The 144,179-nt window shown below is 45.8% G+C and overlaps 1 protein-coding gene across 3 annotated transcripts; it reads right to left on the reverse strand.

Moving 5' to 3' along the window:
* Positions 1–17,608: 17,608 nt before the first annotated feature.
* Positions 17,609–95,076, reverse strand: LPCAT4 (lysophosphatidylcholine acyltransferase 4). 3 transcript variants are annotated; one of them, XM_073671382.1, is made up of 14 exons: positions 94,202–95,076; positions 40,614–40,756; positions 40,258–40,475; positions 38,860–38,972; positions 38,668–38,728; positions 38,519–38,577; positions 36,986–37,020; positions 36,591–36,645; positions 28,451–28,533; positions 28,217–28,342; positions 25,285–25,426; positions 20,592–20,690; positions 19,845–19,995; positions 17,609–18,660 (listed from the first exon to the last, which is right to left on the reverse strand). In XM_073671382.1, exons 2-14 carry the CDS (start codon positions 40,688–40,690, stop codon positions 18,500–18,502), a joined length of 1,380 nt encoding a protein of 459 aa, XP_073527483.1. In that variant the 5' UTR covers positions 40,691–40,756; positions 94,202–95,076; the 3' UTR covers positions 17,609–18,499. The 3 variants fall into 3 exon arrangements, with proteins under 3 accessions (XP_073527483.1, XP_073527473.1, XP_073527464.1); XM_073671372.1 differs by lacking the exon at positions 94,202–95,076 and adding an exon at positions 81,342–81,464; XM_073671363.1 differs by lacking the exon at positions 94,202–95,076 and adding an exon at positions 67,043–67,232 and having other exon boundaries at positions 17,610–18,660.
* Between the last annotated feature and the right edge of the window lie 49,103 nt (positions 95,077–144,179).

The following is a 144,179-nucleotide window of genomic DNA, read 5'->3' on the forward strand; positions in this document are numbered from 1 at the left end:
GGACCTGGCGCTTCCTGGTTTGACGTCGAGGCGTGGGGCGTGTCCGGAGCTTCGTGCGCTTCAGCAGGTACGCCTCTCAGTTTCCCGCGGTTACGCCCTTCTTCCCGCTCGGCAGCACAACAATGGCAGCGATCTTCGCCACAGTTAAATAAACAGTTTTGATTAAAGGCGCACAGTACCCGGTGGCAACGGGCACAACACTCCGTCGTTGCAGCGAGCATGGAATCCTGTTCGTGACGCCAGCAAGAGATGAAGCGCCCAGTGGCTGGGGACGACTCGGCGCCCGGGCCTTGCTGTTAGTTTTGGGGGATGTCGTGGTGGCCGGCTCCCGGGCCCGTACCCTGGGGTCACTCTTAAAAAGCAAGGAATGGGAAGTTATATGGGATAAGGGAATGTTCGTGATGCCACGCGTGGTGTCTGATGAGGATCACCAGCGCTGCTACAGTCTTCTGAGGCCGGTGATCAGGCAGCTTAGTTGGTGCGGCTCCCCACAGGTGGAGCGGGGCCTCAGGGCAGCGTAGGAGAAGGGCTGCAGGACAGAGGGGACCCAGCCGGGTCAGAAGAAGAATAGGCACACTCACAACAGTTCACTTCAGTACCTTTACTGGTGGTGTTTCAGGCACGATCCAGGGCACTGTAGGGTGAAGGGTGCATTTCAGGACTCTCCCCAGTGAGCGGGTGTGGGGCCTCCTGTTTCTTGCCTTTTCCTGATAAGTTTATGACCTGCCTGGAGCTAGGCCTAACTAGATCTCTGTCTTGCACCGGCTGACCTGGTGGTAGGGCCTTCTGTTGGAAATCACACTCCCCGGTCTCTTGGGCCTCAGTGACTCCTGACCCTGGTATGACAGTCAGCTTTTGGTGTTCCTGGGACATGTAGTTCGCCAGGGGTTCCGGTTGTTTCTGCTGGGCCTTAGGGATCCCTGCAGACACGGACCCGGTGTCCGGTAAATGGTTGTGGGGTGAGCTGGTTAAGCTCCTCTGCCCCCTATGTAGCTCGCTTACTCCACTTACCTTCGGCCACGCTCGGGGCCCTCACTAGGCTTCACACTGGCAGTAGGCCTTGCTACTCTTCACCGCTCTTACGGCGTCGGCACGCCTTAGGGTCACTAACTGAGCTCCCTAAGTCTGGGCTGTACTGACTTTCTCACAGACTTCACTCTCTGTGGTCTCCAGACTTGGACTGACTGCCTAGCCCCACCTTCCCTATTTATATCCCTAACGGGCTGCCACCTAACGAAGGTGTGTGAATGCTATGAGGGCCTCTTGTGGAGGAATATGTCCATGCACCCCTCTAGGATCTGTGGCACCAATGCGCAGCAGGGCGCCACAATGGCCCTATAAAAATAGGCTTTGTGACTTAAAGAGTCTCTCCTTCATAAATGAAAGAGGATGTGTCTGATCATGTCTCACACACCAGATGGCCAGATAAGGTTGTAAAATGTTAAAATGACATTTCCTGGTGAATGCATTTGTCACGGTTGAAAGCAATGCAAAAGTGCAAAAACGCATCAAATACGCTACGTGTGAACATAGACCAAGGTGTGGAGGAGAATTTTTGGTTTTGGTTATTTATTTTGCCTTATATACAAGTCATTACCCTGGAAAGGATGTTCCTTAAACTATTTCCCAGGAAAATCCATTTTGATTTTGTTTTTCTATGTTTTATTGTGAGTCCGTAAAAGTGGTGTAATACCTCTGACAACGTTGTTCACAGCAGTGACCTGGGAGTCAGAAATGCTTCCAGGGGTCTTCCCCATGCTGTTCCCATGTAATTTGAACACTGTTCCCATCAATTTGGGCAATTTTTAGGCCTCTGCAGACTGCCGGGGGGAGCCACCTGAAAAATGCTCGAGTTTCCCATAGACTTACATTGGGCTCGCTGCTTGGGTCAAGCATTTCAATTTGCTTGACCCGAACATCGAGCAACCGAGCATTTTAGTGCTTGCCCATCAATACCCCTGACCCCTCAAAGACTGCCCCTATGGTCTACCTTCTCTATCACAAACTGCTCACCATGGTCTCCTCTTCTCTCTCATAGACTATTTATTGCTGCCATCCTCTTTTACAGATTGCTCCCCATGGTCTCTGCCCCCCCATCTCACAGATGGCTCCCCCTGGTCTCTGTACCCCCTCTCTCACAGATGGCTCTCCCTGGTCTCTGTACCCCCCTCTCTCACAGATGGCTCCCCCTGGTCTCTGTACCCCCTCTCTCACAGTTGGCTCCTCGTGGTCTTTGTACCCCCTCTCTCACAGATGGTTCCCCATGGTCTCTGTACCCCCTCTCTCTCTGATGGTTCCCCATGGTCTCTGTACCCCCTCTCTCTCTGATGGTTCCCCATGGTCTCTGTACCCCCTTTCTCACTGATGGGTCCCATGGTCTCTGTACCCCCTTTCTCACTGATGGGTCCCCATCGTCCTATTACTTGAACTGTTAACATCTGACAAGAAGGAAGGGTCAGGCGCAGAAATACATACACACTTATAAACCTTGGCTGCTATCAATGAGATTATTAATGGTCGTCTCAGGAATGCCGCACTGAATGCAATTGGACATGCAAGATCATCAAGATCTGTTGATAGCAGCTCCCTTTGCAATTGCCGATCAATTATGTCCCAGATGTGCTTGATGGGAGACAAGTACAAAGACGCTGATGTGTGAGGAGTGTGGATTACATGTCTGATGTGAGATATGTGTATATGCTGCATGTGTCTGATATGTGAGCAATTTGTGTACGGTGTCTGATATGTGAGCAATGTGTGCAGTGGCGTACCCCCAATGGCAGCAGGCCACTCGACTGCTATGGGGCCCGTGAGCCGGGGGGGCACATAGCAGTCCAGGGGCGGACATACCGGTGCAGCTGCAGCTATCCCTCCAGCTACACTGCTGACAGAAGAGAATGGCAACGGAGCTGCAGAGATCCATCTTCTGCTTCCTGCCCGCCGCTTCCTCCCTCACAAAAGCACATGCTGCTTGATGACGTCATCATGCAGCGCGGGCCTGTGAGAGGGAGGAAGTTGCAGACAACAAGGATGCTGCGGCCTGTAGGGGAACGGGCAGAGAGGTAAGTGTTTTTTTTTTACTGAAATGCTGGGGAGGAGAGGTGGGTGAGAGCAATGATGGGGCTGGGGTGAGCAATAATGGGGCTGGGAAGAGCAATGGTGAGGCTGGGGAGAGCAATGTTGGGGCTGGGGAGAGCAATGATGGGGTTAGGGAGAGCAATGATGGGGCTGGGGAGAGCAATGATGGGGCTGGGGAGAACAGTGATGAGGCTGGGGAGAACAGTTATGGGGCTGGGGAAAACTATTGTGGGGCTGGGAAGAGCAATGGTTGGGATGGTGGGGCTGGGGATAGCAATGATGGGGCTGGGGAGAGCAATGATGGGACTGGGGAGAGCAATGATGGGACTGGGGAGAGCAATGATGGGGCTGGAGAGAGCAATGATGGGGCTGGAGAGAGCAATCATGGGGCTGGGGAGAGCAATCATGGGGCTGGGGAGAGCAATCATGGGGCTGGGGAGAGCAGTGATGGGGCTGGGGAGAGCAGTGATGGGGCTGGGGAGAGCAGTGATGGGGCTGGGGAGAGCAGTGATGGGACTGGGGAGAGCAGTGATGGGGCTGGGGAGAGCAATCATGGGGCTGGGGAGAGCAATCATGGGGCTGGGGAGAGAGATGATGGGGCTGATGGAGCTGTGGAGAGCCATGATGGGGCTGGGGAGAGCAATCATGGGGCTGGAGCGAGCAATCATGGGGCTGGAGAGAGCAATGATGGGGCTGGGGAGAGCAATGATGGGGCTGGGGAGAGCAATTATCGGGCTGGGGACAGCAATGGTGGAGCTGGGGAGAGCAATGGTTGGGATGGTGGGGCTGGGAGAACAATGATGGGGCTTGGGAAAGCAATGATGGGGTTGGGGAGAGCAATGATGGGGCTGGGGAGAGCAATGATGGGGCTAAGGAGAGCAATGATGGGGCTAAGGAGAGCAATTATGGGGCTGGGGAGAGCAGTGATGGGGCTGGGGAGAGCCGTGATGGGGCTGGGGAGAGCAATCATGGGGCTGGGGAAAGCAATCATGGGGCTGGGGAGAGCAATCATGGGGCTGGGAAGAGCAGTGATGGGGCTGGGGAGAGCAATGATGGGACTGGGGATAGCAATGATGGGGCTGGGGAGAGCAATGATGGGACTGGGGAGAGCAATGATGGGGCTGGAGAGAGCAATGATGGGGCTGGAGAGAGCAATGATGGGGCTGGAGAGAGCAATGATGGGGCTGGAGAGAGCAATCATGGGGCTGGGGAGAGCAATCATGGGGCTGGGGAGAGCAGTGATGGGACTGGGGAGAGCAGTGATGGGGCTGGGGAGAGCAGTGATGGGGCTGGGGAGAGCAGTGATGGGACTGGGGAGAGCAGTGATGGGGCTGGGGAGAGCAATCATGGGGCTGGGGAGAGAGATGATGGGGCTGATGGAGCTGTGGAGAGCCATGATGGGGCTGGGGAGAGCAATCATGGGGCTGGAGCGAGCAATGATGGGGCTGGAGAGAGCAATGATGGGGCTGGGGAGAGCAATGATGGGGCTGGGGAGAGCAATTATCGGGCTGGGGACAGCAATGGTGGAGCTGGGGAGAGCAATGGTTGGGATGGTGGGGCTGGGAGAACAATGATGGGGCTTGGGAAAGCAATGATGGGGTTGGGGAGAGCAATGATGGGGCTGGGGAGAGCAATGATGGGGCTAAGGAGAGCAATGATGGGGCTAAGGAGAGCAATTATGGGGCTGGGGAGAGCAGTGATGGGGCTGGGGAGAGCCGTGATGGGGCTGGGGAGAGCAATCATGGGGCTGGGGAGAGCAATCATGGGGCTGGGAAGAGCAGTGATGGGGCTGGGGAGAGCAGTGATGGGGCTGGGGAGAGCAGTGATGGGGCTGGGGAGAGCAGTGATGGGGCTGGGGAGAGCAGTGATAGGGCTGGGGAGAGCCGTGATGGGGCTGGGGAGAGCCATCATGGGGCTGGGGAGAGCCATCATGGGGCTGGGGAGAGCCATCATGGGGCTGATGGAGCTAGGGAGAGCCATGATGGGGCTGAGGAGAGCAATCATGGGGCTGGGGAGAGCGATGATGGGGCTGGGGAGAGCAATGATGGGGATGGTGGGGCTGGGGAGATCAGTGATGGGGCTGGGGAGAGCATTGATGGGGGTGATGGGGCTGGGGAGAGCAATGATGGGGATGGTGGGGCTGGGGAGAGCAGTGATGGGTCTGGGGAGAGCAGTGATGGGTCTGGGAAGAGCAGTGACGGGGATGGGGAGAGCAATGACAGGTTGCTGGGAGAGAGCAATGACAGGAGATGCTGGGAGCCAGCAATGATGGAGGTGCTGGGACAGAGCAATGATAGGGGTGCTTGTATATTTTCCATGTGCACATAGCCTTACAGTTAATTGGGGAGAGTCACAGAGACTGAATAATTTATATTATTGGCCGGTGGAGATTATAGTTAATGGGGGGCACAGTGCTGCTTATCACTTTATATTTTGATTACTAAGTGGCTAATAGTACACTGCTCAAAAAAAATAAAGGGAACACTTAAACAACAGAATATAACTCCAAGAAAATCAACTTCTGTGAAATCAAACTGTCCACTTAGGAAGATTGACAATCAATTTCACATGCTGTTGTGCAAATGGTATAGACAATAGATGGAAATTATTGTCAATTATCAAGACATCCTCAATAAAGGAGTGGTTCTGCAGGTGGGGACCACAGACCACATCTCAGTACCAATGCTTTCTGGCTGATGTTTTGGTCACTTTTAATTGCTGGTTGTGCTTTCACACTCGTGGTAGCATGAGACGGACTCTACAACCCACAGAAGTTACTCCGGTAGTGCAGCTCACCCAGGATGGCACATCAATGCGAGCTGTGGCAAGAAGGTTTGCTGTGTCTGTCAGCGTAGTGTCCAGAGGCTGGAGGCGCTACCAGTAGACAGGCCAGTACACTAGGAGACGTGGAGGGGGCGGTAGGAGGGCAACAACCCAGCAGCAGGACCGCTATCTCCGCCTTTGTGCAAGGAGGAACAGGAGGAGCACTGCCAGAGCCCTGCAAAATGACCTCCAGCAGGCCACAAATGTGCATATGTCTGCACAAACGGTTAGAAACCGACTCCATGAGGGTGGCATGAGGGCCTGACGTCCATAGATGGGGGTTGTGCTCACAGCCCAACACCGTGCAGGACGCTTGGCATTTGCCACTGGCGCCCTGTGCTCTTCACAGATGAAACCAGGCTCACACTGAGCACATGTGACAGACGTGACAAAGTCTGGAGATGCCGTGGAGATCGATCTGCTGCCTGCAACATCCTTCAGCATGACCGGTTTGGCAGTGGGTCAGTAATGGTGTGGGGTGGCATTTCTTTGGAGGACCGCACAGCCCTCCATGTGCTCGCCAGAGGTAGCCGGACTGCCATTAGGTATCGAGATGAGATCCTGAGACCCCTTGTGAGACCATATGCTGGTGCAGTTGGCCCTGGGTTTCTCCTAATGCAGGACAATGCTAGACCTCATGTGGCTGGAGTGTGTCAGCAGTTCTGGCAAGATGAAGGCATTGAAGCTATGGACTGGCCCGCCCGTTCCCCAGACCTGAATCCGATTGAGCACATCTGGGACATCATGTCTCGCTCCATCCACCAACGTCACGTTGTACCACAGACTGTCCAGGAGTTGGCGGATACTTTAGTCCAGGTCTGGGAGGAGATCCCACAGGAGACCATCCGCAACCTCATCAGGAGCATGCCCAGGTGTTGTAGGGAGGTCATACAGGCAAGTGGAGGCCACACACAATACTGAGCCTCATTTTGACTTGTTTTAAGGACATTACATCAAAGTTGGATCAGCCTGTAGTGTGTTTTTCCACTTTAATTTTGGGGGTGACTCCAAATCCAGGCCTCCATTGGTTAATAAATTTGATTTCCATTGATGATTTTTATGTGATTTTGTCAGAACATTCAACTTTGTACAGAACAAAGTATTCAATGGGAATATTTTATTCATCCAGATCTAGGATGTGTTATTTGAGTGTTCCCTATATTTTTTTTGAGCAGTGTATATTAATGGAGGGGGGGTAACATCTGTATTCAGGGGCGCAGTGCGGGGGAGACACGTGCATGTATACAATATATGTGACCTTGTTATTTTCTGGGCTGGAGATCATCATGACAAGATGAGTCGTGGCTGCGAGATGTCGACATGAAGGTCTGACCAGATGGAGAAGAAGCAGCAGAAACCGGCTCTGATCAGATGAGACTTCAGCCGTAAGTGCCTGGATGTAAATATTATTCTATATCTGCACTGTGTGACTTGGAGTGATAATGTTATCTGTAAAATCCCTTAGGCTGCATTCTCACATTTGTGTGAAATGTCCGTGTGCTGCCAGATTTTTTTTTATCGGATGGTCCATGGCCTCGTGGAGTGGTGGGGGGCCCAATTAGAACTTCTGCTAGGAGGCCCTATGATTCCTATGTACGGCGCTGGATGTGTGTACTGTGTCTGATATGTTAGCGGGGTGTGCGGCGTCTGATATGTGAGCGATGTGTATACTGTGTCTGACATGTGAGAGATGTGTGTACTGTGTCTGATATGTGAACGATGTGTGTAATGATGTAGAGTCATATACGTTATTTGACATATGGTAAGGTTTTAATACTAGAGGTTAGGACGGTCCTGAAAGGGTCACCTTGATGTGGTGTGATGGCTTTTACATTTTTTTGATCAAAATTATGTTACTCAAGTACACTATGTTATTTTCATGCTCTATTGCTATTTATTTACTGCATGGTATTTGCTCATTTTGTTTTTATCTTAGGTTTTGTCTAACTAGCTATATTAAGCGTATATAAAAGTTTGTGTTAACTCCTTTATTCCCCAAGATGTAATGGTACATCGTAGGGAGGGTGAAAGTGTATGGAGCGGATTCAGAAACTGAAGGCTTTAAGGCAACGGCTTATCAGTATTTGATCAGTATTTTTTCTCAAGAGTGGGTGATAAATGCAGAATTGGTGACTTGTTTCTATTATACCTTTTCTCTGATTGTTCCTCTCCTGGTTTTGGCTCCCACTCCTGAGAAAAATTACTGACCAAATACTGATAGTGGGGCCGTGGCCTAAGGCCTCACTCAGGCACGTATCCATAATACTACATGGGGCAGTTCATATGCTTATGATTTTTGCAGCCCGCAATTGTCTGCAGAAACATCACAGACATGCATTTTTTTTATCCAAGGCACAAATGAAAATCACCCTTATGCCGGGGTCCGACTAGCGTATGGCATCCGATGCGATATGCTAATGACATTCGGCTCCTGGTCTGCTGCGAGCGTGAGCCGAGTGTCAGTGCTCCGATCCTCTCGCACAGAGAGGATCGCAGCACAGCTGCGGAGGAGTAATTTCTCCATCTCCTCTGTTGCTGGCAGCAGCGGGAATCGCACTGCACTCGGGTGTTATCCGAGTGCAGGGCGATGATTCACACGCACCCATATGCTTATATGGGTGCGTGAGCTCCGAATCCAGTATGCAATCGCAGCATGCTGCGCTTTTTTCTTTCAGCCCGATCGCAATCCCTTCAGAGCTGGAAAATAAAACGCCACTGAGCACACCATCATAGGATTAAATGGGTATGAATGCAATCCGATTTTTTATCGGATTGCATTTGTCCGATTTAATCGCAAGTGAGAGTGGGCCCTTACAAGGCATTGAACCCGATTCATCAATGTTTTCACCAAAATTCTGGCATAAAACATCTTGAAATGTTACAAAATTGTTGCTATGCAACGTAACCAAGGACGCCCAACTAATTCATGACAATTTACGCAACTAAAGTGGTGTAAATTACACCAGAAATGGACTAGAGTAATCTTTCTGGCAATGGCGCACGGCTGTTAAAATATGCCCCAAATTCATTACGAGGTGCACACTTCTAAATACATTTGGCACGTCTACCTGCAGCACACAGTTAATCAAGACTGGTGTGCTAAATGCCAGTCTTAATGAATCTGGCCCTATAGATATGTGACAAACACAGACAACACATGGATGGTGCTCATTGCCCTGTCCTGTCCACTGGGGTTGCAGGCCCTCACCCTTCCTCACTGGTGATTGTTGCTGGCATGAGCCTTCTCAGCACACAGTTCTCTCTCCAGGCAAGCCAGTGCTGTCAATTATGAGTGAGTGAGAAGGTGGCATGCAAAACAAGTGAGGGGAACAATGCACCGAGCCTCTTGGCCACATCAAGAGTCTAGTTAGCATATTTGACTAATTTTGTTTCTGCGTAACAGAGACAGCGATTGGAACACTAAAAGTGCGATTTTTATAGGGGCTATATCACCTACAAGGATACGTGCTTAGTTAATAAATCCAAATAAATGAGCTGGAATACATGTTAATATAAATGCAATTAGGTGCACATTGACCCCGTGGCCATTAACAAACAACCTAGAATAAAAACAAAATGAGAAAATACCCCGCGGTAAGTAGTTTCCTGCTCTGCCCCATCTGTTAAGGCCTGCTGGCACATAGGAGGTTTTACATTAGAGATAAGACCATCCTGATTGGGTGCACCTTGTCGTGGTTGGCTGGCTTTTACACTTTTTAGATCAAAACAGTGTCAACTAAGTATTCTATGCTATTTACACGTACTATTACTGTTTACTTACTGCATGGTATTTGCTCGTTTTGTTTTTATCCTAAGTTTTGTTTGTTAATGTGAAACTGCACATTGCACTTATATCAACATGTGTTCTAGCTCTTTTCTTGTTGTGCTTAGTTAATACCCTCAGTTTGGGCTTCCAAACGATCATTAACCCCTTCACCACCTTGCGATTTTCCATTTTTTGCACTTTAGTTTTTTCTTCACCTTCTTCCCAGAGCCATAACTTTTTTATTTTTCTGTCAATATAGCCATATGAAGGCTTGTTTTTTTGCGGGACAAGTTGTACTGTTTAAGGCCACCATTGATTTTACCATATAGCTTACTGGAAAACTGAAAAAAATCCAAATGCAATGAAATTGAAAAAAAAAGTGCCATTCCAAAATAGTTTTTGTTTTTTTATTTACCATATTCACTAAATGCTAAAACTGACCTGCCATTAGGATTCTCCAGGTCATTACGAGTAAGCAGATACCAAACATGTATAGGTTATTTTTTATTTAAGTGGTAAACAAAAAAAATCCAAAATTTGTCAAAGAAGAAAATTTACTTACATCACCATTTTCTGAGACCTGTAACATCTCCATTTTTCGTGACGTGAAGCACCAGGTTTAAATCCCAGCATAGTACATTTGGACCGGGTATTGGTCTTGATCTGAAGATCGCTTTTATAAACGGAGATATCCACCAGTTACAGGCTAGATCATAATTATATAAAGCACCTAGAACAGATACTTGGACTTTAAAGGGAATCTGTCAGCAGGTTTTTTGCCATCTCACCTGAGCATGATTTAGGCAAAGAGACACTGAATCCAACAATGTATCACTTAGTTTACTGGGTGCAGTAGTTGTGACACAAAGTTCTTAGATTTAGCATGAAGCAGAGAACCTCTTCCTCCAAATGCTCCTTTAATGTACACTCCTCATTTGACAGACTGTCCCATTGTAATGTCTTGTTGGCCTCTAAGACCAGAATATTGCTGGAATACAGGAATGCTGCCCTCCGTTACTCTCCCCTCTTTTTAGGTGCACTGTGTGCGCATCTACTCTCCCTCCAACCTCCAACTGGCTGTCATTTACAGCCCCCCAGGGTCACCTACGACCTTCTTTGACCACTTCACCACCTGGCTACTTCACTTCCTTTCCTCTCTAACTCTCCCCTCCCTCTTTCTGACCACAACTTACTTACATTCTCTTACAAGTCTTAAACACCTTGACCTACACTCACTCTCCGAATCCCTTCTCCCTCTTAAAGACATTAGTTCCTTACATGATGCAGACGTTGCTGCCACTTTATACAACACCACAACAGCTACAGCTCGGTCACACCCCTCCCACAGACCAAAGCTCGCACAATCAACAGGCAACCCTGGCACACCAGCCTAACTAAAGAACTGCGACGGGCCTCCAGGGTCGCTGAGCGTAGATGGAAAAGGTTCCACACCAATGAGCACTTCACCACATTCACATTCAAACAGTCCCTCACTACCTTCAAGTCCACACTCACTGCAGCAAAACAAACAAACATACTTCTCATCTCTGATATCCTCCCTGTCTCACAACCCCAAATAGCTATTCAACGATTTCAATTCTCTCCTGCGTCCCCCAGTGCCTCCACCCTCTCCTCTTATTTCAGCTGAAGACTTTGCCTCCTTCTTCAAGCAGAAGATTGACACCATCAGACAAAGCGTTTGTCTAAAGTCCCCACAGCCCCTCCTCATATCCACTCAACCCTCCTCCTCCAAAACCACCTTCTCCACCATTACGGAATATCAACTTTTCTCTTTACTCTCAAAATCACACTTCACCACCTGGAAACTTGACCTAATCCCATCCCACCTCATCCCAAACCTTGCCACTATCTTCATCCCAACCCTAACCCACCTTTTCAACCTGTCACAACTGGAGTCTTCCCCTCATACTTCAAATATGCCTCAATCACACCCATCCTCAAAAAGCCCTCCCTTGACCCTTCCTCTTACTAGCTATTGCCCCATATCACTTCTCCCCTATGCCTCAAAACTACTAGAACAACACATCCATTCTGAACTGTCCTCCCACCTCTCCTCCTGCTCCCTCTTCGACCACCTACAATATGGTTTCCGACCGCACCGTTCTACTGAAACTGCACTGACTAAGGTCACCAACGAGCTACTAACTGCCAAATCCAAGCGATACTACTCTGTCCTCCTCCTCCTGGACCTGTTATCCACCTTCGACACAGTGGACCATTCCCTCTTACTACAGACTCTCTCATCTTTCGGCGTCACAGACTTGGCCCTATCCTGGATCTCTTCATACCCAACAGACCAGACATTCAGTGTCTCCCACTCACACACCACCTCCTCATCTCGCCTCCTGTTGGTGTTCCCCAAGGTTTAGTTCTAGGACCCCTGCTCTTCTCCATCTACACCTTAGGCCTGGAACAGCTCAGAGTCTCATGGCCTTCAGTATCACATCTATGCCGATGACACACAGATCTACCTCTCTGGACCCGATATCTCCTCCCTACTAACCAAAATCCCACTATGTCTGTCCGCCATCTCATCCTTCTTCTCTGCTAGATTTCTAAAACTTAACATGGATAAAACAAAATTCATCATCATTCCGCCATCTCACTCAACCCCCCAACTGACCTTTCTATCAAAGTCAATGGCTGTCCACTCTCCCCAGTCCCACAGGCTCGCTGTCTTGGGGTAACCCTGGACTCTGACCTCTCCTTCAAACCACATATCTAAGCCCTTTCTACTTCTTGCAGACTTCAACTTAAAAATATCTCCCGGATTCACACATTCCTCAACCATGAATCTGCAAAAACACTCATGACCTCATCATCTCCCGCCTCGACTACTGCAACCTCCTGCTCTGTGGCCTCCCTTCCAACACTCTCGCACCCCTCTAATCTATCCTAAACTCCGCTGCCCAACTAATCCACCCGTCTCCGGCCTCTCCTCTCTGTCAATCTCTTCACTGGCTCCCCATTACCCAGAGACTCCAGTTCAAAACCCTAACCATGGCATACAAAGCCATCCACAACCTGTCTCCTCCATATATCTCTGACCTAGTCTCCTGGTACATACCCGCACGCAACCGCCGATCCTCACAAGATCTCCCGCTCTACTCCCCTCTTCACACAATCGCATAAAAGATTTCTCCCGTGCATCCCCCCTACTCTGGAACGCTCTACCCCAACATTTCAGACTGTCTCCTACTGCGGAAACCTTCAAAAGGAACCTGAAGACCCACCTCTTCCGACAAGCATACAACCTGCAGTAACCACGGCTCCGCCATACCACTGCATGACCAGCCCTACCCTCACCTACTGTATCCTCCTCACCCATCCCTTGCAGACTGTGAGCCCTCGTGGGCAGGAGCCTCGTTCCTCCTGTACCAGTCGCCATCACGTTTTGTTCAAAATTATTGTAATTGTTTTCGCTATGTATACCCCTTTCTCACATGTAAAGCGCCATGGAATAAATGGCGCTATAATAATAAATAATACAGGAGGTTAGAGTTCCCAACAATGAAACAGTTTTTCTGAGAGTTCTGTTTGAATTGTCTGATGCTCTTGACACTTGGTAGAACACAGTCTCCTTTTTCTCCTCTGGGAGATAGCAACCCTGGTTCAGAGTCCAGAAGAAAACACCAAGATTTCCACTCTTTTGGGTTCTAATCTCCATTTTTTGCAGATTGAGTAGTCAACCCAAGTCCATCATTATAGCCCTGATTTCTGCCAGATGGGAGTCGCAATGCTCAACCAATTTGCCTACAATCAAAAAATGGTCTAGGCATAATATCACCAAGGCGTCCTTCACTTGTAGGTGAGCTGTCATTTCCACTCAAGCTACTGAAATGCCCTGTTCATGGGGTAAGTGACATAGTGAATGAGAAGAACTATACTATGCCAAAATTATTACATCTACTACATATTGAGATAGGATCGTGGAGATGGGAATAGCCCTTTAAGCTTTTTAGGTGGCACGGGCTGTCCTCCAAGCTGTACTCTCTTATGCCAAGTGTGTCACTATTGGTGATGTGAAGGAGACAGAGGCATGCTTTTATGTATTTTTTGGGAATGTCCTAAAACTATTCTCATTCTTATCAGGGATTTGGCAAATTACCTCCAAATCTACTGACTACTCTATTCACAATCTACTCTATTTTCAGTCTACAGACTACTCTTACGCGACATCCCCTTAGATAAGCGATCAGTAGTGTGTCATCTGGTGAATACTGGAGCAGCACTGAAAAACGGGGAAGACGCCAGAACACGAGTACAAGACAGAGGGGCAGGGACTTAGGTTTAAAGCACCACTCCAGTGGTAGAAAAAAAATGCTGGGGTGGTCCGTTAACCCCTTCCCAACATTTGCAGTATATGTACACATTATGGTTGGGAAGTACTTCCTGACCGATGCAGCACACACACAAATCATTGCCATGACGACATCCAGGTCACCATAGCTAGCAAACTTGTTACACTGTGCTCAGAGCATGATGCATCAAGCTTGTATGTCAGAGAAGAACTGACAGTTTATAAAGCATAACAACGCTCCTGCATTGCTATGCCTTATAATCGATCAGAGTCAAAGTGAAAAGTCTCATAGCGGGACGAAGTATATAAAAAAAAAAAAGTACACATTTGGTATCGCCGGTCCGGAACGACTCGACCTATAAAACTGCCCCATTAGTTAACCCCCTTCAGTGAATATCATAAAAAAGCACAAAAACAAAAAAAAAACAATAACACACACGAGGCAAAAACGCTGCTTTATCATACTGCCGAACAAAAAGTGGAATAAAATGCTATAAAAAATAAATAAAAAGAATGTAAATAAAAATGGTATCACTGAAAACGTGATCTTGTCCCGTAAAATACAAGTCACAATACAGCTCCATCAGTGGAAAAATAAAAAGTTATTGCTCTCAGAATAAACAGATGATAAAGCGATGCAGAAACAATTATTTTTTCTATAAAATTGTTTTTATTGTGTAAAAGCACCAAAAAAAAACAAAACACTATAAATGAGGTATCGCTGTAATCATACTGACCCGGACAATAAAGCTGCCTTATCAATTTTACCACATGCAGAACAGCATAAAGCAATCAAAAAATGTCACCTGCCCGAAAATAGTACCAATAAAAACATCAACTCGTCCCGCAAAAAACAAGCACGACTGTCGGACGAAATATGGAAAAGTTCTAGCTATCAAAATATGGCAACGCGCAATAAAAAGCATTTTTTAGTGTGTGACAGCAACCAAATATAAAAAACCGATATAAATCTGGTATCGCTGTAATCGCATGACCCAAGGAATAAAGGCATCTAATCACTTATACCGCATGAGGAACGGCGTAAAAAATAAATAAAACCAATTCTTCACCTGCTGCTGATTTGTTCATTCTGCCTTCCAAAGATGGCAGTATTGCTCGGCTCACATTTATCCTGTGCTCTGCACTGAGTGCTTACACCGGGGTTTCTGTGTAAATCTCTGCAATGCGTGATTCAGACAGAACCCCAAGCGAAAGACTCCCTGTAATGAGGAAGATGGGAGGCACCATGGACGCCATCTGGCCTATGATCCGGCAGTGTCTGTCTTTGTATTAGGCGTGCATAAAAGCACGGTCAGCCACAGTTTTGTGCACTCCTGAAAAGAAAGACACAGCTGAACAGAGGCCAGATGGAGTCCAGAGTAACTCTGCTGCCTCATTATACAGAATGGGTACCTCAGGGGTTTCATCTGAATCACGTCACTTGGAGATTTAGATAGAAACCCCAAAGTAAATGCTCATCGTAGATAAATATGATCCAAAATATTATGCAAAATGTTCCCAATAAAACCTTCAACTCAATCCACAAAAAAGGCAAATCCCCCACTCAGGTCCGTCATGTGTTAACGAAAGTATAGGTAGCCTCGATGTTATTGTTGGCACAAAGGCTGTGAAAAAGTGAAATGACTCCTCAGCCCTCAAAAGAAGTTCAGCAAATTCTGCACTTCCATATCCAAATGAAGTGGAGCCCCTTCTGAGCCCCAGTGTGCCTAAAGCACATTTAGCGTCCACATGTTTGGCATTTCTGTAGCGATGAGAAGCTGGGCATAACGTACTGGTCACTACAATGTACTGATCACTACAATGGCAGTTTGCAATTTTCACTCCGCAACATCCACTGCTGCTTGTTTCTGGAAAACACCCATGGAGTCAAAATCCTCGCCACACCTGTAGATAAATTCCCAAAGGGGTATAGTTTCCAAAATGGAGTCACTGGAGGGGGGATTCTGCTCTAGCACTTAGGGGCTTTATGTATATGGAGTCCGAATACTATTCTATGAAAATCTGTGCTCCAGGAGGCAAATAGCACTCCGTCCCTCCCAAGTCTCGCCGTATGGCTAAGCAGTACTGTACAGCCACATATGGGGTATTTCTACAATCAGCAGAAATTGTGGGACAAATTTTGGTGCCATTTTTACCCATTTCCCAGTGTGAAAATGTAAAATCTGGGGCTAAAGCAAAATTTTGGTGGTAAAAATGTAAATATTTTTTCTTCACTGCCCAATGATAAAATTCTGTGACACACCCGTAGTGTCAATATAATCATAGCACTTTCCAAAATGGGGTCACTTGTGGGGGGTTTCCATTGTTTAGGCACATTTGGGGCTCTCCAAACGCTACATGGGGTGCAGTTTTTTAGAATGGAGTCACTTTTGGGTATCTTCTGTCATATAGACCCCTCAAAGTCACTTCAAATGTGATGCGGCCCCTAAAAAAATGTTTTTGTAAATTTTATAGGAAAAATGATAAATCGCTGGTCATCTTTTAATTTTTTTTGTTAGGAAGTTAGAAGGGTTATGTTTCAAAAACTGTGTTGATGTACAGTAGACATGTGGGAAATGTTACTTGTTACTTATTTGCTCTGTTTAAGGGCATAAAAATTAGAAGTATGAAAATTGCAAACATTTTTGCCAAATTTCCAATTTTTCCACAAATAAAACGCAACTCATATCGAAGACAAGACATTTTACCACTATGATGGTGGAATCCGTTGAAACGTTCCAGAGTTACCAGTGACACTGGCCAGAATTGTAAAATTGGGCCTGGTCATGAAGGTGAAAACAGGGTCGTGGGTGAAGGTGTTAAATGAAAAAAAAAATTATAGGTCTTGAAAGATGGCGACAAAAAAAAAAAAAAATTTGGTTTCTAGGAGTAATAAAACTATACGTTTGGTATCTCCATAATCGTACCAATCTGGAGAATCAGGTTTCCAGGTAATTTGAAGTGCACAATAAAACAATGGTGGAAGTGCATTTTTTTTTTCATTTGTGCAGGCTCCCACTTGCAATGCTATCAGACAAATGTAATCAAATAATAAAAAAAATAAAATAAAAATATTCGGATTGCACTCAGCCGAAGGTCATCCATGATGCAAACTCACATCTGCGATTATTTTCTCATGGTGATTTGGCATGCAAAAACAATCACAGCATGCATCCGTGCATCGGATCATACACACCCATATAAGTCTATAGGTGCATGTGAAATATCGCACTGCACTCAGACATCACCCAAGTGCAGTGCGATTCCCGCCGGCAACAAGAGGAGATGGAGAAATTACTTTCTTTGTCTCGTTCGCACCCGTGCTGCAATTCTTTCATGCGAGAGGATCAGAGCACAGACACTTGTCTTTCGCACGCAGCAGAGCAGAAGAGTGTCATTAGCATCTCGCATCCGATATCATACGATAATGTGTCTCCAGCCTTTCTCTGCATGGGGAATTTTTTTGACATTTTCCCTTACTTTATATGGTAAAATGAATGGGGTTTTCCCCACACACAAAAAAACCCATCATACCTGTGCAAAATGAAAAAAAAAACACAAAAATGAAAATTGACTGTGTCCTTAAGGGGTTAATATGCTGATCCCTTGATCTGCCATGATTCAGCCTTTTATTTTCCATCTATGACGTTAAGCATCTACTTATAGGACTAGCTCTATTCTGCTTCAGTACATGTGTTACCAATCACTGAACTAGAGATAGATCTTATTAATTGTGAGGTTTGTTTTATTGGAGATCTTTTTTGATCTGTAGGTTCTTGTTCTTGTTAAAACACACAAGTGTCCATACACGCCACGCATTAATGAAGCCTCCATTTGTAAGTGATGAATTATTGTCTAACCACAACATATTTCCATAAATCTCATGGCTCCTAGCTATGCTGTATACAGAACACTACCCGAACACTGTGCTCATAGACAATAACCACAATACACAGACTTTTTTTTTTTTTTTTTTAGGAAAAATAATTATATCATTCAGAAACATGACAATAGCAGTAATACATGGGGACCATTAGAGATAAAATGTTGAAATAAAGGTAAAAATTTAAAATTCTTTGGGGGAAGGGAGGCTATTTCCCTGAGAGCTGAGATATTTGGGGTGCAAAGGTTACACCCAATCTGCACCCGCACCTTTCCAGGGTACAAACATGCAGAATATTGCTCCTTCAGCATAGCTTCTTTCAAGTTCTGCGCAATTTCAGTGCATGCCCCTCTCCATGTTCTTGGTTACTATGCTCACTACACTTCCCATTAAATTGTTGCACCCAGCTGTCAGCTAAATGATTTAATGGAAATTCATGGGATTATTTTTCCCATTATGCAATTAAGCACATTTTATTGCATGTTCTCTATCTTCTGATGATAGAGTAGCTGGGCATGCTTACAGCAACCATAAAATTACCATAAAATCCCTCCCTTACCAAGAAACCTTTGGAGTAAAACCCTCCCCACCTCCCAAACCCCCAATAAAACCCCCAACCCTTAATATGTCAGTCGGACTTGGGTCTGTCCTCAGGACTACTCTTCCTGGCACAGTCCCCATTCTGCTGGACACGTGATGGCTTCCTACGTGCTGATGCTGGAGGGCGCAGATAGAACAAGAAGAGATGGCGATAACATGGATGGCTTATAGCAAATTTCAGAAATCCATCTGTAAAGAAAAGAACAGCTTTTATCAATGTTCTTATATGCTTTGCTGAATTGTTGTAATGTTTGAATCGGCATGTTCTACTTTTACCTTATTAATGTTAGTTACCTGAGCATTGAATACACTTCAGGTTTGTAATATACGGTACAATATGCTGAAAATTGGGCTAAAAGCTTTCCTGTTACTGCAGCTGCGCACACAACAGTGGTATTAGCCCCCATATGCACTGATTACAATGTAAAAGGAAAATGTGCCCGGATCTGTGTATTCACCAGTTTCTTATAAAGTGAATAACCACATTGTCAGATACCCATCTAATAGCAGGCTGGACCTCTTTTGGTCTTCGGATCATAGATCCCACTAGGAGTTGAAATCATTTTGTAGAAGTATTAGCTTACTGGGGCATGATAGCTTCTCGCATATGGCACAAATTAGATGAAGGTACTTACATGTTCTGAACAGCCTATTCTACGTTTTCTCAGTGATGCTTTTAAGGATCAGGATGTGATTGTGAAGCCCAGGGAAGCAATGAAAACTTGCTGTCACGTTCCTGGAACCAATCCATCATTACATGTCCCTTGTGCAAAGAAGTCTTTCAAAAGATTTTTAAGAATTTTCTGGCTTTTTTTGGCAGCAGATCCTGAAAACTGCTAAAAAACCTCCTTGTGCACATACCCTCATGGTCTAAATGTCTAGCCACAGGCATCAGAGGACCCAGGCTGTACAAAAAAAAAAAAATATTCCAAACACAAGAAATCCACCTTCAGCAGATTGATCTGTTGACAATCGCTTGCCCTCCCATCAGCATGGCGCAACAGAAACCTGGAGTCATTTGACCACGTTCTTCCACTATTGAGGGATATTATTTTTCTTTCTTTAGGGCATTAGACTTTAGCCTGTTTCCCTTACGCTTTCCAAACTGTAGTTGCTCTCCACATCTGGCAGAGATTTCACTACTGAATAGATATACCATTGACAGTAGTGTGGAGCAACCAAAAAGTCATACAAAAACTCTCCAATCATGAAATGGGGGCATCTCTAGTAAGGTGACCATTTAGTGTAGATTGCCAATGTGCAAGCCCATACCTCAATATATTAGAAATATAAAGCTTGGTTTACTAAATGTAATGAATTATTCAATAACTGTGGGAAATGTTTAACAGCCAGTAATTCAATATCTTTCTCACCTCGGGTAAGGACTCTAGTCTCATGTGGGCACAGCTCTGAATAGACTTTGCCACTTTCTGCAGGAGGAGATCCCACAAGTGAACGAAGAATGGATGAAAACCCATCGGCGGAGAGTAAAAAGCAGCCATCAGCATCACAAGTAGAAAAGAGCTGGAAGAGAGTGAAGGATAACATTAGAGAAAGCAAATAGTAATACAGATAGATCGTGGTTGTCTGGTTTTATTTTCACCACCGGTTAGGTATCAGTAATGCGTGTTCTGTGTGTGTAGTAATCCACTCACTGGTTGCCGTATTCTACAGTTTCCAATGCCACTCCGGTCCCTCTCCACCATCTTGTGACCGCAGCTCTCAGTGGCCCGAAAATCACTGCTAACCATTACTTTCTCTCCTAATGTAAATCTATGAAAGCCTGGTTCTGTATCTCATAGATTTACACTGAAAAGTGACGTCTAGCAAATATTGGAGGGAGCCAGCAGGTCACAACTTTTCTGCATTACGTGACCAGAGCGGCTCTGGGAATAGCAGAAGACAGCAGTACTATTTTACAACACACATGAAACATACATTACTGATACCCATCTGGTAGTGAAATAAAAAATAAAAAAAAGCTGATGAGGTGCTTTAAAGAGTATCTACCATCTGTGTCACAAACTAGATTTAAAAAAATAAAAATAATAATAATGTTGGGAGTTCTATGGTTACAGTTCACTACACTACAATACTAAAAGCACATCTGAATAACTTACATCAAAAGCAAGCTTTGCCAACTCCTCTGCGGAACGCGTGGCATCCTGAGCTGCTAGGACCAATGATACTTCTCGGAAATCAATCATTCCACTAGCATCCTGAGGAGACAGAAAAATTCACATACTTTTTTTTCCCATCAGCCTACTCCTATAAACTGTCAAGTGCTTATCTGCATTGCAATATCATAGGAAAATGATGATCCAGCTTCACAAACTCAAAATGTCCTATATAATGCAAATAGCAATTCAAGTGAGAAGAGATAATACACAAACATCTAGGTGTAGATAAAATCCAAAAATCATGATGTCTGTGTATTGATGGTTTCCGCTTTGGATTTTATCTACACCTGGAAGTTTGTGTATTATCTTTTTCACTTGATCCAGCTTCACAAACTCAAATGTCCTATATAATGCAAATAGCCATTCATCATTTTCTTTTGTTCACCACGCCTTGGTGGACTTATTCTTTACAAAATCATGCTCATGTGCATCTATTGTTCATATATACCACATACATCTATTATAAGCCTACAAGGAACATCCTTGTTGGAAGTACAAATCCTGTCCGGATCTTATGCTGGGTTAAGATAAAAAGTTCATAAAAGATGCGTTTTACAGCAAACTGGCTTAGTATGACACAGTTACGTGTCCTTTGGTCTGAATTTTTTAATTAGACATTGGGAAGGTTGATAGTAGGCGCTTCATCGCTTGGCTTTTTGTCCTGATCTGTTCATATCTAAAGAGAAGTCATTATGCTTGTTACTGTGCCATGAAAGGCTTGCAGAGAAGGTCAGGGTGCCAAAAGAGATAAAATTACATTTGTGGGGTTATTAAATGTATAGAAAACCTACATTTATCGCCTCCGATGGCCCGTCTTGCGTCTGTGCATGTGACGTCATGATGCAGGACAGGAGTGCCGGAAGTGACGAGGAACTGGGGGATGTGCAATTCCCTAATGTGCCGATGATTATGGCGAGCACACCTGTACCTCTGCACTTTAGAATATATAAAGATCCCCTTTATCTATTTCACATTATCCCTCGTTAAAGCAGTGGCAAAGCAAGCGTCGGGGCAGACGGCAGGTGAGCACCCTCTTCTCACCAACATGGGTAAGCAGCAATTACCTTTTTTCCTCCATGTGGGGTACTCTAATCATGATGATATATAAATTGATGGCCTCACATTTAGTTTGGGAATTAATGTGAATACTGTGTGAACGTCATACTAGAGACAATATCACATAAGAGCACTTGAATACATTCATGTCTGTTACATGACAATTATAAATAGTTTGATTATTGTTTCTCTTTCATGACACACATGTAGCTATGTTATATATTGATAAATGAAAGTTTTTTTTTCATTGGTTTGTACTAATTCCTGTCTGACGGTATTCGAATACATATCAAAAACGGATCGTTTTGACATATGTTATACTATCAATGATCCCTTACTACTCTGTTCTGGCCACATATTGTTCATTTCATCAATACTTTTTGGCTCTCTGGGTTCTCACCTGACCTAGATTACTTGTACTTCAGTGTGTGGATCTCTATATCTATTTTTACATGTTTTTAATATCAATAAACATATGGTTATATTAATAATTTTAATAATTTGTGAGCTCAGCTTTCGTGTCTCATATGTCGGAGTATATCATCTGATTTACTATAAGAATATGTGGGGAACTCTTTATTGTAAGGTTATGTTTCCAGCACTACCGTATTTTTCGGACTATAAGACGCACTTTTTTTCCTCCAAAATTTTGGAGGAAAGTGGGGGGGGTATCTTATAGTCCAAACATGTATACATATGTACTGTGGCTGTGGGTGAGCAGCAGCAGGGGATGAGCGGGGCACAGGAGGCAGCAGCCGCTGCTAAAGAAAATATTCCTGCTCCCTACACCCATGGGCGTGGGGAGCAGTGAGTATTCATTTTCCTTACTAGCGCGCACACTGTAGCCACAGCGCGGCTCCTGCTGTGCTCGGCAGTCAGTGTGCCCGCTATTGAAGAGAGTGAATGGCCACTTCTCCCCACACACCCAGTCCTGGCGTGGGGAGCAGTGACTATTCTGGCACAGCACTTCACTGTGTGAGAGCGCATGGCAGGTATGCCATGCGCCCTCACACAGTGAGAGTGTCGGCAGCAGAGCAGGACGCAGCACTGGAGGAGAGAGGAGACTAGTATGATTGTTTAACCAGGATGGAGGGGTGCCATGCATACCAGAATGGGGGAATCAAGGGGTGCCCCGCATACCAGGATCAAGGGGTGCCCCGCATACCAGGATCAAGGGGTGCCCCGCATACCAGGGTGGGGAAATCAAGGGGTGCCCCGCATACCAGGATCAAGGGGTGCCCCTCATACCAGGGTGGGGGAATCAAGGGGTGCCCCTCATACCAGGGTGGGGGAATCAAGGGGTGCCCCACATACCAGGGTGGGGGAATCAAGGGGTGCCCCGCATACCAGGGTGGGGGAATCAAGGGGTGCCCCGCATACCAGGGTGGGGGAATCAAGGGGTGCCCCGCATACCAGGGTGGGGGAATCAAGGGGTGCCCCGCATACCAGGGTGGGGGAATCAAGGGGTGCCCCGCATACCAGGGTGGGGGAATCAAGGGGTGCCACGCATACCAGGGTGGGGGGATGAGGGCCACGCATACCAGGGTGGGGGGATGAGGGCCACGCATACCAGGGTGGGGATGAGGGCCACGCATACCAGGATGGGGATGAGGGCCACGCATACCAGGATGGGGGGGGGGGCATACATACCAGGATGGGGGATATTAACAGAATTGTGGGACATTACCCCAATACCAGTGTCAGCAGCAGACCCCTCCCCCATAACAGTGCATCATGACCACATTTTTTGCCTACATTTTTTTTTCTATTTTCCTCCTCTAAAACCTAGGTGCATCTTATGGTCGAAAAATACGGTATATACTTTTTTGTGCACTGTTCTATTATTGTCAGTTCCACATTTATGTTTCGTTTGAGCCAAAAAGGGCAGATATAAGAAATATGTGGATTAATATAGAAAGGGTTTAACACCTCAGAATTACTTGAAAAGAAAATGCAAATACTTCCAACAACGCAACATTTCATTCATCCCATTTTTGCGTTTTGATTTCTTTCTTCTTAAATGGTATCTATCCTATGGGTTGAATCATTTTATATTTTGATAAATCCGACTTATGGATGCAGTGATATAGGATATGCTTATCTTGTTCAGAAATAAAGTGGTCTACTTAAAACTGTTTTATGCTTACATCTTTTTAAACTTTTTTTCGTTTTAATTTCGCTCAGTCCCCTTTAGAGCACTTGAACTTTCAGCCGTTTTATCGAGTGGGCCCCTGGCTGCCATGGCAAATCATTGGCACCCCACAATCTCGAGGCAGGAAGAGGCATTGTGAAGGTTGGGGAATTGTGCCATCGAATGTGATGGTGCTACCACTGGAACTGTGCATCTTAATGTAGTTAAACAGCAGCAAGCCAAACTTAAAGAGTGAGCTTAATAGGATGTTCTTACTGCATTTTTTAATGACTGCAATAAAATCTGATTAGAACCATAACATAATATCTCCCGTTGTGCTTTTTACTGGCTTCAGGACACAACAATCAATATTTTTAAGCACTGACATGCCATGTTGAGACTCCTAGAAAGCCTTGATCCCTTAATGCTTCATCACGTTCTCCAACAATAGTAATTAACATGACAGCGCACATCATCATTATAATCAGCATCCTGTAGATCAGAGCTCCTGGACCTGTGAGGCTGGTCTTACCACTGAGGTCACCCATGGTTGTTGGCGAAACACAGCTGGGGGTAGCACAGCATTGACGAAAGGGAATAGAAGCTGCAATCTTTTCTCTGTGCTGCAGCAATCTTTTGGTGTAGTAACAGTATTGACTCAATTTGAGCTAGTCATAGTTCAGGAGACAAATGAAAGTTAAATTGAACTGTAGTTTTAATTTTGGCATAGTCTTCCACCTCACATGGTGAGGCGCAGACATCACCTTGATACATCAGGCAAGGCCCAAGCATGACCTTAGTATGGGACTTGGGGAGAGGGTTGTCTGTTCACGCAGGTAACAAGGATGAATCCGTTGCGGTGATTAGAAACCAATGCGTGCAGTACCTGCTGGGGATTGCAGCTGACAGAGAAAAAATGAAGCTAGTTACCGGCACAACCAACTGGATAAAAAATATATAAGTTTATTGAATCAAGTTAAAAGTCCATTAAAAGTTGAAAACCTCAACACATTAGGTTTTCAACTTTTTAATGGACTTTTAACTTGATTCAATAAACTTATATATTTTTTATCCAGTTGGTTGTGCCGGAAACTAGCTTAATTTTTTCTCCATGACCTTAGTATGTCTGGTTAGGCCCTAGAAGTAGCCCTGATATAGATTACACTGAAGATATAGGGATGGGCTGGGATCACATGATCAATGGCAGAATAAATATATTTGTCCTGGATTTAACTTTACTCCCATCACCAAAGAGAAATCCATTCCTTACAAAGACGTGGACTGGTTTGTTTTGTTTTTAACATATAACTTAAAGCTTTACTCCAGATTTAAAGTGAACGGAGCTTTATATAGCAAAGATGTCTAATTATACTCAAAATCATGACACAAAGTCAGAAAAACGGCCCACATCTCTTAATAGTGCCAACAGGAGCACCGAATCCTCACCTTGTGGAAGTAACTGAAGACTCGGGAAATGACATCAGTCTGTGTGAGGCCAAGTTTCTCTGCCAGTTCATCCAATCCCACACGTGAACAAACCCCCTCCAAGCAGAGGTCAATTAGCCCCTGCACGCTGTCAAATGAGAACCTGTGGAACAAGTGAACATATTCCTCAGAAATGCAGGGCTTCTTTATTAATGGGATGTGGTATAAAAAAGTGTATATAATGTACAGTACAAATGCTTCCCAACCCTACGTTTGCTTTAACCTGTTCCTGACCACCCGCTGTCTTCTGAAGTCAAGTGGCATGGGTTGTCACATTAGTTCACCACTTCCATGACGCATGATTTTCATCAGAATCTTAAATTCTACCCATAAGCAGGATTAATATTAGAGCAAAGAAGAGGTGACAGCAATGCAGGCAGCGAGGTGTGAAGGTGTTTGGGGAGCACATAATCACATTAAACATACATAGCGACAGTATTGATAAGCCATGTGCAGTTGTCGGAAACAGGTTTTTGGGGGTTTTTCTGGTCCAAAGTAAGCCCAAATGCAAACGTCTGTGAAACACTTTTGGTTGTCAAGTCCAGATCAAGATGTCTGTCCGTGCACCGTGGTCCATACACGGACTGTGGATGAAGCCTAAATGTCCTACTTTGCTGATAAGCGCTCTGGTTTGTAATGTGCTCCAACCGGACTCTCCTAACTTATTACAACATGCTAAAAATGTGGTGTTATGGATTAGATAAATAAATCCAATATCACTGGACGAATGGCAGCATCTCCTGTGTATAGATAGGACTATTACAGAGTAGCTGACTGCCCTAATGCAGACGGTCCGCACTAGCCCTTACCAGAGACATCATATGGCAGTGGAGATGCAATATTTACATCCCACAGCTATATTAATCTGATATCAACACCATCCAAGGATATATCTATGATGGGGGGCATCATCACTTCTGTGTGTTCAAGCACCAAGATTTCAGCCTTGGAAAAGCACAGAAATGTGACATCTTCTCCATAAAGAAGTGATTACCAATTTAATCATAAGAGGTTTCTTTACTTATCCCTTTTTATTTAATACTGTTTGCTTTTATGTATGTTTTTTGTTGTTATTTCATCTTTTTAATGATAACTTTTTTCCCTTGCTGTTCTTAAGGTACCCACAACCCTGAAGAGGGAATGTATAGCTGGGTGGCCTGTGAGGTACTGCACTACTCAATGCAGGCATCCCACTGGCCTCGTAAAATGGTAGGTGGTGGCAGCGAAAAGTGTGGTATGGATGTGTGGACAGGCTGTTGTGTGCGCTCAGCTCATTATCAACCTATTGCGATAGGTGAGTGGACAAGTCGCCGCAGAGTCATGTGTGCAGCGAGTGGGTGGTATTCATGACACGTGGCAACATTAAAAGTGACATTTTCTGATTCCAGATTGATGCTTTTACTCCTGTAACCACCAGCAGTATGTCTCTATCGGTAGGATGAGGCAGAGAGGACTTCATCTCTACTGGTGAGAAGTGTTCAGTACGTCCGAGTCTGGAAGGTGCTAGAAGGTAGCGTGAAACTGGTGAAGAGATCAGTACCACTGTACACTCACACACAGTGTATAGGTTGTAGATCTGCATGGAGTGTGGAGAAGGCTGGTGATGTGAGACACTGCTGATGATAAACCATCCTAAATGAGGTCCTCTTTACACAGCTAGACACTATGGGGCCGATTAGTCAAGACCACCTTACTTATGCCCTAACTTCATTACGAGACACACGCCACTTAATTAAATTGGTGCATCTTCTGATTCCTTAAGCTTGATGGAGTAGATTTCTGCTACAATTTTCGCCACTTTTTGCCATTGATTATAATTGATCTGTTAGGCCGTTCAATGCCACACCCTCCCACTAAGCCCATGAAGAAAGAATAAAATCAAAAATAGTCTTTAAAAGGTTATTCCCATCTTGATAAATATGTATGGTCAGAAACGAGAAATAATAGAAATGAGCACATTTGCAATTTACTGCTTATTAAAATTTGCAGCCGTTGTTGAGTTGGTAACACGCTTTTTTACAGCTCATTGCCGAGGAGGCAGAGCACTTCTGCAGTGTAACTTGTAAGCACTGCTCTGAAGCTGGCTGAGATTGGGAGGTAACTGCGTGCTCCTGGCCAGCTTCAAAACAGTGCTAACAAGGTCAATTTAAAATAACTTGTAAGAACTGAGCAAGTTCTGTCTATTGGAATTATTTTTTTGCTAGTACTTGCTACAAAATGCTTCTGTAACATAACAAGAGCAAGTCAGAAGCTCAGCTGTCAAACAGCTGGGAAAAAAGTGGTTCATCACTGTTCTGCTTCAGGCTATTGAGTGCCCAATGAACACTACTAGGAAACAAAAGGCAATGCCTATGCTTTTATTGGACTCAGCAATTACTTGGTCGCTGGGGTCATCAGTGCCAGATAAACATTGGTGGGGACTTGTGGTGCAGCAACTAAAATGCAGTGACCACCAGATGAGGTTTTTTTTTATTTTTTTTTTTCATGTTATTTTGTTACATGGCCTGGGTCCTACTCTGCCCCATCTGTTAAGGCCTGCTGGCACATAGGAGGTTTTACATTAGAGATAAGACCATCCTGATTGGGTGCACCTTGTCACAGTAGGATGGATTTTACACTTTTTTTTATTCAAAACAGTGTCAACTAAGTACCCTATATTGTTTACATGTGGTATTGCCATTTACGTATTTACTCATTTTGTTTTTATCCTAGGTTATGTTTGATAATTGCCACAGTGTGGATGTGCACCTACACATTGCACTTCAGCATGTGTTTTGAACATGAGACTACGCCAGGCAGGAAGGACACTAATTTTCCCTTTATAGGTATAGTAGTCTCTTACTGAGCTAAACATTCACTACTGTACATAATAAATCAAGATAACGTCACTTACCCTGCCTTCTGAAGAATTTTTCCAATTTCCCAGATCTTGGGGTCTAGAGGAACCTTTAAGTGCCCCACCGGGGAAACTGGTGTGTCTCCAATCAGCTCAAACTCAGTAGCTGGTTTCTCTAGGGCCCTGAAACCAATAGATGAAAAAGTTCCATTGAAGGCTTTGAATAATATATAAAAGTACTCAAAGTCACATTCCTACTAGTGGTCATAAGTGGTCCTGCCACTCACATACTTTGCCATAACTTTCTGTATGTTGTTGGCATATAACACAGGATCTGCTCGCTCTTCTGGACTAGGATTATACACCGGCAAAAACTAGAAAACAAAAGAGATCACATGTGAAAGAATCAGAACATCCAATACAAGAAAAAAACCAAAACAAGTAGCATTGAGCACATTAGCGCATACTGTAGAATTCAGATCCTTCAAGGGGTTGTCTACTACTTTTATACTGATGATCTATCCTTACATATCATTTAGACTAGCGAATAATCGGCAAACAAGCATTCAACCCATCTCATCTTGTTAGCATTGGCAGTTGTTTTACATAAGCCTCTCTTGGTCATTAAAGGGCCATTACAATAGATTAAAGAAGCACTCCCATTACATTTTTCATTGGCTATACCTGTGTAAATTTATATGTAATATAGTGTAGGCGCGGTAAAAGTAGGCATAGTAATATACTCACCGACTGCTGTCTTCCCCAGTTTCCAGCGTTGCTCCGGTTCTCTTCGGAGTCACGTGACGGCTATTCCGATTTACAGGATCACACAGGGCTTTAAGTGTGAGCCAACGTTACTTTTACAACTCTATAGTCTTGTTCTGACACTTACATTGCAAATGCGACTTCTAGTTCACATAGTGGGGCCAATTCATTCTTAATGAAGGGCTCGCTGGACTACGAAGTGCTGAATTTATTAAGAGTCGGCACATCTCGGTGGCATGCGCCCCACCAGAAATCCAGTGGATGAATTTTACGGGGGTGAGTGTAATTACACCTAGTCTTGTCTCCTCCCCCAGCACTGTCCATTTTGTCAAAGTTGCTTCAAACTGACTTGAAAATGCCAAAAGGTCATCGCAACATGGAGTTGCGGAAAAAAGAAAAGAAAATGCAGCGCAAAGTATTTTACACCAGTTTTCTATTGAGGATTCACCCCCATAGAGCCCATTGTGGGACGGTAAGTCGGAACAGCAGTCACATGACTCAGAAATGTAGCGGAGCAGCGCTGGACAGCGGAGATGACACTACATAAACACTTAAGAGTGCTTTCACACAGCATTTTTGCCCATACTCGTGGTCCCGTCGGGGCTTACATCCGGACCCCCTGCAAAACGAGATTCGGGCGTATCCGCCGATGAGGCCATAGACTATAACGGTGCCGACAGAGTCAACATGTGCTCTGAAGTGCATTATTTTCGGGCGTGTACACCTACTGGAGGCAGACAACCAGACGCAGCCTACTGCGAGTGTCCGCCTCCAGTAGGCGTATACGTCCAAAAATGATGCATGTCAGAGCACATGTTGACTCTGTTGGCACCATTATAGTCTATGGACGCGTCGGCCCATATTCCCGAAATCAAGTTTTGCGGAGGGTCTGGATGCAAGCCCCGACGGGAAGAACCAACATGGGCAAAAGACGTAGTTACTTACCGGTAACGGGATTTCTCAGAGCCCATGACGGCACCACGGAGAGAGGGGATCCGCCCTTCAAGGAAAGGAAACCTACAGATAAAAGGGTAGTGCCTCTCTCCCGCATCAGTTGTTTACAGCGTATGAGACGACCACCAGGTTAGTAACACAAAATTTTACAATTTAAGACCTCATTAGAGACACCACGTGCCTACAACAAGTAACTAATAAGTGTGCGCACCCACACGTGAAGGGAGGGAATGTATGGGTGCAGTCATGGGCTCTGAGAAATCCCGTTACCGGTAAGTAACTACGTCTTTCTCCTTCCCCCATGACGGCACCACGGAGAGAATTACAGAGAAGTGACTCATTAGGGGGGGGGGGGGGGGGGACCACAGCTTCCAGAACCCTTCTCCCGAAAGTAAGGTCTGAAGAAGAGGTTAAGTCTAGCCGGTAGTGATTGAAGAAGGTAGAGGGAGAAGACCAGGTTGCCGCTCTACATATCTGCTCTATCGTAGCACCGGCCTTCTCTGCCCAGGAGGCTGCCACCGCTCTAGTTGAGTGGGCCTTCAGTTTCTCCGGGGCACCTTCCCCACGTGAGGAGTACGATAGCGTGATGGCCTCCCTTATCCATCTGGCCAGCGTGCCTTTAGACGCTTTCTTCCCCTTACGAGGGCCCTGAAAAGCAAACAAAGAGAACTATCCTGCCTACACTAGTGATGCCTCTAGGTATCGGATTAGGCACCTTCTGACGTCTAGTGTATGCAAGACCTTCTCTTTCGTGTTCCTAGGGTTAGGACAGAAAGAAGGGAGGGTGATTTCCTGGGACCTGTGAAATCTTGATGCCACTTTTGGTAGATCGTCAGGGTCGGTTTTCTGAGTACCCCTATCCTCCAAGATTTGAGTGAAGGGGGGGGCCTGCCGATAGGGCCTGAATATCACTAACCCTACGTGCGGATGTGAGAGCTACCAAGAGTGCCATTTTTAGGGACAGAATTTTTAGGGATGCTTCCGACAGAAGTTCAAAGGGGACCTCCGTTAAAACTGAAAGGACCAAGTTTAAATCCCAGGGTGTAGTATTTCGGGATGGGATGGGTCGGGATCTAGCTGATGCTTTAATAAACCTAGATACCCATCTATCCGTAGCTAGGTCAAAATTGTAGAGCGCTCCCAGGGCCGCAACTTGAACTTTTAAGGTACTTGTGGCCAGGCCCTGCTCCAAACCCCTCTGTAAAAATTCTAGGATAGCTGTCAATGGAACCTCCCCACCCAACCTGGAACCAGAGACTGAAAGGAATTTCTTCCAGGTTTTCCCTTACAGTTTGGTGGTCACTGGTTTTCTACTTTGAAGTAGTGTTGTGATAAGATTTGGGGAGAAACCTTTGTCCTTCAGAAGAGCCCTCTCAAATTCCAGGCTGTCAAGTGTAAGCTTGAAGCCCGAGGATGGAGAACCGGACCCTGAGAAAGAAGGTCTGGAAGAACCCATGGATCGGAGATTGATAACCTCCTCAGCCATGAAAACCATGCCCTCTTTGGCCAAAAGGGGGCTATCAAAATTACCCTCGCTTTCTCTTCCCTGATTTTCCTCAGAACAGCTGGAATCAGAGCGGTCGGAGGAAAAGCGTAAGCTAGAGGGTAACTCCACGGGATCGTGAAGGCATTCACGGCTACAGGGTTCCCTTTGGGGTCTAGGGAGCAAAAAGAGTGTGTTTTCTTGTTCCGATTGTTGGCGAACAGATCTATGGAGGGACGACCCCACATTTGTACAATCTCCCGAAAGACTGACTGACTTAACTCCCATTCGCCCTGCTTTAGCTGTGTCCGACTCAGAAAGTCTGCGGTGCGATTTTCTATCCCTTTTATGTGTAGGGCTGATAGGGATTGTAAGTTTCTCTCGGCTAAGCGAAAGATGACCTCTGCCACCTGCATTAGAGAATGGGACCGTGTACCCCCCTGGTGGTTTAGGTACGCCACTACTACTCGGTTGTCTGAAAAGACCCTCACGTGGTGTACTTTTAGTGTGTGCATGAACTCCCGGAGTGCCCGCTCTACTGCTAGGAGCTCCTTCATGTTTGATGAAACTAGCTTTAGGCGTTCTGTCCAGACCCCCTGAGCTACCAGGTTGTTGAGGTGAGCCCCCCAGCCCCCGGGACTTGCATCTGTGGTCAGGATTTGTGGTGTCGGGATTGTCCAAGGAATCCCCCGGGCTAGATTGTTTATGTTCCCCCACCACTCTAGGGAAAAGTGTGGTTACTGCAGATAGCGTTAACTGCCCTTCTAAATGCCCTTTTAGGGATTTTTCTGCCTCTAGGATTTCCCACTGTAGGGTCCTCGTATGTATTTGAGCCCATTGGACGGCCGGAAAACATGCTGTCAGGGAGCCTAGAAGGGACATGGCTTTCCGAAGGGACATAAACGGGTGGACTTTGCCCGTGATATCTGGCCTATGATTTTGTGGATTTTCCCTGAGGGGAGACAACACTCCTGTCTTTTTGAATCCAGCACGATGCCTAGGTATTCCTGTATTTGGCATGGTTCGGTTTTGGACTTTTCCAGATTCAAAAGCCATCCTAAGCGAGTCAAGGAATCCATGACCTTTTCCAGATGGGATTTGCAGTCTAGGAAGGAGCTGCCTATTATCAGGAAGTCGTCTAGGTATGGGACGACCAGAGTGTTCTGTTCCCTTAGAGGAGCCATCACCTCTGCAACAACTTTGGTGAAAACCCTTGGGCCTATGGCGATGCCGAATGGGAGGGCCGTATATTGATAGTGTTTGACCACTCCACCCATAGGAACTGCTACTCTGAGGAACTTCCGGTAGTCTTTGTGTATCGGGACGTGATAAGAGTCTTAAATCCAGGACGGCCATGAAACAAATCGGGAAACACCATGAGCTGTTGGATATTAGCTCCCAGGCCGGGAGAAAGCCTGATAGCAGAAAGCCCCCAAAATGAAGATTTGCGCCGGGTGGGGGGGGAGGCTATCATTGGAGGGTTTGTTAAATAGGAACCCTTTGGTCTTCCTTCTCCTGTCTTCCCACCTATCCTGCTCTTTAGGGGGTTTTCTACGGATAAACCTTTTACTCCGAAAAGGTTTCCTGTAAGCAGTGTTAGACAGGATAGGGAACCGCTTCTTATTGTCCCCTGCTTTATCCAAGATGTAATCCAGGGCGGGCCAAAATAGAAACTCACCCTCACAGGGGATGGAGCACAATCTAGATTTAGTCTGTAGATCCCTGGGCCAACATTTGAGCCAGAGGGCTCGTCTAGCCGCGTTAGCGAGCCCTGAAGCTCTAGCACCTAATCTGATGGAATCCGCCGAAGCGTCAGCTAGGAAGGCCGCTGCCCCTTTCATTAATCGGGATAGTTTCAAGAATTGTGCCTCTAGATGTTTTCAGCCTCAGTTGTGTTTCAAGCTGATCCAGCCAGACCATTAGTGACCTGGCCATACATGTGGCAGCTACCGCAGGTTTTAACCCCCCAGCGGTCTCCCAGGAACCCTTTAGGAAGGTGTCTGCCTTTTTATCCATGGAGTCTTTTAAGACGCCTATGTCCTCAAATGGGAGGGAGTATTTCTTTGAGGCTTTAGCTATGGCGACATCCAGGTTTGGCGCTTTCTCCCAAAAGGAACATGCACGGGTACTTTCGTTTAGGGGAAAGCAAGCCATTCCTCTCCAGTCTTTTCCACTCTCTTAATCAGAGAGTGAACATGTTCATTTAGTGGAAAAGATCTCCTCTTTTTTTGCTCTAGACCACTGAACATTACGTCTTGGATAGATTTTTTGGGCCGGGGATCTGCTAACCCCATTGTAGACCTAACTGCCTTAATAAGGCTATCTGTTTCCTCAATAGGGAAGCAGCCCCGTCCTCCTCTATCTGTAGACGAGGAAGAGATGGAAATGTCCGAATCTCCGCTATCCTCAGGACTGCTAGATCCGGACTCAGGGGATATGTTTTTAGTTTTCCTTAACCTTTTACCCCCCCCCCCCCCCAAAGATTTAATGGTGTTTTCGACCTGTGATTTAATTAGGTCTCCAAGTTCAGAGGCAAATCTCGGGGTTCCCTCGCATATAGCTTGCTCAATGCAGGAGCTGCAGAGTCTCTTATCCCAAGTAGTGGGTAAGGCTTCTGTGCATAGTGCAGAGGTCCTATTCTTTGTTTTCCCTGTCCTTTTTTTTTTCCTATAAGAGACAAAAAGAGAGAGAGCGAGGGCCCCTAGTTACAAGGTGGACTTTCACGAAGCTCACTTACCAACCAGACGGAAGAGCGTGTACCGGTTCAGGAGGTGGAGCCATCTTTGTAGACGGAGTCCTCCTGGAGGATGCTGAGGTGGAGTCCTTGCTGCGCTGCGACGATCTGCCGGAGCGCCCGCTTCCACTATTACGGTCCTGGTGCCCCGTTTCTTCCGGCTTCTTCTTTCGTTGGGTTGGTGGTGGTGGCGACTGAGGATGCAGCTCATGCTCCTCAGGCAGCTCTTGGTCACTCATACTTTTCTTTTTTTTTTTTTTTTTCCCCCTATAGCGTATAATTAATTTGTAAATATATACAATTAATTTTTCCGCCTTTTTTTTTTTTTTCCTGACAGCGAGCCAGAGCTTTGATAAGCAGCTCCTGGCGTCCTCTGCTGTCTTTTTTTGTCACAGGCACTGGGAGATAAGCAGCTCCTCCTTCCCATAGTGCCTGTGGTGACCCGGGGCCCCCTCCTCCCCCGCACCTGAGGGAGGACGCCCACGCTTGCGCAGACTGGTTACCCAGTCATGCCTTGCGGTGCCGAGGTATCCGGGGGCGCCCGGAGCGCTCGCGCATGTGCAGGAGACCCGGAAGTTGAAAAGAACACCGCTGCGCCGCGCTCCCACCTGCCGCAACCAGGGGGGGGCCAGCACAGCAGCTCGACAGGCCCTGTCCTCTTCCTCTGGACCCCCCTCCGCACACCCTAAAGACCCACTGACCCCAGCGGTGAAGCATCAGGACACCTCACCAGCCGAGGCAGGGGACCCCCGCTGCCTGGATCGGACTGGCCGGGCCAGGCATCCCACGACGTCCATCTTCAGGCACCCCGCAGGTATGCCTCCTCTGGAACTGTAGGATCCCGTCAAGGACAGGAAACCAACTGATGCGGGAGAGAGGAACCGCCCTTTTATCTGTAGGTTTCCTGTCCTTGAAGGGCAGATCCCCTCTCTCCGTGGTGCCGTCATGGGGGAAGGAGAAAAATGGTGTGAAAAGAGCCTTACACAGGTATAGCCATTAAACATTTTAATAAAAGTGCTTCTTTAATATAAGATCATGGGAGTCCGGCAACGATCAGCTGTTGTTATACCTGGTCTGATCAGCTATCAAGAGTGTATGGAGCAGAACACCACACCTCCATCACAATGTTTAATGGTATTTGCCAGGTACTGCAGTTAGGCGCATATTAAAGTGAATAGGAGCTTAGCAAACGGCCACTACACCGTGTACAGAACTGTGGTGTCTTAGCTCTGTACACAGTTTACATCACCTGTCAATGGAGATGGAAACAGCTGATTTGTGGAGGTGTTGGTTATAGGACCCTCACCAATCTGATATTTATGACCTATATTGTTCTCCATGATGGCAAGAACATGACCTGAAGGAGCAGAATGCAGCAGCAGGTTATGAATACTCAATGCAGTTCCATTCATGGGCTATGGCACCCAAGATATGAAGAAAGGTGAGCATAGTGATGCACTCAATCTCCGTCAAAGCCATAACCTCTGAATGAAGAGTCAGGGTGCATTAGTGACACGCTGATCCAGTCAACTGCTCCTAGCTGGCAGTCATGTCACTAAGGTATCAAGGGGAGCACAAGTCCCCTGTTCTGGCGATCTGTGGGGTTCCCAGTAGATATATAATGATTGTTGATTGGAATCCTTTTAATAATGTTGGTAAATTAAGGGGAATGGTAGCAGTGTGCTACGGAAAGTAATATATACAAGCATCAAACCAGAAAAGTCACAGGGAGAATGGATGGGTTAAGTTACAAATACAAGAGGACTCACAACCACGAGCAAAACATAAAAGGTTTATGTAGTACACCATTTCTATCTTACAGATTTTCATTTGTTTTGGGGTGTGTACATACTTGTGGGTGTGATATTTCATAATAACAACAACAAAAAAATCCTTGTGCTCCATAAGCCATCCACACAACAAGCAGAGGTGAACAAAATAAAGCATGTGACTGTATTGCTTTGCATTCTAGCGCATATGAATTTATTCCATCATCATCATCATAATAATTCTAAAAAAAATAAAATAAATACTAAATATTATTGGGCACTTTAATGATTGGGAGAAACATTTAGATTACTCTGTAAGCTTTAATTTACCACTAAAAAAGTGAAAACCATATTTTGATTCATTTTAATTGCTAAAATGTAAAGGATCTTCTTCATTTTTCCTATTTAGTCACATACATTGACTAACACTGTTAGGATTCCCTGGTGTCAGCCCCGGTGGTCATGTAAATGCAAGTATTTAATATACATACTCACGGCCACAATCCAACTAGATGGGTGCGGCCTCGCTCAATGCAAGTGTATTGTGCGAAGCCTGAAACAGTCTAGTCGGAATGTGGCCAAGAATGGCACAGGAGAATCCTCCCAGCGTGTGGTGCACGGATTCACAGGTCTGCAGTCACACAGAGGGACTGCAGAGTTATAGTTTTAGACCAGACAACCTCTTTAAACTTTAAGTAGTTTTTTGCAGATTTAAGATTTTCTCACCTCAATCTCCAAGTTGATGTAAAACTGAGACATTGTGAGCCAGAGGACCTTTAGCCTGTAAAAAGATACAGTAAAGACTCACAAGGGAATGGTCTCCATGTGGAAAAATAACTATTGAGTGAAAGACGGGAAAAATTCACAAATTAGAAAACAATAAGAAAAAAAAAAAAAGACCCCCTGAACTGGTAGACTGTATGAAGGGGAACATGCACAAGTAAATAACAATCAGACAGGCACCACACTTCAAAGTTTCTAAATCCTGTATTGATTTTTGTTCACAGGATGATTTATGACAGAGTAATTTCAGGACTACTATAGAAATGAGAACAGCGTATAGGGTGCAGACAAAAATATACGGATGTAAACAAAATTAATAAAACGGAAATATTACTTACACTCCATTGCCTTTCCATGTCCATATTGTTGCTGGCTGTGAATGGAGAAGGACTGATTACTAAGACTACTAAAGGGAACCAATAAACCCTTCAATTAAAAAGGTGTTTCACAGGACTTTTTAAAAATACATCATAGGAAAGGGTTTCAAAAGACAAGAATTATCCAGCGTGGAAAAAAAATCTCCATAAAAATAGAAAATTTATGAATGAAAAGTATTAATTTTTTTTAGAGCCATAAGAGGACATCAAATCAGTACAGAGTACTTAGACAGACGCGTTTCGGAATGAAACGTCCTTATTCATTGCTATCCATAACCATGTGCTTGTGGGCATTTTTATGCCATTTCCTGTCCATATGGTTGGATACGGCCAATCCCATCTTGTGGGGATCTTGTTCTGAGTTGATAGATCCACCAAGATTCCCTGTTTAACAACTTTCTCTGAGAATTGGCCATATCCAACCACGTGCATCGTCAGGAAATGTCATAAAAACGCCGAAAAGCACATGGTTATGGATAGCAATGAATAAGGAAGTTTCATTCTGAAACACGTCTGCCTAAGTACTCTGTACTGATTTGATGTCCTCTTATAGCTCTAAAAAAAATCAATACTTTTCATTATTAAATTTTCTATTTTTATGGAGATTTTTCCCACGCTGGATAATTCTTGTCTTTAGAATACTTTTCCTGTGGCACTGCCAGTTTCCGTGCGAGGAGGCCTATCTTCTACATGAATGGGTGGGATGATCATGGTTTTTTCTTTTTTCTTCGTTCTAGGAAACGGTTTGTTACAAAATAAATTAAGAAGTGTTACTTACCACTCTAAACCACCACTACTTCAGAGGTCTCAGCTGTGACATCAAGTGATAAAGACCCGTCCATTCTTTCATCTGACTGCTAGGACCACTGAATGAGTGGAGGATGAGGTGACCAATGGATGGGCCATTGTTCCACCAAAAGCCAACCAGTGGCCTCAGCAGTCGATGACGGAATTGACGGGACATCATCACCTATGATGAAGGCAAAGATCACCGCAGCAGCAACTTTTTGGACTTTAAAGGGGGATTCTCCTATTTTAAAATTTATTCTGCAATGGACCCAGGGTGGGGTAAAAATAAATAAATAAAAAAAATGCTATACTTTCCTACCAGACTGGCATCTTTCCTCTACATTCACTTCTGTGTCCCTTGCTATTCTCAGTGCATCAGCGTCCAGAGCGGGCGTCATGTAAGTGCTGCAGCCAATCAGTGATTGCAGATCAGCTGCAGTCTTCACAGTCCAATCAGGCAGTAGAAACATGCTTTTAGATATTTTTTGCTATTTGACTACTCTCTCCTGAGCTCATTGAGAATAACTTTTAAAGTAAGGGAAAAAGGCCTTTAGGTAACGTGTCTCTATGTTATATGATCCCTTCCCTCTGTCAGATTTTGAAAATGTCCTGGAAATCCCATTGAATATAAGAATATGGACAGACCTTTCCTTTGATGAATTTGTTACCCACTTAAGTTAAGTCAAGAGAATATGGAGGCTTTACCAGCTTGTTCGGATATCTCATCAGCACTGGTTGTACAGGCACTCCAGCCACAAAGGCACCTGCGAAAAGAAAAAAAGAAGATTGATTATGAGTGCAAGAATAAGTTTTCCTAATTTACTATCACATGTGAACTTATGGTATTTAGTTACCAGGTTTAAATTTCAGTAAAACTTCTCCATTCCCATTTGTCCCTTCTGGGAAGAACAAAACCTACAGAAAAAGATGCATCAACTGAAGTATACTAAGCCACAGAAATAGGAAGGCACAGAAGGAAATGAGAAGAAAGCAGTTTTTTATTCAGTTAATAGAGTGCTCTAGTGAACAGGGATTAAAACTCCAACCTGAGGCCACTCTCCGTGTGAGGTTGCTCGTCTCTTCACTTCCTCCACCACTTTTTTCCGCGATGCTGGGTCATGACGGGACACCATAATAGATTGATTGAATCGAAGGAGAGCTAGGGGAGAGATGACAAAACTGTAGCAAAATTCGGTTCAAATGGTAAATTCTGAGATACTTTACACTATGCCAACAAAACACATTACTTGTAAGTAAGGAGGAGTGGGCACGGCTTCTACAGGATACAAATGTGCGTTTATAATTACCTTAAATCTTATTTTATAAGCCATTCCGTCCACGTGGATATTGTCTCAGGCATACTCGCCACATGATGGATACTGCAAGCATGACTTTTTCATGTTCCTACAAATTATCCTGAAATCCTCTACTAGTTTCTCAGAGGTGCCTATGCATGTAGAACATAGACAGATCAACAGGACACAGGAAAATGGAAATCTAAAATGCTTCCTGACCAATACTCCTGGTCAGCTTGCTAACATAGGAAGGATGCATGGATTAAATGGTTGACTATAGGTTCTTGTTGGGCAAAGTCTCTCCCAAGGATTGCAGTGGCAATGGGAGCCACTCTTTTGGTTGGTGTGCAAAAGGACCACTTCTGAATAAATATTCCCTTTAAAGAAGGACTCCCATAAAATGTATTGCCTAGACGTATATGTAATGTATTAGGAGTGTGTTAATATAATCACCAGTCACTGTCTTCCTCTGTTTCCAGCGCAGTTCTGGTCCTCTTCTAACTCATGTGACTACTACTCCGACTCACCAGATAACGGGAACTTGCTTTTACCATGCAAGTCTATGGAGTGTCAGAAAGAAGACTATAGGCTTAAATTGTAATAGCGACTTCTGGTTCACACTCTGGCTTAGGGTGATCCGGCAAGTCTGGATAGAATTCACGTGATCCAGAAGAGGATCGTAGCAGCCCTGGATACCAGGGAAGATAGTGATAGGTGAGTAAATTAATGCACTTACATTACATATACATTTAGACAGGTTTTAGGAATAAAAAAACATTTTGGGGGAAGCGCTTCTTTAAAGGGACTGTCAGCACAGAATGACTGTTCAAACTATGTACAGACACTAGGTACATCATGGCGTGGCCAAGCATTAAGTGTACCTTCTCATCTGCTTTTTTTCCCCATCTATCTATGACAGCTGACTTTAGAGAGCCAGAAAAGAGCAATCAAAGAAGAGGGAGAAGGTACTGAGAAATAGGGAAAACAAGTGGGAAGGTTCAAAGGTTTAAATGTTTGGCCCCACCAAGGGTGCACTGAGCACCTGTGCTTGGTTTGAACAGTCATTCTGTGCTGACAGATTCCCTTTAAGCTTACGTAAAATTTCTCAGATGCACTGGGCCTTTCATAAATGACAATTATACTGCTCACCTCCAATCACAGGAATGTTGAGATTCTCCACCCTGGACACAACGGATGGGAGGTCACACACCACAGTAACAATGGGATCAAAGAAGGTGGAGTGAGGGGCCACAACCAGAAGTGGGGCCTCAGAGCTGGAGGCGCGGCGTCCACGGATGGTGATCCAGTGGAAACCACACATGAAGAACATTGTGCGGCTTAGAAGGTAAATCAGATGATGTAGAATGCTGTGTGCATAAGGAGACACATGGAGTGGGAAATGGAGGGGGAAGAGATGGGAATAAATGAACATGTTGCATTCCATAATGAGGACATATACCACTATATTCTGCCACTATACCTACTATGAATAGCTTTGAACTTACGTGCGTCTGTATCTTATTGGGTGGCTGAGATCTTCCTTGGTCATCCCAGCTACGCGCAGAGCAGCAATTGGCCACATTAGAAAGAGGAAGATGGCAGCCAGTAGGAAACGCAAGGGGAATAGTATTGGACCCAGGACATAGAACTGAATGAAAAAGATACAGAGAAACAATGAATAAAATACAGCATGACTGACATGGGTGTACAATAGGCAACTCCTGTCCTACATAGAGCTCAGACCAACACATACAGTACAGACCAAAAGTTTGGACACGCCTTCTCATTTACAGATTTTTCTGTATTTTCATGACTATGAAAATTGTACATTCACACTGAAGGCATCAAAACTATGAATTAACACATGTGGAATTATATACTTAACAAAAAAGTGTGAAACAACTGAAAATATGTCTTATATTCTAGGTTCTTCAAAGTAGCCACCTTTTGCTTTGATGACTGCTTTGCACACTCTTGGCATTCTCTTGATGAGCTTCAAGAGGTAGTCACCGGAAATGGTTTTCACTTCACAGGTGTGCCCTGTCAGGTTTAATAAGTGGGATTTCTTGCCTTATAAATGGGGTTGGGACCATCAGTTGTGTTGTGCAGAAGTCAGGTGGATACACAGCTGATAGTCCTACTGAATAGACTGTTAGAATTTGTATTATGGCAAGAAAAAAAGCAGCTAACAGTCTATTCAGTAGGACTATCAGCTGTGTATCCACCAGACTTCTGCACAACACAACTGATGGTCCCAACCCCATTTATAAGGCAAGAAATCCTACTTATTAAACCTGACAGGGCTCACCTGTGAAGTGAAAATCATTTCCGGTGACTACCTCTTGAAGCTCATCAAGAGAATGCCAAGAGTGTGCAAAGCAGTCATTAAAGCAAAAGGTGGCTACTTTGAAGAACCTAGAATATAAGACATATTTTCAGTTGTTTCACACTTTTTTGTTAAGTATATAATTCCACATGTGTTAATTCATAGTTTTGATGCCTTCAGTGTGAATGTACAATTTTCATAGTCATGAAAATACAGAAAAATCTTTAAATGAGGTGTCCCCAAACTTTTGGTCTGTACATCCAAGATCCATTTCTTTCTTTTTTGTCTTAATAGGGAAGAAGATGGTAGTTACCGCTACCAAAGGATGATAATAGTATATTGCATTATTGCCATTTTTAACAATATTCTCATCTGAAGCCATATGAATTCTTTGCCTTATAGACGAGCCATTAGAGCAGGTGATGGGCGCTTGGAAGGTTCCCCTCTGAAAGTTAATGAATAATTAAATGTTTCCGAAGCACATATCATCTAAACCAGCTCTCAGTATGCAGGTGCCCTTTAAAACGACTGTCCAGTGACATTGAATTGGTCAAACATAGCCCCCCTCCCTATTTCCTAGGAAGTAAAATTCAGAGATCAATGTAAACATCCTACTAATTGGCTTTCTAGGCCTGAAGCCAAAACTACACAAGCCAAAGATTGCAAGAACAGACAGTGACAGATCCCAGTTTCATACAATGTATAGCAGTTTTCTTTTAATAATTTCTATTATCTCTTGGCCTCTTGAAATGTAATAAATAATGTGGACAGAAAGCATAGGGTAACATAACATACACGCTTCAAAAAATAAAGGGAACACTCAAATAACACATCTAAGATCTAAATGAATGAAATGTTCTCATTGAATACTTTGTTCTGTACAAAGATGAATGTGCTGACAACAAAATCACACAAAAATCATCAATGGAAATCAAATTTATTAACCAATGGAGGCCTGGATTTGGAGTCACCCCCAAAATTGAAGTGGAAAAACACACTACAGGCTGATCCAACTTTGATGTAATGTCCTTAAAACAAGTCAAAATGAGGCTCAGTATTGTGTGTGGCCTCCACGTGCCTGTATGACCTCCCTACAACGCCTGGGCATGCTCCTGATGAGGTTGCGGATGGTCTCCTGTGGGATCTCCTCCCAGACCTGGACTAAAGCATCCGCCAACTCCTGGACAGTCTGTGGTGCAACGTGACATTGGTGGATGGAGCGAGACATGATGTCCCAGATGTGCTCAATCGGATTCAGGTCTGGGGAACAGGCGGGCCAGTCCATAGCTTCAATGCCTTCATCTGGCAGGAATTGCTGACACACTCCAGCCACATGAGATCTGGCATTGTCCTCCATTAGGAGGAACCCAGGACCAACTGCACCAGCATATGGCCTCACAGGGGGTCTGAGGATCTCATCTCAGTACCTAATGGTAGTCAGGCTACCTCTGGCGAGCACATGGAGGGCTGTGCAGCCCTCCAAAGAAATGCCACCCCACACCATTACTGACCCACTGCCAAACCGGTCATGCTGAAGGATCTTGCAGGCAGCAGATCGCTCTACACGGCGTCTCCAGACTGTCATGTCTGTCACATGTGCTCAGTGTGAACCTGCTGTCATCTATGAAGAGCACAGGGTGCTAGTGGCGACTTTACCAATCCTGGTGTTCTGTGGCATTTCTTCGGAGGGCTGAGTATTCAATGAGAATATTTCATTCATTCAGATCTAGGATGTGTTATTTGAGTGTTCCCTTTATTTTTTTGAGCAGTGTATATTGTGCGCAGCCAAATGCAAATCTAACAAGGCCGCACCTTGTGTTGGAGTCTTGGAGGATTTTCCAGTGTGTTTGAGGTCCCCTTGTACTCTCCGATCATATAGGAGCCCACTAGTCATGAATATTCTAGGCCAATGCTCCCATGCTTGTCTCCCCTTTCAGCACTTGCTGTCTGCTAATTTATACAGCAAACTGCAGGTATGGGCCCCCTATATGCTAAAGATAATCCATGACTGTTTGGCTGGATTAGCCCTTTAAATCACACTTGTTTTATAAATCTAATTTTTGAGCGGCTATAGAGAAGTAGCCAATACACAACATCAATGAAAGTTACTGTGACTTGCAGGGCTTGGGCACCTGTAATAAAACATCTCAAGTGCTGTGTAACGTCATCGAGAGCTGCTAAGGCACCACAGCCCCATTGTTCTACAGACAAGCAAGATTTTCATGTCCTAATGAAATTAATCAGCCCGATCATTACAGACTATAGAAAGTGTGCAGAGCAGTGCATGGTAAGACTGCTTAGTGGAGATACACGCCCCAGAACACATCTATTTTGTACCAGACCGGAGGATCATTGCTCCACGCTGAAGATACAGCATATCTTACCGGGACTGCTGTAGTGCTGTGAGGGCACCAGATTTTCAGGTTTATTCTTGTTGGATTATTTTATCCTTTCCCCTAATTGTTTGTACACTGCTCAAAAAATAAAGGAAACACTTATATTCTGTTGTTTAACTCCAAGCAAATCAAACTTCTGTGAAATCAAACTGTCCGCTTAAGAAGCAACACTGATTGACAATCAATTTCACATGCTGTTGTACAAATGCAATAGACAATAGATGGAAATTATTGGCAATTATCAAGACACCCTCAATAAAAAAGTGGTTCTGCAGGTGGGGACCACAGACCACATCTCAGTACCAATGCTTTCTGGCTGATGTTTTGGGCACTTTTGAAAGTTGGTTGTGCTTTCACACTCGTGGTAGCATGAGACGGACTCTACAACCCACAGAAGTTGCTCAGGTAGTACAGCTCATCCAGGATGGCACATCAATGCGAGCTGTGGCAAGAAGGTTTGCTGTGTCTGTCAGCGTAGTGTCCAGAGGCTGGAGGCGCTACCAGGAGACAGGACAGTACACTAGGAGAAGTGGAGGGGGCCGTAGGAGGGCAACAACCCAGCAGCAGGACCGCTACCTCCGCCTTTGTGCAAGGAGGAACAGGAGGAGCACTGCCAGAGCCCTGCAAAATGACCTCCAGCAGGCCACAAATGTGCATGTGTCTGCACAAACTGTTAGAAACTGACTCCATGAGGGTGGTATGAGGGCCCGACATCCACAGATGGGGGTTGTGCTCACAGCCCAACACCGTGCAGGACGCTTGGCATTTGCCACAGAACACCAGGATTGGTAAAGTCGCCACTGGCGCCCTGTGCTCTTCACAGATGACAGCAGGTTGACACTGAGCACATGTGACAAACGTGACAGAGTCTGGAGATGCCATGGAGAGCGATCTGCTGTCTGCAACATCCTTCAGAATGACCGGTTTGGCAGTGGGTCAGTAATGGTGTGGGGTGGCATTTCTCTGGAGGGTCGCACAGCCCTCCATGTGCTCGCCAGAGGTAGCCTAACTGCCATTAGGTACCGAGATGAGATCCTCAGACCCCCTTGTGAGACCATATGCTGGTGCGGTTGGCTCTGGGTTCCTCCTAATGCAGGACAATGCCAGACCTCATGTGGCTGGAGTGTGTCAGCAGTTCCTGCAAGATGAAGGCATTGAAGCTACGGACTGGCCTGCCCGTTCCCCAGACCTGAATCCGATGGAGAACATCTGGGACATCATGTCTCGCTCCATCCACCAACGTCACGTTGCACCACAGACTGTCCAGGAGTTGGCGGATGCTTTAGTCCAGGTCTGGGAGGAGATCCCACAGGAGACCATCCGCAACCTCATCAAGAGCATGCCCAGGCGTTGTAGGGAGGTCATACAGGCACGTGGAGGCCACACACAATACGGAGCCTCATTTTGACTTGTTTTAAGGACATTACATCAAAGTTGGATCAGCCTGTAGTGTGTTTTTCCACTTGGGGGTGACTCTAAATCCAGGCCTCCATTGGTTAATAAATTTGATTTCCATTGATGATTTTTGTGTGATTTTGTTGTCAGCACATTCAACTTTGTACAGAGCAAAGTATTCAATGAGAATATTTCATTCATTCATATCTAGGATGTGTTATTTGAGTGTTCCCTTTATTTTTTGAGCAGTGTATATTCTTATACCTTTTTAATGTTTGTCAGTATCTTTTCTGTTTCAATAAAAATGTCATATTTTTAGACTTAATTTTCTTCATTTGAGGTGCGCTATACGGATTTCTGAGCCATCATTTTCTCTTTGATCATGTGTTTGAAATCTGAAACATGTCAAGTTCTTTCGTGGGTATGTTGAGTTTAGAATTGTATTAGATGCAGAAAATCCAGTTCAAAAACAAACAAAAAAAAAAAAAAAATCGCATATTATCCTCACATGACTATCAATTAAGTTTGGTCATATCCGAATACCAGAAATTATCAAAAACAAAGCAGCTTGATTTAAAACATGACATACCAAGGAGAGTCAAAAAACAAAGTGTCGAAAATGCATGTGCAAGTATACTAATTACCAAATAGGTGCAGAAATGCTGCAACATCAAAAACTCACTTTTCTCTCCTAGATCAAGGTTCTCAAACACGTGGACCACATGCGGCCCCTGAGGCTCAGTTGTGCGGCCCTCGGGCCACTGAGAAAGTCGCGCCCAGCGAGCCAGGGGCCCACCGACATCCGCGATTGTTTTCAACTGAACATTGAAATGTATTGCGGCGCAGGGACCAGCTCTCTGCACCGCAATAAAAATATCAGCCACTAGCCAATCAGAGGCCAGCAGCTTACGTCGGAGTCCTGGCTGCACATGACGTCGTTGCTGAGCATCCCGGCTGTGGAGGAGGAAGAGTAAGGAGCGAAGTCAGGTGTATGTATGTATGTGTATGTAAAGAGCAGCAGAATGAGTGCAATTGTTACAAGAAGGGGACCAGGATGGGAACATAATGTATTACAGGACGGGGGACAGAATTACTATATGGGATTAATTGCAAAACTACACTACCATTCAAAAGTTTGGGGTCATTTAGAAATTTCATTATTTCTGAAAGAAAAGCACACATTTCAATGAAGCGAACATTAAATGAATCTGAAATACACTCTATACATTGTTAATGTGGTAAATGACTATTGTAGCTGCAAACGTCTTGTTTTTATTGCAATATCTATATAGGTGTATAGAGGCAAATTTCCAACAACCACCACTCCAGTGTTTTAATGGTACATTGCGTTTGCTAACTGTGTAAGAAGGCTAATGGATGTTTAGAAAACCCTAGAAAACCCTTGCACAAGTATGTTAGCACTGCTGAAAACGGTTTGGCTGATTTGAGAAGCTATAAAATTGACCTTCGTTTGAGCTAGTTGAGAATCTGGAGCATTACATTTGTTTGGGCTATGAAACTCTCAAAATGGCCAGAAAAAGAGAACTGTCATGTGAAACTCGCCAGTCTATTCTTGTTCTTAGAAATGAATGCTATTCCATGCGAGAAGTTGCCAAGAAACTGAAGATTTCCTACAACAGTGTGTACTACTCCCTTCAGAGGAGAGCACAAACAGGCTCTAACCAGAGTAGAAAGAGAAGTGGGAGGCCCCGCTGCACAACTGAGCAACAAGACAAGTACATTAGAGTCTCTAGTTTGAGAAATCGACGCCTCACAGCTCCTCAACTGGCAGATTCATTAAATAGTACATGCAAAACGCCAGTGTCAACGTCTACAGTGAAGAGGCGACTCCGGGATGATGGCCTTCAGGGCAAAGTGGCAAAGAAAAAGCCATATCTGAGACTGGCTAATAAAAGGAAAAGATTAATATGGGCAAAAGAACACAGACATTGGACAGAGGAAGATTGGAAAAAAGTTTTCTGGATAGACGAATCAAAGTTTGAGGTGTTTGGATCACACAGAAGAACATTTGCGAGACGCAGAACAACTGAAAAGATGCTGGAAGGAGTGCCTGACGCCATCTGTCAAGCATGGTGGAGGTAATGTGATGGTCTGGAGTTGCTTTGGTGCTGGTAAAGTGGGAGATTTGTACAAGGTAAATGGGATTTTGAATAAGAAAGGCTATCACTCCATTTTGCAACGCCATGCCATACCCTGTGGACAGCACTTGATTGGAGCAGATTTCATCCTACAATAGGACAATGACCCAAAGCACACCTCCAAATTATGCATGAACAATTTAGGGAAGAAGCAGGCAGCTGGTATTCTAACTGTAATGGAGTGGCCAGCGCAGTCACCAGATCTCAACCCCATTGAGCTGTTGTGGGAGCAGCTTGACCGTATGGTACGCAAAAAGTGCCCATCAAGCCAATCCAACTTGTGGGAGGGGCTTCAGGAAGCATGGGGGGGAATTTCTCAAGATTACCTCAGCAAATTAACAGCTAGAATGCCAAAGGTCTGCAATGCTGTAATTGCTGCAAAGGGAACATTCTTTGACGAAAGCAAAGTTTGAAGGAGAAAATTATTCTTTCTAATAAAAATCATTATTTCTAACCTTGTCAATGTCTGGACTATATTTTCTATTCATTTTGCAACTCATTTGATAAATAAAAGTATGAGTTTTCATGGAAAACACAAGATTGTCTGGGTGACCCCAAACTTTTGAACGGTAGTGTATATTACTGTATACGGCCGATTGGTGGTCCATAAAAAAGTTTAAAAAAAATTTATTTATTTTTTAAAAAAAAGTAAAATAAAGAATGAAAAAATAGTGGAATAATATTTGGCCACTAAAAATGCTGTTTTATGTAAAACTTGATGTACAAGAGAAGACCTGTACCATAACCCATATAATCACAAAGTCATAAAGAAAAATAATGGTATCACTGAAAACAATCTTCTCCGGCAAAGAATGTGGCCCTTCATATTCAAATTTTTCGATGCAATGGCTCAAACAAAAAAAAACACATGTGCAACTCCAGCCTCATGCTGCAGAATAGTAAGTATTTCAATTTGCATAGCATCCGCCTGTAGGTAATGAACCCGTTAGGCCTCTGCAGGGAGCAAAGGAAGCAAGAGGGGTTCTCTCTCATTCCAGCCATTGCAACAGCATACTGGCTGTATACTAACGGGTTTGTCCAGCCTGAGAAGAAAAGTCTGCAGTCACTCTGTGTGCGGGTGATTGGGCATGTGATCGCTTGTATGCTCTTTGCATATTTATGCTCACTAGAGTATCCTCCGCTTCTCAATGTTCCAGCAGAGGAAAGTCTAGTAGGCATGTGACTAAGTATGCAAATCACATATATGTGGTAACGTGACTGTCCACCCACACAGGGAATAAATGGAGAATCGAGACAGTGTGCACATCACACATTGTGACAATTCAGCAGACTGCAGACACAGAGTGATTGCAGACTTTTCTTCTTAAAGGAAATCTGTCATCAAGTTTTTGCTATGTAATCTGAAAGCACCATAATGTAGAAGCATAGAGCTTGCTGTCATTTTGATAAAATGCCTATTTTTTCTGCTGCAGATATACTAGTTCTCTGAATGCTGAGCTGTATATAACCCGACCACACCACTGATTGCATAGGCAGAAAGCTGGCACAGTGTACACAGAAAGTTGCCAATCAGTGGTGGGGGCAGGGTTATACAGAGCTCATGAATAAGTAGGACCACATGGCAGACGGTTCACTAGGCCTCTAGTGAATCTCCTGCTGATAAACTGGACTTTATTAAGACTACACTAAGCAGCCCACTAAGTGATACATAGGTGGAATCAGGGTTTCTGCCCCTACATTATGCTGCTTACCAGAATGCTACCCGAACACCATTCAAATGAATGGGGGGCCCTAACATCCGGCGTTTCCCATGCTGTCATCTGCGTAACAGTGTGGGAAACACCAGCTCTGATCGGCAGTAAGTTTGTTACCGCGGGTCAGAGCGCTGCAGTTCTCACGCTGTAACACAGATGACAGTGTGTGAGCCAGCAGCTGTGACCGGCAGTAAAAAGGCTACCACTGGTCACAGAAGTCGGCTAATGAGAGTACCACTCATCAGTGCACTCCTGGTCTCGCTGATAGCAGCAAGAGAAGGTGAGGCTGATGAGAGTATTCACCAGTCGGCGATTATTTATTGCACAATTAAAAAAAAATAAATAAGTGGCATAGTTCCCCTCTATTTTTGATAACCAGCACAGGTAAAGCTGACAGCGGTGGGCTACAGCCCCAGCTTTATATTGGCTGGATATCAAAAATTAAAAGTCAGCGCCCATTACTGTCGTTACTGGCACTGCCCCTGTGTCTGTGCCATCCTACCGGGGTCAGAGAACACAGCTAACTTTTAATAGTATGTGCAAATACAGGAAAATATTTAAAAGGGCTGGATAACCACTTTTGAATCCAAACAAAACACCACATACTTGCCTCCCGGGCCAGCAGTGCATTTAATTAAAGTCAGTAACAGGAGTAGATTTTCCCCAATGAGGAAAGACTTTCCTAAGGCGTACTTTGGTCCTAGCCTGCAAAGAGCCGATCATTTAAGTTGCCATTATACTGTAGTCAGCACATGCCCCTATACAGTAATATTTACGGATCGAACTAAAGCATTAATGTGTAGACTCTATATAGTGGTTTCTATTCTTCTACAACCATGCTCTATCACAAAGTTCAGCATTATCAGTCACTTATCATAGTTTATAACTTCACCATAGCTGGATAGGAGGTAAGGTGTGAAGATAGCTCCTATTAGATTACTCCTATGTAGATAAGAATTTATAAGCAATACAATCATCTGCTGCTTCCCGGGAAGTAGTCATTGATGCGTGGACACATTAACCATATGGAGGCATACAAAGGTTTTATATTTTATCAAGTTATACCTTTGTTTTCGGCAATGTATTACTAAATAAAGAGGATGTCTACATACAGTGCCTACAAGTAGTATTCAACCCCCTGCAGATTTAGCTGGTTTGATAAGATGCAAATAAGTTAGAGCCTTCAAACTGCAAACGAGAGTAGGTTTTATGAACAGAAGCATAAATCTTACAAACCAAAAAGTTATGTTGCTCAGTTGAATTTTATTAAATTTTAAACATAAAAGTGTGGGTCAATTATTATACAACCCCTATGTTTAATATTTTGTGGAATAACCCTTGTTTGCAATTACAGCTAATAATCGTCTTTTATAAGACCTGATCAGGCCGGCACAGGTCTGTGGAGTTATCTTGGCCTACTCCTCCATGCAGATCTTCTCCAAGTTATCTAAGTTCTTTGGGTGTCTCATGTGGACTTTATTCTTGAGCTCCTTCCACAAGTTTTCAATTGGGTTAAGGTCAGGAGACTGACTAGGCCACTCCAACACCTTGACTTTTTCCCTATTGAACCAGGCCTTGGTTTTCTTGGCTGTGTGCTTTGGGTCATTGTCTTGTTGGAAGATGAAATTACGACCCATCTTAAGATCCTTGATGGAGGAGCGGAGGTTCTTGGCCAAAATCTCCAGGTAGGCCGTGCTATCCATCTTCCCATGGATGCGGACCAGATGGCCAGGCCCCTTGGCAGAGAAACAGCCCCACAGCATGATGCTGCCACCACCATGCTTGACTGTAGGGATGGTATTCTTGGGGTCGTATGCAGTGCCATCCAGTCTCCAAACGTCACGTGTGTGGTTGGCACCAAAGATCTCGATCTTGGTCTCATCAGACCATAGAACCTTGAACCAGTCTGTCTCAGAGTCATCCAAGTGATCATGAGCAAACTGTAGACGAGCCTTGACATGACGCTTTGAAAGTAAAGGTACCTTACGGGCTCGTCTGGAACGGAGACCATTGCGGTGGAGTACGTTACTTATGGTATTGACTGAAACCAATGTCCCCACTGCCATGAGATCTTCCCGGAGCTCCTTCCTTGTTGTCCTTGGGTTAGCCTTGACTCTTCGGACAAGCCTGGCCTCGGCACGGGAGGACACTTTCAAAGGCTGTCCTGGCCGTGGAAGGCTAACAGTAGTTCCATAAGCCTTCCACTTACGGATGATGCTCCCAACAGTGGAGACAGGTAGGCCCAACTCCTTGGAAAGGGTTTTGTACCCCTTGCCAGCCTTGTGACCCTCCACGATCTTGTCTCTGATGGCCTTGGAATGCTCCTTTGTCTTTCCCATGTCTGAGTGCTGTTCACAAGTTTGGGGAGGGTCTTAAATAGTCAGAAAAGGCTGGTAAAAGAGATCTTTAATCCACACATGTGAAGCTCATTATTCTTGGTGCCTGAACTACTTCTTAATACTTTAGGGGGACCAAACAGAATTCTTGTGGTTTGAGGGGTTGAATAATAAATGACACTCTGAATTAACTTTTTACGTTTAAAAAAAAAAAATTTGCTGCAGTGCATTTCCCACTTCCAGGCTGATCTACAGTACAAATGTCACAATGCCAAGTTAATTCCGCATGTGTCAACCAGCTAAATCTGCAGGGGGTTGAATACTACTTGTAGGCACTGTACATACATGTTATTGTTTTTTATTAATTATTATTTCAGGATACACAGCCTTTTTTCCTTTTACGTTTGTACAAATACATTGCTGTGTTTAGTTATCACTTTTGTGTTAGCCTCCCATCCAACTACTAGTAACAAAATGACTCACTGAAAGGGACATAAAATTCAAAGAACATCACAGAAAAAAGGCAATATTTACCAATATTAGTAATGCACTGCAGCAGGGGCGAGGAACCTCCTTTCTGCCAAGGGCCATTTGGATATTTATACTATCCTTCGGGGGCCATACAGATTGCTCACTAACTCTGCCACAAAGTACGTCCGGACGCTGGCACTGGTAATAGGACATAATCTTTCATTGCACGCACCTCAGCGTTCAGTAGTGAACACTGTGCACACAGAGAAGAGGAAATTAATGGATCCGATGGCTATCAAAACACAGCTGCCAGCCCAAGTACTGCGATTCCAATGAATCTGCCCGGGGGCTAGATAAAAGGTCAATCAAGGACCGTAAATGGCCTGAGGTTCCCCATCCCTGCACTACAGGATGCAGCAGACCCCGTGATAAAGGCCGAGGCAGCATGGGTGCAAAGCACTGATGAAACAACCAGTCACACTCCTACCAGTCATGGAGGGGGTAGTTGCCTAGTATAAATGCACATAGTTAAGGCTAAGGTTGTTTCATCAGTACTTTGCCCCTGGGCTGCCTCGGCCTTTATCATGGGGGCTGCTGCATCCTGTAGTGCATTTGTGTGTGTCCTGGTGTTGGTAAGTGTGGCTGCCTTTTTAATTTTATGTCCTTTCCAGTGAGTTGGGAAAAAAAAAAAAGAGACAGGCAAAAAACGATGTTTTATCATCATACCACTGAACAAAAAGTGGAAAAAACGCGATCAAAAAGATGAATGTAAATAAATATGGTACCACTGAAAACGTCATCTTGTCCCGCAAAAAAGAAGCCGCCATACAGCTCCGTCAGCGGAAAAATAAAAAAAGTTATAGCTCTCAGAATAAAGCGAAGCAAAAATAATTATTTTTTCTATAAAATAGTTGTGTAAAAGCGCCAAAACGTAAAAAAAAATATATATAAAAATGTGGTAACACTATTCGTACTGACCCGAGGAATAAAGCTGCCTTATTAATTTTATCACACGCTGAACAGCATAAAAAAAAAAATCCTTAATTTCTGTTTTTTGTTCATTCTGCCTCCCGAAAGCGATCAAAAAATGTCATGTGCCTGAAAATGGTACCAATAAAAACGTAAACTCGCCCCTTACATGACTGTCTGCCGAAATATGCAAAAAATCATAGCTTTCAAAATATGGGAGATGCAAAAAACTAGTTTTTGCAATAAAAAAAGCGTGTTTTAGTGTGCAACAGCAGCCAAACATAGAAACCCAATATAAATCTGGTATTGTTGGAATCGCACCGACCCTAATAATAAAGTCATCTAATCGCTTATACCGCACAAGGAACGGCATAAAAAATAAATAAAACCAATTCTTCACCTGCTGTTGATTTACTCATTCTGCCTCCCAAAGATCGCAGTAAGGCTCGGCTCACATTTATCCTGCGCTGGGTTTCCGTGTAAATCTCTAAAATACGTGATTCAGACAGAACCGCCAACGGAAGATTCCCTGCAATGAATCAGATGGAGGCACTATGGTCGCCATCTGGCCTGTGATCCCACGGTGTCGGTCTTTTTAGGCGTGCATAAAAGCACGGTCCGCCACAGTTTTCTGCTCTTCTGAAAAAAAAGACACCACTGAACAGAGGCCAGACGGAGTCCAGAGTAACTCTGCTACCTCATTATAGTGAATGAATCCCTCTGAGGTATCATCTAAATCACGTCACTTAAGAGATTTAGATGGAAAACCCGTTATCAGTGCTCAGCGTAGAGCGCAAGATAAATGTGATCCAAAATGTTCTTAACAAAAGCTTCAAGTGAATCCACAAAAGTAAAGCCCCTACTCAGCTCCGTTATCTGTCAGTGGAAATATAGGGGCCTTCCACATTACGGGTAGCACAAAGGCTCTGGAAAAGCAAAATGGCTCCTCGCCCCCCAAAAGAAATCCAGCGATTTCTGCGCTCCCAAATCCAAATGCCCCCCTCCCTTCTGAGCCCCAGTGTGCCTAAACTGCAGTTAGCGTACACATTTGGCATTTTTGTAGCAATGAGAGCTTGCCTAATTTACAGGTGCATGTCTCCAGAAGCATGAGCTGGGCAGAACATACTGGTCACTACAATGTACTGGTCACTACAACAGCAGTTTGCAATTTTCACTCAGCAACATCCACTGCTGATTGTTTCTGGAAAACACCCATGGAGTCAAAAATCGTCACTACACCTGTAGATATATTCCCAAAGGGGTATAATTTCCAAAATGTGGTCACTTGAGGGGGAAAATCTGTGCTCCAGGAGGCAAATAGCGCTCCTTCCCTCTTGGGTCCCGCCGTGTGGCTAAGCATTACTGTATTCCAACACTCAGCAGAAATTGTGGGGTAAATTTAGGTGCCATTTTTACCCATTTTCCAGTGTCAAAATAGTAAAATCTGGGGCTGAAACAAAATATTGGTGGTAAAAATGTTATTTTTTGTAATTTGTATTAATTGTAAGTATCGGCGTACACAAGATAAATTGCACAACAAATTTTGGGGTCTATTATATAAATTTTTCATTTTTCACAAAGGTAACAGGAGAACTGTTACCTTTGTGAAAAATGAAAAATTTAGGTCTAAAGTAAAATGTTTGTGAAAAAGTTAAAATGTTCATTTTTTCTTTCCACGTTCCATTAATTCCTGTAAAGCACCTGAAGGGTTAATACGCTTCTTAAATGTGGTTTTGTGCACCTGGACATCTGTCAAGTCAGAAGTCTTCCCCATCATTGTGGAGCCTACTAAAACAGACTAAGGGACCTTTTTTAAACGCTTAGGAAGCCTTTGCAGGTGTTTTTTTATTAAATTATTTTAATTTACTGAGATAATGACTTTTGTGTTTTCATTGGCTGTAAGTCATAATCATCAACATTAACCCCCGAGGGTGGTTTGCATGTTAATGACCAGGCCAATTTTTAGAATTCTGACCACTGTCACTTTATGAAGTAATAACTCTGTAACACTTCAACAAATCCCACTGATTTTGAGACTGTTTTTTCGTGACATATTGTACTTCATGATAGTGGTAAAATTTCTTCGATTTAGCTTGCGTTTATTTGTGAAAAATTAATTTGGTGAAAATTTCATAATTTTCAAACTTTGAATTTCCATGGCCTTAAATCAGAGAAATATGTCACACAAAATAGTTAATAAATAACATTTCCCACATGTCTACTTTACATCAGCACAATCTTAAAACCAACATTTTTTTTTTGTTAGGAAGTTATAAGGGTTAAGAGTTGACCAGCGACTTCTAATTTTTCCAGCAAAATTTACAAAACCATTTTTTAGGGAGCACATCACATTTGAAGTGACTTTGGGGGGCCTTTATGACAGAAAATACCCAAAAGTGACACCATTCTAAAAACTGCACCCCTCAAGGTGCTCAAAATCACATTCAAGAAGTTTATTAACCCTTCAGGTGCTTCACAGGAAGTTTTGGAATGTGAAAGAAAAAAAAAAATGAACATTTAACTTTTTTCACAAAAATTTTATTTTAGACCCCAATTTTTTTTTTATTTTCGCAAGGGTAAGAGAAAAAATATTGACCCCAAAATTTGTTGGGCAATTTCTCCTGAGCACACCCATACCCCATAAGTGGGGGCAAACCACTGTTTGGGCGCACTGCAGGGTTCGGAAGGGAAGGAGCGCCATTTGACTTTTTGAATGTAAAATTTGTTTGAATAATTAGCGGACGCCATGTTGCGTTTGGAGAGCCCCTGATGTGCCTAAACAATGGAAACCCCCCACAAGTGACACCATTTTGGAAACCAGACCCCTCAAGGAACTTATCTAGATGTGTGGTGAGCACCATGAACCCCCAGGTGCTTCACTGAAGTTTATAACATTGAGCCGTAAAAATAAAATTTTCAGCCCCCAATTTTGCATTTTTATAAGGGTAACAGGAGAAATTGTGCCATACCATTTGTTCTGCAATTTCTCCTGAGTAAGCAGATACCCCATATGTGGGGAAAATAGCCAAACAGTGTAAGTGCCCACGATGCAGAAATGCTGCAGATTTTTTCCGCTTCTCCCTGGCAGGAAAAACGCATGCGGATTTTACATGTGTTTTTCCTGCCAGGTAGAAGCGTTTGTCAAGCATTTTTGCATGCGGGTTATCAAGCGCTTTTCCAAGCGATTTTAGCATCATTTGGAAAAGTGCTTGACAACTTGGTCACACTATATAAATCCATGCAACCGGCATGGATTTATATAGTGTGACCAAGTAAATGGCCCCTGGTCTTTTCTCCGCTGCGTCCGGTCTCTTGTACACCCCGCGGTGGTGTGAAAGGACCTTTCATGACGTCATTTAGTTACGTGACAGGTCACGCGACCGCTGACGTCAGCGGTCGCTTTGACCTGTCACATGACTAAATGACGTCATGGAAGGTCCTTTTAGACCATCGTGAGCCGCCCAACACACTGGACGCATCGCTATGGAGACCGGGGCCATCGGAAGGCAAGTATAATCTTTATTTTTTATTTTAAATTCTTTTTTTAACAGGTACCATGGTACCCGAGTCTGGAGGAGAGTCTCCTCTTCTCCAGACCCGGGTACCATCTGCACATTGAATGCAAGTCAATGGCGGCAATTACGCTGCGTGTCCACAAAATTAATGGACATGCTGCGTATTTTTCCGCAATGATAATCCGCAGCGGAAATTTCCGCAGCATGTGTACAGCACATGCGGATTATCATTGGGGACCATGGGGCACGTATTACCAAGCGTTTTTTAAGCGTTTTTGCTGCGGAAATTCCGGGGCAAAAATGCTTGAAAAACGCATAGTGGGCACGCAGCCTTTGGGTGCACGGCAGGGTTCAGAAAGGAAGGAGCACTGTGCGACTTTTTGAACGCAAAATTGGCAGTAATTGAGAGCGGACGCCATCTCGCGCTTGGAGAGCCCCTGATGCGCCTAAACAGTGGAAACCCCCCACAAGAGACCCCATTTTGGAAACTAGACCCCTCAAGGATTTTAGCAAGGTGTATAGTGAACATTTTGAACTCAGAGGTACGACACACAAATTGATAACTTATTCAATATGATGACCTAATGTTGTCATTAGTCTTGAGAGCAAGTGCTCGCTACTTGAGTTTGCATCGGTTACTCAGGTATGCACTATGTATCGCGCGCGCTCGAGTGACATGTTCGAGACCCCGCCCCGCATGTTTCATGGTTATTAGATACCCAAAAAAAACATGCGGAGATCGCTCGTGCATGGCAGGCAATCCCCTCAAGGTTTTTTTGGCCGCGAAGCATATGGGGCGGAGACTCGAGCACCCATGATACTCAGTACATAGTACTTGCAAACTCAAGTAGCGAGCACTTGTGCTCACTAGTCGCCATTTTTATTTTTTTTTTTTTCTTCTTTACTTTTGAAAAAAATCCCAACCCCAACACAACCCTAACCCTACGGTTTATTTTTTACGCCGTTCCGTTTTCTATTCCGATTTTTGGGAGGCAGAACAAAAACCAACAAGTCAGGAGGCGTTTTGCTTTTTTATGCCGTTCCGTGTGTTGCAAGATTGATAAGACAGCTTTAGTCAGGTCAGTACGTTTACAGCGGTACCACATTTATATCTTTATGTTTTGGCGCTTTTACACAATGAAAACTATTTTATAGAAAAAAAAAATTTTGGATCGCTTTATTCTGAGAGCTATAACTTTTTTATTTTTCGGATGATGGAGCTGTATGGCAGCTTGTTTTTTGCGGGACAAGATGACGTTTTCAGCTGTACCGTTTTTATTTACATTAGTCTTTTTGATCGCGTTTTATACCATTATTTGTTTGGCGGTATGATAAAGCATTGTGTTTTGCTTCGTGTTTTTTTTTTTAAACAGTGTTCACTAAAGGGGTTAATTAGCGGGACAGTTTTATAGGTCAGGTCGTTCTGGATGCGGCGATACCAAATGTGTGTACTTTTATTGTTTTATTTATTTATTTATTTTTTCAGAATAATAATTTATTCATGGGTACAATATATTTTTATTTTTTGGGGATTATTTTTTTAATTTCTTCATTTTCTGACACTTTAACTTTTACACTTTGTCCCACTAAGGGACTTTCACTTTTTGCAGTCTGAGCGGCAGTATAGCATAGAGAGCAGCAGCAGCATCTCTATGCTATATACAGCCTGTCAGAGCTGCACAGGGAGAAGTTACTTTGATCCTGCATTGTGCATGATCAAAGTAACTTCCTGCTGTTTGGTGACCTGGATGTTGTCATGACGACATCGGGTCACCATGACAACCACCAGGACCCGGCAGAGACAGCGCGGGACACCGGAGAGGAGGTAAGTAACGGCGCTTACCTCCCCTTGCTCCCAGAATGCTGCGATCGATTTCGATCACAGCATTTTGGGGTTAATATGTGCTGGGAGCGGTGCGGGTGAATCAGCTGACACCCGGTGATCGCTAGGGCGTATTATTACCTATCTGGCCTAAAAGGCCCAGATACATATTAATACATCCCATGTCAGAAAGGGGTTAACAGAAATAAACACTTGAAATAGATCACTCTGTTTGTAATGACTCTATATAATATAGGAGTTTCACTTTTTGTATTGAAGAACTGAAATAAATTAACTTTTTGATGATATTCTAATTTAGTTAGATGCACCTGTATTTTGTGTGACAAATCTCTGATTAAAGAGCATAAAAATTAAAAGTTTGAAAATTGCAAAATTTTCACTGAATTTTAGTTTTTTTGACAAATAAACACAAGTCTTATCAAACAAATTTTACTACCATCATGAGGGACAATATGTCACGAGAAAACATTCTCAGAATCAGGCTATGTGCCCACGATGCAGAAATGAAGCAGAAAATGTCTGCATCTCCCTTGCCAGAAAAAAACGCATGCGGATTGTACATGCGTTTTTCCTGCGGAATACATGCGGATTCACATGCGTTTCCGCATGCAGATTGACAAGCGCTTTCCAGGCGATAGCATCACTTGGAAAGTGCTTGACAACTAGGTCACACTGTATAAATCCATGCTGTTTTTATATAGTGTGACCGTAAAAATAAAAAAAGCTATACTTACCTCCGATGCCCCGCCGCGTGTGCTGCCGCTTGTGCTGTCGCGCTCATCCTGGCTTCTTCCTGGTTGCCGGGCTCTCGCGAGACAGCCTGCGGTCACATTACCGCGACGTCATCTCAGGTCCTGGAAGATAAGCGCTGCCGGCAAGCAGAGAGAAGCCGCCGGACAGGTAAATATAACTTTATTTATTATTTCATTCTTTTTTAACAGATACAATGGTACCCAGGTCTGGGTGAGAGTCTTCTCTCCTCCAGAACTGGGTACCATCCGCACATAGAGACGCATATTATCCGCTTGTACAAATGTACAGACACGGATTATATGCGTCTCAATGCAAGTCAATGGCGGCGCTTCCGCAAAATTAATGAACATGCTGCGGATTTATGAGCGCTGCAGAAACGCTGTGGAAAAATCAGCAGCATGTGCATTGACATTGCGGAATGCCATTGGGGACCATGGGGTGCGGATTACCATGCGTTTTTGATGCGTTTCCGCTGCGGAAATTCCGCAGAGAAAACGCATGAAAAACGCATCGTGTGCATGCAGCCTCACTGGGATCTGTTGAAGCGTTCCAGAGTTATTACCTCATAAAATAGACTGAAAAAAGATAATTAGCTCATATCACCTGATACTCACAGGAATCCCAGGCTCACGGATTAGTGTCCAGCATACACTTGCAAAGATATATAAAGAAGGTAAAATCCGGTGCCACATGCGATAAATCCTTTTATTCCAAAATTAAAAATCACAACATGTCCCTAGGAGGGGAACAACTGGACACGTTTTCAGTTGTTCCCCTCCTAGGGACACGTTGTGATTTTTAATTTTGGAATAAAAGGATTTATCGCATGTGGCACCGGATTTTACCTTCTTTATATACCTCATAAAGTGACACTGGTCAGAAATGTAAAACATTTTGCCTGGTCATAAAGGTGAAAACAGGTTCATGGATGAAGGGGTTAATATCAGATCGCATGGCTATGACACCCAGGCACCCCTAATGATCAGCTGTTCCCGCGGCCAACCATTGCGGAGCGGAGCTACACCGTTCTGTCAAGTTTATAGTGGCCGCAACCGGGTACTGCACATCCTTCCCTATTCAAACTTTTATTTTTTACATTTAAAAGCTTATTGCTTAATTACTTTTTTTGGTCCTCACTTGAATTATATACTGCTATACTTAAGACACCTTACTTAAATGCCGCTGTCAGGGAGTGACAGCTGGAACCAGCAGCGTATGGTGCAGAGAATTTCTGGAAGGGGTTAATAAAAGTGGCACATTTTGATTAGTAAATATAAAGCAATATGCTATATCTATACAACCCTGCTTTCCAGTACTAAATGGTTAACACAAGTGCTATGAAATGGTTCCTAGCACTGTATATAGAAAAATAAAGACTGTAAATGCCAATGGAGCAGGACGTTCTGGCTCTGCAATCCATTAGTGTGATCAAAACAAAGCACAAGAACTATTGTAAAGCGTCTCGGAGGAAGACTGGTTCACACAAAGCATTTTTCTAAAAACAACAATTTTTTCAGTGTTTCTAACATTGTTTTCCATCAATTCGCTAAGAAACACCCAACATGAAATGTGTTTTGCAGGTATTCCTCACGTCAGTAATGGTTTCCACTTGCAGCAATTATTTTGCTTATTTATAGCACTATTGATTCCACATACAGTTGTGCTCAAAAGTTTACATACCCCGGCAGAATTTTTCCTTTCTTGGCTTTGTTTCAGAGAATATGAATGATGACAAAAAAAAACCTTTTTCTCCACTCATTGGTTATTGGTTGGGTGAAGCCATTTATTGTCAAACTATTGTGTTTTCTCTTTTTAAATCTTAATGACAACCAAAAACATCCAAATGACCCTGATAAAAAGTTCACATACCCTGGTGATTTTGGCCTGATAACATGCACAGAATTTGACACAAATGGGTTTGAATGGCTACTAAAGGTAACATCCTCACCTGTGACCTGTTTGCTTGTAATCCGTGGGTGTGCATAAAAGCTGAGTGAGTTTCTGGGATCCGGACAGACTCTTGCACCTTTCATCTAACCACTGACGTTTCTGGATTGTGAGAGTCATGGGGAAAGCAAAAGAATTGTCAACGGATCTAGGGGAAAATGTAGTTGAACTGTATAACACAGGAAAGGGATACAAAACAATATCCAAGGAATTGATAATGTCAGTCAGCAGCATTCAAACTGTGTTTAACAAATGGAAAGTCAGGGGCTCTGTAAAAACCAAACCACAGTCAGGTAGCCAAAAATTTCAGCCACAACTGCCAGGAAAATTGTTCGGGATACAAAGAAAAACCCACAAATAACATCAGCTGAAATTCAGGACTCTATGAAAACTAGCGATGTGGTTGTTTCAAGATGCACAATAATGAGGCACTTGAAGGAAAATGGGCTGCATGGTTGAGTCGCCAGAAGAAAGCCATTACTGCGCAAATGCCACAAAGTATCTCGCCTACAATACGCCAAACAGCACAGAGACAAGCCTCAAAACTTCTGGAACAAGGTAATTTGGAGTGATGAGACCAAAATTTAACTTTTTGGCCACAACCATAAACGTTACATTTGGAGAGAGGTCAACAAGACCTATGATGAAAGGAACACCATTCCTACAATAAAGCATGGAGGTGGATCACTGATGTTTTGTGGATGTGTGAGCTATAAAGGCACAAATTTGCACTCATCAGCCCGGAAGCATGGGAAATACTTGGACAGTCCAACATGACAACGATCCAAAACACAAGGCCAAGTCAACCTGTCATTGGCTACAGCAGAACAAAGTGAAGGTTCTGGAGTAGCCATCTCAGTCTCCTGACCTCAATATCATTGAGCCACTCTGGGGAGATCTCAAGCATGCAGTTCATGCTAGACAGCCCAGGAATTTACAGGAACTGGAGGCTTTTTACCAAGAAGAATGGGCAGCTTTACCATCTGAGAAATTAAAGAACCTCATCCACAACTACCACAAAAAAGACTTCAAGCTGTCATTGATGTTAGAGGGGGAATACTCGGTATTAAGAACTGGGGTATGTGAACTTTTGATCAGGGTCATTTGGATGTTTTTAGTTGTCATTAAGATTTAAAAAGAGAAAACACAGTAGTTTGACAATAAATGGCTTCACCCAACCAATAACCATAAAAGTGGAGAAAAAGTTTTTGTCATCATTCATATGGTCTGAAACAAGTCCAAGAAAGCAAAAATTCTGCCGGGGTATGTAAACTTTTGAGCACAACTGTAAGTTTACAGACATTATCATCGCTGTCCACATTGGGACTCACAATCTAGATTCCCTATCAGGATGTCTTTGGAGAGTAGGAGGAAGCCGGAGAACCCAGAGGAAACTCACACAAAGGCTATGTGCTCACGATGCAGAAATGAAGCAGAAAATTTCTGCAGCATTTCTGCATCTCCCTGGCAGAAAAAAACGCATGCAGATTGTGCATGCGTTTTTCCTGCAGAATACATGCGGATCCACATGCGTTTCCGCATGCAGATTGACAAGCACTTTCCAGGCGATAGTATCACTTGGAAAGTGCTTGACAACTAGGTCACACTGTATAAATCCATGCAAACAGCATGGATTTATACAGTGTGAACCGTAAAAATTAAAACAAATAAAGCTATACTCACCTCCGAGGCCCCGGCGTGGCTGCAGCGCTGCTTCCTGGCTGGTTCCCGGCTGCCGGCATATCGCGAGACAGAGCGGTGAAGGGCCTGCGGTCACATGACTGTGACGTCACCGCAGGTCCTTCAGCGCTGCTGGCATTCAGAGAGAAGCCTCCGGACAGGTGAATATAAACTTTATTTGTTATTTTATACTTTTTTTTACAGGTACAATGGTACCCAGGTCTGGATGAGAGTCTTCTCTCCTCCAGAACTGGGTACCATACGCACATAGAGACGCATAGAAGCCGCTTGTAAAAATGTACAGTCGCGGTTTCTATGCGTTTCAATGCAAGTCAATGGCGGGAGTTCCGCTGCACTTCCGCAAAATTAAATGACATGCTGCGGATTTTTGTACGCAGCATAAACGCTGCGGAAAAATCCGCAGCATGTGCATAGAACATGCGGAATCCCCTTGGGGACCATGGGGTGCGGATTACCTAGCGTTTTACAAGCGTTTCCACTGCGGAAATTCCGCAGCATAAACGCTTGAAAAACGCTACGTGGGCACACAGCCAAACACAGGGAGAACATACAAACTCCTTGCAGATGTTGTCCTTGGTGGGATTTTAACCCAGGACCCCAGTACTACAAACAGACCTAACCACTGAGCCAAAGGGCTGCCATAAGCATGGTGCAGGGATGGGGTTTAACATAGAAGACTTGAAAATGCACTAAAAACCAAATGTTACATTTCAATTAACTCTGGGGTTTTAAAAGGTGTCTTTTTCAAGCATTTTATCCCCAGGTAATAGGACCATTAGAAAGTCCTGAAATACACACAGAGCTGACCTTCTAATGTAAAAGGACCCGCCATGGGAGACTATTAATAGCACAATTGTGATCCGCAGAGTGATCCGATGAAAAGGCGGTATTAATAATGTATACGGGGATACATAATGCCAATACTATACATTTCACTCCGGCTTGCACATATCTCTTTTATAAATGGGGCACAGATCCAAAGAATATCACTGGCAGATAGCTCTGCCGGGAGCGATGTGTACACGAAGTGATGGATGGATAGATAGATAGACACATACGCACATGTGGTCAATGTCTGCCTGTCAGCAGCGCTATATACTGTGGTATATACAGAGATGTTACACGCCAGAGAGGGCCATGTTTCCGTGGTTACTAATTAGCAGTTAGTGTGGTTAGGCCTGTTACCCAGACTCACAAACACTGCTGTCTTGTCACAGGCTTGTGGGCCAGAGGCCATGTATAAGGTGAGCGCACACGCACTAGGAGGCGGCTATAATACAAAGTGACATTATAGTCAGTGCTGACCTAAATATGTCACAGACAAGACACTATAAACAGCCCGGACCGTCATGGCTACATGCACCCGCTGTATGTATACTGTATGGCACAGACAAGGCACTATACACAGCCCGGACCGTCAAGGCTACATGCACCCGCTGTATGTATACTGTATGGCACAGACAAGGCACTATACACAGCCCGGACCGTCATGGCTACTTGCACCCGCTGTATGTATACAGTATGGCACAGACAAGGCACTATACACAGCCCGGACCGTCAAGGCTACATGCACCCGCTGTATGTATACTGTATGGCACAGACAAGGCACTATACACAGCCCGGACCGTCAAGGCTACATGCACCCGCTGTATGTATACTGTATGGCACAGACAAGGCACTATACACAGCCCGGACCGTCAAGGCTACATGCACCCGCTGTATGTATACTGTATGGCACAGACAAGGCACTATACACAGCCCGGACCGTCATGGCTACATGCACCCGCTGTATGTATACTGTATGGCACAGACAAGGCACTATACACAGCCCGGACCGTCAAGGCTACATGCACCCGCTGTATGTATACTGTATGGCACAGACAAGGCACTATACACAGCCCGGACCGTCAAGGCTACATGCACCCGCTGTATGTATACTGTATGGCACAGACAAGGCACTATACACAGCCCGGACCGTCAAGGCTACATGCACCCGCTGTATGTATACTGTATGGCACAGACAAGGCACTATACACAGCCCGGACCGTCAAGGCTACATGCACCCGCTGTATGTATACTGTATGGCACAGACAAGGCACTATACACAGCCCGGACCGTCATGGCTACATGCACCCGCTGTATGTATACTGTATGGCACAGACAAGGCACTATACACAGCCCGGACCGTCATGGCTACATGCACCCGCTGTATGTATACTGTATGGCACAGACAGGGCACTATACACAGCTCGGACCGTCATGGCTACTTGCACCCGCTGTATGTATACTGTATGGCACAGACAAGGCACTATACAGTCATGGCCAAAAGTTTTGAGAATGACACCAAAATTATATTTTCACATGATCTGCTGGCCTCTGGTTTTTATTAGTGTTTGTCTGATGTTTATATCACATACAGAAATATAATTGCAATCATATTATGAGTACCAATAGGTTATATTGACAGTTAGAATGAGTTAATGCAGCAAGTCAATATTTGCAGTGTTGCCCCTTCTTCTTCAAGACCTCTGTAATTCTCCCTGGCATGCTCTCAATCAACTTTTGGACCAAATCCTGACTGATAGCAGTCCATTCTTGCATAATCAATGCTTGCATTTTGCCAGAATTTGTTGGTTTTTGTTTGTCCACCAGTCTCTTGATGATTGACCACAAGTTTTCAATGGGATTAAGATCTGGGGAGTTTCCAGGCCATGGACCCAAAATCTCTATGTTTTGTTCCATGAGCCATTTTGTTATCACATTTGCTTTATGCCAAGGTGCTCCATCATGCTGGAAAAGGCATTTTTGGGCGCCAAACTGCTCTTGGACGGTTGGGAGAAGTTGCTCTTGGAGGACATTCTGGTACCATTCTTTATTCATGGCTGTGTTTTTAGGCAGGACTGTGAGTGAGCCAATTCCCTTGGCTGAGAAGCAACCCCACACATGAATGGTTTCAGGATGCTTTACAGTTGGCATGAGACAAGACTGGTGGTAGCGCTCACCTCTTCTTCTCCGAATAAGCTGTTTTCCAGATGTCCCAAACAATCGAAAAGGGGATTCATCAGAGAAAATGACTTTGCCCCAGTCCTCAGCAGTCCACTCCCTGTACCTTTTGCAGAATATCAGTCGGTCCCTGATGTTTTTTCTGGAGAGAAGTGGCTTCTTTGCTGCCCTCCTTGAAACCAGCCCTTGCTCAAAGAGTCTCCGCCTCACAGTGCGTGCAGAAGCACTCACACCAGCCTGCTGCCATTCCTGAGCAAGCTCGGCACTGCTGGTAGTCCGATCCCGCAGCTGAAACAGTTTTAAGATACGGTCCTGGCGCTTGCTGGTCTTTCTTGGGCGCCCTGGAGCCTTTTTGACAACAATGGAAGCTTTCTCCTTGAAGTTCTTGATGATGCGAAAGATTGCACCTCAGTCAACAATCTTTGTAGCTGCGATACTCTTCCCTGTTAGGCCATTTTTGTGCAGTGCAATGATGGCTGCACGTGTTTCTTTAGAGATAACCATGGTTAACTGAAAAGAAACAATGATACCAAGAACCAGCCTCCTTTTAAAGTGTCCAGTGATGTCATTCTTACTTAATCATGACTGATTGATCGCCAGCCCTGTCCTCATCAACACCCACACCTGTGTTAATGGATCAATCACTAAAATGATGTTAGCTGCTCCTTTTAAGGCAGGACTGCAATGATGTTGAAATGTGTTTTGGGGGTTAAAGTTCATTTTCTGGGCAAATATTGACTTTGCAAGTACAGTAATTGCTGTTAAGCTGATCACTCTTTGACATTCAGGAGTATATGCAAATTGCCATTACAAAAAATGTAGCAGTAAACTTTGGAAAAATTACTATTTGCCTCATTCTCAATACTTTTGGCCATGACTGTACACAGCCCACACTGTTATGGTTACATGCACCCACTGTATGTATACTGTGGCACAGACAGGACACAGGAGTGGGTCCGAATCTCCTCACATGTATAGCTACAGAGCGGAGCAACCAATCAGAACCCAGGTAGCGCTTCTCCATAGCAGGTTAATAGATAAAAGCAGTGATGTGATTGGTTGCTAGGGAAGCCTGCCCTGCACTAGTGATTATACAGGAGGTGGCCAGGAATTGTCAGCGTGAGTGTGCACCTCTCCTACAGCCTGAGAGGATAGATATAGATAGATAGATAGATAGATAGATAGATATAGATAATTAGTGTATACAGGGAATGAGGAGACCCTGGCAGCCTCAGTAGTGCAGCCCTGCGCTCACACACAAGCCTGCACTTCCCTCGGGTTTCTGCATTGCTCCTCTCCCACCCACTGCAAAACTTTCCACCCGTGGCAGTACCACAATTCCCCCTTCCTTCCCCCCATATTTTCCAGGTGACCCCTCACATCCTCTTTTCTTATTCCAGCTCACCCTTAATTTCTGCCAGAACCCCTCCGGGTGGAACTCGTGCAGGAAGGGGTTAAACGGGGTGCCCTCTTCTTCTTCGCCCTCCACTTTGTCCCGGGGCACGGCGGCATCGTCCATACTCACGGCTGCTGTACTGTGTACTCACTGGCCTGGGCCCGGGTGGGAACGGCTCCGAGGATGTGGGAGGAGTTTCCTCTTCCCCGCCCTCCTCCCGCCTTTATTAACCCTATCGCTGCTGGAGTCCCCACGCCGCCGTGTGCGGGCAGACGATCACGTTCAGGGCAGAGTGGACTGGACAAACCCGTTCTGCTTCATGCATGGCTCCGTGCTCATATAAAGCCGGGCGGGGAGGGCGGCGACACCTGTACGTGCCCGGGTTATGGCCGGGAAACTGGCTCTGGGGACTACTGACCGCATTGTGTGACCTTCACCTTGTACCTGAGGCTGCAGCATGACTGCCCCACACCAGGCTGCGTCCACTGCCAGCTCCTTACATTCACCTCACATTTTACATAGCAGTGTTTAGGGGTTAGTGACAGTTCTGTAATACACTGGTGTCTGATAGTGGGACACGCTGGTGGGTGGTCTGAGAGTGGGATGCACTGGTGTCTGAGAGTGGGACACGCTGGTGGCCAGAGAGTGGGACGCGCTGGTGGCCAGAGAGTGGGACGCGCTGGCTGCCAGAGAGTGGGACGCGCTGGTGGCCAGAGAGTGGGACGCGCTGGTGGCCAGAGAGTGGGACACGCTGGCGGCCAGAGAGTGGGACGCGCTGGCGGCCAGAGAGTGGGACATGCTGGTGGCCAGAGAGTGGGACACGCTGGTGGCCAGAGAGGGACGCGCTGGTGGGTGGCCTGAGAGTGGGACGCGCTGGTGGCCTGAGAGTGGGACACGCTGGTGGGTGGCCAGAGAGTGAGACGCGCTGGTGGCCAGAGAGTGGGACGCGCTGGTGGCCAGAGAGGGACGCGCTGGTGGGTGGCCTGAGAGTGGGACGCGCTGGTGGCCTGAGAGTGGGACACGCTGGTGGGTGGCCAGAGAGTGAGACGCGCTGGTGGCCAGAGAGTGGGACGCGCTGGTGGCCAGAGAGTGGGACACGCTGGTGGCCAGAGAGTGGGACGCGCTGGTGGCCAGAGAGTGGGACGCGCTGGTGGCCAGAGAGGGACGCGCTGGTGGGTGGCCTGAGAGTGGGACACGCTGGTGGCCTGAGAGTGGGACGCGCTGGTGGCCTGAGAGTGGGACACGCTGGTGGGTGGCCTGAGAGTGGGACGCGCTGGTGGCCTGAGAGTGGGACGCGCTGGTGGCCTGAGAGTGGGATGCGCTGGTGGCCAGAGAGTGGAACACGCTGGTGGCCAGAGAGGGACGCTCTGGTGGCCAGAGAGTGGGACGCGCTGGTGGCCAGAGAGGGACGCGCTGGTGGGTGGTCTGAGAGTGGGACGCGCTGGTGGGTGGCCTGAGAGTGGGACACGCTGGTGGGTGGCCTGAGAGTGGGACGCGCTGGTGGCCTGAGAGTGGGACGCGCTGGTGGCCTGAGAGTGGGACGCGCTGGTGGCCTGAGAGTGGGACGCGCTGGTGGCCTGAGAGTGGGACACGCTGGTGGGTGGCCAGAGAGTGAGACGCGCTGGTGGCCAGAGAGTGGGACGCGCTGGTGGCCTGAGAGTGGGACGCGCTGGTGGCCTGAGAGTGGGACGCGCTGGTGGCCTGAGAGTGGGACACGCTGGTGGGTGGCCTGAGAGTGGGACGCGCTGGTGGCCTGAGAGTGGGACGCGCTGGTGGCCTGAGAGTGGGATGCGCTGGTGGCCAGAGAGTGGGACACGCTGGTGGCCAGAGAGGGACGCTCTGGTGGCCAGAGAGTGGGACGCGCTGGTGGCCAGAGAGTGGGACGCGCTGGTGGCCAGAGAGTGGGACGCGCTGGTGGCCAGAGAGGGACGTGCTGGTGGGTGGTCTGAGAGTGGGATGCGCTGGTGGGTGGCCTGAGAGTGGGACACGCTGGTGGGTGGCCTGAGAGTGGGATGCGCTGGTGGCCTGAGAGTGGGACGCGCTGGTGGCCTGAGAGTGGGACGCGCTGGTGGCCTGAGAGTGGGACACGCTGGTGGGTGGCCTGAGAGTGGGACACGCTGGTGGGTGGCCTGAGAGTGGGATGCGCTGGTGGCCTGAGAGTGGGACGCGCTGGTGGCCTGAGAGTGGGACGCGCTGGTGGCCTGAGAGTGGGACGCGCTGGTGGCCTGAGAGTGGGACGCGCTGGTGGCCAGAGAGTGGGACGCGCTGGTGGCCAGAGAGTGGGAGACGCTGGTGGGTGGCCTGAGAGTGGGATGCGCTGGTGGCCTGAGACTGGGACACGCTGGTGGGTGGCCAGAGAGTGGGACGCGCTGGCGGCCAGAGAGTGGGACGCGCTGGCGGCCAGAGAGTGGGACGCGCTGGTGGTCTGGGAGTGGGACGCGCTGGTGGTCTGGGAGTGGGACACGCTGGTGCCCTGAGAGTGGGACGTGCTGGTGGTCTGGGAGTGGGACGCGCTGGTATCTGGCAGTGGGCCGCGCTGGTGGGTGGCCTGAGAGTGGGACACGCTGGTGGGTGGCCTGAGAGTGGGACACGCTGGTGGGTGGCCTGAGAGTGGGACGCGCTGGTGGCCTGAGAGTGGGACGCGCTGGTGGCCAGAGAGTGTGACGCGCTGGTGGCCAGAGAGTGTGACGCGCTGGTGGCCAGAGAGTGGGATGCGCTGGTGGCCAGAGAGTGGGACGCGCTGGTGGCCAGAGAGTGGGACGCGCTGGTGGCCAGAGAGTGGGACACGCTGGTGGGTGGCCAGAGAGTGGGACACGCTGGTGGGTGGCCTGAGAGTGGGATGCGCTGGTGGCCAGAGAGTGGGACACGCTGGTGGGTGGCCAGAGAGTGGGACGCGCTGGCGGCCAGAGAGTGGGACGCCCTGGCAGCCAGAGAGTGGGACGCGCTTGTGGTCTGGGAGTGGGACGCGCTGGTGGTCTGGGAGTGGGACGCGCTGGTGGTCTGGGAGTGGGACACGCTGGTGTCCTGAGAGTGGGACGTGCTGGTGGTCTGGGAGTGGGACGCGCTGGTGGTCTGGGAGTGGGACACGCTGGTATCTGGCAGTGGGACGCGCTTGTTGTCTGAATTAACCCGATTTGTAAACACTGTAAAGAGAAATAATCAAAACTCCAGAATTGTGTTTTTTCTTCTTTTTTCCCCACAGCTCAAGCTAAATACTGAATAAAAAGTGATCAAAGCGTCGTATCTACCGCAAAATAGTATAAAAACAGCTCAGGGTGCAAAAACCGCGCCCTCACACAGTTCCATCGACTGAAAAATGAAACATTACAGGTCTGACAAAATGAAGACAAGAGAGAACATTTTATTTTTTTGAATTTACAAATTTTTTTCACCCAGCTAAATAAAAAAAAAGCTAAACAAGTTTGGTGGCCATAATTGCCCTGAACTGGAGAATCGTGTTGACAAATCCTTTATTACCATAAAATGAATACATTGAATTGTGTCATTTAAAAGGAAAACTCCTCTTGCAAAAAAACAAGCTCTCTGCCGTTGTGTAGACAGATTACAATGTTATGGCTCTTGGAAGAAGTGGACAAAAAAATTAGAGGGCAAAACAATATAAATTTGCCCAGTTTGGAAGGGGTTATAGTATAAGTCCCGGTGTGTACATTGAGTGGGGGCAATAAACATGGTGTGAACTGAACCTTAGTGAAAATGGTAGCTCAATATATTCTTGTTAGAAGTGCTTTCGCCCTGGGAGCTTTCTAAAAATAACATTCAGGGCTCCAAGGTAATCCTACTTTCCCATGCTGAGTGTTGTTTTATAACTAAAAGCTGTCAGCGGCATCAGGGGTGCGGGACCCTCGGTTCATTATGCCGCCCTATGTGCAGCTTTTGGTTGCGCTTTCCAAGCCAAATACAAGAGTACATAGAAAAAGGGAAGCAAATAAAGATACATTCTTGAGTCAGATATGAGTAAAATATTATTTTCATAAGTGAATGGAGCTAGTCCTGCAGGGGGTCTATACAGTCATGGCCAAAAGTTTTGAGAATGACACCAAAATTATATTTTCACATGATCTGCTGGCCTCTGGTTTTTATTAGTGTTTGTCTGATGTTTATATCACATACAGAAATATAATTGTAATCATATTATGAGTACCAATAGGTTATATTGACAGAATGAGTTAATGCAGCAAGTCAATATTTGCAGTGTTGCCCCTTCTTCAAGACCTCTGTAATTCTCCCTGGCATGCTCTCAATCAACTTTTGTACCAAATCCTGACTGATAGCAGTCCATTCTTGCATAATCAATGCTTGCATTTTGCCAGAATTTGTTGGTTTTTGTTTGTCCACCCGTCTCTTGATGATTGACCACAAGTTCTCAATGGGATTAAGATCTGGGGAGTTTCCAGGCCATGGACCCAAAATCTCTATGTTTTGTTCCATGAGCCATTTAGTTATCACTTTTGCTTTATGGCAAGGTGCTCCATCATGCTGGAAAAGGCATTTTTGGGCGCCAAACTGCTCTTAGACGGTTGGGAGAAGTTGCTCTTGGAGGACATTCTGGTACCATTCTTTATTCATGGCTGTGTTTTTAGGCAAGACTGTGAGTGAGCCGATTCCCTTGGCTGAGAAGCAACCCCACACATGAATGGTTTCAGGATGCTTTACAGTTGGCATGAGACAAGACTGGTGGTAGCGCTCACCTCTTCTTCTCCGAATAAGCTGTTTTCCAGATGTCCCAAACAATCGAAAAGGGGATTCATCAGAGAAAATGACTTTGCCCCAGTCCTCAGCAGTCCACTCCCTGTACCTTTTGCAGAATATCAGTCGGTCCCTGATGTTTTTTCTGGAGAGAAGTGGCTTCTTTGCTGCCCTCCTTGAAACCAGCCCTTGCTCAAAGAGTCTCCGCCTCACAGTGCGTGCAGAAGCACTCACACCAGCCTGCTGCCATTCCTGAGCAAGCTCGGCACTGCTGGTAGTCCGATCCCGCAGCTGAAACAGTTTTAAGATACGGTCCTGGCGCTTGCTGGTCTTTCTTGGGCGCCCTGGAGCCTTTTTGACAACAATGGAAGCTCTCTCCTTGAAGTTCTTGATGATGCGATAGATTGTTGACTGAGGTGCAATCTTTGTAGCTGCGATACTCTTCCCTGTTAGGCCATTTTTGTGCAGTGCAATGATGGCTGCACGTGTTTCTTTAGAGATAATCATGGTTAACTGAAGAGAAACAATGATACCAAGAACCAGCCTCCTTTTAAAGTGTCCAGTGATGTCATTCTTACTTAATCATGACTGATTGATCGCCAGCCCTGTCCTCATCAACACCCACACCTGTGTTAATGGATCAATCACTAAAACGATGTTAGCTGCTCCTTTTAAGGCAGGACTGCAATGATGTTGAAATGTGTTTTGGGGGTTAAAGTTCATTTTCTGGGCAAATATTGACTTTGCAAGTACAGTAATTGCTGTTAAGCTGATCACTCTTTGACATTCAGGAGTATATGCAAATTGCCATTACAAAAAATGAAGCAGTAAACTTTGGAAAAATTACTATTTGTCTCATTCTCAATACTTTTGGCCATGACTGTAGATTTCTGCAAACCTCATTCACATGTACAGTACAGACCAAAAGTTTGGACACACCTCATTTAAAGATTTTTCTGTATTTTCATGACTATGAAAATTGTACATTCACACTGAAGGCATCAAAACTATAAATTAACACATGTGGAATTATATACTTAACAAAAAAGTGTGAAACAACTGAAAATATGTCTTATAGTCTAGGTTCTTCAAAGTAGCCACCTTTTGCTTTGATGACTGCTTTGCACACTCTTGGCTTTCTCTTGATGAGCTTCAAGAGGTAGTCACCGGAAATGGTTTTCCAACAATCTTGAAGGAGTTCCCAGAGATGCTTAGCACTTGTTGGCCCTTTTGCCTTTACTCTGCGGTCCAGCTCACCCCAAACTATCTCGATTGGGTTCAGGTCTGGTGACTGTGGAGGCCAAGTCATCTGGCGTAGCACCCCATCACTCTTCTTCTTGGTCAAATAGCCCTTACACAGCCTGGAGGTGTATTTGGGGTCATTGTCCTGTTGTAAAATAAATGATCGTCCAACTAAACGCAAACCGGATGGAATAGCATGCCGCTGCAAGATGCTGTGGTAGCCATGCTGGTTCAGTTTGCCTTCAATTTTAAATAAATCCCCAACAGTGTCACCAGCTAAGCACCCCCACACCATCACACCTCCTCCTACATGCTTCACGGGGAGGACCAGGCATGTAGAGTCCATCCATTCACCTTTTCTGCGTCGCACAAAGACACGGTGGTTGGAACCAAAGATCTCAAATTTGGACTCATCAGACCAAAGCACAGATTTCCACTGGTCTATTGTCCATTCCTTGTGTTCATTAGCCCAAACTTGTCTCTTCTGCTTGTTGCCTTAGCAGTGGTTTCCTAGCAGCTATTTTACCATGAAGGCCTGCTGCACAAAGTCTCCTCTTAACAGTTGTTGAAGAGATGTGTCTGCTGCTAGAACTCTGTGTGGCATTGACCTGGTCTCTAATCTGAGCTGCTGTTAACCTGCGATTTCTGAGGCTGGTGACTCGGATAAACTTATCCTCAGAAGCAGAGGTGACTCTTGGTCTTCCTTTCCTGGGGCGGTCCTCATGTGAGCCAGTTTCTTTGTAGTGCTTGATGGTTTTTGCAACTGCACTTGGGGACACATTCAAAGTTTGCCCAATTTTTCGGACTGACTGACCTTCATTTCTTAAAGTAATGATGGCCACTCGTTTTTCTTTACTTAGCAGCTTTTTCTTGCCATAATACAAATTCTAACAGTCTATTCAGTCAGACTATCAGCTGTGTATCCACCTGACTTCTGCACAACACAACTGATGGTCCCAACCCCATTTATAAGGCAAGAAATCCCATTTATTAAACCTGACAGGGCATACCTGTGAAGTGAAAACCATTGCCGGTGACTACCTCTTGAAGCTCATCAAGAGAATGCCAAGAGTGTGCAAAGCAGTCATCAAAGCAAAAGGTGGCTACTTTGAAGAACCTAGAATATAAGACATATTTTCAGTTGTTTCACACTTTTTTGTTAACTATATAATTCCACATGTGTTAATTCATAGTTTTGATGCCTTCAGTGTCAATGTACAATTTTCATAGTCATGAAAATAGAGAAAAATCTTTAAATGAGAAGGTGTGTCCAAACTTTTGGTCTGTACTGTATGTCACAGAATTTGGATTAAAGGGAACCTAGAGGTAATTCTTGCTACCCAAGCCACTTCCATTATTTATTTTGGCACATGGAGAAGTATCTGGGCGGAGAGAGGTCCCCTGGGCGACTCTCCTCTGATTTTTTTTTTCCAATTCAGCTTAAGGACCCAGTCATATGTTAGCCGCTCATATACGAGTTCTATCCATGTGTTTTCACAGATAGAACTCATACATGTTGTTGCCTATGGGGCTGTTCACATGACCAAGTGGTCCGCAACAAAACATGGAGATATGTCCAATTTTGATCCGAGTCGTGACTCAAACTAGCAAGCGCAAGTCTATAGGTCAGTTAAAAAAAATCAGACAGCACTAGGATGCAACCCATATGTCTGATTGTCATGGACTGTTTGATATAAGTGTGAAAAAGTGATGAAAATCTGATGGTAAAAAGTGAATCACTGACCAAACTCTGATGAAAATCTGATCCAAAACACGGATGTAAATCGGTCAGTTTCTTTGCGTATGAAAAAAAAATCATCTGAACGTAAGGCCGGCTTTACACAGTTGCAATTCACTGATGGTCTGTGTGCAGACAGTGATGTCCAAACCGCCCACAGGTCTGATGACCCAAATTCAACACCTTCATAGACAAGTGGCTGATGAGCTAGGTACAAAAGACCCGCGACTGGGCAGTACCTGGATAAAGATACTGCACTCGGCTTAAGGCCACGGCCCCACTTTCAGTATGTGGTCAGTATTCGGTCAGTATTTTCTCTCAGGAGTGGGAGCCAAAACCAGGTGAGGAACAATCAAGGAAAAGGTATAATAGAAACAAGTCACCAATTCTGCATTTATCACCCACTCCTGGTTTTGGCTCTCACTCCTGAGAAAAAATACTGACCAAATACTGACCCAATACTGATAGTGGGGCCATGGCCTAAGGACTCATGCAGACACCCATGGATCTTGATTCGATCTCAGACCGCAATGCATGGACTGGCCACAGATCTCCCTACCCGAGCGTGATAACTTCATAAAATTTAAAGGCTGTCATGGTCTGTAATCAGACCAAGATCTACAGACACCTGCATGAGCCCTAAGGCCAAGTTCAGACAAGTGTATGAAAAAATGTTGCATTTTCATCCATTTTCCATTGTGTGATATCCGTATGTCCATTTTGTGATATCTATATTGCAGCTGTTTTTAAAAATCATCAGTTTCAATTGTATATTATCAAGTACGTTATGTTAAAACTTAGGGCAGTACGGTGCCTGAGTGGTTATCACTGTAGCGCTGGGGTCCTGGATACAAATCCCACCAAGAACAACATCTGCAAGGAGTCTGTATGTTCTCCCCGTGTTTGCGTGGGTTTCCTCCGGGTTCTCCGGTTTCCTCCCACACTCCAAAGACATACTGATAGGGAATGTAGATTGTGAGCCCCAATGGGGACAGTGATGATGATGTATGTAAAGCACTGTGGAATTAATGATACTATATAAGTGAGTAAAATAAATACTTGCAATGTATCTGTAAAAATCAGATGCTGTAAAAATTTATTTTATATTATCCGATTTTTATATTTTTTTTTGTGCATCAATAGACTTGAATGGGCGACTCTCATCTGAAAGTATGGAAGAGACTGGTGCATGCTTTTCAACAATAACTCATTCAGTATGAAAAGCTGTCATCTGAACAGCCTATTGAATTACATTGGTCTGTGTGCTGTCCGATTTTAAGGCGAAGTTCACCCAAGCGTATAAAGCGTCTGATATTCATCCAGGAAAAAATGGACGGTTCGTCATCTGTATAGTCTTCTGTGTGTTGTTGTTTTTTACAAGACTGAATACAGTCTCCTATGTTATTAATGGCCTGTATCTGTAATAATTGGATACTATACGGTTCATCCCTATTGGATCTGTATTTTTTCTCCACGTGGACATTCGATCCGTGAAATTAAAAAAACTACCATCTCACCAGCCCAATTGAATAATTTTGGTCCTAGTGCTGTCTGTGTGATATCTGTTTTTTCCACAGACAGCACTCGGACTAAAAATATGGTCATCTAAACATAGCCTAAAATTGACAGCACACGTACAAGTAACACACTGGTCTGAACAAGCCCTAAATAAGTTTTCTCCATGTCTGGTTTCCTTTCACTCCCCCAGTTCAGATGAGTCATGGCTTGGCACATGGAAAGGTAGGACATTAATGTTAAATCCCGTCCACTTTGCTGAAAATTTAGGCAGTGTGCGTTTTTTTGCATTGTAAGGGTATGTGCCCACAATCAGGAGCTGCTGCGGCCCCGACGCTGCAGAATAGCCGCACCATTTCCGCCCTCATTATGCAAATGAGCAGCCGTGATTTTTTTTTTTCACCTGCGGACTTTCGTCATAGAGGTTAGGTCTATGAGGAAAGTCCACATGCGGACCCGCAAGAGAAATTGACATGCTGCGGATCTGAAAGACGCGCTGCATGCCAGTTTCCGCGGGTGATCCGCAGCCTCAGATGCACACATAGTGGACATGAGATTTCTAGAAATCCCATCCACTATGCTGTAACATTTAGACGCTGCAGGTTTTATGCTGCATAAACACGCAGCGTCAAACCCGTGGGCATATACCCTGAAGATACATTGCATCAAAAACTCATCATGGGAACTCAACCTAAGGGTTTGCTCACATCAGCGTACAAAATCGGTGAGTGCAATCTCAGAAACAAAATCGCATTGCACTCACAACAATGTTATTCAATTAGGCAGTGTACATCTGCGAGTTTTTCCTCACCTGGAATTGCGGTGTGGAAAAAAATCACAGCATGCTGCTTATAGTCACGTTAAAAGGCCAAGAATCACCAATGCAAGTCAATGGGTGGGAGAAAAACAATTGCACGACACATGGACCATGCGTATGTTGTGCGATTTTTAAGCACCCATCTAATAGGAAACCCGAAATTTCATCAGCCAAGAACAGTAAATTCACAGCGTGAACCGTCGGAATAAAATAGAATAGATAGAAAGATGTCATTGAGATATATAATTAGTGCAGTGCATGTGTAGCTTACTGTAAACTTGAAAAGCTGTAGTTATAAAGTATTCTAATTTACTGAGATAATGACTTTTGTGTTTTCATTGGCTGTAAGCCATAATCATCAACATTAACAGAAATAAACACTTGAAATAGATCACTCTGTTTGTAATGACTCTGTATAATATGAGTTTCACTTTTTGTATTGAAGAACTGAAATAAATTAACTTTTTGATGACATTCTAATTTAGTGAGATGCACCTATCTCTCTATCTATCTATAAAACACAAGATATTCTCCAACTTTTCTGGCAGAGAATCTCAGTTACTTTCTAGACGCAGATGTGAGCGTACTTCAAGGCTGACTTTACACATCCAGCATTTACGGTCCATGTTCAGACTGTGAAGTTTAGACCAGCCGCAGGTCTCTGAGCCAAATTCGACAGCTTCATAGACATATATGAGGTTGTAGAGTTTGGGTCAGAAGATCTGCAGCCGGTTCGGGCATCGCGGCCCACATACAGACTGTGAACTGCAGACGTGTGAAGCTGGCCTTATAGTATATGAGGGATTTGCTCTAAAATCCTCAAATCCCTTAAAAAAAAAACTGTTTAAAAAAATAAATACATTTTTTATTAGATTTACTAAGACATAAAGTGTGGTTTAATGTTTGCTATTAGTGCCGGCTTGCAAACGAGCTGGCAGCTCTAGTGTTAAATGTAAAACCATCCCCACTTTCACTCCCATCTCAGCCCATGGTCACATGCCTGGATTGTGCTCCTTCTATGGCTGCACTCTCCAGTGAGGTTACTGCAGGGCACAACTAGCTGCTCCCAAACTCCAGTAAGATGAGAGGAGCAGCTCTCTGGGTACAGCTTTCCACATCTAGAACGCCTCCTCCACAACAACTATTCTTCAAGAGTCTGTGAACACCTGTAAAAAGCTGCAGAAATTCCCAGCGCCTTCATAGTGTTCTTACAAAGCGCCTTAGTTCAGGTTTACTTTGTAAAATTTCAATAAAAGGTTACAAAAAGTGAGCGTGAAGATAGACTTGTGTGCCCACCATGCGTTTTTTAAGCGTTTCCGCAGCGGCAATTCCGCCACAGAAATGCTTTAAAAAACGCTTGGTAGAAGGTCGGCCATGTTCCCCAATGATAATCCGCATGTGCTGTGCACATGCTGCGGAAATTTCCGCTGCGGATTATCATTGCGGAAAAAAACGCAGCATGTCCACTAATTTTGTGGACACGCAGCGTAATCGCCGCCATTGACTTGCATTGAAATGCATATTATCCGTGTCAGCACATTTGCACACACGGATGTTATGCGTTTCTATGTGTGGATGGTACCCGGGTCTGGAGAAGAGGAGACTCTCATCCAGACTCGGGTACCATAGAACCTGTAAAAAAAAGAATTTAAAATAAAAAATAAAGATTATACTTACATTCTGATGGCCCCCGGCCTCCTCAGCAATGCGTCTGGTCTGTTGTATGGGTCGCGGTGGTGTGAGGACCCACTATGACATCATTTAGTCATGTGACAGGTCACGCGACCGCTGAGGTCGGCGGTCGCGTGACCTGTCACATGACTCAATGACGTCATTGCGGGTCCTTTCACACCACCGCGAGACACCGGAGAGACCGGACGGAGCGGAGAAAATACCAGGGGCCATCAGAAGGTAAGTATAATCTTTATTTTTTATTTTTTACCATTCTTATTCTTTTTTTTTAAACTATTTCTTGGTCACACTATATAAATCCATGCCGGTTGCATGGATTTATATAGTGACCAAGTTGTCAAGCACTTTTCCAAGTGATGCTAAAATCGCTTGGAAAAGCGCTTGATAATCCGCATGCAGAAATACAAGTGAAGAACACTTAAACGCTTCTACCTGGCAGGAAAACACATGTAAAATCCGCATGCGTTTTTCCTGCCAGGGAGAAGCGCAAAAAATATGTAGCATTTCTGCATCGTGGGCACAAACAGTAAGAGTCTATGATGTCAAATAGGGCTCTCTCCCACTTGAGATTAAATTGGACGAATGCAATTCAATTAAAAATCGGATTGTATTCGTACGAATTTAACCCTATGCTTGTGTTCTCCCTAGCAGTTTTTTTTCCTGCTCCAATCAGATCACAATCAGACGGGAAAAAAATGCAGCATACTGCGATTGCATGCAGAATTCAGATTGCTCGCACCCATAAAAGTCTATGGGTGCGTGTGAAATATCGCACTGCACTCGGATATCACCCGAGTGCAGTGCAATTCCCACCGATGCCAGCAACAGAGGAGATGGAGAAAATACTTTCTCTGTCTCCTCCGCACCTGTGCTCCGATTCTCTGATGCAAGAGGATCTGAGCACATGGCACTGACACTGGGCTCAAGCTCACAGCAGAGTATGAGTCGAGTGTCATTATACAGTATGCTCTCTCATCTGATACCATACGCTAGTGCATACAAGTCAAACTCTGGTTTGTGGGCCAAATCTGGCCCACAGGCTGGGTATATTTGGTCCGCAACACCAGAACCGCTACCCCTATTTAGGGAAATTATACGGTATGGAGGACTATGGGGGGCCCATTATACTGTATGGAGAACTATGTGGGGCCCATTATACTGTATGGAGGACTATGTGGGGACCATTATTCTGTATGGAGGACTATGTGGGGCCCATTATACTGTATGGAGGACTATGTGGGGCCCATTATACTATATGGAGGACTATGTGGTGCCCATTATACTGGTATATAACATATACTGGTTGGCCCGCGACTTTATCCAAGTTTTTCATTTTGGCCCTCTGTGTGTTTAAGCTTCACATACCTGCGCTAGTGGGACAACGGCCCTTAGGCCATGGCCCCACTATCTGTATTTGGTCAGTATTTTTTCTCAGTAGTGGGAGCCAAAACCAGGTGAGGAACAGAGAAAAGGTATAATAGAAACAAGTCACCAATTCTGCATTTATCACCCACTCCTGGTTTTGGCTCCCACTCCTGACAAAAAATACTGACCAAATACTGATAGTGGGGCTGTGGTGAATTATCTGGGTGTCTGTAAAGACCTAACGGAGGCATATATGACATGTTATTCCTGGTCATCAGTGAGAACCACAGAGGATGTTTGTGCTGAGGTTTATGACCTCAATCACTGGCTAGCTTTTGTTCTGTAAGAAACTTTCTTCATTGTGCTACTTCAGAACTGGGTTAATCTGAAAATGCAGAGAAAATCCACCTAACTAGTGGTGAAGAAAGTCAGACAATATATTACGGTTTGGTCCGCTTTTTTTGCGGATGCACGGTCCACAAAATGTCTCACGCTGAACACACACGGATGGCATCCATTTGTCATCAGTGTGACACAGACCGGCGCCTGGGAATCAGCACTACAGTTAGCGCTGTTCCCAAGCGCCAGGTGCTGAACACTGACCTCTTCATGGTTCCTGCCGGCACTGCGATCAGCACCAGCAGGGACAATGATGAGGGTAGTAGTGTCTGCTCCAAGTGTCTCCACCTGAAAAACTAAGAATAAAATAAAAAATCCTTATACTTACCTGTCCTAAGTGTCCCCCCGCTGTAATCCATGCGACCGATCAGCAGAGGAGCCGGGGAGAATGAAGCGCTGCAGCGAGCGGGCCCCGGAGTTGAGTTGAGGAACGGTGTCGTGTCACTCACTGAGCGCAGCTCCGGAGCTGCTCGCTGCAGTGGCTCATTCTCGCCGGCGTCAGCGGTCAGAGGATTACAGCGGGGGAAAACTCCGGACAGGTGAGTATAAGGATTTTATTATTTTATTCTTATTTTTACACAGGGACACTGCGGGAGCAGACCCTACTACCCTCATCATTGTCCCTGCTGGTGCTGATCGCAGCGTCGGCAGGAACCATGATGAGGGCAGTGTTCAGCACCCGGCGCTTGGGAACAGCACTAACTGTAGCTCTGATTCCCAGGTGCCGGTCCGTGTGATCTTGATGCGGCACACGGTTGCCACACGTGTGACACACATGGACACACGGGACACGGATATCTCCTGTACATACAGTTGTGTGAAACCGGCCTTACTTGCATTTTTTCCAGCTCCCCCATATAATCCTTTTGAGAGACTGCTTCAAAAAAAGCACAGTGGGCAGGAGTTTTCATGAAGTCACATCCACTTTGCTTGGAAAGCCAACTGCAGCAGATTTTCTGCATAAAAAATGTAAGATTGATGGTAAATGGGAACATGGCCTTAAATTAGGAACATTGCGTTTTATAAATACTATAGAGAAGCTTATGGATTTGGCAGAGATCAGCTAGTGAATAATGGACTAAAAAGTTGTGTCAGCATGTATTTCTGCTGGATCCATTTTAATAGATCATTACTGGACATGTGAACATAGCCTTACAGCAGGTCCTGTAGTTCTGATGAAACAGATGTGATGGCGTGAGGTGCACAGACTGTATGTTGGTTTTAGTATTAGGTTGAATTATCTGGGTGTCTGGAAAGACCTAACGGTGGCATAGATGGCATGTGATTCGTGGTCAGCAGTGAGAACCTAATCTCCACAGAGGATGTTTGTGCTGAGATTTATGACCTCAATCACTGGCTAGCTTTTGTTCTGTGAGAAACTTTCTTCATTGTGCTACTTCAGAACTGGGTTAATCTGAAAACGCAGAGAAAATCCACCTAACTAGTGGTGAAGAAAGTCAGACAATATATTACGGTTTGGTATAGGGTCAGCTGGGTGGCTTAGTGGTTAGCAGTGTTACCTTGTGGTGCTGGGGTCCTAAGTTGGACTCCCTGTTTGTTGTGTGGGTTTCATCCAGGTAGTCCAGTTCCCTCTTTCACTCCAAAGATTTACTAAGAGGTCAGTTTATTGCTATGAAGTAGATTGTGACCCTTCCCTCTTTCTTGGGGACAGGGACTGAGGTGCAAGGTGACAATCACTGCCCTTCATTAGCACTGGGAAATATATCTAGGAGGCCCTCAACCTGCATTGCATGTGAGATTGAAGGTAGCATGGTCAATTCCAACCTTCCCCCAACTATTGAATGGACAATATGGGTGGTTTCAACATATGATACAATTCACAATTCGGTGAAATATCGACAATGCTCCTATAGCGACACCTGGCCCGACCTATGAGGTAGTTAGCTCAGGCACTAGACATGCTGATTGGGCCAGATATTGTGATCTCAGGACAATCCATGTTTCAACGAAGTGTGTATTGAGGCTTACTGAAAGCACCACTCCAGGTTTTTTCTATGGCAGCACTGGAGTGGTGCTACTAATGCAAGTTCCCTGAACCTAGCCTTATACCTACCAGCCCTCGTCTTCAGCTCTTCCCGATACCTCTCCGATCCCATCCCACCATCTTGTGACTGCAACTTCTGACTGACTGGAAGTCAAAAGTAATAGTCACAAACTCCACGGCCCCACTATCAGTATTTGGTCAGTATTTTTTCTCAGGAGTAGGAGCCAAAACCAGGTGAGGAGCAATCAGAGAAAAGGTATAATAGAAACAAGTCACCAATTCTGCATTTATCACCCACTCCTGGTTTTGTTTCCCACTCCTGAGGAAAAATACTGACCAAATACTGATAGTGGGGTTGTGGCCTCAGTTTATGAGCGCCTCGTTCTGCCTCTTGTAGACTTACATTGGAGCGATTTGGCAGGTCACAAACTGCTGGAGACCGAAAGCAGCGGCGCTGGGAACGGATGAAGTCACCGAGAGAAAAAAATGCTGGTGTGGTGCTTTAACAACAGCTATGTATGTACACTGCTCAAAAAATAAAGGAAACACTCAAATAATACATCCTAGATCTGAATGAATGAAATATTCTCATTGAATACTTTGTTCTCTACAAAGTTGAATGTGCTGACAACAAAATCACACAAAAATCATCAATGGAAATCACATTTATTAACCAAAGGAGGCCTGGATTTGGAGTCACCCCCAAAATTAAAGTGGAAAAACCACTACAGGCTGATCCAACTTTGATGTAATGTCCTTAAAACAAGTCAAAATGAGGCTTAATATTGTGTATGACCGCCCTACAACGCCGGGGCATGCTCCTGATGAGGTTGCGGATGGTCTCCAGTGGGATCTCCTCCCAGACCTGGACTAAAGCATTCGCCAACACCTGGACAGTCTGTGGTGCAACGTGACGTTGGTGGATGGAGCGAAACATGATGTCCCAGATGTGCTCAATCGGATTCAGGTCTGGGGAACGGGCGGGCCAGTCCATAGCTTCAATGCCTTCATCTTGGAGGAACTGCTGACACACTCCAGTCACATGAGGTCTGGCATTGTCCTGCAGGAGGAACCCAGGGCCAACCGCACCAGTATATGGTCTCACAAGGGGTCTGAGGATCTCATCTCGGTACCTAATGGAAGTCAGGCTATCTCTGGCGAGCACATGGAGGGCTGTGCGGCCCTCTAAAGAAATGCCTCCTCACACCATTACTGACCCACTGCCAAACCGGTCATACTGAAGGATGTTGCAGGCAGCATATCACTCTCCATGCTCAGTGTGAACCTGCTTTCATCTGTGAAGAGCACAAGGCGCCAGTGGCAACTTTGCCAGTGGCGACTTTGCCAATCCTGGTGTTCTGTGGTAAATGCCAAGCGTCCTGCACGGTGTTGGGCTGTGAGCACAACCCCCATCTGTGGACGTCAGGCCCTCATACCACACTCATGGAGTCGGTTTCTAACCGTTTATGCAGACACATGCACATTTGTGGCCTGCTGGGGGTCATTTTGCAGGGCTCTGGCAGTGCTCCTCCTGTTCCTCCTTGCACAAAGGCGGAGGTAGTGGTCATGCTGCTGGGTTGTTGCCCTCCTACGGCCCCCTCCGTGTCTCCTGGTGTACTGTCCTGTCTCCTGGTAGTGCCTCCAGCCTCTGGATACTACGCTGACAGACACAGCAAACCTTCTTGCCACAGCTCGCATTGATGTGCCATCCTGGATGAGCTGCACTACCTGAGTAACTTCTGTGGGTTGTAGATTCTGTCTCATGCTACCACGAGTGTGAAAGCACAACCAACATTCAAAAGTGACCAAAACATCAGCCAGAAAGCATTGGTACTGAGATGTGGTCTGTGGTCCCCACCTGCAGAACCACTCCTTTATTGAGGGTGTCTTGATAATTGCCAATAATTTCCATCTATTGTCTATTCCATTTGCACAACAGCATGTGAAATTGATTGTCAATCAGTGTTGCTTCCTAAGTGGACAGTTTGATTTCACAGAAGTTTGATTTACTTGGAGTTATATTCTGTTGTTTAAGTGTTCCCTTTATTTTTTTGAGCAGTGTATTTCAAAGATGCATTTAAGGATTTTATGAAAAGGGGTTTTCCAATGAAGAAAACGTATCACTTATCAACAGGATAGGTGATAATAACTTATAGGTCTTTAACGGTCCGACCGCTGGGACCTGCACTGATGTGTAGACCGGGTCACCCTTTTTCCCGTTAGAATGGAACAGCAGTGCATATTGCTGACCGCCACCCCATTCATTCCCTAGGGGGCCATACTTGGCTTTTTTTGGCAGCTCCATAGAGAATTAATTGAGCGGTGCTCGGACATGCACACGGAGATAAAAGTTCCTGTCAGACCCCACTGATCTACACTGTGTTCCAAATTATTATGCAAATAATATTTTCTCAGATTTTCCCAAATTACCTATATGAATTGCAGTCATTGTAATTTTCCAGTCAAATAACTATTAGAGTACAATTGAAAGGTTTTTGTACAAACTGCCTATGATAACAGTATATTTTTTAAAAAATAAAAAACTCAAACTGCACTCAAAATGCATGTTCCAAATTATTATGCACAGCAGAGTTTTCAACCTTTTCATTTTAATAAAGAACAAAAAAATGGTCATTTTTGAAATTATAAGCATTAGCAGGTTATTACAAACTGAAATCAAACAGTTTTCAACTCAAAGCTTTATTCTAGGTGATGTTACATTTGCACATAGGACCTCTTGTTCGAAAGGAGCTTCTGAACTCTCTCGTCCATTGAATTTGTCAGGTTTTGGATGGTTTCTGCTTTAATTGTTTTGCATGAGGACAGAATACCCTCCCAGAGCTGTTGCTTAGATGTGAACTGCCTCCCGCCATCATAGATACTCCTTTTGATGATGCTCCAGAAGTTCTCAAAGGGGTTGAGGTCAGGGGAGCATGGGTGCCACACCATAAGTTTGTCCCCTTTTATGCCCATAGCAGCCAGAGATGCAGATGTGTTATGTGCAGCATGAGTACGTCCAAGGTCATAAAGGGGTTGAAAAGCGGGCCGGTGCTATTGGGAGATACCAGACAAGTTAGGTGTGGCCCTGGACAATTTCATCCCACCCCACTCCAGTTGATTGACAGGTCTCTCCTTATGTACACACACATGGGCGAGACCTGTCAATCAACTGGAGTGGGGCAGGGGCCGCACTGGACTAGTCAGACTTCTCCCTATAGACCTGGATTTCTTTTTAAACTGTTTTTAAACTCTGACACCCTGGAGCATTTCAGAGTATAATATAGCTGTCCGCAGTCCTGCAGCCAGACTCTGGTTCATGTTGCCCGTGGTTTGGGCAGCATGAATCTAGTAACATCTGCAGTGCAGGTACATATCGACTTCAGTACCTTAGGCAGCGCGTGGATAAGATTTTGTAAAATCTCGCCCACAATGCTGGTACTGTATTACACAGTGGATTTTCTGCCAGGAATTCCACAGTATAACCTCCCCCCAAGTATATGGATGTCATTTGTAGACAGGACTGGAGGTTTTGCAGCTGTTGTCATCCATGGTCATTTGTGCAATGTCAATGATCTGGAATTTATAAATTCCTATTTCCACATTACATTCTTTAGATTGCTCTGATTCGGGGGCAGTTTCTAATCTACTATATACTGTGATTAATGTCGCCATTTTTGTGGAGCTGACACATGTACACATGTATGAAGGAACTGTTGGTCTGGCTTTTCTTTGTGAGCTTATGAGACTCTCATCACTATTGCGCTGCCTTGAGCCCCGCAGCTATTGCACTGGTTAGTAATATGCTGTGTCTCTAGTTATTTTTTTTCCTCACTAGCAATACCATTGTACATTGTATAGTATACAGCAGTTTACTCCCTAGTAGCTACTAAAATTAGATTTGTCAGTAGAAGTGGAAAATTCTGACTGAATTGGTTGAAAAAAAGGAAATACTGTAATTTGAAATTGATTCAGGATTGTACTTTTATTTTCTTTCAATCACTCAAAAAATCTCAGAGATCAGAAGTAGTACAGGTAAAGAACAGTACAGTACTGGTAGTACAAGCAGAAAGCAGTACAGTACAGGTAGATAGGAGTACTGTAAAAGCAGAAAGCATCACAGTACATGACCTGTATGGAAGGCAGTACAGTATATGTAATACAGATGGAAGGCAGTACAGTACATGTAATGCAGGTGGAGGACAGTACAGTATATGTAATACAGATGGAAGGCAAGTACAGTATATGTAATACAGATGGAAGCCAGGACAGTACATGTAGTACAGGTGGAGGACAGTACAGTATATGTAATACAGATGGAAGGCAGTACAGTACATGTAGTACAGGTGGAGGACAGTACAGTATATGTAGTACAGGTGGAGGGCAATACAGTATATGTAATACAGATGGAAGGCAAGTACAGTATATGTAGTACAGGTGGAGGGCAGAACAGTATATGTAATACAGATGGAAGGCAGTACAGTACATGTAGTACAGGTGGAGAGCAGTACAGTATATGTAGTACAAGTGGAGGGCAGTACAGTATATATAATACAGATGGAAGGCAGTACAGTACATGTAGTACAGGTGGAGGGCAGTACAGTATATGTAATACAGGTGGAGGGCAGTACTGTACATGTAGTACAGGTGGAGCGCATTACAGTATATGTAATACAGATGGAAGGCAGTACAGTACATGTAGTAGAGGTGGAGGGCAGTACAGTATATGTAATACAGATGGAAGGCAGTACAGTACATGTAGTACAGGTGGAGGGCAGTACAGTATATGTAAGACAGGTGGAAGGCAGTACAGTACATGTCTTACAGGTGGAGGGCAGTACAGTATATGTAATACAGGTGGAGGGTAGTATAGTATATGTAATACAGGTGGAAGACAGTACAGTACATGTAGTACAGGTGGAGGGCAGTACAGTATATGTAATACAGGTGGAAGACAGTACAGTGCATGTAGTACAGATGGAGGGCAGTACGGTACATGTAGTACAAGTGGAGGGCAGTACAGTATTTGTAATACAGGTAGAAGGAAGTACAGTATATGTAGTACAGGTAGAAGGCAGTACAGAATATGTAGTACAGGTGGAGGGCAGTACAGTAAATGTAATACAGGTAGAAGGCAGTACTGTACATGTAGTACATGTGGAGGCCAGTACAGTATATGTAGTACAGGAGGAGGGCAGTACAGTATATGTAATACAGGTGGAAGACAGTACATGTAGTACAGGTGGAGGGCAGTACAGTACATGTAGTACAGGTGGAGGGCAGTACAGTATATGTAATACAGGTGGAGGGCAGTACTGTACATGTAGTACAGGTGGAGGGTAGTATAGTATATGTAATACAGGTGGAGGGCAGTACAGTATATGTAGGACCGGTGGAGGGCAGTACAGTATATGTAATACAGGTAGAAGGCAGTACAGTACATGTAGTACAGGTGGAGGCCAGTACAGTATATGTAGTACAGGTGGACGGCAGTACAGTATATGTAATACAGGTAGAAGGCAGTACTGTACATGTAGTACACGTGGAGGCCAGTACAGTATATGTGGTACAGGTGGAGGGCAGTATAGTATATGTAATACAGGTAAAAAGCAGTACAGTATATGTAGTACAGGTGGAGGGCAGTACAGTATATATAATACAGGTAGAAGGCAGTACAGTATATGTAGTTCATGTGGAGGGCAGTACAGTATATGTAATACAGGTAGAAGGCAGTACAGTTTATGTAGTACAGGTGGAGAGCAGTACAGTATATGTAATACAGGAGGAAGGCAGTACAGAACATGTAGTACAAGTGGAGGGCAGTACAGTATATGTAATACAGGTGGAGGGCAGTACTGTACATGTAGTACAGGTGGAGGGCAGTACAGTATATGTAATACAGGTAGAAGGCAGTACAGTATATGTAGGACAGGAGGAGGGTAGTACAGTATATGTAATACAGGTAGAAGGCGGTACAGTATATGTCGTACAGGTAGAAGGCAGTACAGTATATGTAGTACAGGTGGAGGGCAGTACAGTATATGTAATACAGGCAGAAGGCAGTGCAGTATATGTAGTACAGGTGGAGGGCAGTACTGTACATGTAGTACAGGTGGAGGGCAGTATTGTACATGCAGTACAGGTGGAGGGCAGTACAGTATATGTAATACAGATGGAAGGCAGTACAGTACATGTAGTACAGGTGGAGGGCAGTACAGTATATGTAATACAGGTGGAGGGCAGTACTGTACATGTAGTACAGGTGGAGGGCAGTACAGTATATGTAATACAGGTAGAAGGCAGTACAGTATATGTAGGACACGTGGAGGGTAGTACAGTATATGTAATACAGGTAGAAGGCGGTACAGTATATGTCGTACAGGTAGAAGGCAGTACAGTATATGTAGTACAGGTGGAGGGCAGTACTGTACATGTAGTACAGGTGGAGGGCAGTACAGTATATGTAATACAGGTGGAGGGCAGTACTGTACATGTAGTACAGGTGGAGGGCAGTACAGTACATGTAGTGGAGGGCAGTACAGTGTATGTAATACAGATGGAAGGCAGTACAGTACATGTAGTACAGGTGGAGGGCAGTACAGTATATGTAATACAGGTGGAGGGCAGTACTGTACATGTAGTTCAGGTGGAGCGCAGTACAGTATATGTAATACAGATGGAACGCAGTACAGTACATGTAGTACAGGTGGAGGGCAGTACAGTATATGTAATACAGGTGGAGGGCAGTACTGTACATGTAGTTCAGGTGGAGCGCAGTACAGTATATGTAATACAGATGGAAGGCAGTACAGTACATGTAGTACAGGTGGAGGGCAGTACAGTATATGTAATACAGGTGGAAGGCAGTACAGTACATGTAGTACAGGTGGAGGGCAGTACAGTATATGTAATACAGGTGGAAGGCAGTACCATACATGTAGTACAGGTGGAGGGCAGTACTGTACATGTAGTACAGGTGGAGGGCAGTACAGTATATGTAGTACAGGTGGAGGGCAGTACAGTATATGTAGGACAGGTGGAGGGCAGTACAGTATATGTAATACAGGTAGAAGGCACTACAGTATATGTAGTACAGGTAGAAGGCAGTACAGTATATGTAGTACAGTTGGAGGGCAGTACAGTATATGCAATTCAAGTTGAAGCCAGTACTGTACATGTAGTACTCGTGGAGGCCAGTACAGTATATGTAGTACAGGTGGAGGGCAGTATAGTATATATAATACAGGTAGAAAGCAGTACAGTATATGTAGTACAGGTGGAGGGCAGTACAGTATATGTAATACAGATAGAAGGCAGTACAGTATATGTAGTACATGTGGAGGGCAGTACAGTATATGTAGTACATGTGGAGGGTTGTACAGCACACGTAGTACAGGTGGAGGGCAGTACAGTATATGTAATACAGGTGGAGGGCAGTACGGTATATGTAGGACAGGTGGAGGGCAGTACAGTATATGTAATACAGGTAGAAGGCAGTACAGTATATGTAGTACAGGTAGAAGGCAGTACAGTATATGTAGTACAGGTGGAGGGCAGTATAGTATATGTAATACAGGTAGAAGGCAGTTCAGTATATGTAATACATATGTAATACAGGTAGAAGGCAGTACAGTATATGTAATACAGGTAGAAGGCAGTACTGTACATGTAGTACAGGTGGAGGGCAGTACAGTACATGTAGTACAAGTGGAGGGCAGTACAGTATATGTAATACAGGTGGAGGGCAGTACTGTACATGTAGTACAGGTGGAGGGCAGTACAGTATATGTAGTACAGGTGGAGGGCAGTACAGTATATGTAATACAGGTGGAAGACAGTACAGTACATGTAGTACAGGTGGAGGAAAGTACAGTACATGTAGTACAAGTGGAGGGCAGTACAGTATATGTAATACAGGTGGAGGGCAGTACTGTACATGTAGTACAGGTGGAGGGCAGTACAATATATGTAATACAGGTGGAGGGCAGTACAGTATATGTAGGACCGGTGGAGGGCAATACAGTATATGTAATACAGGTAGAAGGCAGTATAGTACATGTAGTACAGGTGGAGGCCAGTACAGTACATGTAGTACAGGTGGAGGCCAGTACAGTATATGTAGTACAGGTGGAGGGCAGTACAGTATATGTAATACAGATGGAAGGCAGTACAGTACATGTAGTACAGGTGGAGGGCAGTACAGTATATGTAATACAGGTGGAGGGCAGTATAGTATATGTAATACAGGTGGAAGACAGTACAGTACATGTAGTGCAGGTGGAGGGCAGTACAGTATATGTAGTATAGGTGGAGGGCAGTACAGTATATGTAATACAGGTGGAAGACAGTACAGTACATGTAGTACAGGTGGAGGGCAGTACAGTGTATCTAATACAGGTGGAAGACAGTACAGTACATGTAGTACAGGTGGAGGGCAGTACAGTATATGTAATACAGGTAGAAGGCAGTACAGTATATGTAGTACAGGTGGAGGGCAGTACAGTATATGTAGGACTGGTGTAGGGCAGTACAGTATATGTAATACAGGTAGAAGGCAGTATAGTACATGTAGTACAGGTGGAGGCCAGTACAGTACATGTAGTACAGGTAGAGGCCAGTACAGTATATGTAGTACAGGTGGAGGGCAGTACAGTATATGTAATCCAGATGGAAGGCAGTACAGTACATGTAGTACAAGTGGAGGGCAGTACAGTATATGTAATACAGGTGGAAGGCAGTACAGTATATGTAGTACAGGTGGAGGGCAGTACAGTATATGTAGGACTGGTGTAGGGCAGTACAGTATATGTAATACAGGTAGAAGGCAGTATAGTACATGTAGTACAGGTGGAGGCCAGTACAGTATATGTAATCCAGATGGAAGGCAGTACAGTACATGTAGTACAGGTGGAGGGCAGTACAGTATATGTAATACAGGTGGAGGGCAGTACTGTACATGTAGTACAGGTGGAGGGCAGTACAGTACATGTAGTACAAGTGGAGGGCAGTACAGTATATGTTTTACAGGTAGAAGGCAGTACAGTATATGTAGTACAGGTAGAAGGCAGTACAGTATATGTAGTACAGGTGGAGGGCAGTACAGTATATGTAATACAGGTAGAAGGCAGTACTGTACATGTAGTACACGTGGAGGCCAGTACAGTATATGTAGTACAGGTGGAGGGCAGTACAGTATATGTAATACAGGTGGAAGACAGTACAGTACATGTAGTACAGGTGGAGAGCAGTACAGTACATGTAGTACAAGTGGAGGGCAGTACAGTATATGTAATACAGGTGGAGGGCAGTACTGTATATGTAGTACAGGTGGAGGGCAGTACAGTATATGTAATACAGGTGGAGGGCAGTACTGTACATGTAGTACAGGTGGAGGGCAGTACAGTACATGTAGTACAAGTGGAGGGCAGTACAGTATATGTTTTACAGGTAGAAGGCAGTACAGTATATGTAGTACAGGTGGAAGGCAGTACAGTATGTGTAGTACAGGTGGAGGCAGTACAGTATATGTAATACAGGTAGAAGGCAGTGCTGTACATGTAGTACACGTGGAGTCCAGTACAGTATATGTAATACAGGTGGAGGGCAGTACAGTATACTGTATGTAATACAGGTGGAAGACAGTACAGTACATGTAGTACAGGTGAAGGGCAGTACAGTACATGTAGTACAAGTGGAGGGCAGTACACTATATGTAATACCGGTAGAAGGCAGTACAGTACATGTAGTACAGGTGGAGGCCAGTACAGTATATGTAGTACAGGTGGAGGGCTGTACAGTATATGTAATACAGGTAGAAGGCAGTACTGTACATGTAATACACGTGGAGGCCAGTAGAGTATATGTAGTACAGGTGGAGGGCAGTATAGTATATGTAATACAGGTAGAAAGCAGTACAGTATATGTAGTACAGGTGGAGGGCAGTACAGTATATGTAGGACTGGTGTAGGGCAGTACAGTATATGTAATACAGGTAGAAGGCAGTATAGTACATGTAGTACAGGTGGAGGCCAGTACAGTACATGTAGTACAGGTAGAGGCCAGTACAGTATATGTAGTACAGGTGGAGGGCAGTACAGTATATGTAATCCAGATGGAAGGCAGTACAGTACATGTAGTACAGGTGGAGGGCAGTACAGTATATGTAATACAGGTAGAAGGCAGTACATTATATGTAGTACAGGTGGAGAGCAGTACAGTTTATGTAATACAGGTGGAAGGCAGTACAGTACATGTAGTACTGGTGGAGGGCAGTACAGTACATGTAGTACAAGTGGAGGGCAGTACAGTATATGTAATACAGGTGGAGGGCAGTACTGTACATGTAGTACAGGTGGAGGGCAGTACAGTATATGTAATACAGGTGGAGGGCAGTATTGTACATGTAGTACAGGTGGAGAGCAGTACAGTATATGTAATACAGGTGGAGGGCAGTACAGTATATGTAGGACAGGTGGAGGGTAGTACAGTATATGTAATACAGGTAGAAGGCAGTACAGTATATATAGTACAGGTAGAAGGCAGTACAGTATATGTAGTACAGGTGGAGGGCAGTACAGTATATGTAATACAGGCAGAAGGCAGTGCAGTATATGTAGTACAGGTGGAGGGCAGTACTGTACATGTAGTACAGGTGGAGGGCAGTATTGTACATGCAGTACAGGGGGAGGGCAGTACAGTATATGTAATACAGATGGAAGGCAGTACAGTACATGTAGTACAGGTGGAGGGCAGTACAGTATATGTAATACAGGTGGAGGGCAGTACAGTACATGTAGTACAGGTGGAGGGCAGTACAGTATATGTAATACAGATGGAAGGCAGTACAGTACATGTAGTACAGGTGGAGGGCAGTACAGTATATGTAAGACAGGTGGAAGACGGTCCAGTATATGTAGTTCAGGTGGAGGGCAGTACAGTATATGTTTTACAGGTAGAAGGCAGTACAGTATATGTAGTACAGGTGGAGGGCAGTACAGTATATGTAATACAGGTGGAAGGCAGTACAGCACATGTAGTACAGGTGGAGGGCAGTACTGTACATGTACAGTAGTACAGGTGGAGGACAGTATAGTATATGTAGAACAGGTGGAAGGCAGTACAGTATATGTAATACAGGTGGAGGGTAGTACTGTACATGTAGTTCAGGTGGAGGCAGTACTGTACATGTAGTACAGGTGGAGGACAGTCCAGTATATGTAGTACAGGTGGAGGGCAGTACAGTACATGTAGTGGAGGGCAGTACAGTATATGTAATACAGGTGGAAGGCAGTACAGCACATGTAGTACAAGTGGAGGGCAGTACAGTACATGTAGTGGAGGGCAGTACAGTATATGTAATACAGGTGGAAGGCAGTACAGTATATGTAGTACAGGTGGAGGGCAGTACTGTACATGTAGTACAGGTGGAGGGCAGTACTGTACATGTAGTACGGGTGGAGGGCAGTACTGTACATGTAGTACAGGTGGAGGTGTTTTGCCAAGTTTTTAACACTAAGGTTCGGATACGGCTTTAAAGAAGGCAACCCTTTGCGATATAATGCAATTTTATTTATAATAGTTGATTTAAAAGGTAAAATACATAATTAAAGGAATAGTATGATATGATGATATTGCATACACTTTTGTATATGTTATAAAACAAGGGTTAAGTACATATATATATATACTCACTTCATCACCAAGGAGCTTTTAAACATCATCCGTCTGGAAGATCAGAGAAGCAATTTCACCAAGACAGAGAAACCCCTGGAAGTCTTCACAACACTGCATGGGCAGGTACATACAACACTACACATCAGTGCAGGTATAACTTATGGCTTCTTCATCTAGGAGTTTATGAGCATCATCTGTCTAATTGACAGAGAACCCCTGAGAAGTCTACACAAGAAAGCTTCTGTCTGTATCATGATTCCAGCGACTTTTATAAGGCTTAGACAATGGAAGCATAAAACTGGTTAATGTTTATAAGTATGGGTCGTCGATAATACAGAATTGGCCAGGTTCTGTAATCTCGAGAAGTTTACCTATAAACATTGTTTTAAACAATAGACCTGTGTATTTCTCATGGAACATAATGGTAAGTGTACACACATTTTTTGAATCAGTATTTTGGTTACAATAACACTATTTGTCAAAGCAAATATCACAGTGGTCACTTGTGTAGAAATCAGGATAATGAATCCTTGAAAGACACAACTTCATTGACCTTATAACAATTAACATTGTCTTACTGCATTGACACATAGCAAACACTTTGTGGATAGCATGCATCAAGGACAGTTCATGTGAAAGAACTACTTTATCAGTATCAGAGTATATCAATGATATTACACTGCAGTATATTGCAATATTATAGTGCTTGGATTCAGACAACCATATTTGCAATACATTCCACACTTGGTCTAATGACCACACTTTATCAAAGCATATAAACAATATATTACAATGTGAAGGCTATAAGATATCCATTTTTTATTAGCAATACATTCCACACTTGGTCTAATGACCACACTTTATCAAAGCATATAAACAATATGTTACAATATGTAGGCTATAAGATATCCATATTTTTATTAGCAATACAATCCACACTTGGATATCTTATAGCCACACATTATTTATACAAAGCACCCTATCCAAAGGGGATGGTTTTAGCAGATGATTGACATAAAAATAATAAAGGAAGTGTACACTGTGTACAACAACACAAAGCAATGCATGAACAAATTATAGCAAAAAATAAATCAGCTGGCCTAATACTCAAAGTCTCAAAGTCTTCATGGCAATCATCTCCTCTGCCAAAAAACTTTCCCCAATGCAGTTCACACAGGCACAACATGGATTGCACGTGAAGTTCTGGGTCACAGCTTCTCCTTCTGTGTCCTCATCTTGAGTAGATACCCCTATAAGCTTTGTCCATAACTGTAAAGGGAGTCGGTACTGCCACCAAGTCTCAAATATATTGATAGCAGTGGTAACCTTTGTCACGCAAAAATGGCTAGTGTTCATCATTTGAGCCAAGTAAATCCATAGATTCTGTTTGGTTTTCCATGACGCCACATTTTCCACGGTTGGCCTCTCGATTTTTGGTCTGAAGATCGCTTGGGTCATCATTTCCAGATTTTGATCTAAAGGGAAAGCACATATTATTCTCTGCACAAAATCCCGGTCAGTTGGGACGTGTTCCCCTTTCTTTTGCCCGGGTTTCATAACTATCAACACAACCTCAGCAGGTTCTGGAGGACCTTTGTCACCCAGTTGTTTCACCCAGATTTTTGCACCATCATTGATAGGATGTGAGGATCCAAATCCTTCACCTCCTCTGACTGTCACAACTGCAGGGGTCCTTTCTCTGACCACCTTCGTTTTAGAAATAGACAGTACCAGTAACGGAGTTATCTTATCTGTCTTCTGTATTATCATGACCTTTTCTTCATCATTCATTAAAAGTACTTTAATTTCTTCTTGATAAACCTGGTCTGTCACTCCTCCCATTACCTGAATACCCTTTAAGGCCAAGCCTGACCTTGAGGTTATAAGACCAAAATGCTCAGGTGGCATTTGCAAGCTTATAGCAGTCCTGATTTTCTTTACAACTTCTTTGAAGTGACTTTCATTGTCACTTTGAATCTGTATTGGGATACAGTACAATACCATTGTTTCCAAAGTCTTAATAGTATTGTTAGCATTGGCCATTTTACAGGTACAAATCAACGTAAACCCAGAATATGCATCCACAGCCATGCATACGCATCCTCCATCATGTAGAGGAGGGCCAATGTAGTCCATTTGCCAAATTTGCCCAGGAAGTTTTCCTCGAGCTTTCTGGCCTCTCACCACATGAGGGATTGGTCTCTGTTTTGAATGTTGACACTTCATGACGGTTTCCTTTATCAAATGTAACCTGATGGGCACCCCACTGGTCTGTGCCCATTGAGTCAGTCCAAGCAGCTCCTCAGTGTTGTCAGTCTTTTTACTGGATTCAGTGACTGATATTTTGGACTGTTCGTCTGCTACTGAGTTGAAGAATCTTTCCAGGGTATCTGAAGCACAAATAGCATCAACATGAAACAGTCACTTTAATTATTTGTACAATTGCCCAGATATCTTGCCACAACTCTTTTCCCCATACTTTTTCGCTATGTATACTTGTAGTCTGATATCCCACTGCGTTCCACACACGGTTGTTACCTTGGTACCTAGCTGACCCTTCTGTAAACCACACTTGTTTCCTCCGCTCAGGAATCAATTGTTCAAAGGGTATCTCCTGCTCCTGAAGTTCCACAAGGACTTTGCTTAACTTCTCATGCAATGTGGAGATTCCACTAACTCCTGGTTTTGCTCTGTCCTGAATTGCCTCATTTTGCTTTGCTCCTAATTCTGTAGTTATAACCTTGCACTCACTGAATTGTTTTGGAGTTCCCTTAATCAAACTGGCCTCTGCCCCTGTATCTACCAACATTTGTGGGGCGTGGCCAGCATGCCAATCACTTTTATCTGTCTCCCTCCAGCGATCCTCCATTTCAGATGAAGACATCATATTAGGAGAAAATGATGCCCCCTTCTGCTGGGCTTTGAATTCCTGTATAAAGGATTTAACTTCAGAATAAAGATCATCAAACCCCGGTGCTGTGGATTTTGCTGGCGACGAGGAGGGAGTAGGCCCTCTCTCTCCCCATGTCCTGCCCGGCTCCTGCTGTGGGGATTCATAATCTTTTACTGTAACCTTTCTATTATGTGAAACCCCTGACTTTTTATTAAGTCCTCTCTTTTGATACAATTTCCACATCTCGTCAGTACCAATCCCGTCTATTTTATCCCTGTGGACACTATCCTTTATCAGGGCCATAAACATATCTTTCCGGGTAATACGGGATCTAGGATTGTAGTTACTTTTGACATTGTCACGCTGCTCTTCAGAGGGAAAATTACCCTTTTGTTTGGGACCCCAATCTCTCAGATCCCCTAACTGTCTAATTGCCTCCAATGTATTGACGATAGTTTTCCCAGTCTGATTTATCATTATTGTCATCATGATACGCTTATAGGCTGGAGGGGCATTTCTAATGATACGATTTCTAACAGATACACTCACAGCAACTTGCATATAATCATGATAAGAGCTTGCCGAAATAGCATTTTTCATGACCTCCTCCTTCAACCTCTGAGTACAATCGTTCAATGTAAACCATGGTTTTTCATTGGGCGGCCAGTCCGCCTTGGATGGGTATTTATGCTGCAATGCCATGGCCACAACATCAAGCATACTACACACTACATGTGGTTGCTGAATTGTCAAGGTACGGAAGGCCTCCTTCACTACAGGTTCATGACCGAGTTGGACAAATTTTGGGCCATCCACAGCATCCACCTGCACTCCATGAGCCCCCATCTCCCATAATCTTATAGCCCAAGCTACCAAAGATTAATTTGGCTTTTGAGAAAAACGATCATGAAGGTCATTAAGCTCCTGCTGACTGTAATCCTCTACTGCATTGTTATTCTGTTTACCTGTAGCTGTCTCTACAATCCGTCTCCGATATATAGGATGAACTTTCACTGGGTTAAGAGGAGGATCAATTTCTCTCTTTCCATTGAAATATTCATCCTCAGTCTCTGGATCGGTGATGTTTTCGGAGTCAGTTGAATCCCATACATCCCCATCCCACTGATCAGGGCTCCACCCTATCCCTGCTTTGGTTATGGCCAAAGCTACTTTCTTGTTATTAACCTTCCCTCGCCTCCTTTTGTATTTATACTGCGCTACACGTACAGCAGCCTTTTCTGCAACATGCTGATATCCATCACATCTGTCCATTAATAACTTATTCTGACACTGTGCTATAACCAATGCATTCTGGGCCTCACACAACTGTCTTTCCAATTCCTGAACTTTTGTTAATATACGTATTCTTTCCTCATGTTGTTTTCTATATGCAGACAACAGGATCGTTCCTCGTCTGCCAACAGCGTCCAACTCTTTACCTTTTTCTACTTTCACTTTCTGCAAGCATGAAACCACATCATCAGGTTCAGCATCATTCAAACATTTGTCCCATGGTTCACTCAAACCAACACTGTGGGACCATTTGGTTGCCAAAATATTATAGGGAGTCTGTTCCCAACCTGGAATCTCAACAGACTCACTTACACCTACCTTTCTCTTAAAGAAAGGCATGTTTTACGCAATATCACTCTATCACACCTTATCACACAGAGTCCTTATCAATTCCAGATGATTGGAATTTTTAACAAAAAAGAATTTCTGAGCCTTCTGCGTATCCTGCCGACTACGCCAAATGTTTTGCCAAGTTTTTAACATTAAGGTTCGGATACGGCTTTAAAGAAGGCAACCCTTTGCGATATAATGCAGTTTTATTTATAATAGTTGATTTAAAAGGTAAAATGCATAATTAAAGGAATAGTATGATGTGATGATATTGCATACACTTTTGTATATGTTATAATACAAAGGTTAAGTACATATATATATACTCACTTCATCACCAAGGAGCTTTTAAACATCATCCGTCTGGAAGATCAGAGAAGCAATTTCACCAAGACAGAGAAACCCCTGGATGTCTTCACAACACTGCATGGGCAGGTACATACAACACTACACATCAGTGCAGGTACAACTTATGGCTTCTTCATCTAGGAGTTTATGAGCATCATCTGTCTAATTGACAGAGAACCCCTGAGAAGTCTACACAAGAAAGCTTCTGTCTGTATCATGATTCCAGCGACTTTTATAAGGCTTAGATAATGGAAGCATAAAACTGGTTAATGTTTATAAGTATGGGTCGTCGATAATACAGAATTGGCCAGGTTCTGTAATCTCAAGAAGTTTACCTATAAACATTGTTTTAAACAATAGATCTGTGTATTTCTCATGGAACATAATGGTAAGTGTACACACATTTTTTGAATCAGTATTTTGGTTACAATAACACTATTTGTCAAAGCAAATATCACAGTGGTCACTTGTGTAGAAATCAGAATAATGAATCCTTGAAAGACACAACTTCATTGACCTTAGAACAATTAACATTGTCTTACTGCATTGACACATAGCAAACACTTTTTGGATAGCATGCATCAAGGACAGTTCATGTGAAAGAACTACTTTATCAGTACCAGAGTATATCAATGATATTACACTGCAGTATATTGCAATATTATAGTGCTTGGATTCAGACAACCATATTTGCGATACATTCCACACTTGGTCTAATGACCACACTTTATCAAAGCATATAAACAATATATTACAATATGTAGGCTGTAAGATATCCATATTTTTATTAGCAATACAGGAGGGCAGTACAGTATATGTAATACAGATAGAAGGCAATGTAGTATACAGTGGTGGCCAAAAGTATTGGCACCCCTGCAATTCTGTCAGATAATACTCAGTTTCTTCCTGAAAATGATTGCAATCACAAATTCTTTGGTATTATTATCTTCATTTAATTTGCTTGCAAGGAAAAAACACAAAAGAGAATGAAGCAAAAATCAAATCATTGATCATTTCACACAAAACTCCAAAAATGGGCCAGACAAAAGTATTGGCACCCTCAGCCTAATACTTGGTTGCACAACCTTTAGCCAAAATAACTGCGAACAACCGCTTCCAGTAACCATCAATGAGTTTTCTTACAATGCTCTGCTGGAATTGTAGACCATTCTTCTTTGGCAAACTGCTCCAGGTCCCTGATATTTGAAGGGTGCCTTCTCCAAACTGCCATTTTGAGATCTCTCCACAGGTGTTCTATGGGATTCAGGTCTGGACTCATTGCTGGCCACCTTTGAAGTCTCCAGTGCTTTCTCTCAAACCATTTTATAGTGCTTTTGGAAGTGTGTTTTGGGTCATTGTCCTGCTGGAAGACCCATGACCTCTGAGGGAGACCCAGCTTTCTCACACTGGGCCCTACATTATGCTGCAAAATTTGTTGGTAGTCTTCAGACTTCATAATGCCATGCACACGGTCAAGCAGTCCAGTGCCAGAGGCAGCAAAGCAACCCCAAAACATCAGGGAACCTCCGCCATTTTTGACTGTAGGGACCGTGTTCTTTTCTTTGAATGCCTCTTTTTTTTCCTGTACACTCTATGTTGATCCTTTTACACAAAAAGCTCTATATTTGTCTCACCTGACCAGAGAACATTCTTCCAAAACGTTTTAGGCTTTCTCAAGTAAGTTTTGGCAAACTCCATCATTGGCTTTTTTATGTCTCGGGGTAAGAAGTGGGGTCTTCCTGGGTATCCTACCATACAGTCCCTTTTCATTCAGATGCCGACGGATAATGCGGGTTGACACTGTTGTACCCTCGGACTGCAGGGCAGCTTGAACTTGTTTGGATGTTAGTCGAGGTTCTTTATCCACCATCCGCAAAATCTTGCGTTGAAATCTCTCGTCAATTTTTCTTTTCCGTCCACATCTAGGGAGGTTAGCCACAGTGCCATGGGCTTTAAACTTCTTGATGACACTACGCACGGAAGACACAGGAACATTCAAGTCTTTGGAGATGGACTTGTAGTCTTGAGATTGTTCATGCTTCCTCACAATTTGGTTTCTCAAGTCCTCAGGCAGTTCTTTGGTCTTCTTTCTTTTCTCCATGCTCAATGTGGTACACACAAGGACACAGGACAGAGGTTGAGTCAACTTTAATCCATGTTAACTGGCTGTAAGTGTGATTTAGTTATTGCCAACACCTGTTAGGTGCCACAGGTAAGTTACAGGTGCTGTTAATTACACGAATTAGAGAAGCATCACATGATTTTTCAAACAGTGCCAATACTTTTGTCCACCCCCTTTTTTAGGTTTGGTGTGGAATTATATCCAATTTGGCTTTAGGAAAATTATTTTTGTGCTTTTTCATTGAAGACAAATTAAATGAAGATAATAATACCAAAGAATTTGTGATTGCTATCATTTTCAGGAAGAAGCTGAGTATTATCTGACAGAATTGCAGGTGTGCCAATACTTTTGGCCACCACTGTATGTAGTACAGGTGGGAGGGCAGTACTGTACATGTAGTACAGGTGGAGGGCAGTACAGTACATGTAGTACAGGTGGAGGGCAGTACTGTACATGTAGTGCAGGTGGAGGGCAGTACAGTATATGTAGTACAGGTGGAGGGCAGTACTGTACATGTAGTGCAGGTGGAGGGCAGTACTGTACATGTAGTGCAGGTGGAGGGCAGTACAGTATATGTAGTACAGGTGGAGGGCAGTACTGTACATGTAGTACAGGTGGAGGGCAGTATTGTACATGTAGTACAGGTGGAGGGCAGTACTGTACATGTAGTACAGGTGGAGGGCAGTATTGTACATGCAGTACAGGTGGAGGGCAGTACTGTACATGTAGTGCAGGTGGAGGGCAGTACTGTACATGTAGTGCAGGTGGAGGGCAGTACAGTATATGTAGTACAGGTGGAGGGCAGTACTGTACATGTAGTGCAGGTGGAGGGCAGTACTGTACATGTAGTGCAGGTGGAGGGCAGTACAGTATATGTAGTACAGGTGGAGGGCAGTACTGTACATGTAGTACAGGTGGAGGGCAGTATTGTACATGTAGTACAGGTGGAGGGCAGTACTGTACATGTAGTACAGGTGGAGGGCAGTATTGTACATGCAGTACAGGTGGAGGGCAGTACTGTACATGTAGTACAGGTGGAGGGCAGTATTGTACATGCAGTACAGGTGGAGGGCAGTACTGTACATGTAGTGCAGGTGGAGGGCAGTACAGTATATGTAGTACAGGTGGAGGGCAGTACTGTACATGTAGTGCAGGTGGAGGGCAGTACTGTACATGTAGTGCAGGTGGAGGGCAGTACAGTATATGTAGTACAGGTGGAGGGCAGTACTGTACATGTAGTACAGGTGGAGGGCAGTACAATATATGTAGTACAGGTGGAGGGCAGTATTATACATGTAGTACAGGTGGAGGGCAGTACTGTACATGTAGTACAGGTGGAGGGCAGTATTGTACATGCAGTACAGGTGGAGGGCAGCACTGTACATGTAGTACAGGTGGAGGGCAGTATTGTACATGCAGTACAGGTGGAGGGCAGTACTGTACATGTAGTACAGGTGGAGGGCAGTACAGTATATGTAGTACAGGTGCAGGGCAGTACTGTACATGTAGTACAGGTGGAGGGCAGTACAGTATATGTAGTACAGGTGCAGGGCAGTACTGTACATGTAGTACAGGTGGAGGGCAGTACAGTATATGTAATATAGGTAGAAGGCAGTGTAGTATATGTAGTACAGGTGGAGGGCAGTACAGTACATGTAGTACAGGTGGAGGGCAGTATTGCACATGCAGTACAGGTGGAGGGCAGTACAGTATATGTAATATAGGTAGAAGGCAGTGTAGTATATGTAGTACAGGTGGAGGGCAGTACAGTACATGTAGTACAGGTGGAGGGCAGTACTGTACATGTAGTACAGGTGGAGGACAGTACATTACATGCAGTACACGTGGAAGGCAGTACAGTATATGTAATACAGGTTCGTGGGCAGTACAATATATGTAGAGCAGCTGGAGAGAAGTACAGTACCTGTAGTATATATAATAGACAGTATAGTTCCTGTATAACATTTATATATACATTAGTTCATATATATACAGCAGTAATAGTACAAGTCAATAGCAGTAAAGCACAATTGTTGCAGAATATGTAATTTTTCATTATTATACCAGGTAGAAAGCCATGATTACATGTAGTATATGCTAAGAGCAGTATAGTACATGTAGTATAAATAAAGAATATGTGCTGTTATATAGCATTGACAGAAAAAGGACACTTATCTATGTGAGAATAGTCTTCTGATCACCATATTTGCCAAGCTCACTAGTTTTACCATGTAGATTTTTCTTAAGTGATTATTGATAAAATATGCATTTTTTGTTAAAAACCAAACACTCCTCTCAAATATTTCCCCCATATTACAATTTCTTCAAGAACTCCCTTAAACCACTGTACACAAATGTTTCAGTGAATATGAAAATGATCTAGTTGATACTAAGCAGTCTTAGGGTGTATGTTCACATATTGCATTTTGGGCGCATTTTTCCCATGCGTTTATGCTGCAAAAAATGCAGCATTTTACTGTACCAGTAAAGTGAATTAGATTTCTGAAATCTCATGCACACACTGCTTTTTTTTCTTGCACCTTCTAAGCAGTTTCATATCTGCAGCATGACAGTTCGTTCAGCAATTTTTTCAGGTTTTTTCACTTATTCTAATGACTGGGGAAAAAATGCATCAAAAAATCCTAGCAAAAAAATGCTTCACAAGCATGTGTATTTTACTGTATTTTCTAAACATTCTGTTGCAAATATTTAACGTGTTCCATACATTGTTGAGTTCTTTAATTGCTTTAATTACTTAGGCTGCATGAAAATAAGCAAGTTTGCATTTGACTTGCTTTTTCTATCTGCTGTCATTCCCTTGTAATGAGAGCTTTTATCATTCATAGTGTACAGTTGGTTACCAAGAAGCCCCTGGCCTCCAGACCCTGGCAAGCGTAGCACAAGCTAGATTCCAGGAGAGGGGTTAAAGCAGAGGTCCCCAACCTTTTTTGCACCAGGGACCGGCTTTAAGCAAGACCAGTTTTCCATGGCCCGGTGGGGGTGGGGGCGGGGCTTTGGTCATATGGGGGTGGGGTTATGGAGGGGTGGAGCTGTATGGGGAGGATGCTGGCGGGACCTCGGTGTACAGCGCTGCTAAGTAGCAGCATTGTACATTGAGCGTCAGTGTATACAGCGCTGCTGCTTAGCAGCGCTACACACTGAACACCGGTACCGGGAGCCGCGTCACTGAAGCCAGTCTGCTGCCCCAGCACGCCCCACATAACATGTTCTGCCGGGGGCGTGTCAGTGAGGAGAGCCTGCCGCCCCACCCTGTCAGGAACACACCATGCTGTGCAGGAGGGCCGCGTCACTAAGACCCGCCCCGTGACGTACAACAGGTACCATGCTGTGCTGTGGAGGGCTGCGTCACTAAGACCCGCCCGACGCCCCACCCCGTCCTGCATAATGTTCTCTGCCGGGAGCTGCGAGCTGTCACGGCTATGGCAGAAAACATTATAAATCCACACAGAGCGAGCTCTGACCAGGCGCAGGGCCACGGAGCTAGCTGTCAGCGGCGCCGCGGACCGGCTGAAAAACCCCAACGGCCCGGTCCTGGTCCGCGGACCGGCGGTTGGGGACCTCTGGGTTAAAGGACAGAATCAGGAGGGAGGGCGACTCCTTGCTTACCAGTATCTTGGTTGAGCAGGACGTATTCCCTCCTGATGATCAAGCGTCTCATCCCGGTGGCCGGCGGTCCGCTCGGTGTATCTGCCCACCGGATCGCTTGAGCCCCGCCCCCTAGACGTCACGGGGTGCGGGCTTGTGTCACGCGTGCACTCCTGTTCTGGCCATGCCCCCTTCACTACACGCAGCTGCAACCCTCCCATGTCCTAGGGACAACGTTGCGCCGCCATTACAGTTCACTGTGCTCCCCCCAAACCTCCCCGCGCTCCCACCAAGCCTCCTGTCCCACCTTGCTGTTTATATAGGAGGCGAGGCCAGCAGCGGTTCCTCCTCTGTGGAGGAAGCTGCCAGCACAGAGCACGCTCCTGCTGTGCACTCACCTCCCATACAGGCAGCAGCTGCTGCAGCTCCTGCACGGGCTGCTGCTTCAAGTGTGCACAATTTAAATAAAAATGTCCCCATGCCACCTCCACCACTCCCTCCACAACCCTTACCCCCCTTGCCAGTCTCTGCTCAACCTCAACTACCTGTGCCAAGTCGCACCCTTGCATTGTCCCCTAGTGCCCCCTTCATGCCATCCACGACCCACGCCGTGGCGGATGCTGGATCCCCGGCCCTGTCTCTGCGCCATCACGGGCGCAGTAACCGCACCGCCAGGTCGCCATCCCCCTCATCACCCTACAGTCCCGATCGGCGCCGCCGTTCCATTAGAGGTCACAGCAGGCATTCGTCATGCCACTCCAGATCCTCTAGGCGTAGTCGTCGGTCCAGATCCTCATGATGGCGATCACCTTCGTCCTCGGAGGATTCATCGGATGTATCGGCAAGTCCACATAGGTCATCGCGTCACAGGTCCAGCCGTCATCACAGATCCCTCAGAATCTCTCCAGTCCGTGCTCATCCCGAAGATGGGGTCGGTCCGGCGCAGGCGGTTCTAGTTCACCCTGCCCCGTTGATCCTGGAAGGTATCGGTGAGTACCAGTACTCGGGGGCTTGGGGGGATGGTGGGGGTATACTTACAGCTCTCAAATCGCTTTTGGGTCAGGGTGGTAACCCCCTCCCTGGCCATAAAATTTTGGTTAATCCTCTTTTACTAAATCAAAATCACCAAAAAGAACCTCCCGCTCTCGCAAGCATACATAAAGATGTCTTTTTCTGTGGCATTTCCCCCCTCGCCTCACATTTAGATGACAAGACCGTTAATAAAATTTGGTCTAATGATTATATCGATGTTTGGTCTCTCGTATCACCTGACCAATATATGGTGGATAAAGAACGCTGAGCTTCAGACAGGCTTTTTGAACGTAAACCAAAAGTCGCACGAACCATGAATAATTGGCTACAAGCTTTTTTTGTCATGGGTTGCGTTATGGGCCAAAAACATCCAGAGTGTTGTTCTGAGATGTTTATTTACATGGACACCATATATAATTCTTACAAAGCACATGGTGGAAGCGCCAGGTGGCGTTATGATGAGGAATTTTGAAGGCGTTTAGCCTTACAGCCTCATTTGGGTTGGGGAGTTAAAGCTACAGATACATGGCTTCGCCTTATGCTAGCTCAGTAAGTCGCAACTCCCTTTCACGCAGCGGCCCCTAGTCACACCGCCAGCACACGGTCAGCGGCCATCCGTAGACCTGGCTCCTGTTGGCTGTTCAACAAAGGACACTGTCGTTTTTTCGGTCTGTGCAAATAAAAGCATGAGTGTTCAACCTGTGGAAATGCCCCCGTCCCTCCACATAGTTGACAACAAACCCTCCAGCCAAACAGAGCCTAAGGACCTCAGTGAGCGTAGCCCCGATGGGGCCATGGCTCAACCTCTATCCCAATAAGGAAGCAGGAGCTCAATTATGCTTTGGTTTTTCTTACAGTTTTTTCATCCCCTTCACCTTCAATAGATATCCGTCGTTTTCATCCAACCTGAAATCAGCCAAAGATTTTCCGCTAATTCTTTTGGAAAAAGTGCAAAAGGAAGTTTCCCTGGGTAGAATGGCAGGCCCTTTTTCAACCCCCCCATTTTACAATTTACGCGTTTCCCCTTTGGGAATAGTCCCCAAAAAAGACCCCGGCAAGTTTCGACTAATTCAACACCTCTCCCACCCCAGGGGGTCATCAGCAAAAGACAGAATTGCTGAAAGCGACATGTCTGTTATGTACGTTTCATTTGACCAGGCTATCACTTTGATCAGGGAGGCTTGTCCTGGGGCTTTAATGGCTAAATCTGATATTGAGTCTGCCTTTCGCCTTTTGCCAGTTCATCAAGATTGCCATCACCTTCTAGGTTGTTTTGCAGACGGTTCTTATTATTATGACACCTGGCTTCCCATGGGCTGTTCCATCTCTTGCTATTATTTAGAATTATTCGGTTCCTTCCTAGAGTGGGTGGTCAAGTATGAAACAGGTTCCCTTGCTATCATCCATTATCTCGATGATTTTCTTTTTGTGGGTCCACGAGATTCTAAGTCCCGTCAATTGTTGCTGGACACTTCTCATTTTTTTTGCGTCCCATTTTGGCGTTCCTTTATTCAGTGAAAAAACGTTTGGTCCCAGTACTTTGCTATCCTTTTTAGGAATTGGGATTGATTCCGTTGCCATGGTTTTTCGCCTTCTCCCCCAGAAAAAATTTCAAAATGACTGTCCCTGATTGAAAGTTTCTGTTCTGTCAGCAAAGTAACACTACGTCAAATGCAGGCCATGCTGGGCCTCCTTACCTTTGTTTGCAGGGTAATGCCTATGGGGCGAATTTTTTCCTGACGTTTGTCCCTCTCGACCAGAGGCATCAAGCTCCCCCATCATAAAATTAGGATAAAACCCCCCTTGAAAGCGGACTTGCTGGTTTGGAAGGAGTTCATCTTGGCCTATAACGGACATAAATGTTTTCAGTCATCGGAATTGACTAATGAGGATCTCTCCCTTTATTCCGATGCCGCTGGATCAACTGGTTTCGGAGTCATTTTTGGTGACCAATGGTGTGCCGAACCTTGGCTGGAATCTTGGCGCACTGAGGGCGGGGTCAAAAACTTTACACTGTTAGGAAATAACTCTATCGTCACGGCCATTTCTAAATAGGGCCCGTCCTTCACGGATAAACAGATTTGTTTTTGGACTGACAATATGAGTGTCGTACACGCCATAAATCACCTGTCACCCTCGTCCCCCCCAGTTATCAAATTACTCAGGTTCCTGGTATTAAAATGCTTAAGTTTCAACATCTGGTTTCAAGCCCGCCATGTTCCGGGTACAAATAACGTCATTGCTGATTCTGTTTCTCGTTTCGATTGCCAGAAATTCCGGGAACTTTTCCCCGCGGCTAAAGCGGAGGGGCACCCATGTCGATCCCTCATGTGGGAGGTGGTAAAGAAGGATTGATGGAGTTGGTGAGATCTTCAGTGGCCCCGTCTACATGGCGCTCTTACGGTATGACATGGAATGAGTGGCATAACCTAGTTGGGGATAGATCAGTAGCGGCATCCGACGCTGCCCGTCTGGAAGTCTCTATCGAATATTTACTTTACTTGCGCAGCATGAGTGTTTCAAGAGCCGTTGCACAGAATCGCCTATCTGGTCTCGGTTTCTATTTTCGCCTTTAAGGTTGGAACAATGTTACTAAGGTTTTCATCATTCGCCAGGCTATTAGGGGTTGGAGGAGGGAGCACAATCGTCAGAAGAACAGAAGGCCCATTTCTTTCAGTTTACTTATCTGTCTAATCAATTGCACCCCCGCTGTCTGCTCTTCTCCTTTCGAGTCTGCTCTTCTCTCTGCTGCTTTTGGACTCGCATTTTTTGGTGCCTTGCACATTAATGAATTAGTGTCCCCATCCAAACGCACTTCAGTAGAACTCCAGTATGATGATGTCACCCCCTGTGACAGAGGTCTTCGTATCCGCATTCGGAAATCAAAAACTGACCTGTCTGGTATTGGTTCATGGGTTCACCTTCTTGCTATCCCCGGTCCTATTTGTCCTTTAACCCTTGATAATAATTACTTATTGCTTCGGCGGTCTAGTGTCTCCTTTTTCTCACATGAGGATCGTTCTACTCTTACAGTTTTTCAATTTCAATCCCTTTTTTCGAAATGTTTGTTTTTCCTAGGCCTTCCTCTCAAGGAATTTGGTACGCACTCCTTTAGGATAGGAGCTGCTACTGAAGCAGCCTGGGCTGATTTGCCTAATTCTGAGATCCAGCGCATTGGTAGATGGCATTCCTCCTGTTTTGCAAGATACATCAGACTGAATTTATTGCTTCACTAACTTTATTATCTCTTCATAGGTAGCGTAAAACCCACGGTGTGGATACTGGGCCACTCTTACATCTTCTGGGCGTCCCAAAGAGCAGAACGTTGGCCAGGTGGAAGAGATCTCGGGCTCCACGGCATCGCTGTTTTTTTGGAGAGGAATAAGAGGCTTGACCTGGTCTCAGTTTCTTCCCGAGGTTGTGCCAATAGCGCAGACCACTTCTTCTCCCGTAATACTAGTCCTGCATGCAGGCGGAAATGATCTCTGGTCCTTCCGCCTAGCTGAACTCCGCAGAATGATGCGTTCCAACGTGGATAAATTCCACGGCTTCTTTCCAGAGCTTACTCTGGTTTGGTCAGAGGTCATTTCACGTGTTGCATGGCAGGGCGCGAGAGATGCGGCGGCAGTTGAACGTTCTCGGCACACACTTAATGCCCGCTTGTCCCGCTTTATCCATTTTAAGGCCGGAGTGGTCATCAGGCATCACCAACTTGAAGGAGACAATTCCCAGCCTTATGCTACCCGATGGTGTCCATCTGACAGAGATAGGACTGGATATTTTTCTCTTCGGTCTCCAGGATAGCTGTAGCGTCGGCGTCCCTGCCCTCTGCTAGGCAGGGACGCTGTTCCCCTCACCTCTCTGCTCCGAGCCCGGCGTCCTCCTCCCGCTCTGCTGGCAGCGCGCGCCCCTTCCCGGCCACTGTGCTTAGGGCGCGCGCGCGCTTCCTCCCTCTTAAAGGGGCCGCGCGCGCCGTCCTAAGGAGTCCCCGGCCAATGGCCGGAGGACTTCACCATATATAAGGCACCTCCTCCAAAATGGAGGTGCCCGAGCAATGTTGTTGCACTGTTCACTACTCTGCTTCAGCCCTCAGGTCCCGTTGCCAGTTACCTGCCTGATTCCTGCCAGAGTCCTGCCAGTTTGCTGTCTGTTTCCTGCCTGATATTCCTGCTACCTGCCTGCTAGCCTGAGGTCCGACGGTCTGCCTTACTACTCCTGTCAGTCTGTCTAAGGACCAGCTTGCCCGCTCACCTGGGAGCGCACATCAACTACCTGCCTGCTTGCCTGAGGTCCGACGGTCTGCCTTCCAACTCTTGTCAGTCTGTCTATGGACCAGCTTGCCCGCTCACCTGGGAGCGGGCAGGAGTCACTGGACCACCTGCCTGTCCAGTGACTCCTGCCCGCTCACCTGGGAGCGCTCATCTGCTGCCTGTCTGCTAGCCTACCTGGAGGCTCTGCCGTCACGTGCTGTGACCACCCGCCTGTCCAGAGACATCTGCCCGCTCACCTGGGAGCGCTCATCTGCCGCCTGTCTGTTGGTCTTCCTGGAGGCTCCGCCGTCACATGCTGTGACCACCCGTTTATCCAGAGACTCTCGCCTGCTCACCTGGGAGCTCACGTCTACCATCAGCCGCCACAGGTCGTACCAACCCTTTACCCAGAGACTGCCCCGGTCACTTGCCGTGACCTCCTGCCCGTTCATCCAGAGACTGCCCCGGTCACTTGCCGTGACCATCTGCCCGTTTACCCAGAGACTGCCCCGGTCACTTGCCGTGACCATCTGCCCGTTCATCCAGAGACTGCCCCTGTCACTTGCCGTGACCTCCTGTCCGTTCATTCAGAGACTGTCCCAGTCTGCTGTGGCTGCCTGCCCGTCTACCCTGGTCGCCACCCGCTCCCTTACAAGGACCGCCCCCTTGTATAGTAGCTCAGAGGTTCCGCCTCCCAGACCCGTTACAGTTTGCTCGGGCCATGAAACCCGGTGGCACCCAAGCTCCCTCGCTCTCGGACCTCTGTCATGAACTGTCCCGTCAGAGGTCCCAACAGGAGTCCATCCTGGGTCACCTGCGGAATGTCAATTCTCGCCTGGACACTCTGACTGCTCCACCAGCAACCACCGCCAGTGCCCTGACTCGCAACCCGGCAGCTCCGCTGCCCACCAATACCATGGTATCCTACCCCGGACCCCAGCTTTCTGCACCTCCTCGCTTCGGAGGCGACTCCGCCCAGGCTCGGGGCTTCGTAAATCAGTGCACCCTGCACTTTGAACTCCTGTCCCACCAGTTTAACTCCGACCGGGCCAAAATTGCCTTCATCATGTCCCATCTGACCGGGGAGGCCCTGGCCTGGCTAAATCCTCTATGGGAGAGAGGAGACCCCCTGGTGTCCGACTTGCCTGCCTTTCTCATGGCTTTCCGGAAAATCTTCGACGAACCCGGACGGAAGACCTCATCCGCATCATCTCTGCTACGCCTCCGTCAGGGAAGTCTCACCGTGGGCCAATATGCCATATGGTTCCGTACCCTTGCCTCGGAGCTGGCCTGGGATAACGACGCTCTGGTATCCGTCTTCTGGGAGGGTCTGTCCGGCCGTATTAAAGATGAACTTGCCGGTCGGGACATTCCTACCACTCTCGATGACCTAATAACTCTTGCCACCCGGATTGATCTACGGTTCCAGGAGCGTGCCAAAGAGGTCACCCGTGAGAGGAGGTTTCCACGTCTAGCTCCTACTTTTCAGAAATCCGTCTCTTCCCAGGTACACTCTTCTGAGCCTATGCAGGTCGACCAGACCAAGATGGTCAAAACCCGTCAGGACTTACGCCGTGCCGAAGGGAGCTGCTTCTACTGTGGCAGTAAGGAGCACCGGATCCGTACCTGCCCGGAGAGGTCGGGAAACGCCTGTGTCTAGGTTCGCTCAGAGAGGTCAACCTAGACAAGAATAAATCCTCTCCATCTCTGCTACTGTCAGTCTCTATTATCTGCGGGGAGAATCGTTATTTCGAACTAGCCCAACTTGACTCTGGAGCAGCCGGGAATCTTATCTCACAGTCCCTGGTAGAAAAATACCGCATTCCCACCAAACCTCTGGCTGTACCATTATCTGTCGCTGCTGTGGATGGGGGCCTCTTACCACGTCCCATCCAACTCATCACCGAATCCGTAACTCTGCAGGTGGAAATGCTGCATTCTGAGAGCATCTCTTTTCATGTTCTGCCTGGACTCTCTCACGCCCTCTTACTAGGTCTACCTTGGCTCCAGAGACATGCACCCGTGCTTGACTGGCAGACCGGAGAAGTCCTTCGCTGGGGACAGGACTGTCATAAGACTTGTTTGGTTCCTGTTCATCCCGTCCGTCCTTCTCCTACCCCAACTAATCTACCTGGACTTCCGATTCCCTATTGGTCATTTGCTGATGTCTTTAATAAAAAAGAGGCAGAGACATTACCTCCTCATAGACCATACGACTGTCCTATCGACCTGTTACCCGGTACTACTCCTCCCCGTGGGCGTATTTACCCATTGTCCGCTGCTGAGACCCGGTCGATGTCCGAATATATTGAGGAGAATTTGGCCAGGGGATTCATCCGGAAATCTACCTCCCCGGCGGGAGCAGGCTTCTTCTTCGTAAAAAAGAAGGACGGCTCTCTCCGTCCCTGTATAGACTATAGAGGCCTTAACCAGATCACGGTGAAGAATAAGTATCCCCTTCCGCTCATTCCAGAATTATTTGATCGCCTGAGGGGGGCTAGAGTCTTCACCAAACTGGACCTCCGTGGGGCGTACAACCTGGTCCGTATCCGTCAAGGGGATGAATGGAAGACTGCATTCAACACCCGGGACGGCCACTATGAATATCTGGTAATGCCCTTTGGTCTCTGTAACGCTCCTGCCGTCTTTCAAGAGTTGGTCAATGACATCTTCCGGGACCTTCTCTACTCCTGCATTGTGGTGTACCTGGACGACATCTTGGTCTTCTCTCCGGATCTCCAGACTCACCGGAGGGACGTTCGTCAGGTCCTGCTCAGGCTCAGGCAGAACCACCTCTTCGCTAAATATGAGAAGTGCCTCTTTGAGCAGACCTCGCTTCCGTTTTTGGGCTACATTATTTCCCAGACCGGCCTATGAATGGATCCAGAGAAACTGTCTGCCATCGAGAAATGGCCCCGACCGGAGGGGTTGAAGGCCATTCAGCGGTTCCTGGGCTTCGCCAACTACTACCGCCTCTTCATACCGCACTTCTCTTCCCGGACTGCCCCAATTTCCGCGCTCACCCGTAAGGGTACTAATCCCAAAGAGTGGCCGCCCGAAGCAGAGGAGGCCTTTCTTTCCTTAAAACAGGCCTTCTCTTCCGCCCCGGTGCTGCATCGTCCGGACGGCAACAAGCAGTTCTTTCTGGAGGTTGACGCCTCCTCCTCTGGAGCCGGAGCTGTACTTACTCAAAAATCTTCTTCCGGGAGGATGGTAACTTGCGGCTTCTTCTCCAAACTCTTCTCCTCTTCTGAGCGCAATTATTCCATAGGAGACCGAGAGTTATTGGCCATCAAGCTGGCATTGGAGGAGTGGCGTTACCTACTCGAGGGGGCTCTTCATCCGGTAATAATTTACACTGACCACAAGAACTTGGCTTATCTCCAGCAAGCCCAGAGACTTAATCCGCGCCAAGCCCGGTGGTCCTTGTTTTTTGCTCGCTTTGATTTTGTTCTACATTTTCGCCCGGCTGACAAGAACATCAAAGCAGACGCCTTGTCCCGATCCTTTCTGGTATCTGATCTCGAGGAAGAACCTAAACATATCATCGATCCCGCCAGAGTAATGCAGGTGGCTCCCGTGAGTCTAAATCGTCTCCCTCCCGGTAAGACGTTCGTATCGGTACCTAATCGGGAGAAGATCCTACACTGGGGTCATTCGTCTAAACTAGCTGGCCACGCCGGTCAGAAAAAGACCCTACAGCTTATTTCCCGGCACTACTGGTGGCCTAACCTGCGCAAGGATGTAATAGACTTTGTTTCTGCCTGTGTGTCCTGTGCCCGCAACAAAGTTCCGAGACACCTGCCAGCCGGTCGCCTTCTTCCTCTGCCAGTACCTGCTGCCCCCTGGCAGCATATAGCGATGGACTTCATAACTGATCTTCCCGTCTCTGCCGGTTGTACGGTTATTTGGGTGGTCGCTGACCGCTTTTCCAAGATGGCTCACTTCATTCCCCTGCCAGGCCTCCCGTCTGCACCCGAGCTGGCTAAAGACTTTATCCGCCACATCTTCCGTCTTCATGGCCTGCCCCGTCACATCGTGTCGGATCGTGGGGTACAGTTCACTTCTCGTTTCTGGAGAGCCACTTGTAAATTGCTAGACGTCACCCTGGACTTCTCCTCCGCTTACCATCCACAGTCTAATGGTCAAGTGGAGCGGATCAATCAGATCCTGACCTGTTACCTCTGGCACTTCGTTAATGCCCACCATTCTGACTAGGTGGATCTCCTGCCATGGGCCGAATTCTCGTACAACAATCACGAGAGCGAATCTTCCTCCAAATCCCCGTTTTTTGTAGTCTTCGGTCAGCATCCTCGGATCCCGTTTCCCGTCTCCACCTCGGTGGACAATCCGGCTGCGGAATCTCTTGTTAACAAATTTTCCTCCACATGGGAAAGTACCCGGTCCGCACTCCTTCTGTCATCCGAGCGTATGAAAAGACATGCTGACAAAAAACGTCTGGATCCTCCTCAATTCCGTCCAGGGGATAAGGTCTGGCTCTCGTCCAAGTATGTCCGGCTCAAGATTCCTTCCTATAAGTTAGGGCCTCGGTTCATCGGTCCTCTGGAGGTCATCAGTCAGATCAACCCGGTGGCCTATAAATTGAAACTCCCGGCCAACTTACGGATCCCTAACTCCTTCCATGTATCTCTCCTCAAACCTGTGGTACTTAACTCTTTTTCCAAGTCTACAGGTACGCCTCCTGCTCCGGTTTCTGCTGAGGACGAGTTTGAGGTAGAGAACATTCTTGCCACCAAAAGGGTAAGAGGAAAGACCTTTTTTCTAGTAGATTGGAAGGGGTTTGGTCCTGAGGAGAGAACGTGGGAGCCCCGGGAGAACATCCATGCCCCTCTCATTCTAGCTAAATTTCTGTCTGGCCTAAAAAAGGGGGGGCCTAAAGGGGGGGGTACTGTAGCGTCGGCGTCCCTGCCCTCTGCTAGGCAGGGACGCTGTTCCCCTCACCTCTCTGCTCCTAGCCCGGCGTCCTCCTCCCGCTCTGCTGGCAGCGCGCGCCCCTTCCCGGCCACTGTGCTTAGGGCGCGCGCTTCCTCCCTCTTAAAGGGGCCGCGCGCGCCGTCCTAAGGAGTCCCCGGCCAATGGCCGGAGGACTTCACCATATATAAGGCACCTCCTCCAAAATGGAGGTGCCCGAGCAATGTTGTTGCACTGTTCACTACTCTGCTTCAGCCCTCAGGTCCCGTTGCCAGTTACCTGCCTGATTCCTGCCAGAGTCCTGCCAGTTTGCTGTCTGTTTCCTGCCTGATATTCCTGCTACCTGCCTGCTAGCCTGAGGTCCGACGGTCTGCCTTACTACTCCTGTCAGTCTGTCTAAGGACCAGCTTGCCCGCTCACCTGGGAGCGCACATCAACTACCTGCCTGCTTGCCTGAGGTCCGACGGTCTGCCTTCCAACTCTTGTCAGTCTGTCTATGGACCAGCTTGCCCGCTCACCTGGGAGCGCACATCTGCTGCCTGTCTGCTAGCCTACCTGGAGGCTCTGCCGTCACGTGCTGTGACCACCTGCCTGTCCAGTGACTCCTGCCCGCTCACCTGGGAGCGCTCATCTGCTGCCTGTCTGCTAGCCTACCTGGAGGCTCTGCCGTCACGTGCTGTGACCACCCGCCTGTCCAGAGACTTCTGCCCGCTCACCTGGGAGCGCTCATCTGCCGCCTGTCTGTTGGTCTTCCTGGAGGCTCCGCCGTCACATGCTGTGACCACCCATTTATCCAGAGACTCTCGCCTGCTCACCTGGGAGCTCACGTCTACCATCAGCCGCCACAGGTCGTACCAACCCTTTACCCAGAGACTGCCCCGGTCACTTGCCGTGACCTCCTGCCCGTTCATCCAGAGACTGCCCCGGTCACTTGCCGTGATCTCCTGCCCGTTCATCCAGAGACTGCCCCGGTCACTTGCCGTGACCATCTGCCCGTTCACCCAGAGACTGCCCCGGTCACTTGCCGTGACCATCTGCCCGTTCATCCAGAGACTGCCCCGGTCACTTGCCGTGACCTCCTGTCCGTTCATTCAGAGACTGTCCCAGTCACCTGCTGTGACTGCCTGCCCGTCTACCCTGGTCGCCACCCGCTCCCTTACAAGGACCGCCCCCTTGTATAGTAGCTCAGAGGTTCCGCCTCCCAGACCCGTTACAATAGCATAGAGCAGGCCTTGTTCCAAATGGGTGGGGGTCGGAGAGCAGTATAAATACTTCGCTCCTCCTTGACGGTTATTTGCTCTATCTGTATGTTTTTCCCCGGTACGAAGTCTGACTTGCGCCGGGAATCTGGCTGTGGCATAATGATTCGTACCTGTTTCAGCTAGCCAATAGTGCCTTAACCAAGTTTTATACCAGTTACGTGCTGAGCACGTCCTTTTTGCCTGTGACCGACCTCCACCCATTAAAAGGAGTTTTTGTTAAGATCTGTGTGTTGTCGTTATTACACGGGACGTTTCTTGGGAAACATTGTTGTTGGGTCTCAGCAGTCACAGCATGATGGACACCACACAAACCTTTTTTCACTGTAATATTGCTTACATATAGTTTAAAAGCCCCCACATAGTTCTCCATACAGCATAATACACCCCATAGTCCATACAGCATAATGAACCCCCAGAGCCCATACAGAATAATGCACGCCCATAGCCCATACAACATAATGCACCCCCATAGCCCATACAGTGTAATGCATCCTCATAGTCCATACAGTATAATGCACCCCCATAGTCCATACAGTATAATGCACCCCATAGCCGATACAGTATAATGCACCCCCATAGTCCATACAGTATAATCCACCCCCATAGCCCATATAGTATAATGTACCCCCATAGTCCATTTAGTATAATGCACCCCATAGCCCATACAGTGTAATGCACCTCATAATCCATACAGTATAATGCACCTCCATAGTCCCCAATACAGTTTTATGGCCACCACAATGTTCTAAAAAAAAAAAAATACAATACTCACCTCTCCTTCTCGTTCCCTGCTGATCTGGTTGCCGCAGCTTGTGTTCTGAAGCATTGCACATCTCAGCGTAGAGGATGCCTATTGTCACCGCACGGTTGATTGGTGACCAGAGAACAGGGGCTCCTACCCTGTCCCTAACACTAGGGGGAGCCCTCCATCTGTTCTTCTCCCCCACCCAAGGAAGGGGGCGCTATTGTGCACCGTAGAACACCCACCCGACAAACAAGGTGTAGCATCGGCGTCTCTGCCTCCTGCCCGGCAGAGACGCCATCCGCCTCACCGCTGGCCTCCCTGCAGATGCTGCTGGTGCACGCAGCTTCCCTGGCCCTGTGCTCAGGGCATGCGCGAGCGTGTTCCCGCCCTCTTAAAAGGGCCGCGCCGTCCTAAAAGTCCCCGGCCAATGGCCGGAGGACTTCCCCTATAAGAGGCACCTCCTCCAATATGGAGGTGCCCGTGCAAGGTTGTAGCTTTGTGTTTGATACTCTGCTTCAGCCCTCAGGTCCCGCTGCTAGTGTGACGCCCAGCTGTGCTTAGTATCACAACTTCTAGAAGGGTGTATTGATGGATTCCTCCACAAGAGGCCCCCTTAACCATTCACACATCTCCACCTTCCACCTCAGACCACCAGAGGGAGCCCGTTAGGGATATAAAAGGGAAGGTGGAGCCAGGCAGCAGTTAGTTGCAGTCAGAGTCTAGTTCAGTCTGGTTTAGCAGTGAGTCCAGTACAGCCCGAGAGGAGTTACCTCAGAGGACAAAAGCCTGTTCCAGCTCCCGCAATTGCTAGCCTGCACTGGAGCTTATCCAGATCAAGACTCGGTGTAGCTCAGAGGTGAGCTTTAGGTGTGCCGGCGCCATAAGATCGGTGAAGCGCGGCAAGCTGCCGTTAGTGTGAGTAGCCTATTGAGGGTCCAAGTAGGCCGAAGGCGAGTAGAGAGAGTTAGTTCATAGGGGGCAGAGGAGCTTAACTAGCTCACCCCGAAGAAGCAATTACCGGACACCGGGTCCGAAGCTTACCGGGATCTCCATGACCCAGTAAGATAAACCAGAATCCCTGGAGAACTACAAGTCCCAGGATCGCTAAAGTGCTGATACGTAACAGAGCCAGGAGACACATAGGCCCCGTAAGTCGGGAGCGTGTACTCCAAGAGAAGGCCCTACCACAAGGTCAGCCAGCGCAGGACAGAGACAAAGTTAGGCCTAGCTCCAGGCAGGTCAGAAACTTACTACGCAGAGTCAAGAAACAGGAGGCCCAAAACCCGCTCATTGGGGAGGATCCGGACATACACCCTTCACCCTACAGTGCTCCGGGGAGTGCCTGAATTTCCATCAGTAAAGGTACTGAAGTGACTATTGTGTCCGTCCCTGTTCTTGCTCCGACCCGGCGCGGTCTCTTCGTCCTGCTTTCCCCGTTCATACACTGCCCTGAGGCCTAGCTCCACCTGTGGGGAGCTATACCATCCAGCTGCCTTATCACCGGCCTCAGTGGACTGCGCAGCGCTGGTGAATATCATCAGAAACCATAGGTGGCATCACAAACTCTTTTTAATAAAACTTAACATCTATCAACGCCTTTTTAAAGAGAGACCCCAGAGTATGGGCCCGGGAGCCGATCACCGCGACCTCCTTAAGGCTAAAGGCCCGGGTAACCGAGTCATCCCCATCCCCTGGGCTAGTCACTAGCCTGACTACTAGTCCAGCCCGCCAGCCTGACTTCAAGTCCAGCCTGCCAGCCTGACTACAAGTCCAGTCCGTCTGCTTGTCTACTCTCCAGCCCGACAGTCTGTCTACAGTCCAGTCCGCCAGTCTGTCTATGGGCTCTGTCCACCTGCTTACCTGGAAGCCTCTGCCCGTCACTTGCCTTGCCTGCCTGACAGCCTACCTAGAGGCTCCTACCTGTCACTTGCCGTGACCACCTGACAGCTTACTTAGAGGCTCCTGCCTGTCACTTGCCGTGACCACCTGACAGCCTACCTAGAGGCTACTGCCTGTCACTTGTGGGGTGTGGGATAAGCAATCAGCAAATCCTTAACCCTTTCACCTAGCCCTGCAAGAAACAAACTTTTCAAAGCTGAATCGTTCCACCCCACCTGGGCAGACCACCGACGGAAGTGAGAACAATATTTTTCCACATTACCTGATCCCTGCCTCAGATGTCTCAATTCAGACTCAGCAGATGAGACCCGATCAGGATCATCGTACAACAAACCCAAAGCAAAAAAAAAACTATCCACTGAAAATACAATAAACAAGCATTTTTAAAAGAAAAAAAAACTTGTTGTTCACCAAAAAATAGATCAGGCAGACGTACCTTTGGCTCCACAAAATGTGCTCCAGAACAGCTACTCACGTGTTGTTGGAGCTCGGCCACCTCCAGAGAGAGTCCCTGCAAGCGTTGAGCCAAATCTTGAACCGAGACCATGATGGAAACTGGAGGTCTTTCCTTAGAAATTTTTTTTTTTTTTTTTTGGGCTGAACTTACTGCTATGATCTGCTACAAGCACTAAGGAAAGACAGGAGATCTGTCCCTACAATAGAACTAAACTGGATCCCTACGATGTAACGGGGAACCTGATCCTGCGATCAGACCCGCTAAAGTCCTCAGCTAGTCTGTACGAAGACCTATAGATGCAAGGGAGGGATCCCTACAAGAACTAGGGACTGGGATAAAGTTGGACACCTCCTAGCAGAAATTGTAGCAGTAAAAGACAAACACACAACATAGAACATAGAGGTCAGAAGACCTAGCAAAACTAACAGAGAAAGGTAACCGAGCACCAAGCTAGCTCAAGAGTAGTAATTACAATGAAGTCCAGCAAGGCCAGGAGGGCGGAGCCGGATTAAATAGGCAAAAAAGGTCATGTGACCAGCAAACAAGAAAAAAAACAACAGGAGAGTTCTAACAGTACCCCCTCTTCTAAGAGGATCCTCCGGATCCCCTAGGCCCGGGCTTATCAGGAAACCTCCTGTGAAACGCTCTGACAAGTCGGGAAGCAGAAACATCATCCGCCCTCACCCATGAGTTATCCTCGGGTCCGAAACCCTTCCAAGTGACGAGATACTGCAAACTCCCTCTATACCGTCTAGAATTTAGGATGCAGGAAATTTCATATTCCCCGTCCTCCACCACCGGAGGAACAGTGGCAGAGGCGTCACCAACCGACACATCAGCTCTTTTCAACAGAGAAACATGAAACACCGGATTAATCTTCCAGGAGGTAGGAACCTCCAACCTAACAGCAGATTGGTTAACTATCTGAAGCACATAAAGGGCCCTACAAACTTGGGACCCAATTTTTTAGAAGGAATCCTCAATCGCAGATTCTTAGAGGACAACCAAACCATGTCACCAATAGCAAACGAAACCTCTTGCCGTTTCCTATCAAAGTACCTCTTAGATTTTTTGTTAGCCTCCTGAAGATTATCACGCACATCCGTCCAAACTCTCTCCAAATCACGGGAAAAACTCTCCTCCTCAGGCACAGCCGATACCAATTTGGAGAATGACCCAAAAGACGGATGTCTCCCAGAACAACAAAAAAAAGGCGAACACCCAGCAGAAGAGGATGTATGGTTGTTAAGAGCAAATTCAGCAAGAGGCAGAAACTCAGACCACCCCTCTTGATTGTCTGCCACAAAGCAACGCAAGAACTGCCCAACATCCTGGTTCTTTCTTTCTGTATGGCCATTAGACTCAGGATGATATCCGGATGAAAACGACAAATGAACTCCAAACCTGTCACAAAAGGCACGCCAAAAACGAGCCACGAACTGAGGTCCCCTATCAGAAACAATGTCAGTAGGAACGCCATGTAGTCTGACAATTTCCTTGACAAAGGCCTTAGAGAGTGTCTTAGCGCAAGGCAGTTTGATGAAGGGAACCAAGTGACACATCTTGCTAAAACGGTCCACGACCACCCAGATGACCGTGAAACCTTCAGAGGGGGGAAGGTCAGTAATAAAGTCCATAGCCAGATGTGTCCAAGGTGCACTAGGAACCTCCAGAGGGCAAAGCAACCCCGCAGCAGGAGCATGCGAAGACTTAGATCTAGCACACACAGTACATTGACGCACCCACTTAATGACTTCCTTCTGCCATCCAGGCCACCAAAAACTGCGACCCACAAGTCTCTTGGTCTCAGAAATTCCTGGATGACCTGCCAACCGAGACTCATGACACTCAAAAAACAAATCTCTCCTAAAGGTACTAGGCACAAACAACCTCCCATGGGGAGTGTTAGATGGGGCATTCTCCTAAGCTTTAAGAATCTCATCCTCCAAAACGGAGTCCAAAGCAGCAATCACAACACCTTCTTGTAAAATGCTCTCCTCCTCCTACTCAGCACCGACCATGGGAGGAAAGCTGCGAGACAAAGCATCCGCTTTAACATTCTTGGTACCCGGGATGTAAGTAACGGAAAAATTAAACCGCGAGAAAAAAAGTGCCCACCTAGCCTGACGGGCATTCAAGCGCTTGGCAGCATCAAGATGGATCAGATTTTTATGATCAGTGAAAACCTGAATGGGAAATTCAGCACCTTCCAAGAGATGACGCCAGTGTTCAAATGCAAGTTTAATAGCCAGCAATTCCCGATTACCAATATCGTAATTAAGTTCAGTCTCAAAAAATTTTTTTGAAAAAAAAGGCACAGGGATGTACTCCATCCTTGCTTTCCTGAGACAACACCGCACCGACCCCCACAGAAGAAGCATCAACCTCAACCAAAAACGGCTTAGTCACATCAGGCTGCATAAGGATGGGAGCAGAGGTGAACCTCTCCTTTAGAAACACAAAAGCTTCAATGGCCTCAGAAGTCCACTGAACCGCATTAGCACCTTTCCTGGTGAGATCGGTCAGCGGTTTGACAATAATAGAAAAATTTTTTATGAATTTTCTGTAATAATTGGCGAAACCCAAAAACCTCTGTATCGATTTCAAACCAATAGGCCTAGGCCATTCCTGCACAGCTTGAACTTTAACCGGGTCCATCTCAAAACCTTCACTGGAGATAATGTAACCCAAAAAACGAATTCTCTATACAGCGAACTCACATTTCTCTAGCTTAGCAAAAAGCGAATTGTCCATTAATAACTGTAAAACCTCACGTACGCTCCGCCAATGAGACTCCACATCAGGCGAATAAATCAGAATGTCATCCAAATACACAACCACATTTTTGCCGATCAAAGGTCTAAGGATGTCATTAGTAAGATTCTGAAAAAATGCTGGAGCATTGGTAAAACCAAAAGGCATAACCAGATTCTCAAAATGACCCACAGGTGTGTTAAAAGCAGTCTTCCATTCATCACCCTCCTTCATGCGCAGCAAATTGTATGCCCCCCGGAGATCAATTTTAGAGAACCACTTGGCCCCCACTAACTGGTTAAACAAATCAGGAATCAATGGCAGTGGGTAAGGATTGCGTACAGTAATTTTATTAATCTCACGAAAGTCCAGACAAGGACGTAAACCGCCATCTTTTTTTTTTTACAAAAAAAAATCCAACAGCCACAGGAGACTTGGAAGGCCTAATGTGACCGGCGGCCAAGCTTGTCTGTATGTATTCCTCCAAAGCCTTTCTCTCAGGAATAGTAAGATTAAATAAACGACTTTTAGGAAGAGTCGCTCCAGGGACAAATTCAATGGTACAATCATAGTCTCTATGGGGAGGCAAAATTTGTGACTCCTCCTCAGAAAAAACTCTCTAAAAATCCTGAATAGGTACAGGTAATTCCCCTTTTTCCACCGCAGCAATACGTCCGTTACAACACTTGTCATAACATTTAGGGCTCCAGGACTTAATTTCATTGGTAGACCAATCCAGTACAGGATTGTGCAATTTTAACCAGGGCAACCCCAAAATTACTGGAGAAGGCAAATTATTTAATACTACCAAATCCAAATTCTCTTGATGAATACCATTAATAGTGAGGGGAAATTCACAGACCTTGTGAGTAACACTCTTCAAGGGAGAGCCATCAACAGAAACCACAGCAATAGGGGATGACAAAGGTTTAGGTTTTAATTTAAGTTTTTCCAAGAATCCCCCATCAATCACATTCAGAGTAGAACCACAATCCACAAATACCCGAAATTCAATTAATTCTTCCTGAGCAGCGGTAGTAGCAGATAGGAATACTCCCTTAGTATTTAAACAGGCTATACGTGCATGACTGACCATTTTTTTTTCTTTGTTCATACGAAGCACACAGTTCTTAATGAAATGACCAGAATTTCCGCAATAGAAGCACAAACCTCCAGAAAGCCTGCGGTCTTTTTCCTGAGAGCGGGGTGCCATCGCCCCAATCTCCATCGGCTCTCCTTTGTCAGCACAGACCCTCTCAAGACTCGGAGCTGACATGGCAAAGGATTTACTCTCATTAACCCTTGCACGCAGTCTCCTGTCCACCCGTATAGCTAATTGCATTGCCTCCTGCAAGTTTCCAGGTGTGGGATAAGCAATCAGCAAATCCTTAACCCTTTCACCTAGCTCTGCAAGAAACAAACTTTTCAAAGCTGAATCGTTCCACCCCACCTGGGCAGACCACCGACGGAAGTGAGAACAATATTTTTCCACATTACCTGATCCCTGCCTCAGATGTCTCAATTCAGACTCAGCAGATGAGACCCGATCAGGATCATCGTACAACAAACCCAAAGCAGAAAAAAAACTATCCACTGAAAATACAATAAACAAGCATTTTTAAAAGAAAAAAAATCTTGTTGTTCACCAAAAAATAGATCAGGCAGACGTACCTTTGGCTCTACAAAATGTGCTCCAGAACAGCTACTCACGTGTTGTTGGAGCTCGGCCACCTCCAGAGAGAGTCCCTGCAAGCGTTGAGCCAAATCTTGAACCGAGACCATGATGGAAACTGGAGGTCTTTCCTTAGAAATTTTTTTTTTTTTTTTTTGGGCTGAACTTACTGCTATGATCTGCTACAAGCACTAAGGAAAGACAGGAGATCTGTCCCTACAATAGAACTAAACTGGATCCCTACGATGTAACGGGGAACCTGATCCTGCGATCAGACCCGCTAAAGTCCTCAGCTAGTCTGTACGAAGACCTATAGATGCAAGGGAGGGATCCCTACAAGAACTAGGGACTGGGATAAAGTTGGACACCTCCTAGCAGAAATTGTAGCAGTAAAAGACAAACACACAACATAGAACATAGAGGTCAGAAGACCTAGCAAAACTAACAGAGAAAGGTAACAGAGCACCAAGCTAGCTCAAGAGTAGTAATTACAATGAAGTCCAGCAAGGCCAGGAGGGCGGAGCCGGATTAAATAGGCAAAAAAGGTCATGTGACTAGCAAACAAGAAAAAAACCAACAGGAAAGTTCTAACTCTTGCCATGACCACCTGACAGCCTACCTAGAGGCTCCTGCCTGTCACTTGCCGTGACCACCAGACTGCCTACCTAGAGGCTCCTGCTCGTTACTTGCCTTGCCTGCCTGACAGCCTACCTAGAGGCTCCCGCCTGTTTCCTGCCGTGTCTGCCAGTCCATCTGTCCGGACCACCCGTCAGCCTGACCGGTGGGAGTCACCTGCTCTCTTACAAGGTCGTCCCCAGAGTAGCACCTGGTCCCTCTGCTCGGTCCCTCCCTGGTCACGGAGTCGATTGAGCCGCCGTACGACCTTGGTCGGTCCGAGTTGATACCTAGTTATGCCCCTCTGGGTCCCTCCTTGCACCGCAGCACAGAGGTTCTGTGGCGCCCCTGAGGGTTCGACCACCACAGGGATGCTGCACCTCTTCAATGGGGTGTGGTGTTCCTACTTCGAGGTAAGAACAGTGCAATGGTCAGGACCCCACCTCCACATCCAACACCACACTTCTCCCACCAGAGGGGGCTATTGGGCACTAGTGTGTTGCCCCTGTCGGGATAATGGGAGACTGGGGAACCAAAATATAGGGGGAACCATGTAGTGGGTGAGGGTGGAGGACTCACATTTAGTTTACACTTAATATTCCATATTTAATAAACAGCCATCTTGGGCTCATGTTCTTTGATTGTGATCTTCATCCCTGAACGTGGCTTCTGGGTGAACCTGCAGTGGATGGAGACACGGCCCTCGTACTCTGGCCTTGAGTCGAGGGGCGGGTTGGAGTTAACGTATGTCTCAACCCGGTCAAGGACGATACCCAAGAAGGCCTGGAGCTTAGGAGTGTAGCTCCACCGCAAAAGGATCCCAGGGGGATGCAGACGGAGCGGTATACGCCACCTGTCCTCGCTATTCTAGCCTAGTCAGAGGGATTCCGGCTGCAAGAGGGGTACCGGCCCCCAACACCTGACTTTGCTACTCTACGTCCTAGTCAGGGAAGCCCGGCAGGCCCAGAGGATCCCTCCGGGTAACGGAAGGAGCGGAGCTGCCACCCGTACCCTTTTTCTGAGCGTAGTCCAGAGGGAGACCCGGCCTATCTACACACACAGACAGGAGAGGACTCAGTCTGAAGTTTAGGAACACTCTGGTGCGGGGTCCTGATTAAGCACTGGAATTACTCGGAGGTTGTCGGACCCCCGTTCCTGGTGACCGCAGAACTCCGTGAGGAGCAGGGAGAAGCCTTGCAGCTGCACTCTCCTCCGTGAGTAAAAACCCTGGAAGTCAACCCCTATGGCCTCCGGACTCTTTATTTCTGCACCGCACCGCGCAGCACCAGACCTCTTACACTACGCCTCCCTCCATCCTCTTCTCTGCCCTGAGGCCCTGCTCCGCCTGTGGGTAGTAGTATCAACGTCGGCTGCCACAACATCCTGCCTCGGAGGACTGCAGCAGCGCTGGTGGCCTTCACCAGGTACCACAGGTGGCGTAGTCGATAGCAACCACTCAACCCTGATAGCCCGTACCACCCTTTTTAATGTGACGTCCCTGGGCACGGAAAGGGGCCAGGCCACGGCTACAACCCCACCAAACATCTGACCCGGCTCCGAGTTACCCCCCATATTCCCAGGGTAGGGCTGTGAGCGTCACACTTCCACCACCCAGATCCGTAACACAAGGCTACATAGACAGGGGTAAACAGAAAACTCCAGGCACACTAAATATTCACTCACATATAACAGAGGGAAGCACCAGGGTGTGAAGGTAGAGGAATAAACTAAAATAGAGAAGGATAAGGAATTACCATGCGTACAAGCCAAACAGTCTCTGATAATCCCTCCAACTCTCCTTCTCATAATGACTCCTCTCCCTCCATTAGCCATGCATCAAAAGCTAGCTCTGACAAGGACTAATATCAGAGCCCAGATTATAAAGGGAAAAGGAGTGTCTAACCGAGCTCAGCTGTGAGCACCAAGATTTCCAACATGGCCGTTTAACCCCTGTTCTCCTAGAAAAAAATAAAACATGTCTTAAAATGAAGGAGAAGTGCTTCTTCTCAGAGCCGGAGTAGGAGCCCTCAGACGCTGAGGTCTCCTGGCTCCACCCCGGTGTGGTAACCCCGTGACAGTACCTCCCCTTCCACAAGGGACCTCCGGAACCTCAGGACCAGGCCTATCAGGGCGAGCCACATGAAAAGCCCGGATCAGTCTGGCCGCATGAACATTCAATGCTGGTACCCACATCCTCTGCTTGGGACCGTACCCCTTCCAATGTACCAGGTACTGAAGCGACCGACGAACAAGATGCAATCTGAAACTCCAAGTCACCATTGACAACGACAGGTGAAGGAGGAAGAGGCGACGGTACAGAAGATGCAACCTATTTTTTGAGGAGAGAACGAATGAAAAACATTATGGATCTTAAAGGTAGGTGTTACGCACACGCCCGGACTGACTGGCGTGAGCGTGGTTAGTGATCCCACTGGACCATGAACCGAGGAGTGCCTGGAGGGGCATGACTAAGTATCAACTCGGTCCGACCAAGGTCGCACGGCGGCTCAGTCGACTCCGTGAACCAGGGAGGAACCGAGCAGAGGGACCAGGTGCTACTCCAGGTCAGACCCCGGTCACAGCTGTTGACCCACACCGGGGAATGCAGGAACAGGCAGGTTAGGCTGGCATATAGACAGGTGGGTACTGGCAGGCACGGCTGGTATGCAGACAGGTGGGTACTGGCAGGCACGGCTGGTATGCAGACAGTTGGGTACTGGCAGGCACGGCTGGTATGCAGACAGGTGGGTACTGGCAGGCACGGCTGGTATGCAGACAGGTGGGTACTGGCCGGTAGGAATGCAGGCAGGATAGGGACCAGTACAGTCTGGGATACAGGAACAGAGCCGCAGGTGCAGTAGACAAGCAGAGCAGAGCAAAACCCGCAGGTGCGGTAAACAAGCCAAACAGAGCAAAACCCCCAGGTGTGGTAGACAAGCAGAGCAGAGCAAAACCCGCAGGTGCGGTAGACAAGCAGAGCAGAGCAAAACCCGCAGGTGCGGTAGACAAGCAAAGCAGAGCAAAACCCGCAGGTGTGGTAGACAAGCAGAGCAGAGCAACACCCACAGGTACGGTAGACAAGCAGAGCAACACCCGCAGGTGCGGTAGACAAGCAGAGCAGAGCAACACCCGCAGGTGCGGTAGACAAGCAGAGCAGAGCAACACTCGCAGGTGCGGTAGACAAGCAGAGCAGAGCAAAACCCGCAGGTTCGGTAGACAAGCAGAGCAGGGCAAAACCCGCAGGTGCGGTAGACAAGCAGAGCACAGCAAAACCTGCTGGTGCGGTAGACAAGCAGAGCAGAGCAAAACCCGCTGGTTCGGTAGACAAGCAGAGGAGAGCAAAACCCGCAGGTTCGGTAGACAAACAGAGCAGAGCAAAACCCGCAGGTGCGGTAGACAAGCAGAGCACAGCAAAACCCGCAGGTGCGGTAGACAAGCAGAGCAGAGCAAAACCCGCAAGTGCGGTAGACAAGCAGAGCAGAGCAAATACACACAAGGTACTTACAATGAAGTAGCGAGTGGACACTAAACTCACAAACAGAAGTACAGAGACAAGTTGGAGTCAGGTGCAGGTTCAGACACTGCAGGAAAAGGGAAGATACGGACATTGAGACAAACAAGTAACGGGCTAGGACACTGTTCAGACAGGAACTGAACCAGGAACAAGATACAGGAATGAGCCTGGGAACTCAGCCCCCAGGGTGGCGGAAACAGACTAGAAGTCACAGATACAGGTAACAGGCCTGGGTATACAGCCCCCAGGGTGGCGGAAACAGACAAGATACAGGACAGGACCTGGCAACTCAGTTGCACAGAACACCCTGAAAGAAAATGATGCTCAGGCACCTCCTACTGGGTGGAGGGGGTTTAAGTATCCAGTGGCTCACAGCAATAGGCTGGGGATGCATTAGGACTGTGCACACAGTAACTATAAGAAACAGGCAGTAACCGCACCGCCGCCCTAAGCAATCAGACAAGAGACATGCATACAGCAGGTACTGGAGCAAAGTGTGCAGCCTGGACTGATAGGTAGGATGGCGGTCTTGCATGGTGGGAGATGGTAAGCCATGCCAGCACGCCGCCAGGGATGTTACAGTAGGTGGTAACACAAGGCGAAATGCTACGGAATTGACGATGGCTACAATCTTGTAAGGTCCGATAAACCTGGGACCAAGCTTCCAAGACGGAACCTTCAATTTAATGTTCCTAGAGGACAGCCACACTAAGTCACCCACACACAGGTCCGGACCCACCAAATATCTCCGATCAGCCACACACTTATATTTGGATCCCATCTTCCTTAAATTATTCGTAACCCCCCACCATATTGTGGGAATAGAAGATGAAACCGTTCTTCCTCCGGTAGTCCAGAAGGGCGATTACCATTAAAGGAACTAAACTGAGGATGAAACCAATACGCCCCGAAAAACGGGGACTAACCAGTCGATTCCTGACACCGATTATTTACAGCGAATTCGGCTAACGGTAAGTAGGTAACCCAGTCCTCCTGGTTTTTAGATACAAAACACCTGAGATGCGTTTCTAAATTCTGGTTAACCTGTCCAGTCTGCCTATTAGACTGCGGATGAAACACGGAAGAAAGTGACAAATGGATCCCCAAACGGGTGCAAAATGCCCTCCAAAACTTGGAGACAAACTGCACCTCCTGATCAGAAACAATGCTGGTCGGGATCCCATGTAATTTAATTATTTCCCTGATGAAAACTTGCACCAATGATTTGGCATGCGGTAAAGCTGGTAACGCAACAAAATGAGACATTTTACTGAAAATATCAACCACCACAAGGATTACAGTATTCTCTGTCGACACGGGTAGATCCATGATAAAATCGACTGATAACTAAGTGAGTCCAAGGTCTATTGGGAATCTCCAAGGGTTGGAGAGCCCCTGACGGACGAGTATGAGGGATCTTTGAACACGCACAGACACTGCAGGTGACTACATACTCTCGGACATCCTTATGAGCACCTGGCCACCAAAAACGCAGAGTAAGCAGATCCGCGGTGGCTTTATTACCAGGATGTCCGGCCGGCACTGAATCGTGATGTTCGCTGAGGACTCTAAGATGGAGATTTACAGGAACAAACAGTTTTCCAAGTGGACAGGCAGCAGGGGTGTCCCCCTGAGCGTCAACAACCTCTCTTTCCAGATCAGAGCAAATAACCACCCACTTTTGAAGAATAGGTACGGTTCACACTTATCTCCTCCCCCCAGGAAAACAACGGGATAAGGCATCTGCCTTATTATAAAGGGAAAAGGTGTGACTAACCGAGCTCAGCTGTGAGCAGCAAGATTTCCAACATGGCCGTTTAACCCCTGTTCTGCCAGAAGAAATAAAACATGTCTTAAAATGAAGAAGTGCTTCTTCTCGGAGCCGGAGTAGGAGCCCTCAGATGCTGCAGTCTTCTGGCTCCACCTTGTTGCGTTAACCCGTGACACCTATAGTGACGTCATCGCACTGAGACGTCAGACGTTGAGGAAGAATGATGGGGGAGGAAGCCCCATAGCGGCAGTGCAGAGAGATCGTGTCTCCCTGCTCTGCCGCAGAGTTTAATGGTATCGGCGCACACTGATATAGTTAAAAGTAGCGTAGCTCCGGGTGGGCCCCTCAGAGTCGGGGCGGCCTCACCCTTTGCCTCCCTGGTAGGTACACCACTGGGGTTAACTCTTTACATCCCAGTCAGCTCTCTCCAATCCATTAATTTCTATACAGCAGTTAGCTGCTCACCTTCCTCCCCCACCCTAAACCCTCTCTCTTAACTGCATCTCTTCAGAAGATATCACCATACCCAGCTTTCAGAGCAGGTCTGCTAATCTCTTGGCTCTCACTGTCTGGGGCTGTATGCTTGTTCAAATCTCTATTTGTAAGTACAGTAATAACAGTGTAGGCTAAAGAACATAATTTTTTCCTCAGAATTGAGTGATTCCATAATTTTTTCCCTCTGCTTGGTCTGAAAAAAATTACCCTTACTGATTACCACATTTTTTTTCTTGATTTCTTTCAGTGTTTCTTAAAACCATAAAGTTGCCATTTGAAATGACTTTAGTTTTGTGCCATGTCTGTGATCTGCTTTTTTTCAACAACATTAAACAACTGAATGAACATCCTCCGAGCCCGGTGATTCCATAATTTTTGCCAGGGGTTGTAGCTCTACTATTACTACAGTTCTGCTGCTCACCAGAGCTGTCACTCAAGAAGGAGAGTCCGCTCTTCCAGAAACTAGGAAGTATGCCAACTATGGAGACTGTATGGCTCTGAGCTACTTAATCTTGGTTCTGTGCTCTCACCTGGGAATAGAGCAGGTCCGGTGCTGCTCTACTCCAGTCGCAGGCACCGCCTTTGTCCTGATCCTGGAGGCAAAGCTACTACGCGTGCACGGAGACTGTTCCAATCTTTTCGAGCATCGCATTTTGGTGGTGTAGGATGTGTGAGGACGCGGGACGCCGTGTCTGTCACTGATTTCACCGGTTGCCAGGCAACGTAAGACGCTACTTTGTCTGGTACTAAGCAATGGTGGAATTGTATTCATCCTGCTGTGCAGGCTAGCAGGGAGTGGCTGTCTGGGGATGAATGGGAGGTATTCAATACCCTGATCATTAGGCGGGCTATATAATTTTACTCCCGCTCAGTCCTTTTCTGTTTACTGCAGTTCCTACGTGCTTGGTGGTGAGAGGTGCTAGCATTAGTTTTGCTATCTTTTCAGGGTTTTTCTCATTTTCTCTTCTGGTTTCACTTCCTGTGGTTCTTGCAGAGGTACTCACCTGGTTCTTGACTAGGCACCGACCGCGTCACCATACGCCAGCTGTCCAGTGACAGTGGGCCTGGGAAGGGCTCTGCCAAAGTCCCCTTCCATTTACTGTGAGCTAGATGAAGAGTATTCCCGGCCCTCAATGGCTAGCCTAGCTGAGCAGCTTGCGCCAAGTGCGTCTGTGGCTGCACCTTTGCTGGTTTGGCGCCAGTCTTGCTAGGTCCCTCTGCAAAGCGCATAACAATCAAGAGACATTTTGAGAATACCCCTTTAAAGGGGCTTTCTGGTTTCAGGCAGTTCCCTGACTTCCCTGACTGCAGTTTGTTTTTTAAAAAAAAAAACAGCAATAATCAAACTGAGCTTCACTTTCCCTCCGTTGGTCCAGTGCTGAGTCTCTGCCATTGCTACCTGGTGTCTGTTATTATGGACGGTGCTGCAGTCAGTAATTGAGCTCGGTGCATTGAGATTTCAGCTCAGTTATGCGATCACCCCACCCCCCTGTACATTTTTCATTACGAGTGACAATTAGATGCCCGGTTATACAATGGAATGTGCTGACAATAGTTTTTTTGTTAGCATAAACGATGTGATCAAGTTTGAACAGCCAATGACTATTAGCCATTTTGGGCATAAACAATCATTTGGGCAATTATCGCTCGATGTACAAGGCCATTAACATTATTTATGGTAGACTTTCTATAGGAAATTATTTTGAGGGAGTGTGGAAAGTGAAGCTATGTCGGCTTTTTCTAGCAATAGACAGATCATCTGGGTCTGTCTACAACACCCTTCAAAAGCATCTGGAAAAACCTGCTGGCTGTATAGTTAATTACCTGGTTGACAACCTGCATTTCTTTTTGCATTGGTTCCTTAACCATTATGATGTGAGATATGGATGGGAGGGTGGCTCTACACTAATCAAACATTGATGACCTAACTTCAGATTAGGTTTCTAATGTTGTTCTGAATAACCCCTAAAGGGGATGCACCACACCTCTGACATGCAGAAATTGCTAACCTGTCTGACAACTATAGGTTCTGGTGCTCAATTTATAAGATTAGCAAAATATATGATGTTAATGTACAACATGCCGCCATCTGTGACAGAACCCAACTGATGCGAGCTGAGCTAGCTCCAGTCACTTCAGTTCAACCTCTTAAATGAGATTCTCAAGAGTGCAAATCACATTTTACCTTTGTGGCCTTCTCTTCAGACAGCCATCGGCCACATTACTGCCCTTACTGGCGTATGGGGCCCCGTGAGCAGAGAGGGCCCGGTCGGGGCCCCGTTCTTCTGCTCACTGGGCCCCAGCGGCAGCATTCTGCCGGTTCAGTGAACGTGCGTCCTCGGATGCAGGTTCACTTTAAATCTATTGGCGTGCGGGAAGCTTCCCGAACGGCAATAGTTAACAGCCACCGGCCAATCACAGTGATTGGCCGGCGGCTGACGTCAGCACGCACGTCGCTGGCGTATGACGTCACTGTCATGTGCCAGTGATCGTGCTTCCAGCGATGGCAGAGCACGAGCAGAACACCGCTGGAGCGCTGCAAGGTAATAATGTATAATGATACTTATGGTAACATTAGTATTATGTTTTTCATTAATGATCAGTATTGTAGTATTTGGTCACTATGTGGCGGTAATATGTGATCTGGTCATGGTGTGACGGTATTTGTCCCTTGTATGTTGTATTATTCTGTCACTATGTGATGGTAATATGTGGTTTGGTCATGGTGTAGCGGTATTTGTCCCTTGTATATGGTATTATTCGGTCACTATGTGGTGGTAATATGTGGTCTGGTCATGGTGTGGTGGGATTTGTCCTTTGTATGTCGTATTATTCGGTCACTATGTGGTGATAATATGTGGTCCGATCATGGTGTGGCGGAATTTGTCCCTTGTATGTGGTATTATTTGGTCACTATGTGATGGTAATATGTGGTCTGGTCATGGTGTAGTGGTATTTGTCCCTTATATGTGGTATTATTCAGTCACTATGTGGTGGTAATATGTAATATGGTCATAGTGTGGTGGTATTTGTCCCTTGTATATGGTATTATTGGTCATTTTAAAAAATGTATGTGGTGACACATTCCCATAAATAAAAATATACCTAAGAGTGTTGGGTATTATAAGAAATGTTTAATAGGTTAGAGTAGAGTAGGGTCCAGCCAGAAAAGTCTCCTTGTCGTAGTGGCGGCTTAAAAAAATCTTTTGGCCAAATCAAAAGCTGCTGGCTATGTGTGTGATATGGTGTTTGATGGGAACTATTAATGTGTGATTGGTGAAGACGTGGTGCAGAAAGTAGAGTTTTTCCAAGAGTGGGCGTGGGACTGTGGAACGTTTGAGGGGTGGAGGCGGAGCTGGGGTGAAGGTGGAGCTGGGGTGGAGCCTGGGCGGAGTCTCAACTGCACTATTCTGAGAGGGATAAGGTGGAAAGGCAACCTATGGGGTGGGAACTCCTTGGGGTACCATATTATATATAGGGGGAACTTAATGTTTTGGGGGGTCAATGTGTGGGCATCACACTGTGTGTGGAGTACCTTGGAGCATCATACTTTATGTCGGGGTTGTAGCATCGGCGTCTCTGCCCCGTACTAGGCAGAGACGCCGTCCCTCTCACCTCCCCGCTCCTGGCGCGGCGTCCTCCTGCGCTTCTCTCCCCGCTGCTTCCGGCACGCGCTCCTTCCCCGGCAGTGTGCTTAGGGCGCGCGCGCTCCCCCTCTCTTAAAGGGACCGCGCGCGCCGTCCTAAGGAGTCCCCGGCCAATTGCCGGAGGACCTCCCATATTTAAAGCACCTCCTCCAAAATGGAGGTGCCCGAGCAATGTTGTTGCAAAGCCTTCACTCTGCTTCAGCCCTCAGGTCCCGTTACCAGTTACCAGCCAGTCACCTGCCAGATTCCTGCTTGTTACCTGCCAGTCACCTGCCGGATTCCTGCCTGTTACCTGCCAGTTACCTGCCAGATTCCTGCTTGATACCTGCCTGATATCCGTTTACCTGCTTGCAAGCCTGCGGTCCGACGGTCTGCTTTCCGACACCTGTCAGTCTGTCTATGGACCAGCCTGCCCGCTCACCTGGGAGCGCTCACCTGCTACCTGCCTGCTAGCCTACCTGGAGGCTCCGCCGTCACTTGCCGTGACCACCTGCCTGTCCAGAGACTCTTGCCTGCTCACCTGGGAGCGCTCACCTGCTACCTGCCTGCTAGCCTACCTGGAGGCTCTGCCGTCACTTGCCGTGACCACCTGCCCGTCCAGAGACTCTCGCCCGCTCACCTGGGAGCGCTCACCAGCCACCTGCCTGCTGTCCTTCTACCCAGAGACTGTCCCTGTCACTTGCCGTGAGTACCTGCCCCTCTACCCAGAGACTGTCCCTGTCACTTGCCGTGACTACCTGCCCGTCTTCCCTGGGAGCCACCCGCTTCCTTACAAGGACTGCCCCCTTGTATAGTTGCACAGAGGTTCCACCTCCCAGACCCGTTACAGGGGTTCACATGTTTGTATGTCCTTCAGAACAATTCTCAATGAAAAGATTACTATTACTGTTTTGCCCGAGTATGTATGTGTGTATGGGGAGCAAGTATTAATTAGCAAGCTTCTATAAGGGGGCTAGGACTCTGTCCCTATAAGAATAATGATGATAACACAGGGCACGTCAGTTGCAGGATCTCTGCACTCACCATCTAGGACACTGCTGCTGGGGAGAAGAATTTGCTTCTTGGAGTGACGATGCAGCCATATGATTGACATTGCTATACTGAACACCACTGAAAAAAGAAGAGTATACTGTATATAAGCTCGAGGCTTGGCGCCATATGGGAGTTCAAGAATATGCCCCTGGTGCTAGCCAGTCCCCAAGGATGCAGAACAAGCGAGATGGTAATGTGCCAGGAAGGAGATCAACAATTACTGTCCACCAAAGTGACAACCCAAAAGAGAGCTGCTCAGATACCCACAGAGAGGGTATTATAACTATATATAGGGGTATATATAGGAGATAACCACAGAGTGGTATTCTCTTATGTCATTGGCCTCTTTCAGCAGGATAATTATGTAGGATTACACATACCACAGGACAACTTCAAAGGTCTTTTTGGCATTACAAGATTACATTTCTGAGTGATATGGACACCATTTAGGCATTTTTTTTCACTTAAACCACCATTCCGGTATTTATTTATTTTTTCACCTCCAAAATTGTATTACTAATAATAACTCATAATTACTGTATGTAGGCCCATTATACTGCATGGAGGGCTGTGTGGGGGTCACAGTTGGGGGATCATACTGTGTTGGGGTCACCATACTTGCGATGGCAGTTGAGGTGGGGTACGGTAGGGTCATTATACTGTGCATGTGGAGGCTAAGGTGGAGAAATTCACCATGGAGGTAACATACTGTGTTTGGGGGGCACTTTTGTTTGTTGGGAAGCACGGTGGCTCAGTGATTACCACTGCAGCCTTGTAGCACTGGGGTCCTGGGTTGAAATCCCACCAAGGACAACATCTGCAAGGAGTTTGTATGTTCTCCCTGTGTTTGTGTGGGTTTCCTCCGGGTTCTCCGGTTTCCTCCCACACTCCAAAGACATACTGATAGTGAATCTAGATTTTGAGCCCCAATGGGGACAGAGATGATGATGTATGTAAAGCGCTGCGGAATATGTTGGTGCTATATAAAAATAAAGATTATTATTATTATCATACTTTATGGGGGCAATGAAAGAGGAATCTAAGACTTCAGCATGAGGAAAATACTATGCAAAGGCTGGAAAGTTGTTAGATCTGCTCTTCTGTGACCCCAACAATTATTTAAGTTTTGTTTCAAAGTTTTCAGTTTATCTCATAATACATTCAGATCCTGTAGGCTCTTCTCAAATGCTGGTTGAGCATGAGCAGTACTTCTTCCTGCAGCCCCACTAAATTGTCTTCCACCCTCTGTGAACGTTCATTGTCTGGTGTATGACTGTCGTGGTAATCGGCATAGTCCTGACTTTGTATGCAATGTGCATGCTCCAAGCTATTTCAGGCACCAACAGGCGTCATTAATCTTATCTCTGATTCATGTAGAAAACAACCTGATAGCGCTACCTGCTCTCTGATCAGGGGACCTGCTCCGGGACAAATATGTTTTCTTTCCTCTGGAGCCTCCAGCACAAATGTGAACTAAAGAGATGCAATAACTTTGCATTGTGCGGTGTCTACCAACAAGGTGGTGCTGAAAGAAGTTACTTTGTCAGGTGAGCAACCAAAAGGTAGATTTGGGTTTCTGTGTTTCTATCATTTTCTTCTGATACAATATGACGCTTTAGTACATTTTTTTTGTAAAATTTGTTACCTTTTAAGAAAACGTGAGAGCGGTACTAATGCAGTAAGAAAATGACCTATAGTAAGTGTCTGGTGCTATGTACTACCTGGGACCTGTCGGAGAGACTGTATATGGGGACTGTTCTATTGTCAATATAATGTGGGTTATACATGGTTATTCTCTAATGCTAATTATTCTTCTGTCATACAATGGTAAAAATTGCTCTATTCTTTTTCTAGTCAATCCTCAGACGCAATTTAGATTCCGCAATTAGTACCACCGATAACCTACATAAGAGCTTTAGTCCCTATCGCACCAATTTTAAATGTAATTTTTAATCAACCTATCTATTCCCTAATATTCCATCAGTGTCTATTTATCTATCTATATGCTATCTATCTATCTATCTATCTATCTATCTATCTATCTATCTATCTATCTACTTTCTTTGTTTTTACGCTGTTCATTATATGGTAAAAATCACCTGACAACATGATTATCTTAGTTACTATTATTACTGTGATACTAAAACTTGTATATGTTTTTTTTTGCAGATCAGAAATTTGTTAAAAAAAATTGTTTTACCCAATTTTCCAAGACTCATAACATGTGGGGAGCTGAAATTTTTATTGATAATATTCAGGGTTACATAAGAAATTTTGATTGCTTATAATTTCATTTTTTAGAGAAGTGTGTCAACCGAAAAACTGCAATTCTGGCATTTCAATTTTATTTTCTTTATGGCGATTACCATTCAGTTAAAGTAGCACTCGCATCATTTTAATCCTCTTAATATATTACAATCATTCTATTATATAGCCCTGTTACAATTGCTCATTGTGCCTTTCTACCCAGCTGTTGTTTCTCTTTTCTCCGCTCTATCAAGAAACAGGAAATTTCTTGTCCCTGCAGAAATCATTCCCCTCTTCAACTCCTGACCCAGCTGCTCCCTCCTCCCCTGTGCCATAGACTTTTGCAGTGATTCAGGCAGGGAAAATTGACCTCCTGTTTCTACATAGAGCTTAGAAGGATTCAGCTAGTCAGTTTTCAATCACGTGATGTCATAAACCTAATGGGAACCAGAGGAATTAACTGGGTAGAAAGACAAAATGAGCAATTGTAAGTACACAGTGCTATATAATATGATGATTGCAATATAGTAAGAGGATACAAAAGATACACAAGTACCCCAGGTGCCCAGACAGAGCCTGTGAAGCAATGTATCTAGAAGCAGATTACCTACAACTACCGTAATAATGCCAGCAGATGCATGCAGAGTCCAACAACAAATCTCCGTACACCTCCTTATGACATAAGGCATCCGGAGGTAGAGTACAGGCCTCATAGATCTCTAAGTAAATCCAGTTAGGCCTCTATGTGAAATGTGCTGTGTACACTCATCTGAAAATACCTCCTTCTATTAAGCATATAATGTGTCCCTATAGAGCAAGCAAACCACATATACACTGAATTATTCAAATTACACGTATGCTTGACTGTGATGCTAAATGCATTACTGGGCAAGGTGGAAAATGTGGCTGAATATTATAAATGATATTTTATCTTGCACTTTTAGAGCACGTTTACACATGATGCATATTAATTTACCGTCTAAGTGCATGAAATCTCCATAGGACATTAATCGGCAGTATGGATTATAAATCTGCAGCATATCAATTGTTGTGAAGTTTTACCAAGGATTTTACTGTTTGGAATGCATAGGGTGAAATCTGCAAAATTTTGTGCAGATGTTGCAAATCTTCAGCATAAACTTTAGAAATGTACTGGAGAGAATGAATAGGCAACCACCAATAAAACCATATGTATTACTGTGACAAAGTCACTGGCAAAGTACTGGAGGGGAGATAAGTAGCACTGAGATTGTTAGCTCCAGTGATATAAACATAGAAAAAGTGTTCCAGCACACAAAGTATAGAAAGGAGTTAATCAGCCATCTTTTTTTTTTTTTTTTTTAAATCAGATATTTTTTATTAAAAGACTTTTTATAACATTATACATAAACAACAGTGAAGCATCACTAAACTAGCAGTGCCTCTCAAGACCCACCCGTTCCCCTTCCCCCCACCCATAACAGCCCCAAGAACCATATGGCAAAAAACAAATTTTGTTACAAACCGTATACCATCATAAAGCTTATCCGACTGTTAAAGCATTACTAGTTTGATCCATGGGTACAGAGCTTAGTATCTGATAATCAGTAATTAGTTATACAGAACATGAGAGACCACAACATTTTAAATTCAAGTGATATTTAAAATAGACATAATATGATAACCATGAAACATATTCCATTTACCCCAGATTTTATCGAATTTACGTATAGCCTTCCGCTTTTTGTACACTCCCTCTTCTAATCTCAATAAAAGGCGCATTCTATCCAAAAATTCCTGGATCCTGAGAGGGGAGGGATCCAACCAATGTGCAGCTATAAGCTTTCTGACCTGGTATAGAGTCCTCTTAACAGCTATTATTTCATCCTCTTCACATCCTATTATTTCTACAAGGCCTAATACACACACTTTAGGATATAGGGGTAAATTACACTCAAACACATCATTAATGTATTGCACACACTCATTCCAGAATACAGCGACCCTTCTACACGTCCACATCATATGCATAAGATCTGCTCCTTCCTCTCCACATTTTGGACACGCACTGTCATTCCTTGCCCCAATGCGCTGCAGAAATTTGGGGGTTCTATATACCCTATGTAATAAATACAACTGTGAAAGTCTATGTGCCTCACATGTAGATAGAATCGGAACACTCCCCACCACATCTTCCCACTCCTCTGAGGATATAGTACCGATGTCGCGTTCCCACCTCTCCTTAACATTTAAGGGTCTGTCCCACTGAAATTGCTGCATAAGTATCCCGTAAATTCTGGAAATCAATCCCTTCCCACCTCTATGGCATAATAATGTGTTAAACAGTAGATGATGTTGGATTTTACTTTGCATATGTCGCGGCTGTACAAACCATGCATGCCTCAATTGGAGATAAAAATAAAAACTAGTTTGTGGAATACAATATTCTTCTTTTATCTGTTGGAACGATTTAAATATTTCCCCCTCTAATATTTGCGCCACATTAGTTATTCCCAATTTTTCCCATATTCCAAATCCTTTCAGTTTATGGATCTCTGGAAGGCCCGCATTATGCCACAGCGGAGTAAACGGGGTAAAGCCTTTTATTTCCAACAACAATTTGATTTTCTGCCACGTTTTCCCCATAAGTGTTAGGGTCGGGAGGTGTCTCCTAGCATCCCACCCCGAGATTCCTGTTTCTAGAAAGGAAGTAATTGGCAGATTGTGTGATAATAGACGTATCAGTTTATCTAGGTTCCCCGGGATTAACCAGAGCTGTTGCATTTGAGAAGCTAGAAAATATATCCATGGATTAGGTGCGGCTAGTCCCCCCTGATCTTTGGGCCTTTGAAGTGTATCCAAGCTGATTCTGGCCACCCCTTTTTTCCAGATCAATTCCCGAAACAGTGCCTGAAATTTATAAAATATTCTCATGGGGATCCAAACCGGTGAATTATGAAGGATATATAATAATTGGGGCATTAACACCATTTTAATTAAGTTAGTTCGACCTACCATTGATAGGGGAAGTTTGCTCCAAGTATTGGCCTTTTGTTGAAATTTAGTAAGCAGTTCAAGTAAATTTAAAGAAATATAATCTCCGATAGATGCGGTCACTCTAACTCCGAGATATTTAAATTCTCGCACCACCTTCAAGCAAGTACTCCCTACCCTAGTATTCTGAGACAAACCATCAACCGGCATAAGAACTGATTTGTCCCAATTAATTCGTAAGCCGGAATGATCTCCAAACTCCCTTATTAAATTCTTAGCTGTCGTCAGAGATTGCTCCGTGTCACCCAAAAACAACAGAAGGTCGTCAGCATATAGGGCCACCCGCTCCTCCAGTGTTTTGTAGCGGAAACCCTGAATTTCACTGCTGGAACGAAGCTTAACAGCCAATGGCTCCACAGCCAGGGCGAACAGTAGGGGAGACAACGGGCAGCCTTGACGCGTGCCCCTGCCCATTTCGATGCTACCAGAAAGACTACCATTAATTCTAATCTGAGCTAGCGGATTGTTATATAGAAGCCGTACCCAGGCCCGAAATCCAGTACCGAACCCCATTTTTCGCAAAACAGCCCATAAATACTCCCATTCGACACTATCAAAAGCCTTAGCGGCATCAAGTGATAGTACTCCCCTACCACCCGTATTTTGTGACTGCATTTGTAGATTAAGAAAAAGCCGACGCAAGTTAATTGCCGTTGACTTGGCCGGTATAAACCCAGTTTGGTCTTCTGCAACCAGATGTGTAATAACCGCCACCAATCTGGTAGCCAGGATCTTAGCTAAAATTTTAACATCTACCGAGAGTAAGGATATTGGCCTATATGATTCAGGGTTTAGTGCATCCTTTCCAGGTTTTGGCAAAAGAACTATGTTAGCCTCCCTCATTGAAGTCGGCAAGGCCCCCCCCTCCCTCGCTTCCTTAAACACTTCCAGTAACCTGGGAAGTAAAACCCCCCCAGCCTCCTTATAAATTTCCGCGGGGATCAAGTCAGCACCAGGGGCTTTGTTATTTTGAAAATCTTTTAAAGCTTCCTGCATCTCCTCCAGGGTGATTGGTGCATCTAGTTGTTCTCTCTGGCTATCTGTTAGGCATGGTATTTGCATATCATGAAGGTATAGATCTATGTCCCTTTGCGCCTTAGTCAGTTTGGACGCATATAATTGTCTGTAAAACTGAAAAAATTCTTCCATTATATCCTTTGAATCAGTAATTACCACACCCTTAGTATCCCTGATAGCTGCAATCATAGGAGCCCCAGTTTGGGCCTTGGCTATAGTGGCCAGCAAGTGCCCTGCACTCTCTCCCTCCACATAAAACTGTTGTTTAAGAAAGAATCGTTTATGTTCTGCTTGTTTCAATATATGGTCATTTAGTGTAGCCTGTGCCCGTGTCCAGTGTTCCCTATTCTCTATGATTGGAGACTCAACATACCTCTGTTCCAATATGTCTACTTCCCTCCGCAACTCCTGAGTACGAGCCCTATTTTTGGATTTGATCACGGAAATTTCCTTAATCAGGATCCCCCTTAAGAACGCCTTCATGGCTTCCCATACCGTATCTAAAGGAGCAGAGCCTATATTGTCTTTAAAGAAATGCTCCAATTTACCTGCTAAATCTAACTGTTCCCCGAATACGTCCAGCCAGTAGGGATTAAACCGCCACAGTGCCCTTCTGTTTATGGTGCCAGGATCGACCCCCAGAACAACCAATAATGGAGAATGATCAGATAACAATCTCGTGCAGTATTCTACTTTAGTGACTAGAGGGACCAGATGACTATTTCCCAGAGCCAGGTCAATTCTGGACAGAGAGGAATAGGATGCTGAATAACACGAATACTGCTTAACATTAGGGAAACGAACCCGCCACACATCCACCAGATTGATTTCCTGTAGGACCCTTGCCAACGATGTCTCTTGAGCAGCCCCTCCCCCCACATTACCCCTATACTTATCAAGCTCAGCGTGTAGATACATATTAAAATCACCGATAACTAACAGGGGTATAGTAGCAAATTCCGTTATCCACGGGAATAGTTGTCGCAGAGTCTGTATAGAGAAAGGTGGAGGAACATATAGAGCAATTAGGCAAATTCTAAGTCCAGCCACTCTGCACACTAGACATACATACCTACCCTCCCTGTCACAAATACTTCTTTCACATTCAAAGGGTAAATTCGGATGAATCAATATACTAACCCCTCTAGAGTATGTACTATGTATAGAATGATAAGCTGGCCCCCTCCAAAGCTTGCTCAGTGCCGCAGCGGCCTCCGTACTGCAATGCGTTTCTTGCAGACAGATTATCGACTCCCGATATTCCTTAAGATATTTAAGTGCCGCAAATCTTTTGTTGTGATCTCCCATACCTCTAATATTCCAGGATACTACATTAATCTGCTTAACCATGTTTTAACGATTGAAGATGAACTGTCACATGCCCCCCTCTGTACCCACACGTGTGTCTGATCATCAAGATTATGGTATTGTAATAATACACAGTCTGCACCAATCAAAGTAAGTTCTGTTCTTTTACCCCCCATCGCTACCTCATTTAACATCCCCCCCCCTTAATCAAATGAATACCAACAGCCGTACTATGTAGAGTCTGGTGTTTAGCCTCATGCAGCCTAGTAGGCCTTAAGCACACGAGGCGCCGCAACATGAGTTGCATCACAGACTCCCTCATTTCCCCCCCACACAACGTTCCCAGAACATTCAAACGGCAGAGTGTCTTAACCCTGCCTATACATTGTAGGTGAAACCAGCACCTCAACAACTATATAAGTATATTGGCCTGCCCGAGGTATATATGAAAGCCAGGTTATAAGCAGTATACAAAAACTGAAAAATAATAATCATAACATTTATAAACAGAGATTCATTAGCCAACAGCGGAGTATTATCCACTAGAATTCAAATTTCTTGAATTATTATATTATAATCTGTCAAGAATCTTCTCAAAATTGGTGTCAGCCCGCCTGGATTTGTCTCTCTTTTAAGTCCATCCACTTTGCAGCCTCCTTTGGTGAATCAAAGAAATGAGTTTCACCCAGTGCTGTGACCCGCAGCCGTGCAGGATATAGCATTGCATAGGGTACTTGAAGTGTTCTCAATCTGCGCTTGATATCTTGAAATTGGGCGCGTCTCCTTTGAACCTCCACAGAAAAATCAGGATAAAAGGACACTCTCGCCCCCTCTATACATAAGTCATTAGCAGACCGGGCCAATTGTAGGATTTTATCTCTGTCACGAAAATGCAGCATTTTGATTAGAACTGTACGCGGCATTGCCCCAGGCGGCGGAGGTCTGGTGGGGACCCTGTGTGCCCTCTCAATAGCGAACATTCTAGAGAATTTATCCTTTCCAAAGGATTGCAGCAGCCATTTCTCAAAAAAGTCCACCACCTCCCTGCCCTCCGCCTTCTCAGGCACACCCACAATACACACGTTATTTCTTCTCAGACGATTTTCAAGATCATCCGCTTTATTGAGTACATAGTTAATAGAGTCAGTAGCTGTTTTAAGCGTTTTAGTCATAGGAGACAGAGTATCCTCCAAATCCTCCACTCTGCCTTCTGTTGCAGTGAGGCGCTCCCTCATTTTCTGCATGTCATGGCGTATATGAGATATGTCCACTTTCACAGACCCTATGTGTTCAGTAAGATCTGCCTTACTATGTGAGATGGCCAGCAGCACGTCTTTTAAAGTAGGCTCATCATCCTTGGCCAGTGAGTCAGCACCACTGGTAACCTGAGCCTCTCTGCTGGGGGGAGTTGTTGTTTTAGCAGCCTGCACATTCCTCTCATGTGCCTCCCCCGCTGCCTTCTCCACATCCCCCTCAGTTACCGTGCTCTTCAATGTCTGCACATTCCGGTCGGGTGTAAGCTCCTCAGCTCCTCCGCCATGCGCATATTTGGAGAGCCTGTTCACCACCTCCATGCGCTTCTCCCGCTGTCTTGGAGTTTCAGCTCCCGCCTCAGAGGCCACGGCTCCATTTTGGCCCTCGTGCTGTGATGAGCCAGCCGTCTGCCTCTGCTTGCTATCTCGCCGGGTCATCTCGTTCTGCACCACCGACTGCTCCCCCGCA

This window comes from Phyllobates terribilis, unplaced genomic scaffold (genome assembly GCF_046119375.1).
Source record: "Phyllobates terribilis strain yellow unplaced genomic scaffold, ASM4611937v1 Scaffold_1__5_contigs__length_1240528914, whole genome shotgun sequence".
In the NCBI taxonomy this organism is placed as follows: Eukaryota; Metazoa; Chordata; class Amphibia; order Anura; family Dendrobatidae; genus Phyllobates; species Phyllobates terribilis.

What these genes read in the sequence shown, in the direction of transcription:
- LPCAT4 (XM_073671363.1), bottom strand. Translation starts at nt 67,156, where the DNA reads ATGGACGATGCCGCCGTGCCCCGGGACAAAGTGGAGGGCGAAGAAGAA. An exon ending in CAACATTCCTGTGATTGGAG is followed by an intron (nt 38,973 to 40,257) that starts GTGAGCAGTATA and finishes TCTCTCCCCTAG; the next exon opens with CTCTCCTTCGATTCAATCAA. An exon ending in CACACGGAGAGTGGCCTCAG is followed by an intron (nt 38,729 to 38,859) that starts GTTGGAGTTTTA and finishes CTTTTTCTGTAG; the next exon opens with GTTTTGTTCTTCCCAGAAGG.